General features: G+C 39.7%; 9 protein-coding genes across 20 annotated transcripts; 6 read left to right on the plus strand and 3 right to left on the minus strand.

Annotated features, from left to right (window-relative positions):
- Positions 1–5150: 5150 nt before the first annotated feature.
- On the minus strand, positions 5151–18422 carry LOC103715333 (carbon catabolite repressor protein 4 homolog 3). 8 transcript variants are annotated; one of them, XM_088721523.2, is made up of 14 exons: positions 17950–18422; positions 16522–16685; positions 16324–16389; positions 16178–16230; positions 16030–16111; positions 12994–13080; positions 10640–10732; positions 10200–10232; positions 9965–10041; positions 9737–9848; positions 9210–9295; positions 9054–9138; positions 6015–6047; positions 5151–5933 (listed from the first exon to the last, which is right to left on the minus strand). In XM_088721523.2, the coding sequence occupies exons 1-13, from the start codon at positions 18185–18187 to the stop codon at positions 6039–6041; spliced, it is 1185 nt and encodes a 394-aa protein (XP_088577649.2). In that variant the 5' UTR covers positions 18188–18422; the 3' UTR covers positions 5151–5933; positions 6015–6038. The 8 variants fall into 8 exon arrangements, with proteins under 8 accessions (XP_088577649.2, XP_088577648.2, XP_089786763.1 ...); XM_088721522.2 differs by having other exon boundaries at positions 9210–9316; XM_089930637.1 differs by lacking the exon at positions 6015–6047 and adding an exon at positions 17585–17672 and having other exon boundaries at positions 9210–9316; positions 16522–16681; positions 17950–18086.
- Positions 18423–18686: 264 nt separating this feature from the next.
- On the plus strand, positions 18687–27330 carry LOC103715332 (uncharacterized). 2 transcript variants are annotated; one of them, XM_008802918.6, is made up of 5 exons: positions 18687–19171; positions 19747–19840; positions 26386–26423; positions 26544–26679; positions 26806–27330. In XM_008802918.6, exons 1-5 carry the CDS (start codon positions 18839–18841, stop codon positions 27219–27221), a joined length of 1017 nt encoding a protein of 338 aa, XP_008801140.4. In that variant the 5' UTR covers positions 18687–18838; the 3' UTR covers positions 27222–27330. The 2 variants fall into 2 exon arrangements, with proteins under 2 accessions (XP_008801140.4, XP_088577652.2); XM_088721526.2 differs by having other exon boundaries at positions 26544–27330.
- Positions 27331–42223: 14893 nt separating this feature from the next.
- LOC103715349 (uncharacterized) lies at positions 42224–48176 on the plus strand. Of its 3 annotated transcripts, none has more exons than XM_017844759.5 (7): positions 42224–42843; positions 45261–45343; positions 45488–45570; positions 45674–45796; positions 45874–46677; positions 46763–46976; positions 47120–48176. In XM_017844759.5, the coding sequence occupies exons 1-7, from the start codon at positions 42533–42535 to the stop codon at positions 47686–47688; spliced, it is 2187 nt and encodes a 728-aa protein (XP_017700248.4). In that variant the 5' UTR covers positions 42224–42532; the 3' UTR covers positions 47689–48176. The 3 variants fall into 3 exon arrangements, with proteins under 3 accessions (XP_017700248.4, XP_088577653.2, XP_017700249.4); XM_088721527.2 differs by having other exon boundaries at positions 42303–42843; positions 45261–45407; XM_017844760.4 differs by lacking the exon at positions 45261–45343 and having other exon boundaries at positions 42374–42843.
- Positions 48177–55438: 7262 nt separating this feature from the next.
- LOC108511581 (Copper transport protein family) lies at positions 55439–56284 on the plus strand. The gene is made up of 3 exons (XM_017844758.4): positions 55439–55587; positions 55714–55795; positions 55885–56284. The coding sequence occupies exons 1-3, from the start codon at positions 55525–55527 to the stop codon at positions 56058–56060; spliced, it is 321 nt and encodes a 106-aa protein (XP_017700247.3). The 5' UTR covers positions 55439–55524; the 3' UTR covers positions 56061–56284.
- A 16232-nt stretch (positions 56285–72516) lies between these two features.
- On the plus strand, positions 72517–76334 carry LOC103715331 (uncharacterized). Its single transcript, XM_008802917.6, has 4 exons — positions 72517–74542; positions 74648–74838; positions 74994–75229; positions 75350–76334. The coding sequence occupies exons 1-4, from the start codon at positions 72810–72812 to the stop codon at positions 76079–76081; spliced, it is 2892 nt and encodes a 963-aa protein (XP_008801139.4). The 5' UTR covers positions 72517–72809; the 3' UTR covers positions 76082–76334.
- A 2080-nt stretch (positions 76335–78414) lies between these two features.
- On the minus strand, positions 78415–88276 carry LTA2 (2-oxoacid dehydrogenases acyltransferase family protein). Of its 2 annotated transcripts, none has more exons than XM_008802915.6 (6): positions 86976–88276; positions 86535–86726; positions 86361–86448; positions 86205–86275; positions 86038–86121; positions 78415–78775 (listed from the first exon to the last, which is right to left on the minus strand). In XM_008802915.6, exons 1-6 carry the CDS (start codon positions 87900–87902, stop codon positions 78671–78673), a joined length of 1467 nt encoding a protein of 488 aa, XP_008801137.3. In that variant the 5' UTR covers positions 87903–88276; the 3' UTR covers positions 78415–78670. The 2 variants fall into 2 exon arrangements, with proteins under 2 accessions (XP_008801137.3, XP_088577654.2); XM_088721528.2 differs by lacking the exon at positions 78415–78775 and adding an exon at positions 80925–81428 and having other exon boundaries at positions 86976–88065.
- A 16650-nt stretch (positions 88277–104926) lies between these two features.
- On the plus strand, positions 104927–106794 carry LOC148703348 (UPF0481 protein At3g47200-like). Its single transcript, XM_088723038.2, has one exon. It carries the CDS (start codon positions 105052–105054, stop codon positions 106474–106476), a length of 1425 nt encoding a protein of 474 aa, XP_088579164.2. The 5' UTR covers positions 104927–105051; the 3' UTR covers positions 106477–106794.
- A 15094-nt stretch (positions 106795–121888) lies between these two features.
- LOC103699443 (UPF0481 protein At3g47200-like) lies at positions 121889–123691 on the plus strand. The gene has a single exon (XM_089923499.1). It carries the CDS (start codon positions 122088–122090, stop codon positions 123501–123503), a length of 1416 nt encoding a protein of 471 aa, XP_089779625.1. The 5' UTR covers positions 121889–122087; the 3' UTR covers positions 123504–123691.
- A 1692-nt stretch (positions 123692–125383) lies between these two features.
- LOC149753442 (uncharacterized) lies at positions 125384–130958 on the minus strand. The gene is made up of 7 exons (XM_089931132.1): positions 130858–130958; positions 128957–129189; positions 128133–128246; positions 127936–128033; positions 126687–126826; positions 126331–126405; positions 125384–125848 (listed from the first exon to the last, which is right to left on the minus strand). Exons 1-7 carry the CDS (start codon positions 130956–130958, stop codon positions 125587–125589), a joined length of 1023 nt encoding a protein of 340 aa, XP_089787258.1. The 3' UTR covers positions 125384–125586.
- Between the last annotated feature and the right edge of the window lie 10349 nt (positions 130959–141307).

Consider the following 141307-nt stretch of genomic DNA (forward strand, 5'->3'; position numbering starts at 1 on the left):
CCGAGGTGGCACGCCGGCCACTGAAAGAGGAGGAAGAAGGAGAAGAATAGTGGGTGGAAGTTCGGGTGGAGTGGATTCGAGATTTTTATAACCCCCAAAGAGAGGAGATAAGCTCGGACGAACGGCGGCACCGGCAGACCGTTCGCTAGGTGCAACTGTCCCAAATGGCCACCGACCGTTAGTACCGGCCCCAAGGGTTTGGCACCGGCTGCAGTTCCCCCAGTCGGGCCTCAACGGCGGCCATTCAGGCTGCTCAGGCAAGAAATCGCGATCCCCTATTTCAATTTTTTTTTTTTTTTTGAATTTTGAATCAAAGCCGGCTAGGCCTGCCGACTTTATTCCAGGTCAGGCCCAATTGGCCTGATTCTTACATTCTTTTCCCCTTAAAAGAGTTTCGTCCTCGAATCTTGATGGACCTTCATTTCTTAAGGATACTGAATCTTCTCTACTTCTCCAACATACATCCATTGCGAAACTCAATCTAAACAAACTCTTCTAAAGCCCAAAACTCTAGACTAGTTTGTATTAACCCTAACTTCCTCATCTAAGTGATAAAAATCTTAAACAAAACATCTATAAGAATAACTTTGTTAAGAGAGATGGTAACACATAATGGCTAATTCAATTCTTTAGATATGCATTTCAAAGTGATAGAAACTTAGAAGATGCAAAGGAATAGAAAAATCACAATCAAATAGTGCATGAACATTTATGGAGTTGTCTAAACTAATACCTATCACTACTTGATCACTTGCACTCGCATACTGTTGGGTCAAAGCAAACACTCGTGCATTCTGTATTTGTTTTTGGTTAGCTAGTTTGGTTGGTTTTGGATTATCCTTTTTCTTGATAGGGCAATCTTATGCCATATGTTCCACCTTGCCGCATGAAAAGCATGCTTCTAGCTTCTTAAAGCAAGGTCCAAGATGATTCTTGCCACAATATTCATAAGTCGCAGATTTCTTATTCTAATTTAAATTATTTGTTGAATTGTTAGTTTCTGCTGTTCTCTATCTCTTTCTATCTCCTCGCTCTTTTTCTGAACTTTTCATATCGGATTCTACTTTCAAGGCCCTATCTAGCGCATTTTGTATTTGTTAAAGAGGTGAGAAGACAAAGGAGATCAAACCCCATATCTTAGGCCCTGGTCAAATCTATTTGCTTTGCTTCTTTCGAACTCCATGAGCTAGGGGCAGAATCGGCTTAACTCGTTAAATTTATTTGCATACTCCAATGTTGTCATGTCATCCATCTGCCTCAAGGCCAAAAACTCATTCTTCTTTGCTAATTTTATTGACTCAGAAAAGTATTGATCATAAAATATTTTCTTAAACTCCTCTCATGTCAACTGGTCATCCTCACTCCTATTAGCAGCTTTTATAGTAGACCATCAAAACTCAGCATTTCTCCTCAGAATCTGTATAGCATTCCTATCCTTTACGTTCTTGGGTTACTATAGTGCATCAAATACCTTCTCCATCTCCCAAATCCAGAACTCTGTAGTTAGAGGATCAGCTCCACCCTCGAATATTGGCAGGTTGAACTTTCTGAATCTCTTATAATAGGACTCCAGAGATGGTGCAGGTCGAAGAGTGGCCTACATCTACTACTACTACTAAAGGAGTTGAGACACCACCTAGCATACTCCAACAATGTCTGCCTGAGTAGCTGATGCATTTGGAGCTTGTTCAACCAGTTGGTTGGCATCTCCTTCTACAGTCACTCTTGCTCCTCTTCTTCTAGAAGCAAAAAATTTGTTAAAACTTTCTCCTCTCTATCACTTATCAACATACTAATATTAACCAATTTCCAAGGTTGAGCAATAGTAAAATTAAGAAAATCTATCTTTTCTTATTCAACTACGCGGAACCCAACTAAACGAGTTTAAATTTTACCTAAGATCAAACCTATTGCTCTGATAGTCCACCCAAAAAGAAGATTAATTAGAGATCAGTTATAAGGCTAGAGTCACAGAGCTCTGGGTCGGAGCTTTGCGTTGGACCTTAAGCACCCAGCTTGATGTCATAGAGGAAGGCAAAGGCTGTGGTACGGCCTAAAACTTGCAGCAGAATTCTTTCAATGAAATTTCCTAATGAGATGACTTGGTTATGTGCTATGAGGACGTGTTATAAAGGGTCTATGGCCTATGTTTGTGATCTCAAGCTTATGAAATTTTCTCATGGAGGTGGATGAATGCAACGATGGGAATATGGTAGCAATAACAAGTAACAATGGCAATGAAAATAACTAGGAACTAAGATAACTATGGGCTGAATATAAGAGTCTCACTTACATTCAAAACCCAAGAGGTTTCCTGACGTCTCACCTAGGAAGAAGTAGGGTCCCTTGGCGTCTCACCAATGGGGAATAATAGAAACCTCTCGCCTCTTCAAACTTAAGCAATTGCAAGCCAAAAGATTTCTGCTTTTATTCTTCAACGTCGGCCCTTTAAATAGATGGGGTGTTAGAACAAAATAGAAAATTAATCTTATGACAAAACTTAGATTAAGACTCATGACTAAACTCCTAAGGTAGGATTTGACCAAGTCAAAATAAATCCTCAATCCTAATCCTTCCACACGTGGAGACACTTGGCACTTGGATAACCTATGATCAAGTCAAGGATTGCTTCCTGATGGCGTGTGGAAATTCACTTGGCTTTGACCCATTCAACCTATGGCGTGGACCCTAGAATGATGCCACTTGGCATTCCAATACAAGGACTTAATTAGGTGCCACTTGGCAACCAATTACATGGACTCAATAGGAGATTCAAATCAACAAAAATACAACTCAATTTAAGACCCAAATTAACTGGACTCCTAGTCACGCAAGGACTCATACCCACATACGGACTCCTTATGGCGTAAGGATTCCTAAATACACAAGGACTCCTTGAATCCATGCGCCATGCTCCTGCATCACAGCTCTAGTTGACTTGTTTGACTTGCACCCTTACATCCCGCAGACCCAAGGAGTTTTATAGGTTCGAGTTGGTTCGGCTTGGGGTGGGTTATAGGATTAGAAATCTAAAATTACTTAAATTTCAAATGGATCAGGTCGGGTCGGGCCAGAATTCAAGAAATCCAAGTCTTTCCCAAAAAAACAACTTAAGCTACTCTAAAATACTGATCATTAGTAATCTACTCAATTATTTTGTAATCATTAAAATCAATCCCAGGATCAACAACAAGTATTATGTTGTGGAAGATATTGCTACATAGCCTCCATATTTGCCATCAATGCATCAAACGTTCGCTTGCAATGTGTTTTTTCATTTCAATCTCCAAGCATTCCACTAGGTTAGCCAAGGCATCAAGCTAGGTTTGGGTAAGAAATGGCTTCTGTCTATTTCCCAAAGTTGGTTGGGACCTGAGGTTCACCCACTGCGCTGGCATCAGAGTGTTTTTGATGGTGAACAAGGGATCATCCATTGGCTACCGTCAGTGGGACGGGGACCACTGGATGGCCACTAACAATGAGCAAGGTTGCTGTTAGTTGTTTCGAGATGAGCATAGGACTTATGTCTTAGCAGTGAAGCCTTGTGTTGCAAGCCTAGTCTCAGGTGCATTTACGAGCTAGGTGGGAAGGCTTTTCTTATGCTACGCAGAGGTTGAAAGCTTCTCACATTTATTTAGAGGACGATTCTTCCATAGTTAGTAGATGGCTTTGTGATCTACCTTTAGTTGATGACAGAATTCATTTACTATTGCATGATTTTTGGCGGATAATGCGTACTTTGCTTCCTATTAAGGTATCATATATTTATAGAAAAGCTAACGGTATTGTTGATTCATTGGCGAGCTATATCGCCAATCTCACTGGTACTACATTGTGAGATTCTTCAACAAATCTTTCAGCCTATTGTGGGATGTGTTTATTCTCATATTAATTAATTCATCCAGTTTAATAAAAAAATGACCATTGATTCATATAATGGACTTTTATTACTGTATTTCCAATTATAACAAAACTAATACTGCTTGGGAATGTTTTAAAATAAAGTAATTACTATTATTTTAATAAAATAGAATAATGCAAACAACATCAAATGGAAATTAAAAAAAATATCGTTGTTATGTGCTATAGAATTAGTTTACAAAGGGAAGTGTTATATTTTCTAGATGACATAGAGATTAATTACAATTTTTTAAGAGATAATATTTTGGAGGTGAAACACTTGGGATGCATGGAACGAGGGAGAGCACACGTGCTGCCTCTCCTCAGCTTCCCCTCTCTCTTTCTGCTCCATCCCAGCTACATGAACATCTAGAGTCATACCAAAGAGATGGCAACATGGATGGCTGGTAGGGGCTTACTAGGCCCCCTTCTAGTTGTCAACCTCGTCATGAACATGCATCATTGTCCCCGGCATCACCGGATGGTCGCTCGATAAGTTCATCGACTGAGAGATTCACCGACGGAAGTAATCGGAGTTCTTGTCCCTGTCTATGCTCCATGCTTGACCCTCACAAGGTATAATTCCTCTCACAAGGTAGTTTTACTAGGCCTCTTTACCACATTTTTCTCTTAATTTTGAGATATACCTTCTTCGAGGAACCAAGAAAATTAAAACAAGATTGAGGGCCTAATCTTCACCCGCTTTCATACATCCGTCCCAACCCTTCAAGGGCGAGCAGATGCTACCAAGAATGGCTCCTCTCCCCCTGGTCACAAGAGGTGGAGCCTCAGAAACTAAAGTTTGGTGGTGGGTGAGTGGGGTTTATTTGTTTGTTAGTTGGATTTCTTTAGGAGGAATGTACGCTGGTTAATTATATGCTGCAGGAAAATTAATGGAGATTGGGAGTCGACAGAGGATAGAAAATAAATTGGTCAGAAATCTGACTTTGTTGTGTATAAAGCCTACAAAGAACTGCACAGAAAAAAAAAAAAGTTAAAAAAATTTGTTACCATAGAACGCTCATCTGCAAAGGACAAACACATGATTCATAAAACTATGCAAAATAATTGAACTCATGATCAACTGTGACGTCTAAACCAAATCAAATATGCAAGGAGATTGTTGAGTTGCGTTTTCATATGTATCATTCACCTTTTTGATCTATATGGTTCCAAAGTTCCGCTTAATTTTTCTGATCTTGGTTGCAAACATAGCCAAAAGGATCATTGAAATGCAGCCATTAGGAGAGTTTTCTGAAACAAGGATATTATGCTATACAAGGATGCCAAATGGAAGCTGGCTAATTCGCAGATAAAACTGATCTTCCTGAAATATCATTTACAGAGACAGCCAAAACCTATCCCATCTCCGCACAATTTGCTATCATTTCTACATGTAGACAAAAGCCGACAATGATTATTACCATTAACTGACAAGTTCACAATTTTTTTGCCATTGGGTTCTGCAGTCTTGCATGCGAGCATATCAATATGGGAAACCGAGGGAGCCGTCTGGTACTGTTAAGTACTCAAACCATTCATAAAGGATGAGTAGCAATTGAGAGACTGAATAACAATTGCTATCAAACCTGTATTGTGTTTTGATGTTGCAGAGAACTTTGGAGGCATTTATCATAATCTTGACAGTCACACAGCTGCTTTACCTGATCCTGCTACATGCTGGTATCATAAGCAGCAGATATGGCCCTGGTTACTGGAACTATGGCACTGACCATGGAGTAATGTCTCGGGAAACTCAGGAGGATTCAACCACAACAGCACCTCCAGATGCATAAATAGATCTGTGGTGTTTAATCTGATACAAGCTCAACTTGGTTGGGCTTCTGCTCTCCTACTCCAAATTTTTATCCTATCTGAAGTTAAAAACTCCGAACCTTATATCAGCTCAAGTAGTCATTTCAGTGAGTTGTGTCTTCTTTTGTTGAAATGTTGGTTGGGCCTTTTAATTCCAAGTCACTGCATTCTTTGAAGATGAACTCAGACACCAGGCCTACGTGATCGCTTCCTATCTCCTGCATTTAAGATAGATTGCTTTATTTAGCGGCCATAAATCATGAATCTGGAGGTATTTTGAATTAGAGTCTGACACATGCCTGTCTGATTGCTGGAGAAAACAATCAGCTCATCTAATGCAAGAAAAACAAAGAGAGGATTAGGGACAAAGGTCCACTGATGAAGCTGTCTGTCTTTTCAAGGTATTTTGAATCAAATACCAAAGCTAAAAATGTTGCCTCATCTGAGAAGCATTTCAGTAACAACACTACAAGGTATCACAACTAGAAAAGTAGTCACGAAAGTTAAAAGCGTTTAGCGAAATGTCGCAAAAGACCAGCAAAGCAGAATTGACTTGTAAATGCTGTTTGAGACTACAATTCCGTTGCTTAAATGCTAATAGGTGAAGAAGGCTGGAATTAGATGGTAGAAGCAAAACCATTGGATGGCAAACAATTTTAAGGATATTTACTTTTGAATTCAAGATAAATTTCAGAAAATCAATCTTACTGCTAGTGCATCTACTAACTTAAAAGCTTCACGTCCCAATTATCAGGTGCCAAAATATACTACTCTTAAAAGTCTTATAGTTAATTTGTAGTCAGACCCTCCTGATAAATTCACATAAGATGTGTCTTTTTAATAATTAATAAGATGTGTTTCAAGTGTGCATTAGAATAAGTTGGCATGCAACCTAATAAAAACATGCAAAATCTTGATCCTAACAAGGTCTTGTTTGTCTAATAGGATAGGATAGGATTGCTATGATAGAGGGAGGGAGCGTGGGAGAAAGTAAGAATGCAGAGGTCATTGCCACACCCAGTGGGATTAAGAAAAAGGCCTCCACTGGGAGCAGGTTACGTGACCATCACACTTTTCCTCTCCCACTCTCCTGCTTCCTCCCTCCCTGCCCCCCATGCTCTGTTCCTAAGCTATCCCACTAGATCATGCAGGAAGCTCTGAAACAGGCCCTAAGGGCCAATCTTGCAGGATTTGACAGGATGAGGGAAGAAGAGGGGAAGAGCCGATGAAAGGGAGTCCAAGAGGTAGAGAATGAGAGCATAATTAAAAGGAACTCTGAAGCCCTTTTTTTGATCCTGTGAGGATCAGGCCAAAAAAGAACTTCTTGAGGCTTTCTTTCTCTAACTCCTGTATAAAGCAGGTCAGCAAACCCTCATACTGCTCTCTCTCCCCCCCCCCCCCTCTTACCCTCTCCCTTGCTTCTCCACCGACTCCCCCCATTCCCTCCAACCCAACCCATCATGCTAGATCTTAAGAGACAGGACTATAAATAGGTCAAATTTGGGTTGGATCCATACTGTATCCATCTTCAACCTCAATAAGAAAAATCGAGTTCAAATCCAGGTACAAATCCATCAAAATGAATAAGCTCCAAACTCACTTCTGAACTTGATTGATAATTAGATTCCAATTGAGATTTGCCTTCTGTCGACGTCCTCTCTCTCTCCCTCCCTCCCTCCCCCGCTCGCTCTCTCTTTCCTTCTCCTCCAGCTTCGAGAACGCGTCCCATTTTCTGAGCCCGAACCATACCAGTGAGCCGCCGGTACAGTTCGAAACGAGCGAAACCGGCCGATTCGGATCGGTTCCGCCGACATTGGCAGAGGAGCACAAAGAATAAGAAGGTAGCTGCCCAATTAAAAAAACGATGCAGCTGCAGATGACCTCGCACATAGAGTAAGATCCATAGACGTATCAGATTTCAAGTAGTATACTTAATCCAATTATCTGCAGCTATAGATAGCCTATGACACATACGGATACGGATATAGATATAGTGTGTCTGAGGCATCTTTCGGTGGCTACTATCCAACGCAGCTTGAAGCATCTTACGAGTCGGATTTTACTATCGGCTTATTCAGATGGGTCTTTTCACAACCGTTTCATCAGCCAGTTTATTAGCCAGAGGACATCTCTCAAAGCCAGAGCTTCAGCGAGAGATCCGAGAGTATTTATAATCCAGAGCGCGTTTCTTATGGGATGAACATATAAGACTACAATATCACTTGGTTAAAAGGGTGGGTTGATGTGCTTCTAACTATACTGATGATCCGGATATTTATAAGAGGCATCGCCACTTGATCCGATTTTAGATATCGGAATGTATGTTGTACTTTAAATCTATGTAATTGATTGTATTATTTTACAATTTTTACCTCACTACTTGGGTTGAGAAAATTTCATCCTACTCCTTGTAGCATGCAATAGGATGCATCATTTAGGTTAAACCGATATCATAGAAAATCATCAAAAAAATCAACAAAAATGAAAAAAACATCAAATTAGACTTAAAATCATTGAAAAAGTTCAAAAAGAATGATTACCAATTAAATCAACTTGAAATACTCCAAAAAAAAGGGCATGCCGGTTCCAGCCCACCATACCAACATGGTACAGTACCGAACCGGTACCGAACCGTATCGGCTGCTAACCGATACGGATCCTGGTATCGGTTCAACGGATCTTACTTAGGACGACGGATGTCCCAAGATGCGCCAAACATGACACTATAACAACTGATAGGATGGTTCCATCCAAACACTTAGAATTGTGCCCCATCCTGACATCCCATAGAATGTTCCATCAGAACTTGAATCCTCGATTCTTCACCATAAAGCAGAGCGGGCTATCAAAATAATATAGTTCATGTTTTATACCATAGCATTAACTTTTACAAACTCATCATTCAGATCCATAGCCCTAACTCGTACTCCATACTATAATATCGATATCACGAACTCCAAAATTAACCATGTATCACCAAAAGGTTAACATTTACTCTCCCTCTCATTCCAAAGGTACCAGGAAGTATCTCAACTATATTCGAGAAGTATCTAGAGCACTTTTCTAATTTTAAAAATAGGATACTTAACAAAAGAATAAGATGCATATCCTAGAAGTATTTAACAAGCGTCTGATATATTTTTGGTATAGACATGGCATACAATTTGAAGTATTCATGCTTCCCATATTACATATGCATGTGTGTGTGTGTGTCTATATATATAAATATACATAAATACATATATATATATGTATATATATATATATGCAACCACCTTTAGCTTGGAAGAACTAACAAGTTGAAGTTATAAATCAAATAATTAGTAAATAAAAAATACCTTGCTTGGTAGACCGCCTAGCTTCCGTAATATGTCAATGGGAAGTGTATCTAAAACTCGTGTACATGCAAGTCCAGTTGAGTACCTTTATTAAAGAGATCAAGGTCAGATCATATTAAGGCATGTATAAAGTGCGGATGGAGTAGAGGCGCTCACCAAATATAGTCAACAGTTCCAAAAAATTTAGAGTGATAGGTGGTAGCTAGCGGTTCACCATGAGGGCCCCTTGTCCTTGCATTACCCTTTAAAAAAAGTTGCAATCCCTTGAAATGCATTTCAAAATAAGATAGAAATTTCAAGTACTTAGGGTGAGTCCAAAAAAATCATGATATCGATAGGAAATTTCAAGTACTTAGGGTGAGTCCGAAAAAAATCATGATACTTTGTTTTTTGAAATTACAAATCATGCTTCCATAATCTAGAATATTTGGTATGATGAAATTTCAAAAACATTCTAAAATCACAAATTTAATAATATTTAGTTTTTTACTGTGAGAAGTATTTTTCAATATCATGCTTTTCTCTTCTTATCTTCATATCTTTATATTTTTAAATCTCTAACAACCAACGACTATCCAAAAAATTTCTATATTTTAAACTCAAACATCTAAAATCATGGAGACAAAATCATGATTTGGAATTTAAAATCTCCAAACACAGCCTTTAAGAGAACGGACAAGTACTTTAACACTAGCATAAGCGCTGTGCAGCATCAATGGATGCTCAAGTTTTGTACATTTCGACTGCCCGGTTGCGTTTTTCAACTCCTTGTCAGTCCATTGAAACGTCATCAAACTGCAAAAAAGGTAATTATGGGTATTGAAGAACTGAAGATGAGATCTTGCATAAATGTACGTCAGTAGATGTAGTAATAGGTATATTATTATCAAGATGTATAGCTTCTCAGATACCTAGGTAGATCATATAGAGCTAACTCACACCTATCCTGTCCAGATATATGTCTTCTATCATGTGTAGCAATATTTAGCTGAAATAAACAAAGACAGCCCTTAGGGATATTATTAATCATCTCAATTGAAGCTGAATGCAGAGGTGATTATATGTCAAAATCTCATATAGGAGTACCAGGTTAAGTTGAAAATCACAAAAAATGTGACACAACTATCTAACAAACAGTTTATTCACCTCTGAGGTTGACAAGAATTCATATATTGCGCTCTGTCCACAAGAAAATAAATAAAAAGTTAGCAGTCACATAATATACAAAAACAAGCACATTCTTCATAACATTTATGACTATGGTCTTTGTTATGGAGTATGTTGAGATGGCCGGGTAGGTGGAACCAACGAAGCTTCTTTCAATCACTATGTAGCAAGAAGCAATGACAACTACAAGAGGCTAGTTCAGGGGAAGGCAGAATTTTTTGTAATATTGATTTGCCCACAGGAGAAAAACTTTCTATCTGGTACACCTTATCATGTTTGCTGTTTGCTACTGAACTCCCTTACAAATTAAATAGTGTATTCATTCCCGTAAAGAAACTTTCTCATAAGGACAATGGGAGGCAGTAAGTTGATAATATAAAAGCATAATCTACTATAACTATTGGGCAGAATCAACATACTTCAGGTGTGCTGTTAAAATCACCAGCAAGCACAACAGGAATGTTACCCCATTTTTCTGAAAGGGTATTTGCCTTTGACAACAGTAAGCGGACCTGATAAAACAAATGTAAGTATAGAAGCACCTCACAGAAGCCATTTATGTAACAGAGAAAAAAATTGAGAATTGGAGCTTAAGGGCTTTTCAGGCATGTACTAATACAAGACATTAGCAGCGAACAAAATGAACGTGATGCTCCAATATTGTTGAACACTTCAACTTACATATACATCATATATACAGATCCATATACATTACATATGCACATACTTTATGGACATGCCTACATTTATGTGTAAAAATATGTGTATCTATATGCACACACATATATAACACAGATATGTGATTCATATACATTACATATATATCATAAGTGTGAGACTGTATGTGGCTGAGAATATTTATATATATATACCTAAATAAATACGTACATATACCTATGTATGTACGAATACCAATAAACACATATTAGCACATGGAGCAGTATTGTTGCAGGTGGTTACCTGTGCACCAAAGAACCCACCCAAGCAAAATGCAGTTCAAACTACCAAAGTGGCCGCTACCAGAAAAAGGATTTAGTGCAGAAACAATTGAAGTGCCTATCCATAACATACCATATCAATATTGCAAACGATGCTGATGGGTTATTTGCAGGGGGCAGGGTTGCCTACTTTACCAATGCATATCGACAAGCATGGATGCATAATGCTGCCATACATAATGATGCATGCGACTTCGTAGTGACACAGACTTGTATCCTTCTTTCCCATAATAAAAGCAGCAGCTCATTTGATTAGCCTCTGTTTCTACTCTAGGAACTCCTGACCCTTGAACTTTTCTTTTCCTTCTGTTTCTACTCTAGGAAGTCTTCCTTGTTGACTTCTCTTTTTTTTTATTTGAGGATTTGAAGGCTCAATTTATACATTGAATTGATACTGATAAAAAAAAATCAGCAATCCAAGTTTCATCTACGGTTAAGAATAATGATGTTCTAAAATAAGTCCTTTCCCACATTGTTACCAACATATAGACTTCACATAATACTCAAAATATGTCATCAATGTGTAAACATAATTGCATGTTACCCTGTAAAATTTATTATCACTTTGGAGTTTATTTACATTATGTGTAAACATACTCATGTAACGTCGGCCTGTATGTATGATACACAGCAATCAGCATAGATATCTAGGATGACACTATTTTAACTTTATATGAATTAGCTAACAGCTACGTTTATTTGATTAGGATATGTCTACACACTAGATTAAAGCAATTAAAAATTGGCCAGCTTTAGAAAAGTTGATTAAAGTCATGTATCATCGCAAGCTGTTTATAGATCTCTTTGGAAAGATTTGTGTCTTTCATGGCATTGTATGCTGAGTTTCAACATCATATGGCACCACAAATGTAGCATGATCCTTTAACTGGCATGGTTAAGATGGGCTATAATTTGATCCTTGTTATGTGCAAAAACAAATAGTCTTGGGTGGTCACCGGCATGAGTAGGTGATGCTCATGTTATTCATGTAAACTCATCTGTCAGTCAATCTCAATACATAAAGTTAATTCCTGAAACTTATGACACATAACATTGCCTGAGCAGCAAAGAACAAAATCCATTGATGGATGATCAGTAAAGGGCAGCAATCATGGGCACATGTCCTTAATGACAGACGATAGACAACAGCAAAGGGCATAGAAACATTGACACCTGCACTCAGTAACAGCTGAGTGATGAATTGAACCCTCTCTCTATCTCTCTCCACATGCAGTAAAGGATGGCCCACACTCACCTGGAGTTGTCCCAACCCTGCTGGAAAAAACCCAACTCCTTGGACGCACTTACCTAAATCCACCATGCCTCCACCCTATGAGCCCCTTCTTTGCTTGGGCCATTAACTCACTAGCCAATGCTCAACAATCAGATACCTGATGTAAAAAAGGAAAAAAATGAAGAGGAATGGGAAATGAAAAGTAGTTGAGGATTAAAGAGAAAGGAAATTGAACAGAAAGGAAAAGGGTATATACTCGTTGGTCCTTTATCTCCTTAGCTTCTAAATTTATTTAAAGATTGTCTGAATTGTCTTCCACACTGACTTTTCTTAAAACATGTCTTCCTCAAATTCTCTATGCTCTTGTTTTTCTTCATATATAGAATAAAGCATGATTTGGCATTTTGTGATAAAGATTAATCATTAATGCAAATGATAGGAAAAAGAAACTGACACATAATGGTTGTGTGTGTACGTGTGTATGTGTGCATACACTAGAACACTAACACATAATGGATCTGGAAAATATTTAGTGACACACCTGACCCAACTTAATATCTCCACGTTTTGGGTTGAAAAGCACATGGATGTTGCCAACTACTAATCTTCTTGGAACAGCTTCACGTTTCTGCCTATAATAAACCAAAATCAATATGAACAAAGAAAAAATATGGAAAATTTTGTGACAGGGATAACAAATATAATCTACAGCATGCAACTGAAGATTACAAATATTGTGCAAAATTCCTCTTTCCAGGCAAACTGGCTCTGTGGCCAGAATATAAAATTGCTTAGCTCACTAAATTGAAACAGGGTAAATATCCCTTCAATCTATCATCAGAATAGGATATTCTTGCTTCTGGACAACTCTGAGTGGTTATAATACAAGGTTAGCACACCTCACATGACCAGTTTAAATTATACATATGTTAGAGGTGCTAGTGGGACAGCATGTGGAAGTATTAGAGCACTCATTATCAACGTAGCAATGAAAGACACCTAGCCGTAGACACACATGACCAGTTTAAATTATACATATGTTAGAGGTTCTAGTGGAACAGCATGTGTAGTATTAGAACATTCATTATTTGTATGTCTATCATTTTATCAACATAGCAATGTAAGACACCTAGCTATAGACACCCTCTGATTTTGAAGTTTTGTTCAAAAAATCTAGTTGCAGCAGCAGTATTCTGAAATAGTTTGTAGATATCTGAAGCTTTAAAGGAATGGTATCTATTGGATAATTAGAGTTATCACACCTCCCTTCTAGCTCAAAGATTGAGTCCTTAAAACTTCCCAGCAGCAAATATTAGAACTACCAGAACTAAAATAAACTCCTCTAACAGAAGAAAGGTAACTGAGATTTTAAAATTACAATGAAGTTTTCCTTCTATCGGTAAGAGAAACAAGCAAAAAGATTAAGAACAAAAATACCAAACCAGGACTCTTAAACAGAATGTTAGATCACATCAAAGATAAGGTAGAAAGGAAAAATATGCTAAATGCATGCATACTATCATAGTCACAAGTTTGGCATTTAGAACAATACAGTCAAGGGTAAGAATTCAAAGTTGAGAAAAATGAGGGCAATCTTCCAAAAGTTTGGAAAGAACACCAATGACTAAATATTACAAAAACAAAGCTAACATTATTGAAATATTTTATTTATGGAAGTAATAAGAACAATATGCAAAAAGCATACACGACAACACCTAGCCTCACTATTTAATTTGTAAAAGTCTTTTAATTATTCACAGATAATTTATAAATAAGTCATTAAATTCATGAACAAATAATGAATGATTGAAGAATTATTAATTAATTCATTTACCAAGGATACATTGAAGAATCATGATACCAACAGAAAATCAAAAACAATTCAAGATTTTTTTAACAACTGGAAGAATGACTCTAGCTTCTCATCATGTCCAAGTTCTTATTTCAAAGATAAGAATCTCCATATTTAAGGGAATGGGAAGTCCAGGGTCTCTCCTTTCACATCCCCTGATCTCTATGAGCTACTCCCTTCTATAATAAATACTTTCATGTAAATATATCCTTAACCGAAAAAAGAGAGAGAAGTGTCAGGTTACATAAACAATAAACACTATTTTGACCAAGGTACATTGAACCGATACCAGTAGGCATACCGGTTGCCTACCGGACCGGTTAGTACCGGAACCGGTTCGGTACAAACCGGTCTCCTGGCCCTTTTTTTTTTGCGGTCACGTCCGCCCGCGGACGCGAGTAGATAAAAGGCTGGCCACAGAATGCCACTCTGTGGCATTTACGACCCGCGCACGGGGCGGTTCCCAATGCAATAAATCGCGCCCGCGTGAAGTGGAACCGTGCGCGGAAATGCGTGGGGCGGGAAACCATGCGGAAACGCGCGGGGCGGAGAATCGCGCGTCTGCACTCTGCCCCGAGGGTCAGGCCACGCGCTGTGGTTTAAAATCCATAGCGTGCGCGCTGTGATAAAAAAAAAGTGGTACCGGTGCGAACCGGCCGATACGGGCCGGTACGAGACCGGTATGCAGCCAATACGCATGCGTACCGGTCGATACCGGCCCGAAAACAGCTAGAACCAGTTTCCACGCTGTCCGGGTACCGGTTCCAGGCCGGATCGATCCATATCGGCCCGAACCGACCGGTACGCTCCGGTTCGGCAGACCATGATTTTGACCAAACACAGAATGACAAGGATGGGGACTCACAACCACCCAAACTTCCTCTCATGTGCATCACACATGGCCAAATCAAGCAAGAACACAAACTGAACACTTGAGGTTACTATGTTCACCTCCTAAAGTAACAAATTACAAGGGAAGCAGCAGTACATCTTTGACCTCCACTTTGAGAAACAATGGCAACCCTAACCTGTGTATTTTTTTCTGCTATGAGAAACAATGCCGCTACTAATCTGTGTAATTCTCCTGTCAATCATATTGACGGATGAAGAATCCATGGTCCGAGTATTAGCTCATATTGTTAAAGAAGTTTAGTGCCACTTAGTTACTGAATCAATAAAAGAAAAGTTACAATATTAATTACCTTCCAAAAAATAATTTACTCACTGATGCATGTGGCATACTAGAAGAGATTTCACAAATAAGTTGTGTCAAATGTTACTTGATGTACCTTTTTTAATGTGTACATCACTCTCTTCTCAAGCTTTATCAGATGCTTGTATTAAGAAGCAATCTGTTATAAAGTCAGAATTGCTTATTACTGATCCACCATAGCTCGATCATATCTCTAATATATACTCCTTTTGTAGCGAATATTTTGACACAAATTTGACTATTCATCAATTCTATTGTTACATTATAATCACTAGATGTTTTCTTGGTATGCCAAGAATTTTTAGTTGCTCAAAAAGTTCTGCTGCAATCAACCAAGACTATGCTTCAGCTTTCATACATTAAATAAGGAAGAAGTTCCTAAGTATCCAAAGGAAATTGCCCATAATAAACTTTCCAAAGACTTAGATGCCAGATCTTTAATTAGAGAACTAAAAGGACACGTAAGTGAACATTGAGTTAAAGAGAATAAAGCTTCTAATTTATCATGGTACCTCAAATACAAATAGTTGAGCAACATTATCACGAAGACCAAAAGCACTGAACTCGATGTAGTCTCCCTCAAGTAAGCGAAACCTGCAACAAAACAATGACCACCTTGGTATGGTTAAGTAGAATTTACGCATACCCAATAATTCTTACCGTTTTACTTTCCAGAATATAGCACATCCATCCTTGGCCTCCCCTGTGCGTCCCTATGAATGGCATTTGTAATCAGTCGTATTTCATGAAGTACTTGGTGTAACAGAAAATAAATCAATTACATTATTAGGGATCAGGAGGTATACCTTATAACTACCAGCATATCCTTTTTTATTCATATTGATCAATATATCCTCGTATCTATCTACTTCCTGAAATACCAGAAAAGAGGCAATCCAGTAACAACAAAAAAATATGATGAACTTTATGTTAAAAGAAGCCATTCATTGGGTCCAGCACCACAAAGACAACATCAGTAAATAAAGTATGAGCAACATACTTGCCTGAAGACACACTATATCAGCATTCCATCTACAAATTTCCTGGAGAATGAGCCCTTTCCTTGAGTCCCATTTCATAACATCAAAAGGAATCTTCCAATAAAGGTCTCTGTGATATGAAGCATTCTTATCGGCCAATATGTTATATGATACAAGCACAAACCTGTCTGGCACCAAAGATTAGGTCAGATTCGGGCCCCTCCAACCCACTTGCATGCTTAAAAGAAATTTTGACATTCACATGGACTGCAAAATTTCAATTGATTTCAACTAATTAGCAGAAAAAATGGCGATGGATTGCTAGGACAGAAGAATGGATCCTAAGTATGGGAATAGACTGCAAGATGGGACCGCGCGAACTGCAACATAGGAATAACAAGCTTCTGCACCATGATTTAAAAAAAGGGGGTGACAGATTGCTAGGAAAGAAGTATGGGAGTTCAGTGTACAAATAACCACAAAATGCCACCATGGTAACTGCATCCGACATTTCAAAGCAGGATTTACAAGCTTCTGCAGCATGATTAGTGCAGTCAAAGATAAGGAGCACAAGGATTTAGGCATCAACTTGCTAGCATTGGTGTAACAAGTTCAACAGTTGCCGACAAACAAGAAATGGGCGCTATTTAGCGAGACTGGAACGACAGTTAGATTCGAGCTAAGATTCTTGTGAGGACCCGTGCGGGCGTGTGTTTAGTCCCACATCGGTTATTCGCTGGATAGATCTTAAGTACTTGTGCAGGATCAAGAAACCTAAATAATACCTTCCGGCTAGCCATTTTGGGTGAGGTTCTGGGTTGTTACAAATGGTATCAAAGCAGACCCAGCCTATAATCTATGTGGACTAGGGGACACTGTAGCACGGTTCCACTGGGGCTAACCATCAGTCGATCGTGGTGTTTGTAATTAGATTTGAATGGACTTGAACCCTTAACCTGACGAGGACGTCAGGACTTGAACGGAGGGAGTATGTGAGGACCCGTGCGGGTGTGTGTTTAGTCCCACATCGGTTATTCGCTGAATAGATCTTGGGTACTTATGCAGGATCAATGAACCTAAATAATACCTTCCGGCTAGCCAGGTTCTGGGTTGTTACAATTCTTATCCCAAAGGATATTCGATTCACCCCTAACCCAAGGAAACATCAGCTTTGTCTGCATAGAACATGCGCCAAATAGTTAGAGAGCAATAACAAGGTCATCCTCAAAGGGGAAAAAAAAAAAGGAAATTTGAACCTTCTGTCTCGGCACAATTTTCCACTTGCACCAGAATTTGAGCCCAAATTTGACAATGCAACTTAAATAGTTAAAGTCCTAAGCAATCTATTTTTTGTTTCTCAAAAAATCGATAATTCTTTGGGTTTCATACTTCCATTTGAGCAAGCTACAGAATAAAACTACATTTATACTTTGAGCATGGAATCTGGAGTACCATTTCTGGAATCGGACAGTGATAAGTCCTCGGCTTTGATCCAGCGGCGTACGGGCTTCAAGGGGTAGAACCTTCTCCTCCTATCCGGATTATACCAGCGACGATCCCTCGGCGCCGGCGAGTCCGGGGTTTCTCCGGTGCTGCAGGACGGCGAGCGCCAGCATCTGTAAGGGCGGCGGAGAGCCACCGCGGCCAGCGGCGCATGGGCGCTGCTCAACCACGAAGTCTCGCAGCCCATTGCTGGTGGAAGGAAAGGAAGAGAGCGAAGTCCAGTTGGAGATGGGGATAAGGTAAACTACCTCCAAGAATTGATCAGATACCCCTACAAGACTAGGAATTAGTTGCTCTATGCGACCACCGGAAGATCTTATCGGACTACTAACGCGCCGTGCCGTTTGGAAGGAATTAAACTTTCTCCTCCTCACACCTTCAAAATAATCGAATATTATATTTCCGCGGCAGCAACATTGCAGAAAGTGCAATAACATAAACCAGATTGGGACCTTAGTTGTAATCTGGTAATCTGGCCAAATTTGAAGCTAACCCATAAAGCCTTGCTGAGGTCAAGTATGACCCCATAGAATTGAACCTGATCCAATCAACTCAAATGAACCCAAAGAACCCTCTAAATCAGATCCAATCCGAAAATGGACATGATCCAAGACTGACCCACCCAAGCCAATGCCTCGGACTCGGAACCATATCTTCGACCCCAAGCATTCTAGCTGAAGCGGCGGAGAAGTTGGAAACGTGACAGCGAGGCAGCAGCGAACGTGGCCGCGACTTCTGCCACCAAATTGTTCTGCTCGGATTGGATCCAAAAACCGATGATGATGGACTCGATGTTGCTTCTACTTGGATCCTGAATCACGGCCTCGCAGGAAAAAAAATGGCGTGCGGATTGCTACTCTGCAGCAAGCAGAGTGCCCCTCAACTCCATCTGTCTTCTTCTCTTCCTTCTCAAATCGTCCTCCACGGTCGCTTTAAAGGAACGCCGGCAGCAGCGTGGAGCTCTCGGCGTTGGCCGACGATTAGTGGAAAAAGCGGCGGATTCCTCCTGGGCCGCCGATTGCCGTTCAAAGGCTCAGCTCCGTGCACCGCCAAAAAAGGCAGCGATGTCTCGCCGGCGGAGGTCGGGCCGTCGCGGCGGGTGCTGCAGGTTGCGCTGTGGGCCGCCGAGGCCGTTTACATTCTCTGGCTCTTCCTTCTTCCTTATGCTCCGGTACACATGCTCTTCATCTTGCCAAACTCTCTTGTGGAACAAAGAAATCGGACAAATATTTGTTAGCAAAATTTTTATTTTAGAATTTTGATGTCTTTTAAATGCTTGTTGGTGACATATACAGATGCTGTGAACATTTAAACACAAGTCTGACATGTTGACACAAATCTTCATAAACAAGACTGGATATGTATGCTGCTGTCAATAAAAAATTGAATAAAACCTCAACATATACAGAACACTAGTTGAAGAAATATAGATAAACTACTGATAATTCAGTCTCACAAACTTGGAGTCATTCCTGTCACAATAGACAAGAGAAAAGGAGAAGAATATTTGGTTTTGGAGTTTATATATGTGAAGTGTCTATAGGCACTGTAACTCTTGATTCAAGAATGTAGATGCCTGTCTATAATTAAAATATATTGCAGAAATCATTGACCAAATATCTATAATTGTCTTTTCATGAAAAAGAAAGTGTTTTCTTGGTTTGCAACTATTATTCTAAGATGAAAAAGAAAAAGAAGAGAAAATCTCCATTCATTTTTAAGTATTGACTAGTAACTTGTCTGCAGGGTGACCCAGTATGGGCAATAAAGTTGGACACCATCAATGATATTGTGGGCCTGTCCCTCAATTTCTTCTTTATCCTGCCCTTACTGAACACTGGTAAGTTAGTTTTGAATGTCAAAACATTTTTGTTCAGCATCCTATTTGAAGATCTTTTTCTCATTGAGAATGTTCCTTAAAATTTTTCATGTGTTTTGATTTGTCAACCATATGAGGAAAAGATTTAGCATTTAGCAAGTATGCAAGTTATGGTCTAAGATAATCACCTAGTTTCTGAGTATAGTGCTGTTTGTAACTTAGTGGCATCTAACTTATACTTAAATTTTTGATAGTCAATACACATTCCATCTTCACTAATTTGAAGTAGATATTAGCTACTGCCCTACCATTTCCTGGTTATGATACATAATAGAAAGTATTTATTCCATGATTATCTTTTTTCTAGTTAAACAAGTTTGTTCATTGTTTTAGAAAAGAAGTAATATGAGTTCTAAGGTTTTGCATTTGATAGAGGGATAACTTTTGGAGGGTTATGCATTTTATTGTTGAAGGGATGGTAAATTTCATGGGATAAGCCCGGTTTTAGTATTTAGTTGGACAGATGCGTCGACGGAATAAGTGAGCCTGTTGGTTTTCATGATTATTTGGATTTTATTACAAGGATAAAATTGCCCTCCCACTTTTTATTGTGTTTAAAGAGTAGGCAAAATCATAATTGGAGGGGATAATTTTCCCCTATTCCTCAGGATAATTCTATTTTGCCAATTCGGTGTAAAAGAATTTATCCGAATAAGCCCACTTTTTTGGACTTATTTGAATAAGGCTATTCCATGGTCTGTTTTGGGTGTTTGGGTGGGCTAACCCCCCATTTAGAGGGGAAACAACTCCTCTACCAAATGCATTAGGTAGATCTACCTTTTAGACTAAGATTTCCAGTTTGTTATGTGAAAGGTTCTGAGAGACATTGTTGCTATTATCATGGTGGATGCCTCTCACCACTTTCTTGTCAAATGCCTGATCTGTTTGTCATTTAAAATACATGTGCAATTCATGGTTCATGCCACAGTTAATGATGTGGGAAAATGAAAAGAAAAAGGCTACTATACACGGGGTTTTTGAGTTGAGAGATCTCGTGTAGCATAATGACTCCAAGTCTCTTAAAAGATATAGTTAGATCTTGAAAAATGTCTGTAATACTAAAGAATCATATTTCTTCTGAACAACCATCCCCTTCATCTCAATTTTCTTTTCCGCTCGAAAATTCTGAGAACTTTCATCATAAGTTCTGGTTGTTTATGCTTGAGATGAAGATCCGGTGTAGCCATGAGGATCAGAATACTTTTTTCTAACTTTCATGTTTATGAGATCCTGCGATGAATGTAGTGAAGGTGATAGCTGAATTATCCACTGATATTATTGCTCCTATTAAAGTTTAGAATAAGTTTGCATCTTCAAAAGTTGAAATATGTCTTTCCAAGGAGTACGTGACACTCCTTAGTTCCTAGGGAAAATAAAGATGTAAAATGCAAGGTGGAAAGCCTATGACACAATCAAATTCAAGGCATCTGTTGTCTTTGCACATGATTAGTGGCAATGGAAGCATTGAGGACTTTGTTTAGATGGTGATGATAGAAAATTTTTTGACTAAAATTGAAGCCCACATCTTGCTCATAACAACCAGCGCAATAAGCTAACAGCACTCAGTCCAGCTGTTTATCCCCCTGCCATCTTGGGAAGAGGTCCTGCATCCGATGCTGTATTACTGTACGTCTGTACCAGAACTCTTTACTTTCTGTCCATGTAAAGACCATCTGATGACTGATGTGCAATGCTTTTCTTGTGATGACAAACCTTCCTTTTTGGTAGAATTTGGTTCTTTATCAGGTTGTAATTCATGATGCTTGATCCCAGTTTTTCCTTTTAAATTTTAAGTGATTTATATTTATGCCTTGGAAATTTTGAGAGAGTGAGATCACATTAATGGCCTTGAATTATACTTAACAGATCCCTGTGTAAGCTGTATTCATGATTAAAGTAATTCTTGGACCATATCCAGGAAGGTTATAACGGCAGAAGATGTCTTTGATGAACAAACATGAGATTGATTTTTTTCTCCAAGAATGGTAATCTGATGTTAAATATACTTCTGTATCCATCAGTTCAGCAGCTTACATCGGCTGGATTGCAAAATTAACTAACAAACTTCATGAGGCCATGCACGTTCACCCAAACAAGTGTCAGCAAGTCATATTCTTGATTCATGTTGCATGTAGAGGATCATGTCAAAATTCTATCATTAGGAGTTAAAAATTGAGCTCAAGTTTCAAGATAATTTAAACTCATTGTGATATTTGGGTGACTTCTTGGGTCGGAAACAGCGTGTTTGTATCAATGCAGTTTCCAATTTTTGGTTTAAAAAATAAAGCACGAAAACCAGGTGAGAAACCTGTTTGGTATGCATGTTTCTGTTTTTTTGTTTTTTAGAAAACTGAACTCAAGTTTCTGGAAAAAGTAAAAAACTTTGTAAAATAGATTACTTTTTCTAAGAGGAACAACCATTCAGGTTTTTTTTCTTTCCTCAGGGACCATGTGAGCCCTTCTCTCTGAACTCTGTCTAACTCACTATTATTCTATGTTCTGATATAGAATCTGGCCACTGCTAAGCTTCAGCCGTTCATCTAGACATTGACTAATTATTTCTTCTCTCCTCTTCTCCTTTTGTTCCTGTTATCTCCTCTTCCTTCTCCTTCTCCTATTCTTCTCATCCTTTCCATCTAGTCCAGTTCGGTGCAATCTAGGTGAATGGCTTACCAGCAGGCTGGATTTGCTGCTTCTCTACTCTTCTTCCCTTCTCTTCCCCTTCTCTTATTCTTTTCCTTCTTCTCCTTCTTCTCTTCCTTTTTTTCTCTTCCTTCCCCTCTCTTCCTTCTATTTTTTGTTATATAAAACAAAAAACAATAGTGACTGCCAACAAGTTTTTGTGTTCAAAAATTAGAAAAAAAGAAACAAAATTTTAGTTTTCAAGTTTTAAAACATGATGAACTAACGATGATGCCAAATGCATCCTAAGGCCTATTTGTTTGCCTGTAATTGTATTCTGCGGTTGCTGTTGACTGTAATTGAATTGCAGCCTTGAAGGCATCCAAAACAAGTGTTTGTATGCCTACAATTGCAACTGCAGGTTGCAATTCAACCACAAGAAGGGGCTTAAAAAACATGTAATTGGAACTGTAGCCAAAATTGGTCATAGTTCCAAGTACAAGTTTCCTTGTAATTGAGAAAGCCCTTTTGGCAAGTCCCCTAACCACTCCAACCAATAATATGCTTATTTAATTATTATTATTGTATGCAATGATTCTCGTTTTAGTCTATAAATAATATTATAATAATATTTATAATTGTATAAAATAAACAATGTATAATTATTTATAAGTATAGATTATTATTATATTAATTACACAATTATACATTATTATTATATATAATAACTGCAACTATATAATTAGATAATTATATATAACAAATAATCGATAGTAATTATTAGTTATTATAATGCATATTATAAATATATCTATGACTATAGTAATATGTCTAGATGTTATCATATCAAAATATTTTACATAGGTATAATTACTATAGAAATTATTCTATACTAATCTAATGATAATTCTGAAGCAATATTATTTTTTCATTATAATTAAAAAATAATATGATAAATATTATTACAAGAGAAAATATATATACAATTCACTGTTTTTCAGGGGGATAAACAGGCCCCTAAAGTATACAATTCCACGCAAACAGCCCCCTATACAATTCCAGTTATAGGCAAATGAATTGCAAGCAAGCAAACAGCCCCCTAAAGTATTAGGCTTTCTATTTAAATTAAAAATAAAAATAAACACAAAATTTCAAATACGGTGTAGATTTTTTTCATGAATATCCTTCTAAAAATTCAAATTTTCACGAATACCCTCTTAAAATTTATATTTATTGTTGTACCCTCATAAAACACTGTTTTTGCACAAATGCCCCTAATATAACGGTTTTTCTAACACCATTAATAAAAAATTATATTTATTTTGATTAAAAATTAAATAAATTTTGAAATTACTTTTTTGTCCTCCATCATGATCGCTTTTTTTTGCACATCTACCCATTAAGGATATTTTGGTCATTTTAATTTGAAACCGTTACTTTTTTAACGGTGTTAGATGGCGTGGGTACATATGCAAAAACAAGAATAAAAAAAAGGGTATTATAGCAAAACAAGTATTTTACGAGGGTATACATGCAATATTAATTTTGGAAGGGTATTCAAGCAAAATTTGATATTTATGAAGATATTCATGCAAAAAACTCTTTATAAAATGGATTGTCATGAGAGAGAAAGCGACTTAATGGGAAACATAACTATATTGCAATGGAATCTTTTAAATTCAATAATCATAGCAATCAAAAATTTAATATTTATCGATTTCTGATTGAAGAGAAATGAATGAATCAAGTGATCAAGAAAGGAAGGAGAAATTATATGCTATCCTATTATTCATCCAAAAAGGAAGGGTTTTGTTGATTGGCTGAACTTCCATTTTAGCTAAGATTTGATTGAAGATAAACTAGTGATTTTTGCTTGACGAGCTGACAAATGAGATTTAAAAAGTAATATGCCAAAATTCACCATTTTCATTTTTTTAAATACTGAAGATTATAAAAATAAGTAATTTAAATCGATCAATGGCTTGTAGTAAGTTTACTACAGTTTTATTTTGTTAAAGATCTATATAAATCATCTGTTGCATTTTTTAAGTTTTAATAGGGTTTTAGTTTCGTAAACTAATGGTTTTATTTCAGATGCTGTCACTGCTAGACTTCTTGATCTCCTCCAACTAAACTATCAGTCACGTTCAACAACCATGCAATCCAAGCAGACAATGCTATTTCTATAATCATAGGGCAGGGCTTAGTTCTGGTTGCAAGCATAGAAATTTCTGCACATCTGTCATCAATGATGCCCCAAGACAAATCTGCTTCCACCCATTTGTCACCCTTGACATTCCTCTGTCATCTGAAGGTAATGAATAAGGTTTTCTCAGATGAACGATGCAGACAGAAGATTTCTTATGCAGAAACTTCTATGCACATATCTAGAACCGAGCCTGTCCAATAGTCTCACATCCAATCACAATTCTCAAAATCTAATGCAAAAACAATGGCAAAGATGAGTAAACCTTCTGTTCCTTCCTATGGACCCATATCTTCCCACAATCCTTATACTTTTCTCATCTTTTCTAATAGTACCAAGATGTTTCTCATGGTAAAGATAATGGGCAGTATTAGCAATGATATTGGGTAAACAAACAACAGCACTGCTCAACAAAAGAGCAGAATCAACAATGGCACTTCGTTGCATTCGTCATTTCCAAGCGTGACATCAATAGTAACCATGAGAAATGATGGGCCTTAGCACAAGCATCAGTAGCACCTTAAACTGTCAGTATTTAAAATATAATAGATATAGTTGATTCCTTTTATCACTCAATGGTTAATGAATTGTTTTTGTCTTTGATGTTTGCTTTCTCAAAAGTTTCCTGCTGTTGGACTCTTTCTCACTTTCTCAATAGGTATCTCCATTCTATCTTTCGCATCATCAGAGGGAACCCCTCCATGGAAACCCTTCATCCTTTTTCTTTGTTATCTTTGAGATTCCATGAAGTGGAGATTCGTATATGCAATTTCAATTCCTTGCCAATTTCACATTTTCATCTCCTTTTCCTTCCTATACAACAGTTGCAAATCTTGATGAGGACATATGGAGCGTTTTAAGTTTGCTATACACAAAGCTCAAAAGGGTTTTGTTGTATCATAGAGGGGATCATGCAGAGTGCATTAGCACAGTCATTATCACAGATGGGGCAGTATACACATTAAGGGGCTGTCTGGTTGCTGGTTCAAAATTCACCTGGAGTTCTTTTATATATGCTTGCTGCTAGGAATGAGTTAATGGTGGGAACGAAACTCAAGATATGGAAAATCATTTTTTGAGTGAAATCAGGTGTCCTGGTTTTTTCTGATTGTAACCTCCATGGAGGCTACTGGGTAGTGCTTTCTTCCTCAAATTCATTCTTTCCTGTAATTAGCCTTCCCCTCACTTTCATCCAAAGGCTTAGCTTATCTAGAGGCAATCTATGCTGACATCCAAAGACCTTAGTGATAGAGCCTATACTCACCTCAAAGCCTATATGTCTTATGGTTTTAGTTGTTTCCCACCTCATCCGCATCAATATGTTCAACATAAACATCATATCTAAAGTTTTTCAAATTTTGGTATTTATGTTAGGTACTCTTGTCAAGAGAAAACAGTGACGTAATCCATAATTTTTGTGGTGGATAAGTGCTCAGTTCCCTAGTACATTGTTATAAGTAATTTCTCATTGTTAAGTTATTTATCTCCCTGAATCCCTAGGACATTGTTATAAGTAATTTCTCATTGTTAAGTTATTTATCTCCCTGAATTCTTGTTGCATTGTATTTGTTCATCTCGTGTGCACCTGAAATTTGGCTCCATCATGCTCATGTTTAATATGCACATTTGCTGTATCTTCAATTTACTAATTCGGTTGGTGCATTTGATGGCAGTGTAGTTGGCATTCATGTGATGGAAGCACCAGTGCTTCACCCTGTAAGATACTTAAAAAGCACCCATAGATACTACTTCATTCCTTTCAATATTTAAAGTTATCATTTGTTAACTTCAAATTTTCACTTTTGAGTTTCACAAATAATTCTTTTGTTTTTCTAGATGGCTGAGGGATTATTCAATTTTGTAATTGGATGGACACTTCTGTTTGCTCCATTGCTATTCACTGATTGTCAGAGAGACAGATACAAAGGATCTTTAGACCTCTTGTGGGGTTTTCAGATGTTCCTCACAAATAGTATGCTTTATTTTGAACTCCAAGTTTCATTTCTGTACAAGAAAATGATAACTAATTTTATCTTTTATCTTTCATCATTTCCACTGACAACTGTTTTCTTCTTTGTTCATGCAATGATGTCTGTAGCTTTCTTGATACCTTACATGGCGATCCGACTTAATGACATAGATATGAAGCATTCTCCTTCCAAACCATCTCAATTGGGTTTATTGATGACAAATGGTGCATCGGTTGTGGGGATAGTTGGTGGGACAGTCTGCTTAGTCTCAACACTGTGGGCTGTTTTCAGCCGCTCTGATGTTGGGTTTGGAGGTATTGCAGATCGTTGGGAATTTTTGGAAAGGTATGTTGGATCAGAGAGGCTGGCTTACGCATTTATATGGGACATCTGTCTTTATGCCATATTTCAGACTTGGTTGATAGGTGACAATCTTCAAAATGTGAAGAAGAATAATGAACAGATAGTGAGAAATCTAAGGTTCATACCTGTTGTGGGTTTGGTTGCTTATCTTTTGAGCTTAGATAATGAGAAAATACTTTAGTTCAGCTTAAACTGATACCTATATTTTAGTGTTCTCTTGTAAATGTATCTAGACTCTAGATTGGTCGATATTGGAGAGATTAAAATAAAGTTGCAATTTTGCTTTCAAACTAGTTGGATGAGATTTATGATCCCTATTATTCTTCTCATAATTTGCTAATTGTTAAATTCTGCTAAAATTTGTTCCAGTGACATCACTTATGTGAATCCTTTACTAATTGAGATTAGAAGGGGATGTAATAGTACTTTCCACTTCTAGTGCTTACTGCCATTAGCTTCTTATGATTTATTGTTCCTTGTATGATATAATGTTAGAGAATAACATGTGTGTAGACATATAAGATGATAGATGCAAGGATAAAAATGCAATGGTGAACAAAACAAGCCTTGTTAGTAAGGAGGGGGAAATGGATTTTTTGATGCTTTGAAAAGAAGAGAGAATTCAAATTAAAGAAGGCTTTGGAGAAACATAGAAGGTTTCTTTTGATGATTATTAATGACTAGTAGATTATAGAGCCATCTGTAAATAAATTCAAGAAGGTTTTGTTGGTTACAGAATTTGAAATCTTATGCATCCTTCTTTTAAGAGCTGAAAGAAAAGGTGAGGAAAAAAAAATGTATAGAAGATGAAGGAACATGATTATTAGTTCAGTATCGCTTCATATCATAAAGCAATTTTCAAATGAAATTAAAGTGTTATCTTTGGAAATGAATAGTATAAGTCAATTTTGATTATTCAGGTGTATCATAATTTTCCAGGTATTCTCAAAATGCAAATCAGTAAACATGCTATGTTAAAGTTACCTTTTTAAATATGTATTATTAGTCCCTGTCTTCCCACTAATGTTTCTTCTGTGTTACCTTAATAATAAGCCCGAGTTTATTTTTGAGAATAATATACATTCATTTTTTTAATATATTTGTGTCGACTATATAAATTCTTGCTCCAATATGGACTCAATTATTGGTAGTTTGTTCAATGGTACCGAATCACTTTACAATTTCATCAGAATAATGGATAAAAGAATGCAATGTAAATCTGAATAAATGAAATGGAAAATATATGCAAGAAAATCAGCGCATTTTTCTATCATAGAGAAACATACCCATAGATCAGATAATAATTTCAGTTAGATGTGTGTGATGAAAACTTAGGAATGCAAAAATTAATTATGTGTTGCACATGTCAAATGCTAATATTTTCTGCTTCCTTGCACTGGTTGATTTTGTCGCCAGTTAGTGTACAAGTTTTTGGTAAATTAGGAAATAGACTTAATGTTATCAGTGATATTACTAAATGTATCTGGAGTATCTTGATGATTGCAAGGGTCTCAATCTATCTGAGGGGCAATGGCTGAGAGAGGATTATAACCTCTATAATATTCCTAGAGGGGTGACATGCAAACTGACTTGGTAAAAATTGTTGCCTTTCCATGTGCAATTTTATAAGATCTATTGGAGTATTGTTGGTCCTGATTTACAAGAGGCTATTCAGCATTTTATCATAATGGTACCTAATAGGGGATAAAATGGGTCGCCCTGCTCAGGACAGGGGATCATCTCATTCCGACTGAGCAGACCTCAGCGCCAACCAGGCCAGATCTCGGTCCCGCTAAGAGCTAATCCGAGCTTGGATTTCGCCAAAAGGCGGACCATACCTCCACCACCTAGGCATCCTGCGAGGACTATAAATAGCCCCATCAAGTAACGCCTAAGAACTTTTGGCTGCTTCAGCTAAGATCTACTTAACTTAATCATCGGAGGGTTCTTACCGAAATTCCACCGGTGAGACTTTGTGCAGGTCTGCCGGCATGCAGGAAGCGGCGTCCCTACTCCATCCCAACCGGTAGCTTTACCGACTCCTTCGGCATGATCACCCTCGGGCCAAATTTGAACCACAACAGTACCCTTCTTGCCCAATGGAAGGAATGCATATATTGTACTCACTTAAGAAGGGGAGAGCCATGACTGTCCAAGATTATTGTCTCATACCCTTTATAATACACACATGCACCCTCACATGCGCATACACGCACATGCACATAGATATATGTACATGCATGCGTGCACAGATATTTTATTGTTTAAGCTTGCTTATGAAATACTACCCGCCGCATAGTGCTATAGCAAATAGTTAAATCCTGGGTGTTCAAGAGTTCAGTATTGGAGACATGTTTTGCTTCTTGTCGGAAAAAGAGTAATATCTAGTACTAGTAAAGAGTTTGTTGAAGAAGCTTGAGTTGGGTTTGAGGCCTCCTTGCCGTGGATGGTCATTGTGCCCGTTTGAAGTCGAGAGGGCATTTAGAGCTTTTATGTGAGCTAGAAAGCCACTGACAGGCCATTGCTCAAGGATGAAATAGACTTTATACTATGACTAGACTTATTCTCTAGCTAGAAGTAATTTAAGCATGATATCCAGGGAAAAACCAATGTTCATCAAAATTATACCTATTAAAAACTCATGCTCTGTATGTTTGAGCAATTAGAAAAAGGTATTGAAAATTAAAAAATTCCTAAAATTCCAATCAAAGAAATTTATCACCAAGGATCATTCTTGTTCAATGCTAATTATTATTTAAAGACCATAGAGAGAACTATATCGATTGATTCACTCCAAAAGACTCTTTAAGTATTAGAAGATGTCCAATCTAAGAATCAATACAAATATCTCCATGTGGGACTTGCTTAGATATTGGCTATAAGACCCTTGACTAGAAAAGGCATGAATACTAAGGTCCTAGCGTGTCTTAGAAATTACGAGAATCTAAAATTCTCTGATTCACTCCTATGCTTAATAGAAACTAGCGGAGGAAGAGGCTTGATTAATTACCTTAGTCCGGCAAAGCTTTCAGTGGCATTCCTAGCAAGGAATCGAGAACGAGACTCAGAAGGAAGACTTGGTATTGGCGGCCATTCTGGGATCTTCATTGATGGAGCAAAGAGAAAGAGGAAGAAGCCTTAAATAGAGAAAGTCTTCAAGGTTTTGACCGGTATTTGGATCGATTTAGGACTCTCGGAGCCCGTCGGAGTCGAGGGACAAAGAAGACCCCCAATCGGAGTCTTCTCCTCTACCGCGTGCAACTGGCACACGTCGGGCTAGGCACCTTCAAGCCGGCCCACGAGCCCCGAATTTTTTTCCATTGGGCCAAAAGATTGGCCCGGTCAAGTGGACCGGGCTGGGTTATTGGGTCTTACAATAAATGAGTTATGATAAACATAGAAGTTAGATATCCTTGAGGTTTCGGGTGGCAACTGGTGGAAGAAAGTTTTTTTCTTTTTGGAGTTAATTACACTGACCTCTCAAGGTTCGGGATCATTAGAGATTCCCACCCAATATTTTTGGAAGTATATGCATAACCCCCTATCATTATCTTTTTGTTAAATAAACTAACAGACCTTACTAACATCATCGCTCTATAACCTATTTGAATCTTAAATATCTTATATTCTTTATTTTTATTATTTTCTTTTATTTTTTATTATTTAAAATTTTCAAACTTGAAACTTTTATATTTGGCCAAATTATTTCCAACTATTGATTAGAACTCGATCAAAAGAGTATGCTTATTAAAATCTATGATATTTGTACATAATTTACCAAATTTGGGCTTTGAGATGGGTCACGCTAGCTTCCAACTATAGATCCTAGAGGCCATGGATTCCGATAGTTATGGATAGCCACGTAACACAATTGGGCTCTTAAAGCCCAAATATGGTAGATTATATACAAATATATTGGATTTTAATAAGCATACTTCTTTAGTTGAGTTTTAATCGTCATAGCAAGTTTGGTATTTTAGCATTATTTGATCAAATATAAAAATTTAAAATTTCAAAAAAATTATATAATAAAAATAATAAAAAAATAATAAAATATAAAATATTTTAAGATTCAAATGGATCATAACACCGGCAACGCTATTAGCTTATTTAAGAATAAAATAACTATAAGAGATTATATATTATGCACATAGCAAAATTTAAATAATAAAATATATATTATTTGTAACATTAGATGAAAAATTATAATTATCTAAAATCTTGCGCGGGGGCAACAAATTCTTTTTTTAAGCAATATTCGAAACCTCGCATGTGGTCCAATTGCTGAGAGCGGTGGAAGCTTGTAAGGTTAAAAAAAAAAAAAAAAAGTTTTGTCGATCGATGCAGAAGCAGACAAGGCAGAGAGATCACGCTCGCAGACGCCACCTTTGACCGAAACGAGAGATGCGGTCCAAATTTAGCCGCCCCACTTTTTCATATGACATTCCGGCGGCGTAGCTTCGTCTCGAATCGAGCAAGTGGACTTTCACCTTCCGTTTTTCAAAGCAGTCCGTTCCCATATGCTTTGTCGGCTCCAGTAACGAAGTTTCCAGAGAAAATTAAAGCAACGGCTGTTATAATACTATAACAGCTGTTATCATGGAGAAAAAAATATTGGTTATTATGATATAGTATTTATATTACAATATAACATTCAATTTTCTTTGTATTGATTTTCTTTACAAAAATTATGGTGGTGAACTTTGTACAAGAATGTACTCGCTAACTGATTTTGCAAAAAAAAACTTTGAATTAATCATCTAAATACCTGACATCTTTACAAAATACCCAACATATTTCTAATAAAAGTAGAAAATATATTTTGAATGTTGGATATATATGACGATTGTAAAAAATAAAAAAAACAATAATTAAATATTTTTTCTGTTACAACATCCACATGATATGGAAAATAATATTTTTATCAAATAAATAATGACTAATGTTGTTATTTTAAATAAATTTCATTGTGATCATTATAACTATGATTATTTTCATACTAAAATTTTACAATTGTTTTTTTGAGGTAAATAATTACCACTGCAAGCACAATAGTGGTAGATAACAACGTTCTTATCTTGGCAAGAGATTTGCCAAATAATTCCTCTTCTTATACCTCAAAAAATTAAATTAATCAATAATCCTATAATAATTATTTATTATTTTTGAGAATAATAACTGTGAAAATTATGACAGATAAATAAATTTCTTTTGATATTCAGACCAATTAACCTCATCCAAATAGAGTCAAAGTGCAGTCAAGCAATTATGGCTTCCCCTGATTTGCATTTTTTTTCACTTTATGCCACTCTTTATTATAGGTTTTATTGATGCTTCCCCCCTGATTACTTTTTAGTGAATTTTACATAAAAATCTATTTAAGTATAATTTTCAATCAGAAAAAGCTAAATAATACACATTTGAGAGTCCTCCAATAACCTTGTGATCCAACTACATGGGGCGCTAGCCGGCTTCGTTGGGGCAGAAGAAAGCGGCACGTCCATCTTATATTCAAAATATTAAATAAACATATTATATAATAGCCACATATCATATATTCAAAATATATATCAAACATTCGGTAAATATACTTTAGATATCTCATAATTGTATATCATCCATCTTGCTTGAATCTATGAACAAAATCATCCAAGAATCCTTAAATATGTACCATTCCTGCCAAATAAAATAAATTCAACATTTTCTTGCAAAATCAATAACTAAGTAAATGTTTATGCAAGATTCACTATTTTAAAAGATAAATATAAATATCTAAACACATTTTTTAAAAAATTTCAACTATTGTTGACTGTGACAATAGTCGCAACCAACTATAAAGATATTTGCAACTATGGCAGGGCAGTACACAACCTCTACTCTAATCAAATAAAGTTTCTTATGAAAAATAAAAGAGGTAAGCATCTAAATGAGAAAAAAACAAGCAATGCAAGACGATTTTGATTCACGCGTGAAAATGCTTTAAAAGATGTCCGCAGGTGCATAGAGCCAATGCTGGCATATATGTTTGTCTGTTGGGCTAAGTGTTTAGCCACTTAAGTCTTCATCTTTAGATAAAAAAATATGCACCTCTTCTTAAAAAGTACATAGTGCACGCTCTTCACCTACCGGTCACTAAAGATGAGAGCTTCGTCTTTAGAAGTACTAGTAGTATATAGTGATTGAACCGGCTGAGTCCCTCTGAATTAGTTAAAGCTTTAATAACGAAAAGATGCATATTAAGAAAAGGAGATATGTTACCATGTGCAATCTTCCCAAAGTTTAGAAAAAATTCTTCTTTCATTTTTTCCCAAATCAAAACATTCCGGACTCCCGTCTCAGTAACTGTGTAGTGAGAGGTTTTGGCCATTTATTCAGACCACTTTGTGACAATAAACATTGCTATATTTTATGCAAGCTTGACATCGATCTTGTTGCTATTCTTTTGAAATCATCCAATGGGATTTTTAGTATTTTCTCCATCACATATAGATATCAGTAATTTTTTTTATATTTAGATAGATTTGGATATAAAAATAAAATTAATATTATCTAATCCACTCCCGCCTCTAGACATGGGTTTCTCATCTTAATTTCGCACGAGCTGAGCTGGAGGGGAGCTGAGCTTTCGAATCACGTGGGAAATGCTGCCTTCGGTCAAGGGCTCGTGGGCCGAGGAGCGGTCCGATGCGTTCTCACGGTAAATGGATTCGTCGGCCGAATGGCGGTCCGAGTGGAAGCCAAGATTCTTCTTCTCTTGCCTTTATAAAGTACGAGGGTCAATAGATTATGAATTAAATATGGTCCAAGATTCTGCGCCGGCTTAGCTGTCTCCGTGTCTTTATCTCTTCATCTTGTATCATTTGCGACTCCCTTACGTCACTTCCCGCCTCCTCGCGATTGAAGTGCCTTAAACAATAAAATCAAATGTGGCGAGATCGGGAGATTTGGAAATGCTCTCCAACTTCACAAGACAAATGAGGCCCCACTCAAGACCAATGCCATTGTTCATGAGTCCTTATTTATTTAGCATTTGCTGTAATTAATGACCGTTGTTTAACATTTTCTATAAAGTTAGCCCTTGTATCGTAGGCTTTTTTTTTCATAATTAAAATTTAAATAATCTTTTTCTAAAAAATAAAATTTTGATATTTATTTGATGGTGAATATGATAATCATGATGGGGACTTTGGTATCTTGATCTGTAGCAAGTGGTTATGGATGAAGGGTGGCTGACAATAATTAGTTATATTAGAGAGTCATGAGAATTATTATAATACACATTAAGCTGCTAGGCCAGCAATATATGGTCCAATGAACTTTGTGTATACAAATAAACTCTCCAAGGCACTCCCTATTTATTACATAAATTTCATCGGTGGCACCATGTCCCTTGGCAGGAGGAATATTTAGTATGGATGAAACACATGACTCCTAACACTGCTTTACTCTGGACATTATCTTTTGCGCCAACCTCTTTGTTGCTGATTTGATACTATGCATGATAAGGGGTGTAACTATAACTTTTCCCTTTAATCCTAGCTATAGTCCATAATGTTTGTTCACCTTATTGATGATTGTTGTTTCCATTATTTTAAATTAAAAGAAGGGACTAATAAAGCTTAGTGAAATAAATATTTGGATTATACACTCTTGGACAACAAAATTAACAATCTAAAACAATGATCCACAAACTAAATCATTGATTCACACTATTGACATTGATCCATGCTTATATAAAATTTTAGAAAAAAATAATCTTTTATTTTGGAAGCTTCTACTTATGCATTAAGTAGATGCAAGATTAGATGTTGTAAATGCACGATATAATATCCAAACACAATTTGAGCAATATAACACATTGAATTTTTATCTATACATAAGAGTAAGATGATATGTAATATTACTTCCCATTTGAAGGATGCTATTTAATCATAGCAATTGGGATGTGATTTTAATATTTCAAAATGATATATATGCAAGTTTAAGCTTTTTGGAGGATATATGTATTTTGCACTATTTAGATGTCAATAAAAAATAAATATTTTATGAAGGAGTTGTGTATATGCAAAAATTTGTATTTATTTAAAGGCTTCCTCATAAATTAGGAGCTATAAGATACGGTGAAACAAAAATAATAACTTATGCATATCTAAATTATTTAAAGGTTTGTAGATTTTATTAATGAAGATTTGGTGAAGATTTTATAGTAGATATATACAGAGATGTACAAGCTCCTTTAAGAGAAAAAGTAAAAAGAAAAAAGAAAAGTACTAGTAGAAAATTTAAATTAAAACTTTTATATTTATTAATTGAGCATATAGTTATATGCTTAATGCTAGTGCAACTATAGTCTCATGATAATAAAAAATAATATTTTTATAATGTATAAAAAAGTATGTACTTTAAAATAATTTATTGATGAAATAATTCAAGCCTAGAGTTAATAAAAGATATTTCACCATTAATGAGAAAAAAATAAAAATATATTAACCAAGTTAAAAATAATAAAAATGAATAATAAATAAGTCAAACTATTCTAAATTAGATATACTACTAGACCACCATATCATTAAAGGGCTTCAAATTCTAGCATTAAAAATATTATATAGAAGGGATGCTCTAAAAGCAAAGAACAATTATATACATTACAAAAGTGTAATCCTTTTGTAGAGAAAAGATAAAATAATTTTGTCATCATTTTTCTTTGCATTTTGAGATACAAAGATGTACCATAGTTCAACTATGATTAATTCTACATCAAAGGAACTTTAATAAATTATAATTTTATAAATAATTTATTTTATATATAAAAATCTAAATGATCTAATAAACTAGACATGATTCAATCCAAATAATACTTGATATGATTTGAGGCTAATCAATTGATGCAAACTTAACATTGGTTATACTTAATCCAACTTAGATTAATAAGATGTTTGTCTTATAAAATCAACAAAAACAGCCATATAAATAATTAAAACTAGTACAATTTGTTAGACACATAAATTATTAAAAATTTAAGGCTTCATATGCATTATTTAATATAAATCATATGTAGATTTATGAAAGGCCATTAAATAATAAACAAGAGTACCTTTGGGACAAAACACATCAAAAATGAATATCCCACCAAAAACAATGGATAATAGGTTTAAAAATTTCATGGAAGTCCTGGGATGTTGAACTCTTTTAATAATGAAAACTTATGAATGTAAAGCAATTTCTCATGGATGATGATAGAGAGAGGAGCTCACATAGTTATGAAGAAGATTACTAATGGAGCCTTTAAGATCAGAATTAAGATTTTTTTAGGAAATTGAGATACATCCACAAAGATATCTTGAGAAGTTGTGAAGTTTTAAGTATAAAAAAGAATCTTCAGGCCTATACTAACTCTAATAAAAGCTTGGCTTTGCTTTATAACTTTAAAGAGAGGAGTCCTAGAAAAAATAGGAATAGAGATATAAAGAAATTGGCGTATCTTTAGTTTCAAATGGATGACAATTCCTTACATATGAATAGGATGCTGACATTTAATCATATAAAAATTAGACTTTGCTTATGGCGTGCATGAAAATTAAAAATGCAAAGCACCATAATTGATTTTTATTTATATTTAATGAATTTTGATAATTTGTTGACTTGACTTTCCCTAACTATAATATGTCAACAATTCTTATTTATAAATATCTGCTATCAATTTCTTACGATCATATAACCACAATTGTTAAAATAGAAATATAGTGGACTCGAGCAGAATACTACATTGTCCTTTAATGATTTGGTTATATATCATACTGTCCTTTTTAACAAGTATTGTGAATGTTATTATAATTAATTTATAAGTTTTTAGCTTAAGAAAGAACGAAATTTGTGGGCAATATCACCACTGAAAAAGGTGGAAAAATTGAATATATTAATAATTTTATCTATATATTATATGTCAACTATTACACTATTGTTCTTATGTGATAATTACAATGAGAACTTTTATATTTAATTGTCATTCATTTTTTTGAGTTCACTATAGTTATCACATCATTAAAGGTTAGCTCTTTTACATCCTTATTTGGATAAATTTTTACAAGTTACATGATTTGCGAGTTAGCATACAAATATAAAATAATAAAGATAAAACAATAGAAATTGATGGTGAAGTTAAAATACCATAATCTAAAAAAAAATATAAAACTGTAGAATTGATGATAAAAATAAAATTTAGAGGAATCGTTAATCTAGAAGATAATAGATTAAATGTTTATGCATACTCGGTTTCATTTTTGCCACATTTTCTTGCAACAAAACATATTTAATTATAACAGTATTTTTCTTCTTGTATAAAAGTCCAAATACAAATAGAAGTTAAAATAATGATCTAATCTTAGCTAAGCTACCAAGTTGGATCATATCATTTCCTAATTTGTTGTCAATTCTGTGGAGTTATAATTGAACTAAGGATAAAAATTGGACAAAATGATTTGCACACAAGTTACCACATATGTAGAGTCACTATGGCAAACTCAACTTTTTAAGTCCAAATCCAAGTCAGCCTAAGACTATCATATAAACATCACTTTTGTTGGGTCTCACAACATCCAATTATTGTTTTTGATTTAATAAAATAAAGGCATGCATGATGCATGAATAGTTAAAAAATTGAAGTATCATGATTGGGAATAAATGATAGAATACCAAATAAAATAAGTAATATTAAATAAATAAAAGAAATAAAATTTAAAATAGGATATAGAGATTGAAGGTGGATAAGACTGTTGGAGCAAGACATAAAGACAAATGGAAAATAAATTTATTAGATAGAGAAAGATTAGTTGGAAAAATATTAGAGGAACATGAGATGCTCGAAAAATTTCATCGTATGTAAACTTTGGAATTAGAATTGAAAATTATAATTAGTTGTATGCATATATTTTTTTTCCAAAACAATCTATGGTGATGCAAACAAATAATATTTCATTTATGGAAATATTTGTCAGATTCAAAGAATCTTAATGTTTTTTTTCCCTATATAGTATAAATTATTCTAGTGAAGTTAAAGTTGGTTTGATTGGGAGTCTTAGGAAAGACAAGTAAGGAGGTAAAAGAGAATCTAACTTTGATGTGGAGAAAGAATAAGCACCTATTAGGCAATTATTAGAGCCACGCGAACAACTTCTATTTTAACAATCACCCAGTCAATCAAAAATTATATAAGTCCAGTGCACTTATAGCTCGAATTAAATTTTGCAATGTAACATTTTGATGTAACTTTGATACTCTTGCAAAAATATTTCATATGTGCAATTGTTTCCAAGAATGAAATTAATAATAATAATAATAATCCAAGTCAGTGTTCTTATAATGTTAGACCAAAATCCAACATAAGCATAAAATAATAGCTGATCCCGATAAAAAGAGTAGATAAACCATGGTTCATGTTGTATCTTTCGTGCTAACGAATCATACATCTTTTATTCACAGTATTTATCATTGGATCGCATAATAACCGTTATGAGATTCGTGCAAGCAGATAAAAGAGAATTTAAAGTGCTTTGATATCTGCATGTGCAAGATATGATCCAATGGTTGGTGTGCGGGAAAAAAGAACAATCATTCTTTCGCCGGAAAGATGCAACCTGATGGCTATAAACCATTAGGGCAAATTCTGACACGTAATCTGCGAAACCAACGGCCAGCCGTCTCCCTCACCGAAAACCTGGAGACATGTCGTGACGTCCTACTCCTATCCTCTTTGTTCAGAGTTTGCAACGATACATTCGATCCTAAGATGGCAATTCCGTGAATAATGCGACCTAGTAGAGGCAAAAAAATAGAAAATATTTAGTTGAAAATTTTAATTAAAACTTTTATATTTATTAATTGAGCATATAGTTATATGCTTAATGCTAGTGCAACTATAGTCTCATGATAATAAAAATAATATTTTTATAATGTATAAAATAGTATGTGCTTTAAAATAACTTACTGATGAAATAATTCAAGCCTAGAGTTAATAAAAGATATTTCACCATTCATGAGAAGAAAATAAAAATATATTGACCAAGTTAAAAATAATAAAAATGAATAATATTAACAAGTCAAACTATTCTAAATTAGTTATACTACTAGACCACCATATCATTAAAGGGCTTCAAATTTTAGCATTAAAAATATTATCTAAAAGGGGTGCTTTAAAAGAAAAGAACCATTATATACATTACAACAGTACAATCCTTTTGTAGAGAAAAGAATAAATAATTTTGTCATAATTTTTCCCTGCATTTTGAGATACAAAGATGTACCATAGTTCGACAATGATTAATTCTACATCAAAGGAACTTTAATAAATTATAATTTTATAATTAATTTATTTTATATATAAAAAACCAAATGATCTAATAAACTAGACATGATTCAATCCAATTAATACTTGATATGATTTGAGGTTAATCAATTGATGCAAACTTAACATTGGTTATACTTAATTTAACTTAGATCAACATCATGTTGTCTTATAAAATCAACAAAAATAGCCATACAAATAATTAAAAATAATACGATTTGCAAGACACATAAATAATTAAAAGTCTAAGGTTTCATATGCATTATTTAATAGATATCATATGTAGATTAATGAAAAGCCATTCAATAATAAACAAGAGTATCTTTGGGACAAAACACATCAAAAAAGAATATCCCACCAAAAACAATGGATAATAGGTTTAAAAGTTCATATTATTTCATGGAAGTCCTAGGATGTTGAACTCTTTTAATAATGAAAACTTATGAATGGAAAACAATTTCTCATGGATGATAATAGAGAGAGGGGCTCACATGGTTGTCAAAGAGATTATTAATGGAGCTTTTATGATCATAATTAAGTTTTTTTTAGGAAATTGAGATAGATCCACAAAGATATCTTGAGAAGGAGATTGTGAAGTTTTAAGTATAAAAAAGAATCTTCAGGCCTATACTAACTCTAATAAAAGCTTGGCTTTGATTTATAACCTTAAAGAGAGGAGTCCCAGAAAAAATAGGAATAGAGATATAAAAAGATTGGGGTATCTTTAGTTTCAAATGGAAGCCAATTCCTTGCACATGGATAGGGTGCTGATATTTAATCATAAAAATTAGACTTTGCTTATGGCATGCATAGAAATTAAAAATGCAAAGCACCATAGTTGATTTTTATTTATATTTTATGAATTTTGATAATTTTTTGACTTGACTTCCCTAACTATAATATGTTAACAATTCTTGTTTTTAAATATCTGCTATCAATTTCTTACAATCATATAACCACAATTGCTCAAATAGAAATATAGTGGACTAGTTTTGTTGATTTAGAGCAAAATACTATATTGTTTTTTAATAATTTGGTTATATATCATACTATCCTTTTTAATAAGTATTGTGAATGTTATAATAATTAATTTATAAGTTTTTTGCTTAAGAAAGAACAAAATTTGTGGGCAATATCACCACCAGAAAAGGTGGAAAAATTGAGTATACTAATAATTTTATCTATATATTGTATATCAACTATTACACTATTGTTCTTATGTGATAATTACAATAAGAACTCTTATATTTAATTGTATTCATTTTTATGAGTTCACTGTAGTTATCACATCATTAAAGGTTAGCTCTTTTACGTCCTTATTTGGATAAATTTTTACAAATTACATGATTTGTGAGTTAGCATAATATAAAATAATAAATGGATAAAACAATAGAAATTGATGGTGAAGTTAAAATACCATAATCTAAAAATTTTATAAAACTGTAGAATTGGTGCTAAAAATAAAATTTAGAAGAATTGTTAATCTAGAATATAATAGATTAAATGTTTATGCATGCTTGGTTTCATGTTTGCCGCATTTTCTTGCAACTAAACATATTTAATTATAACAATATTTTTCTTCTTGTTTAAAAGTCCAATTACAAATAGAAGATAAAATAATGATCTAACCTTAGCTAAGCTACCAAGTTGGATCATATCATTTTCTAATTTGTAGTCAATTTTGTGGAGTTATAATTGAACTAAGAATAATATTGGACAAAATGATTTCCATATAGGAGTTACTACATATGTACAGTCACTATGACAAACTCAACCTTGTAAGTCCAAACCTAAGTAAGCCTAAAACTATTATATAAACATCACTTTTATTGGGTCTCACAACGTCCAATGATAGTTTTTGATTTAATAAAATAAAGGCATGCATGATGCATGAATAATTAAAAAAAATGTAAGTATCGTGATTGTCAATAAATGATAGAATACCAAATAAAATAAATAATATTAAATAAATAAAGAAATATTTTTTTCCATAAATAATATTTTATTTATGAAAAAATTTGACAGATTCAAGAAATTCTAATGTTTTTTTTCCCTATATGGTATAAATTATTCAAGTGAATTTGAAGTTGGTTTAATTGGGAGTCTTGGGAAAGATAAGTTTGGAGGTAAAAGAGAATCTAATCTTGACTTGGAGAAAGAATAAGCACATATTAGGTAATTATTGGAACCACGCGAACAACTTCTATTTTAACAATCATCTGGTCAATCAAAAATTATGTAAGTCCAGTGCACTTATAGCTCGAATTAAATTTTGCAATGTAACATTTTAATGTAACTTTGACACTCTTGCAAAAATATTTCATTTGTGCAATCGTTTCCAAGAATGAAATTAATAATAATAATCCAAGTCAGTGTTCGTGCAGTGTAAGACCAAAATCTGACATAAGCATAAAAGAATAGCAGCTGATTCAAATAAAAAGAGCAGATAAACCATGGTTCAGCTTGTATCTTTAGTGCTAACATATCATTCATCTTTTATTCGCGATATTCCAACCTCTATGAGATTTGTGTGCAAGCGGATAAATTTTTTTTGAAGTGCTTTGATATCTGTGCAAGATATGGTTGAATGGTTGATAGTGCGGGAAAAAAAGACAAACCATTCTTTCGCCGGAAAGATACAACCCGAGGGCTATAAATCATTTAGGGCAAATTCTGGCACGTAATCTGCGAAACCAACGGCCAGCCATTTCCCTCACCAAAAATTCGGAGACATGCCGCGACGTCCAACTCCGATCCTCTCAATTCGGAATGTGCATTGATACATTCGACCCTAAGATGGCAATTCCGTGAATAATACGGCCTGGTAGAGGCAATGGTGTCTCGAACTCTTTTTTCCTTGAAAATTCCCGTTCCTTCGAGGGGCTTCGCCGCTTTAACGTGGTGGACGAAATCCCCGCCGTCGATTTCTTTCCCACCCAAATCCTCTCTCTCATCGGAACCCCTCCTCTTTCTTTTTCTTCTCTTTCTCTCTCTCTCTCTCTCTCTCTCTCTCTCTCTCTCTCTTCTCCCCTTCCTCTCCTTTATTTATTTACATATTTGTTCGAGGTAAATCCTCTCTCTCGCGTTCGTAGAGGCCAAGGGCATTTGGGTTAAGGTTTGGCAATGGAGGAGATGGGGAAGGTGTTCGTGGGATGGGAAGAGGTGGTGGTGTCGAAGGACAAGGGGCGGAGGGTGGTGCACTACTACCTCCGGGATGCTGCGGGCGGGATCGATCTTGCGGTGGTGGGTCGCGAGAAGAGCGCGCGCCACATGTCCTACGCCGTCCCGGGCCGGTTCCTCCGGTCGCTCCTCGCGCTGCGGCCGAGAAACCCCCTTCTTGCCTCCTTGTCGCCCTCCTCGCCCTCTTCGTCCTTCGGCTGCTCGCCGTCGTCGTCCTCTGGGCTTTCCTTGAAGTGGCGGTCACGGAGGGAGGTCGTCAATTGGCTCTCTTCCCTTGTCTCGGGTATTTTGTTTCCCCTGCCCTGTTTCTTTCTCTCTCTAAAATTTAGAACTTGAAAAGAAACAAGGTTAGGAAAACCGTGAAAGAATCAAAAACATGGCTTTCTTGTCAAGTTTTAGAAAATTGAGAAGAAGCGAAGCTAAAAAGCGTGAGAATAAAAAAAAAAGATGGTTTTTGGTCTATCTCGGGATGGGATTTGGTTTGGGGCTCTGTCGTTCGGTCTTTCGTAAGGATCTGTAGTTTCCTTAATGGCGTTTTGGGAAAGGTGGCTCTGTTCTTTGGTTGGATTGAAGGGTGGAGGGGTCCCGGTGCTAGAACTAGAGATTTCTCCGGGGTCTGTTGTTTTGTCTCATATGAAGAACACGTACGGTTGATGGGCGAATGCTGTGACTTCTCATAGATTGCCCCTCTCGTTTATTGTAGGATATCCTTGAAGCTAAACCGTGAAATAATCCCCCAAAAGAGGTCTCTTTTGGCTGATTCTGCTTGATTTTATTGAAATCTCCGATTTCGTATATATCTGTTGGATTTTTATGGGTTTTATTCAAAGGTCGCTTTTTTGGTTCGTTTCAATAGATGGATTTGGGGATCCTGGATTTTTCTTTGTTACCTTTTTCTTGCGTAGAAGCAATCTACACATACAACAGAGGGAAGGAGGGAGATAAATGTGATGTATGATTCTCTTTGAAACTAAGAGGAGATAGAGCTAGAAAACCTGCAAAATATTTGAAAAGATAACTTTTTTTAAAAAAAAAAATTGTTTCAAATTTTCGTTGGCTTAGGCAACTTTGGATTTACATGGATCTATTGATGTCTTTGTATTTCTGGGATGTTTGCTTCTTTCTTTAGATTATCTCTTTGTCCAAGAATAAGGTGGTAACCCTTATGCCTTTTCTTTTTTCACTGGGAAAAAATATAAATTTTCCCCGGGTGCTGCTTTAAGCCGGTAGTTTTCTCAAAAAATAATCATCCTTTTTTGATTTTTTTTTCTTTTTATTATTATTATTATTATTATTATTATTATTTTATAATCTTCCTTGTATTTGTTCTGGTTGTGGCTTTTCCGTAACTATTTCATTTTGAGGAGTATTCTTGCTATCATGTTTAGATCCTGAAAATAATGATATCTTGATTTCTTTTCTATATATGTTTTATTTGAGAACCTTGTTCAATGAACTTTCTTTTGTTCATGACTCCTTTGGAGTTTTCACGACTCTGATGTTATGTAATTCTTATCATTAATGTGCCTTTGCTCTCTCTTTAACTCTGTAAACGTTTTGAATTTCCTTTGATATGTTATTTCACACATTCTATAATATGTGAAAAATTTATTCTTTTTATTCTTGTGCCTGAACCTTGAAAATAAAGAATTTGTCATTCAGTTTATTCTTTTTTTGAGATTATCCCAAATGGTTACGATGTGGTTGACCAAAATTTCACACTGTGGTGCAAGATTATGGGCAAAACAGAAGCTAGTTATGAATTTTCTGGATTATTTTTAACAGTATGTTTATAGTATGTTATCATGTTATATCCCTTATTCTTAAAATAGGCTGTTTGTGCTGTCTTTTTGGTTTGCAAATTGTTTTGCCAAGTTGGTGGCTATGATGCCATCCATATTTTTATTCTTATTTCTATCTTGTTATTCAGTGCTTGGCCTGTTTTATGCGACTATATGTCTGTACGAATGTGAATCATCAGGTACTCCTCATAGTTTTATTTCATTAGTCTCATTGTTTTTCTTATTAGATCTTTTCTTGGCAGATTTCTCGCTGCATAGATCTCTCTCTCAGTTTGACTAGTCTAATTATAGTTATATTTTTGTATGTTTTTTTTGTTCCTTAGGCATCTGGAAATTTAATTTGATATTGAAAGATCTCTTTATACAATATGGATCTGGAAGACTTTTGCTTTGCTAGAAAGCCTTGTTATCCAATCAGATAAAATTTTGTCAGTAAATACTACGAACTAGTGATGACTGAGCACCAGTTTTAGTGTATGGAACTCTTCGTGAGTCAAGAGTAGATAGCATGGCGGTCACATTCATGTGGTTCCAAGACTCTCTTGAGATGTCAGTTCTTTCTAGGATGTTAGCTTGTAGTTGGTATAATACTTTCCAAGGGAATCTGCTTTAGAAATGTATCAATTTAGTGTAGCGAAAATTTCTTCCTTCTCAAGTTTCCTTTTCCTATGTCCGTACAATTCTAATATTGCACCAAGGTTACCTTTGTGAAAGAAATTCAGTAATTTGTGGTGGAATTTAACGCTTTAGTGGATCTGGATCTCTCAATTTACAATATGATTTGAACTAGAGCATGACATTACCATTATTCCTTTTTCTTTGATTATTTTTCATTCTGAACTAATGGAGTGTTTGTCATATTTGGTTTTGCAATCATTATCCATTTTTTTTGGATCAGATTTGGCGGCATGGCCAAGTGGTATTTAACATCCAGAAAACTGCCAAATAAAATGCGTCCCAAGCAGAAATATGTAGTTTGTTGTAGGCTCTCTCTCTCCCCCCCTCTCTCTCTCAAGTTTCTGATCAACTGGATGGTTGCCTGGAGGTTGAGAATCAGAGTTTAAATTTGAATTCTGTTTTGGTGAAAGTTTTTGCAATCCAACAAAATGTCTGTTTTATTTGCAGATTCAACATCTTATGGATCTTCTATGGTGGATAGAGTCTCAGATAATGAAGTTGCTGAACTTACATATATCCCTACTTCCAAGGTAGAGAAATTTTATTGGTTGTATTTTCCTCATGTTGTTGAAATTATCATTATATTCTGAGGATCTGAGTCTTATTTCCTGTTGCTTCCCTTTGTCCATTCAGGGTCATTCATTGGGGAAAATGGGGCATCATTCCAAAGAATTCACATGGTTAGGTTCCGCATGGAATTGCAGGAAAAGGCGCAAACATTACCGATCTTTCTGCCGGAATGGAGTTACAATCTCTGTAAGTATTTAAAGTTGTAATGGCTTCTTTCTAGTTATTATTTTTGCATTGGTTTAATGTACCATATGCTTTCCTAGGTTCATGACTTTGTCTATGTCATGACGGAAGAGAATAAGAGGCTCGTTGCATATGTGGAAGACCTATATGAGGACTTGAGAGATAACAACATGGTTGTGATCCGATGGTTTCACAAAGTTGATGAGGTTGGTATTGTTTTGCCTCCCGATGTTAATGACAGAGAGATTTTCTTTTCTCTTTGTCTTCAAGATTTCAGTATTGAATGCATTGATGGATTAGCAGCCGTCCTCAGTGCTCAGCATTTTGAGAAGTTTCAGAATGAGGCAACACATAGCAATTGGGAACCTTACCTGTGTTGCAGGCTGATTGATAATGATGATCTCAAGCCTTTCGACATCACTCAGGTCCAGGGCTACTGGAGTCAGGAACTACTTTGGTCCATGTTCACATCTTCTTTGAAATTGAGACTGAAAATAAACCGTCGTGGCTCTAGTTTAGATGGAGATGGAAATGGCCACATTCCCCGATGCGGACTCAAAAAGAAGCACAGATTGAGTAATGGGGCTATTGATTGTGCTGGAACAGTAGCTAGGGATATGAACAAGAAAAGAATTTTGGGTGCTAGCAACAAAGTAGAAAGACATATATCAAGCACTGCTTCTGCTCCTGGTTTGCTGAGAAAGGAGTTGTGGAAGCAACAAATCCAGCAGCAGATATCTCCAGGATGCCATGTTGAAGTGCTGTCACAAGATAGTGGAATAAGGGGATGTTGGTTCCGTTGCGACATTCTCAAAAGACATCATGATAAGGTGAAGGTCCGGTACCAAGATGTTCAAGATGCTGATGGAAATGGCAATTTAGAGGTAAATATTAATTTCTTCATGTAACATAGTTTCTTCTCTTATATCTTGGTGGATGTGCTTATATCTGATTTTTTTTCCCCCACAGGAATGGGTTCTGCTTTCAAGGGTTGCAGCAGCAGACAAGTTGGGTATACGCTTGTTTGGGAGGCCAATGGTTCGTCCAAGTCCATCAGAGAGAGGCAGGTTGTCATGCAGCTTCGACATCGGGGCTGTTGTTGATGCATGGTGGCATGATGGCTGGTGGGAGGGACTTGTGATTCGTGAAGAATCTGAAGGGCAAATCCATGTGTATTTCTCAGGTAAAACCTTGTATTCATTACCACCATTGCACTAAACTTAGTATGATATTTGGTGTCTTCATAGAGAAATTTACGAGAATTATTTTCCTGGACTGGTCAAGGACTGTTGCTAATGTCAAATATTTCTTGTTTGGATATTGCAGGAGAAAAGCGAGTCTCTATCTTTAGTCAGTGTGACTTGAGACCCTCACAGGATTGGATTAACAATAAATGGAACCGTATAAAAGACAGAAAAGATATTGTAAGCTCGTTGTTGTCTGATTTGGAACATGAGAATCAGGGCTTGTTTGGTGCTGAAGGAATCCCAATTCGTTCATCAGACACCGTCAGGCTCTCTGAAACCGAGGCCCAGACTGGGAGCACCAAACCAGAGGGCATTGTTGAATCCAAGCTCATACCCCATGGAGACTACTGGATGCTCAAAGCAGAAGTGCCATACCTTGCCAAAGAATGTCGTCGGGACGGCTTGAAGTGGTGCTCATCAAAGAAAAGGAAGAGGAGAGAGTTGGCCTCTTATGGTCCAGATCATAGTAAAAGACAATGTCGAGTTAGCAGTATAAACAACAGTCGAAAGGGAGAAGAGCAGTCTAATGCTTGTAAGTTGTTCATGCTACCCAAATCATTGACAGTTGATCACGATAACTGCAAGATTGGAGGGGATCCTCTGTTCAGTGCATCCATGACACACTCAAGCTTGGTCATGTCCAGATGAAGCTTGGTCATTTTTTTTTTTGAAGATTTCAGCAGGTATGGTACGGTGTAGTTTTCGTGCACCCCCATGCTAATTTTCCTCCAGAGGTCTCAAGGTGAAATGAGGGCCCTTGGAGCCGACACATTCTTCGAGCCTTTACCCCCATCAATGACCAAGGAACTGGGTATTATGCTCTACTTATAAACAGTCTAGAATTTCTTAACATGGGTGCACATCGTAAGAGCCATGTTGGGTTGAGGAGTTGATTATTTGGAGTTCTTAGATCCTTTTAGCGAACCCTAACCAAGTTTTCCTGACCATGTCATTCCGGATAATACTTCATTTCCATCTGCTGCTTTAACTGACTTGATATCTCTTTTATTTATTTTTTTGTGTCAACTACAAGAATGGGTATACATCTGAACGTTTTCCTTGTCATTTTTGTATCTCAAAATGTGAGAATTGAATTGAAGTCAATGGAAGTTTCAATCTTGAGTTTCTCTAGCCTATGGACGCATGTTTGTGGTTCTGGAATGGTTCGAAGTAATGAGAGGAGATTGTTTATTTTCGTTTTCAATGTTGAAAAGGTGATTGTTTGACCAAATATATCCCAAGATATGTTTGGCCGGCTGTATTCTGTCCAATATATTACATGTTTAGCCGACGGTTGAACTAAATTCTGTCACCGATAGCCATTTTCTTCCTAGTTGGCCATGTTGTTGAACAAGAGGGGGAATAATGACCGGTGGCAGTAAAGTTTGAACGGGTGCTTATCATGTCAAGGTGGAAAACGATTGTTGTTTTTCTGAATTTAAAAATTATTTGTGGAAGTATCACATTTCATATTTGTTTTTGATTTTTTTTTATTTTTGATTTTCAGGCAAAACTGAACCTTCCAATTTGGATGTTATCTATATATCATATTCATATTTATTTTATTTGGTAAATAAAAATATAGCTATAAAAATTATTGGGATGTAAAAATTTATATTTATATTTATTTTAAATAAATATAGATATAAATTGGATAGCATAATTATAGATATAAATATAGATATAAATTGAATAATTAAATTTGATATAGAATCAAAAATATTATTAATTAAAAAATAACTAAATTAATAGCATGTTAATATAGTTTTTTTTTAATTCGCAAGTTCTATATAACATAGAATAGGATAATAAAATATTTGGAAATGAATCGAAAAATTATCTATCCATCCATATCCATATTTATTTTATGAATATGGATATTAATTGGATGAAAATCTCTATCTATATTTGGATAGATTTGGATATTATTCGGTTCACTTTCATCCGTATTATATAACTTTACATTGGTGCTCTTTTCTGTGGTGCTCAAGCTATTCTGTCCAATATATTACATGTTTGGCTGACAGTTGAACCATATTCTGTCACCATTCACCAAGAGCCATTTTCTTCCTAGTTGGCCATGTCGTTGAACAAGAGGGGGAATAATGATCAGGGGCAGTAAAGTTTGAACGGGTGCTTATCATTTCAAGGTGGAAAATGATGGTTGTTTTTCTGAATTTAAAAATTATTTGTGGAAGTATCACATTTCATATTTGTTTTTGATTTTTTTTGATTTTTGATTGTCAGGCAAAACTGAACCATACAATTTGGATGTTATCTATATATCATATTCATATTTATTTTATTTGGTAAATAAAAATATAGCCATAAAAATTGTTTGGATGTAAAAATTTATATTTATATTTATTTTAAATAAATATAGATATAAATTGGATAGCAAAATTATAGATATAAATTGAATAATTAAATTTGATATAGAATCAAAACTATTATTAATTAAAAAATAGCTAAATTAATAGCATGTTAATATAGTTTTTTTTTTAATTCGCAAGTCCTATATAACATAGTGTAGGATAACAAAATATTTGGAAATGAATCGAAAAATTATCTATCCATCCATAACCATATTTATTTTATGAATATGGATATTAATTGGATGAAAATCTCTATCCATATTTGGATAGATTCGGATATTACTCGGTTCATTTTCATCTGTATTGTATAACTTTACATTGGTACTCTTTTCTATCGTACTCAAGCTATTCTATCTAATATATTACATGTTTAGCTGATAGTTCAACTAGATTCTGTTACCAAGAGCCATTTTCTTCCTAGTTGGCCATATCGTTGAACAAGAGGGGGAATAATGACTAGTGGCAGTAAAGTTTGAACGGGTGCTTATCATGTCAAGGTGGGTGCTTATCATGTCAACGTGGGAAACGATGGTTTTTTTTTTCTTCTGAATTTAAAAATTATTTGTGGAAGTATCACATTTCATATTTGTTTTTGATTGTCGGGCAAAACTGAACCATACAATTTGGATGTTATTATATATCATATTCATATTTATTTTATTTGGTAAATAAAAATATAGCTATAAATATTGTTTGGATACAAAAAATTTATATCTAATTTATTTTAAATAAATATGAATATAAATCGGATAGCAAAAGTATTGATATGAATTGAATAATTAAATTTTGATATAGAATCAAAAATATTATTAATTAAAAGATAACTAAATTAATAGCATGTTAATATGGTCATTTATTTTTTCTAAAAATTCACAAGTTTAGAATATGATTATAAAATATTTGGAAACGGATCGAAAAATTATCTATCCATCCATATCTATATTTATTTTATGGATATGGATATTAATTGGATGAAAATCTCTATTCATATTTGGATAGATTCGGATATTTCACTTTCATCCCGACTATATAACTTTACATTGGTGCTCTTTTTTGTCGTACTCAAGCCATTCTGCCCCATATGAAAGCCAGCTCGTATTTTTAGTTCAAACCTATTGGATGGGTATGGCTCCATTATTAAGACTCCACATAGCTGGGTGCAGTTGTCATGAGTTGGACCTGATTTGGTCCAACCAAATTCAATCAATACGGAACTGCAAGATTAGTGCAGAATTCAGGCATAGCCCCTACACATGGACCTGATCAACTAGTTGGCCCAACGTACGCATTTGCAGCCTTATTTCAAGTCATTCTCTCCTCTCTAATTGGACCCGGTTGGAGCCCAAAATCATGACCATTCAAACAAATATATCTGAATCAATCTAGTGGATTCGTGAGGCAGAATTAAGCTTTCCAATAGAAATCACTGAAGACTGGAGTAATAATGTGTTTGTAAACTATGGTTCAAACAAAAAAGAGAGGTTTGCTACAGAGACTATTGATACCGGGGACACTAATCAATAAGAAAGCAACCTCTTCAGTGGTTTCCAATCTAATTACATCTGCTCACATAATAACCTAAACTGAAAGAGCTCCTGCCAGAACTAGAGGCATTATAGCCGAGGTCAGGGAAGCCCCCTCCACCCTTAGCTTTCCTCCGCAGTTCACTCCCCGCAGCAGGTTGTTCATCCTCAGCGGTGGCGGAGACGCTATTGCTGGTGATCCTGGAACATCTGAACAATTTGGGATGCAAAGAAATTAAAAACTTATCATAACAAATGAATGATCATAATAATTGTATGTTAAGGTGACTGCTGATGGCACAAGTAGTCTAACCAACAGAAGGAGAGCTTGTATTTGACCCTGCAATGGCTTGTGGTTGCGGCGAGCTCGCTGGAGGAAGAGAGAGTCCTGCAAACATGGAAATAAAGAAAGTTTTATATGCATACATAATATATACGTACATGTTAATGGTGTCATAATTTTTTTTTTTCCTCGTACCGGGACAGGCGTTAGAGTTGAACGAGAGACTGAGGTGGCAGAGGATTGGAAGCTGGAGCACCAGCGAGTTGTTGACAGGGAGCGAGAGGGAGCGGTTGAGGAGGGGGCAGAGGCACCCGGGCTGGTCATGGAACAGGTTGACGAGGTTGTCGCAGCATGCGTCGGCCGGGATGGGCATTGCACCCTGAACAAAGGGTGTGCATGGGGCCAGGAAGAGGAGTTGGGGGCCGCAACCGGCGACCTCGGAGGAGGCCGAAGGCCGGGCAATGGGATGGCCGGTTGGTAGCAGCAGTGCTAAGGAGATCAAAATGGGCAGGAAAGCAGAGGGGGAAGAAGGACAAACCATGATTTCCTGGTGTCCTTTCTTTGGAGGGCTGGGTGATGGTGAGTGAAGAGGATTGTGGAGGCCCTTTCTTTGTTTATATAGGTGGTGGGAGGAGAGAATGGAAATGAGAATAACAATGGTTGAGAAGTTGATGGTGGTACTGAGAGTGATTTGAGTGTGAACAGGCATGCAATGCATGGGGTGTCTTCCCTCCCTATGGTTCATAGCTCTCCAGTCTTTTTACTTGCAACTGCTTCAAGTTCAAATGACAGGTTAGGTACAGAGAAAAAACAAAACAAAACAACCAGCGGGACATTTGAACAAATTTCAGGTATGTTTTTCATGATCTTTCTGGCTGGTTACAGTGCAAAAAGCTGAAGGGATTTGGGCTAACTACCACTAACATGATTTCATGAGGGCTAGGATTCTCAGCTTGATCCATGAACCTCCTGCACTGTGTGCAACATATCTGGGTCAAAATAAGAAGATAATTTAGGTATATTAGCATGTATCAATTTGCTAATTGGTACACATCATTGTTATCGTGGAGTTTTAGAAGGCTTCGAAGATCACTGCAACTTGGTAAGACTGATGATTAATATTCTCAGTTACCTCCATCTGTATTTCCTTTTCTAGCAGAATGGTGGAACCCACCAAATAATATCATTATGAAATGAACTACAGGCTGAAATCAAGACAGGAGAAAAAAAAGAGGAAAAAAAAAAAAAAAAAGGAAGGAAAGAAGAGGCCACTGGGGTGGTAGCTCAGTAAAACTGGGCCTTACTTCCAACAAAGCGGTTCCGAGTTTGAAATGCGTGGGCGTCAATTAAATTGTGGAGACCGGATGCTTTTTGCTTGGATGCGTAGTCTAGGAGGGCTTATTGGTTCATGGTCATTTCTGCCCGTATCGAACATTCTCTTAGCGGGGTGGAGGCCCAATGGGGGCTACCATGTGGGGGTGGACTTGTCCCTTCCTTCCCTCTTATCCTTTTCTTTAGCAAAAAAAAAAAAAAAAAAAAAAAAAAAAAAAAAAAAAAAAAAAAAAGAAAAGGGAGAGAGGAGAAGGGGAAGGGCCAAAGCGGAAGGCCCCACCTAACAAAGCATGATCCAACCAAAACAAACAAACAACCGACCAACATACTGAATCCAGCCACCTGCCACACCACTACATTTACTCGGCTTGAAAACATTTGACGCTGCTAGAGATGATTATCGGCGGGGCATGGGTACAAAAAAAATATCAAATTTGAAGTAGGTACGGCTCCAAGCCTGACTAAAAATAAATATTGTTTAGGCTCGAGGCTTAACCCATGATTAAAGCATCGAATACTATATCTTCTCGTCACGCCCGGTATGTTTTACAGGCCAATTCCATTGTCCTGAAGGGGGACTCAGCCACGATTATCAGCTGAATTCGAGGGGGTCCAAGGGGCAACGGTTGCGTCCGTCCTTTGTTCTGAGATACCTGAATAATGGTGAAAAATGGAGGGGCTTTACAGACCAAGCATGTCTTCCGTGAAGCTAATGGGATCGCGAACTGGGTGGCTGCTTACGTAGCTAGTCACTCGGATAGTACCCTGTGGGCTAGAGATGGGAAGTTGCCCTGGCACTCCAAGATATTTTATTTTTTGATTTTATTGGGTGCATCTGTACTCGTCTGGTATCATCCACCCGCCTTAGAAAAAAAAAAAAATATAGCTTCAACTTGCTTAAACCGCTTAAACCAGCAATTCTATTTCCAATGCAGCATGATTTCATTGCTGCTCAATGCTCCTCCGCAGCCTTCTCTGATTCCACCTCTGCCATTGTCAGCCACTTTGTTATTCTCCGGCTGGCTGTCACTTTTGACCTAAGGTGTGCCCCATGTGACAAGACGAGCGCGTGATCCTAGCTCAAAATTAGAATGATGGTGGGATTTTCTCAAGACAAAAGGCTTTAGCAACTTAGAATAACTCTTGAAAACATAGGAAAAATCATTTGAATAATTAGAGAAATCAAGTACCCCTGTTGATATTCTATTTTCATTGCATCTTGAATTACTTAGAAAAACACCATTCCTTTTTTTCTTTTTTAGATTTTTTGTGTACTTTTGATATTATTTTTTGGGCTCCTTTCTTAGACAAAAATACTAACCCTAAACAAATAGGCGCTCCTCTAATTTTTCACTCCCTATTGAAGCAAATTGAGTTTCTTATCAATGTTCTTCGCAAAAAGAGTTCCCTATCAATGTCATTATGGACATGCTCGGATGTATGCCGCTCTACCGATGAATTGCTGCTGTGTAAATGGTAACTTGAACGTAAATTTTTTTAAAAAAATATTTTCGAGATCCCTAAAAATTGGAGTTGTGACATTTTTAAATTTCCACCTCTCTTTGATATTTTCATACTTCTCGTTAATTTTCAGGCTCTCACATGGACAAGCCATTTGATTGGCCAAGCAGGCCTTAGCCCTTAAATCTCTTTAATAGTAAATGAGAAGCAGCCTTTAGCATCATCCTTTGTGTCTGAGAAGCAAGCACTGATGAAGTTGGATCTCATTATTTTTTTCCCCTCCGGCAAAAGGCTTGGGCATCTAGAATATAGGCATCATTATCAAGAACTGTGATTAAATAAGGCCTTTGAGCCCTTCTATTAAAGGGCCATTGGTTAAACTATTTTCTGAGGGGAATCACTGAAATCTTAAATGCCTAAATGACTTGGATTCCTGCCTAAAAATTGCTGCTTCCAAGTGGAAGGCTCCCCTAGCTTGATTCGTACATTAACAATGATTGCATGCTTGGGATGATTAATTAGATATAACATGTTCTAAAATAACAACTGACCTTAATGCTAAAGATTTTGATCTCAAAAATGATTGTTGAACATAATTTTTTTTACCTACTGTAACAAACAAGGACCTCACCCAAAATGGCTAGCCAAAAGGTATTATTTGGATTTCTTGGTTCTGTATAAGTATCCAAGATCTATCCAACGAATAACCGATGTGCGACTAAACACACGTCTGCACGGATCCTTATATACTCTATTCGTCATGCTAAAGGTTCAAATCTATTCAAATTTAATTACAAATACCACGATCGGCCCATGGTCAGCTTTAATGGATTTGTGCTGCAGTGTCCCATAGTATACATAGGTAATGAGCCGAATCCGCTCTGATATCATTTGTAACAACTCAGGACCTCATCCAAAATGGCTAGCCGAAAAGTATTATTTGAGTTTTTTAATTTTATATAAGTATCTAAAATTTATTCAGTAAATAACCGATATGGAACTAAATACACAGCCGCATGGATTCTCGCTTCTACGTAACTTTCTACCGGTCCTGTCATGGATGTGGATCAGAGTCTACCTTCATCGTGGAGGCCACTTGGGTATGACCTAAACAATTTCAAGCAATAGGGGAAGACTTTTCTTTCATTTGTCTTGTCTTGATGGCGAGACATTAGCCAGGACTTAGAAATCATGCAAGTGGACCATCTGCAGCAGGCGTGCCACCAAAGTACAAGCTTGGTACAGCAGAAAAGTGATCATTACGAGGCTCAAATTAATGGCACAGCCACAAACCCAAGATTAGCCTTGTGGACGGCCCCTAATGGCTAACCCAAGAATAAGGCAAAGGGCAATCACGCAATTCTCCTCTTCTGGCTTCAACCAGAATCGGATTCCACCGCACGTAAGTCGCAAAAAAGGATGACCCCAAAGCGTAGAAGAGGAAAAGGAATCCGCCACCCTCCACGCCTCATGCCTGCACCCTTCAAAATAAAATCCCATTTTCAGCTTTATGGGTTCCCTTTTCAAGCATCTCAATCTTCCAAACGCCAAGAACTGCTTCATGTCAAACAAGGCAAGCCTCATTTCCACCACCTCCTCTCCTTGTTCTTGAAAATAAGAGAGAACCATTTGATACAAGGTTTTATATAACTCGTTGGCTCTACTAACTTTCATCTTTTTTGTTCTTTTGCCCCTTCAGTTCTACTGCATGACCATGAGGATCAACATCGACTGCAATGGCTGCTATCGAAAAATTAGAAGAGCCCTTCTTCAGATGCATGGTAACAATAACAACTTTCTATTAGATTGTTGCGTTCTTCTTGATTTCTAGTAGTTCTCTTCAGTTACTTGTTTGTGTTGGTTGTACAAGAGTTGGAGAGCCATTTGATAGAGAAGAAGCAGTGCAGGGTGAGTGTGTGTGGAGAATTCATTCCGCAGGATGTGGCGATAAGGTTGAGGAAGAAAACTAATCGACGAGTCGAGATCTTGGAGATCAAAGAAGTCGACATGAACCCTGAAAGCAACACAGTTCAGAAGCCTCCATAAGCTAATTATTCTGATGAATGTAATGGGTTTCAATTGTGTATAGCAATAGCAAAGCATGTGATAAGGCTTATGACCCATAATTAGGATTCTAATGCAAATTGTTCATGGAAGTTGGAAGAGTTGAAAATTCTCATGATTTGTTAAACAGGACAAGCACTGGTGTCTTCTAAAGATGGAATCAGGGACTAGTGATATATAAATCTGAAGGAGAAGATTTATGCTTATTTGATGGTGAGAGAATTTCTATTTTTATTCATGAAAATAGAAAAGAAGTTCTTTTTTGGGATGAATCATCATACATTTCATTGAAAATAAAATGGGTACAAAGGCAAGAGAAGAAAAGAGAATAGGAAAAGGGGAGAGAAATCCATTATACTTGAGCATTCTTCTTATCACAAAATTTAGTTTCCCAACTATATGAACTGAGTCACAATTTGCCTTTCTAGTCTTCCAGAGTGTTCAAACTCAGATCTGAGAACGGCACGAAGAATCTCCCAATTATCAATACAAATATAAATTATTGAAAAAAGACATAATGCAATAACAGATATGAATCTAGAATTGACAAATAGAAGTCTTGTACATGGAATCTTTTTCCTTTTATTTCTTTCATGTACTATTACATAAATAAATGCCAAAATGATGATTTCTTTTTAAAAAAATTGAGTGTGCTTCTCACTCACAAATCAAGGAAGTAATTGGCAATATCTTCCAGGAATTTGCTAGGACTAATAAGCCACGGTTAGATGACCAAGGGAGCCTCCAATACAACAAACTAGGAGTTCCTTAGGTTAAAATAAATTTTCAGTGCTATGTGCATTCTCTGTGTTGCTAGAAATTGGACCTGGGGGCGACCACTGGCTGAGAAGGAGGAGCTCCGGCAAGAGTGGCGGGTGGCGGTACGCCGGCGGGCTGCGTCCTCCGGAGGACCTGCAAAAAAGCCGGTGGCCAGAGCTTCCGGCACCGGTCCTCTGATGCTTAAGTCAGAGGGGGCTATTGTGGAGAGAAAAAGAGATTATCTCCGAAAGTTCTGAAAGTCAGGATCTCCCTTTAAGAGGGAGGGGTTTCCCTTTTATAGAGGGGTACATGGTTACCTGTGATGTGACTGAGCGAATTAAATGAGCTACTGTCATGAATGAGCATGATCGTGTGAATTAATGCGCTGCCGTGGAGGGCTAGACTGGAGCCAATGAGTTGCAATGGGTGACTGGGCGTAGTCGAGTGAGTCAACTGACTATCGTGGAGGGCTTAAGATTTTGAGTAGGCCGGAGATCCGTGGAGGCCGTGCACATTAATTGTTGAGTAAGCCGGAGATCTGCGGAGGCCATCGCATTAATTGCTGACAGTCGCTTAGGGCATGGTCTCTGGTTGATATATCGTGGCATGGCCGGCGAGCGAAGCATGGTGCAGTGAGGTTGTCGCAGGGCGTGGCCGTAGCGTGGGAACGGCAAGGTCGGCCTTCTGAGGTCGGATCGGCGTTTTGAAGTTGGGGATGTCGAGGTCGGGCGCCTCGGGGTCGGGCACCTCGAGGTCGGGCGCCTCGGGGTCAGGAACCTTAAGGTCGGGCGCCTTCAAGTCGGGCGCCTCCAGTCATGTGCTTACGATGCGTTCACGTGTTTCAGAGCAATCCATTTTTCCCCCAACACTACCCTCGACTTCCGAGTTCGAGCCACTTACGAGCTCGGGCGAGGAAAATAGTTGCATTTATTGTACTAGTGGGGGCCAGGTAGCTTTAAATTATTTTGTCGTTTTGCGCACTTCGGGGCATCTTTAATGAGAGAAGACGGGGCAACATCCTTTCGCTTTTCGAGGTTGCTTCACGTCGTGGGCTCATGATGAGGTTGCGGGATCCGACGGGACGCCGCCTTGATTCCGCATTTGAGGTGTCGATCCAGGTTGGTATGTCACTTCGATTTTTGGAGCTGACATGTGGCGCGATCTGGACAGAAGGTGGGATCCGATCTTGCCGATTTGGGCCGTTGGGAAGGTCTATATAAATTTCCTGACTTAGCCCTAGAAAGTTCTTATTTGGCCGCTGCAGCTATCGTCTTCCTCACTCGGAGTCTTCCCTTTCTTTCCTCCAACAGCTGCTTAGTTCCTCTCGGAGGTGTTCCAAGGCGATTTCCGGTGACCGTCTTGCTTCTTCTCTTTTGGCCATCGGCTCCCCCAGTAAAATTCATAGCAGGTCTTCTGCCTGCGTCCGCTCGGAGGTTTTTCGCTTTTCTGTTTTTCCTCCTCCTTCTTTCTATTTTTCGTTTGGGGATGGGTCACGGTCCGGACGAAGTCGGGTCTAGCTTGACCGAGGAGGAGTTGGAGTTAATCCGCTCCCGGTTCTTCCCTCGAGGCGGATTTTGTCTCGAGCTCACAGGATCGGAGGACTGGGTAACAAGACCTCCTCCAGGTCGGATCGGGGTGTACATCGAGACACTCTGGGCCGGCCTACGGTTTTCCCTACACGACTTCGTGAACGAGCTCCTGGTGGCATATCAGCTCGTCCCAGCGTAGCTTGCTCCGAACTCGTGGAGAACCATCATCGGGTTCCTGTCCCTTTGCCTCGCGCACGGGATACCGGTCTCGGTGAATGTCTTTCGCCGGTGCTTCATGCTGAAGTCCAGCCCAGTGGCAGAGAATGACTCTACTTCGCCATTCGGGGTGGTAGGCCGTTCTTCCGAGATGCCCCTTCCTCCATTCATGGGTGGAAGGAAAAATTTTTCTTTCTTTCCTTCGAGCGTTCGTGGGGATTTGACCCGAGATGGGGGCATCCTCGGCTCAGGGCCATTAACAGGCCCCCCACACTTTCGGCGGACGAGCAGAGGGTCGTCGACGCTCTTCATGGTCTCGAGGGAGACATTCTTCTAAACGACCTCCTGAGCGAGGAGGCCTTGGTGAATGTCGGCCTGACCTCGGCACGCCCCGAGGGTAAGGGCAGCTGCACTGCTCCTCGTCTGCCTTGTCACTCTTTATCTTACTTATTCCTTCTTTCTCTCTTTTTTATCACTTTTGGTGTCGATCTGACACTTGGGATTTTTTTTTCTTTTCAGACATTGCCAACATGGTGACCGGAAACACGACTCTCGTTCCCTCCTTATGTTAATTTATTCGCAGCTCTCCCTTCATTATTCCATACTTTTTCTGATATTGGGACGCTTGTGAACTTCAGGATACCCGACCAAGCTCGGATGCCTGACTAAGCTAGGATACCCGACTAAACTCGGATGCCCGACCAAGCTCGGATGCCCCATCCAAGTTTGGGATACCTCGCTACATTGACGTCGAGCTACATTGGGAAGCACCGCCGAACAACGCCAAGTCAACAGCGGGCCAAGCCTTCCTCGACCTCGCGGTGACATCTTCACAACACTACGGCGACATTCGGCGCCGTCCGACGCCTCTCACCACGGTACGCCCCAATCTGGGCAAGGGCACCATGTTGGTTCGACCATAGGCCAAAGAACGCCACTGCGGTCGACCTTGGAGCAGAGTCACAGCGAAGACGCTTAGCTCGGCTTGGGCAATCTGACTCGAGACACTTAGCTCCGGCTGCACGAGAGGTGCACCCTACTCGGCACAAGTATCCCTCTATACTTACTTGCTTATATTACAGAACGGTCAACAAAGCCCGACCAAGCTCGGGACCCCCCCGATCAAGGCCGGGATGCTCTCCTGAATCGACCACGAGCCGAGGTTTCTTCGACCTCGCGCATAATCTTCCGACCAAGCTCGGGAAGCTCCTTACCACCAGTCTCCAGCTCGATCTTCACCTACTCCAGACTCCTCTGGACGAAGGCCCGGCTAAGTCTGAACATCGACTTAAGCTGAGACGGCCTGCAACGACGACCTCGAGCTCTGCTCGATGATGCCCTGGCCGGGCTCGGAAATGCCAAGTCACTGGCCATGAGCTCAAGTTCTGCCTGATGACACTTCGACTGAGTTCGAGATCAAAGAGCATGAAAGCTCCAACGATAGCCTAGCCTTGGCCTATGTTGTCATTGAGCCCGAGCTCGAAGCTTCAACTAGCTTCTTCTGGAATCCGAGCCCAAGGACTTGGCGAAATTTTTTCAGAGGATAGGCCTAAAGGCTTAGCAGGACTTCTTCAAAGACCGAGCACAAGGACTTAGCGAGTTCTCTTAAAGTCTAGGCCTAGAGCCTTAGCATAATTCCTTCAGAAGCGGAGTTTGAAGACTTAGTGAATTCTATCGAATTCTACCGGAGCCTAGGTCTAAAGACTTAGTCGAGCTCGAAGACTTGGTGAAATGCGCCAAACAGGAATTCAACTCAAGCAGCCAAAATAAAAGTTTATCAACTATGCATACAGAAGCAAGCATAAATACTCGCAGAATCTGAAAAGAGGATATTTCATTGATAAAAGCCCGAGGGCTGAGTACAAAACTTGACATTGAGGTCGACTCAGCTGGCCGGACAATGGCCGCAGAAGTCGACCTCGTTTACAAAAGAACAAGAAAAAAGAAAGGAAAAAGGAGGCTAAGTCTTAAGGGGCAGCTGCTGCTTCAGCATCGACCTCGGGGTCGTCCACAACGATCACTTGGGGGTCCTCGATAGAAACTGTCTCGGGACCATCTGCAGCGGCCTCAGACGGTGCTTCACCAGTGGCTCGGGAGCGCCCCTGGTGGCTTCCCCCGAGGGAATCTCCCGCGCCGCCTACTCGGCCGCATCAGCCTCGTCCTCAACAGCCTCCTGCTCGGCCTCGAGAATTGCAGGAACATCACCGGTCCCATCGTCGGAGCTTCTGGGCTCGCCCTCACCTTCGCCAATTCCCATCCTTGGCCGAATGCCCTTGAGGTCGAGCTAGGGGCAAAACCGCTGCATTTGCCTCCGGAAGTTCTCGAAACCGCGGATGAATCCATCCATGGCCTCCTCTTTTATTAAATTGTGGAACTCTTCCGACTTCTGAAAGAGTTGTATCGCGTCTTGGGCCTGCTCCAGCGCCCTTTGCTCCCAAGCCTCAAGTTGCTCGATCTTCAAGTGGAGGACCCCCTCCTCGTACTTATGGCCAGCAATCTCGGAGCGGGCCTCGGCTAGACATGCCTCGGAGGCACACAGCTCCGACCTCGCCAAGGCATGCGAGGCCTTCTCCTCCTTTAGCTGGTCGACCGCCGATCGCCGCTCGGCCTCGGCGGCCTCCATCCTTGCAACAGCCTCCCTCTGCGTGGCCTCGGAGTCGGCAAGCCTCTTCTCGGCTTCTTCTTGCTGCCTTTGGCTCCTTTGAGCCTTATTTTGGCACTCCGACGCGATGAGCACCAACAAGTTGAGCTGATGAAGGTGCTATAAAAAAAAAAGAAAGATAGAAAATGAAAGTCAGTAAAGGTCAAAGAGATGTCAACGATCAAGACAAGAAAGCAAAAGCAAAAAGTGTGGCTTACTCGAACCGCAGTGCAGTAAGTCTGATCGACAAGGCTCCTGGGATCGATGGCCTCGAACTCGGCCCGATCAGCTGGGAGCAATGCGTGGCGAAATACCCCGCGCGCGACATTGCTATCATGAAGGGCCGAACCGCCCTCGTCTTCCGAAGACTCCGAGCCCCCAGGCCCCCTCTTGGAACGGCCTTCGACCACAGACGAACTCAGGACATTGGCCCTCGACGAGCCCGGCCTGCCCGAGCTCAAAGCTGCAGGACGAGAAGAGCTTGGGATCTCGAGACCACCGCCCGGTTCAAGACCCGAACGCCGCAGGCGGATGACCTGACGACTCGACCGCTGGGAAATAGGGGGCCGCCGAGTCCCTCACTCCTAGAGCCCGGGCTCGTATGCTCGGCAGGAGGGGCTTCCCTCGGAACGACCCTGGAGGCCCTGGCCCCGAGAACCGCCGCCTCGGCGGAAGCAGAAGTAGAGGCCGACCTGGCCTTTTTCCTGGGCTCGGGATGAGCCTCACCGGCCTCGGCCACCCTCTTTTTGATTCGAGCGAAGAGAGCCGTGTTGCCGGTCACCATGTTGGCAATGACTGAAAAGAAAAAAAAAATCCCAAGTGTCAGATCGGCACCAAAAGTGATAAAAAGAGAGAAAGAAAGAATAAGTAAGACAAAGAGTGACAAGGCAGACGAGGAGCAGTGCAGCTGCCGTTACCCTCGGGGCATGCCGAGCTCAAGCCGACATTCACCAAGACCTCCTCGCTTAGGAGGTCGTTCAGAAGAATGTCTCCTTCGAGGCCATGAAGAGCGTCGACGACCCTCTGCTCGTCCGCCGAAAGTGTGGGGGGCCTGTTAATGGCCCTGAGCCGAGGATGCCCCCATCTCGGGTCAAATCCCCAGGAACGCTCGGAGGAAAGAAAGAAAAATTTTTCCTTCCACCCACGAATGGAGGAAAGGGCACTTCAGAAGAACGATCTACCGGCCCGAATGGCAAAGTAGAGCCATTCTCTGTCCACCGGGCTGAACTTCAGCATGAAGCACTGGCGGAAGACATTCACCGAGACCGGTATCCTGTGTGCAAGGCAAAGGGACAGGAACCCGATGATGGTTCTCCATGAGTTCGGAACAAGCTGCGCTGGGACGAGCTGATACGCCACCAGGAGCTCGTTCACGAACTCATGTAGGGGGAACCGCAGGCCGGCCCAGAGTATTTCGATGTACACCCCAATCCGACCTGGAGGAGGTCTTGTTACCCGGTCCTCCGATCCTGTGAGCTCGAGACGAAATCCGCCTCGAGGGAAGAACTAGGAGCGGATTAACTCCAACTCCTCCTCGGTCAAGCTGGACCCGACTTCGTCCGGACCGTGACCCATCTCAAAAAAAAACAAAGAAAGAAGGAGGAAAAACAGAAAAGCGAAAAACCTCCGAGCGGATGCAGGCAGAAGACCTACTATGAATTTTACTGGGGGCGCCGACGGCCAAAAGAGAAGAAGCAAGACGGTCACCGGAAATCGCCTTGGAACACCTCCGGGAGGAACTAAGTAGCTGTTGGAGGAAAGAAAGGGAAGACTCCGAGTGAGGAAGACGATAGCTGCAGCGGCCAAATAAGAACTTTTTAGGGCTAAGTCAGGGGGTTTATATACACCTTCCCAATGGTCTAAATCGGCAAGACCGGATCCCGCCTTCTGTCCAGACCGCGCCACATGTCAGCTCCGAAAATCGAAATGACATACCAACCTAGATCGACACCTCAAAAGCGGAATCGAGGCGGCGTCCCGTCGGATCCCACAACCTCATCATGAGCCCACGACGTGAAGCAACCTCGAAAAGCGAAAGGACGTCGCCCCTGTTTTCTCTCATTAAAGATGCCCCGAAGCGCACGAAACAACAGAATAATTTAAAGCTACCTGGCCCCAGCTAGTACAATAAAGGCAACTACTTCCCTCGCCCGAGCTCCTAAGCGGCTCGAACTCGAAAGTCGGGGGTAGTGTTGGGAAAAAAATGGATCGCTCCGAAACACGTGAATGCATTGCCAGCACGTGACTGGAGGCGCCCGACCTGGAGGCGCCCGACTTGAAGGCGCCCGACCTAGAGGCGCCTGACCTCAAGGTGCCTGACCTCGAGGCGCCCGACCTCGAGGTGCCCGACCCTGAGGCGCCCGACCTCGACATCCCCGACTTCAAAATGCCGAGCCGACCTCAGAAGGCCGACCTTGCCGTTCACACGCTGTGGCCACGCCCTGCGACAACTTCACCGCACCATGCTCCGCTCGCCAGCCATGCCACGATATATCAACCAGGGACCATGCCCTGAGCGACTGTCAGCAATTAATGCGCATGGCCTCCGCAAATCTCCGGCTTACTTAACAATTAATGTGCACGGCCTCCTTGGATCTCCAGCCTACTCAAAATCTTAAGCCCTCCCTCCATGACAGCCAGTTGACTCACTCGACTACGCCCAGTCACCCACTGCAACTCATTGGCTCCAGTCTAGCCCTCTACGACAGCGCATTAATTCACACGATCGTGCTCAATCATGACGGTAACTCATTTAATTCGCCCAGTCACATCACAGGTATCCCTGTATTCCCCTATAAAAGGGAAATCCCTCTTAAAGGGGGATCCTGACTTTCAGAACTTTCAGAGATAATCTCTCTCCCTCTCCACAATAGCCTCCTTTGACTTAAGCATCGGAGGGCCGGCGTCGGAAGCCCCGGCCACCGGCTTCTTGCAGGTCCCCCGGAGGACGTAGCCCGCCGGCATACCGCCACCCGCCACTCTTGCTGGAGCTCCTTCTTCTTAGCCAGTGGTCGCCCGCGGGTCCAATTTCCAGCAACACTCTGGTTGAGGTATTTGCATTGCCTATAGAAATGCACAAAATTTTGCAACCTTCCCCCTACAAAAGTCTTGTATGTTTAATTAATGCGGAGATCTCGATATTTAGTATACAAGAACTACTACTTGAAAACTAAAATTGGCCAGAGGATTCAACCTCAAATATGGAATCTATATCCTCATATATTTAAAACGGTGATATCAATTATACCTTTTGCGATCTGTGGCAGATGTATATCCTTGTCCCTCCAAATTGGAGGAAGATAAGCACTCCTATTTAGTTATATCCATCTTACATTTTATTGCCTCTGTAGATTTGCTTGACTTCTCATTAGAATTATTCTATCATTTTCTACTTCTTAGTATGCATGTCTTGAGAACTGCACCTCCATTGAGATGCCTCCAGCTAGGTGAGCCTCATGACCTTCGGATAGGTATCACAATTTTCTTTCTGTGGAGGGAGGAGACTATAGAACCTAGATCATATATAGAATACCAGAGGACATTTAGTTAAGTTTTAGCAAAAGTGGTTTATAGAAATCTTAAGATAAATGTCTTAACAAAATGATTATTTAGTTGCCCATAAAAACTATATTTACTAAAATTGGCAAGTCATAAGACCTGGAAAATGAGTTTTGTGGAAAATAGGTTTCCTTTTTTTTTAAAAAAAAAGATTAGGAGGGGGTAATTCCTACCTTTCTACCCTATTCCTACCCGACCACTCAAGGGCTAAAACTAACTAGAATCAAACTCTCCTTGTTTTTAAAGAACTTGTTCTAAAGACCATGTTTTTGGCGCCAAGTTAAAGGAGGATTAAATAGAACAAAGCTCCCCATACTCCAGTTATTCCACATCGATTTGTCAAATGCTAAAAGAAAGTCCATTTCCATTTATTCCAAGGGTAAACTAGGTATTTTGAAAATAACTAGAGCCATTTTTTCAAATCTAGAATAATTATTTATCCTTTATGATAAAATATTTTTTTTTGTAACAAATAGAGATAGAAGTCATTTAACTCATCTGCTCTGGTTTAAATTAATCCACAACAAATCATGGTTATAGAGAATTAAGTTTTGTAATATTTCATTTTAAAAAACCCATATCCAACCAAATGGAGGAGACAAGAGAATTCTTCTAGTGGCATATATATTTTTCCCTTGAACCATCTATGCACTTGGAATATACATTCCAGATTTGGCTATTTTATCGGTGGCAACTTGAGGAACCTCATGTTAACCTAATTATCAATTAAAAGTGTTGGTTATGTTGTAATATTTTTCAAATTTAACATTATATTTTAACTAATGTAGTTAAGTTAAGAATAGAAAAAGAAATCCTACTGAATCTTGAATATAAATATCCTTCAACCCAAGAAAACATGTGCCAGAAACTAATTTTGGTCATCATAGTGCTAAAAATAAAAAAAAAACCAGTATATGAGGCCTCTTAAGGATTACATATGAGGTTTAGTCTTATATATGGAACAAATAGTGGGAGGAAGAATAATTGATATAAATAATTGAGCCGAAAACTTGAAGGTTTAAGCTTTTAGGTCAAGTTGGATTCCTATATCAGGTCCTTCTTGTAGTAAGAGAATTCTTTATCCCAAGTGGTATTTGAACTAGCAAACAATCCTAGGCAACTCTTCAAGTTATAAATATACCAGATTTGGTGACTTTTGTGAAGAACATTAACATGCAGATTATCAAAATGGGGTTTGGTGGCTATAGTGTGTTGAGTGGATATCGCAAGTGGACTCCCTCATACAAAGATTGCCAAGTTGGAGTGCAGACTTGGGGATGGTATTCTTAAAAGAGCGGATCCCTGTAAAATTATGGTGAAATATAATTCTTGGTGAGCAAGTGATAGACCTACATCTTAGGCAAGTTGTATTCAGATGAGCGCAAGCCCTAACCCAACACAATCTCTAAATCTTTTGATACTAACCTAATCCAACCCGATCTCAGTTGGAATTTCTCTACTAGCCTAATGAACTTCCATCTTAAGTTAATTTCAGGTTTAGTCAGGTGGGTTAGGTTGGTTAGTCATTTTAAGTTGGGTTTTGCCCTATTAATTTGGCCAAATTAAGTTTTACAAAAATTTTAGTATAAGGGAATGTTTAGCCATTTTTGTTGGAATTAATATTTGTTGAATTATAGAAATATAATTTGACAAGGTTAGATATCTAATTTGAACAAACGATTAATATATATGAAATGTAAATATGATTTATTTATTTATATATCTAAATAGGTTAGGTTAAGTTAGCTTAAGTTGGATCTCAATAGCTTCGGGTTGAGTTTGGGTTGGGTTGAAGTTTAACCCTAATCTAACCATGCTTGATGTTAGTTAGGATTTTTGAGCCCAAGCCTAACTTGAATTTATTGAATCTTAATCCAACCCTACTTAATGAGCAAGTTCAGCGGTTGGGTTTGGGTTGAGTCCACTCTAAGTTGCATTCTTATTAGGTGACTCTTGGGACTGGCATAATAAAATGCTACGATGAAAGTATGACTCTTAGAAAATGGGCTTTTGGACTAGAGTGATAACATGTGGTGCACTCAAAAAATAGCAAATGGTCTAGAGTTTAATCAGAGAGTAGTAGATTGGACTAAATTAAGGGGAAGCTTGCAATTTTCTTATATGTGGAGGAGATTGTTAACGAAAGAGTGAAGGGGGAAAATCATTGATGAAAATAGTGAGGGGAGATTGTTTAGAAAAATAGTAATTAAGTCTGGAACTTGATCAGAAAGTAGTGAATCAGACTTGAGAGAGAGAGAGAGAGAGAGAGAGAGAGAGAGAGAGAGAGAGAGTTTGAAATTGACTCATACGTGAAGAGGGAGATTGTCGAGGATCATATGTAAGGTTTAGTCTCACATGGAACAAAGTGGAATGGTGAAGAAATGATATAGATGATTGGGTCTAAATCTAGTGGCTTAAGCATTTATATTGAGTTAGGCTTCAACATGTATATTGTGCCCTTTTGGTAATTGGTATTAGAACTATTTTTCACTTAGCAAGGTCCCTCTTCTAGCAAACACTCATAAGAGACCTACAGGACACCCTCTCATAGAAATGTTCATGCAAATAAGTTAGAAAAGAAGGGCATATAGAGAGAAAAAGCGAATATGGTTTAAAAAAAATCATAAAGAAGTTATTCATTTATAAGCTTTTTCTAAACTCTACTCAATTTATCACAAAATTTGATTAGACATTGTTTACTTCTTCCATTCCCTCATTTGCTTCGCATGTTATTGTCTCCTCTACTTTCTCTCTTTTTGCTCTTTTTGATAGGTGCCATGGACATGGTAGCATTGATTCTATTTTTCCTTTCCCCACTAGAAGGGCTCTTTTTATTGCGTACAAGACTACTCACTTTTATCATCTCTCTATGCATCTGTGTGCATGCATGCATGCAGACGCATGCTTTTGGGCAATCAATGTGTGAGGACCCATGATACCATTTCTAACAACTCAGAATTTCATCCAAAATGGCTAGTCGAAAGGTATTATTTGGGTTCTTTGATCCTGTATAAATACTCAAGATCTACCTAGCGAATAACCGATGTGGGACTAAACACATGCCCGCATGGGTCCTCACACAATGAGAAGCCATAATATCAGTGAAAGAACAAGAATACAAAGGTTAGGAGTTAAAGCTAAAAAATCTAAGAAAAGAAAGATGGAAAGAGATGTCCTTAATTGGTGTTCACCACTTCACCAAAATCACCAACATAAAATATCAGCATTGAAGCCACCAATAAACTAGGTAAAATAAATGGATTGATTGAACAGGAAGCATATGAATGATTAATGGTCTTAGAGAGGGGATTTATATAGGGATAAAGACAGCCTACATAACCAATTCAACATCATCTATGGAAGGCAAGGTTTGGGAATTGGTTGGATGTTCCATGAATTCATTGTTGAGTGATAAGTTGCCTTCTTTTTTCTGGATCTTGCATCTACTTGTCTAACATGGTAGTAGAGTAGCTAAAATTACTAAAATAACTAAGAGTAATAAATGTGTGCTTGTCTTTATTGGAATGGAAATGTGAGAGAAATTTCCAACCAAATTTATTGAGAATAAAAGCAACACCATCCCCAACTAAAATCCAACCCTCTTCAATAGCCTTTTAATTTTGCTCCATCAATTATCATACATTCTCCAGCCTTTATTAGTATATAAAGCCCTTTAATCCCTAGAGTGACTAAGAACCACCCATAACCACATGTATTTCTCTTGTATTAAAATTTTGCACATTCCTCTTCTTGCATAAACATCAATACAATGTTGTCATTGCATAATTTTGCTTATTGGGACTCCAACATCGACAATTTAGATCTAATGGAGCTGATACTCTTTGCTAGCTAATACCCTTATTAAAAGGTCATCAATCTTAATAGCCAATATATAACGTTTATCACTTATGTTTTACATCCATAACTAAACTTAAATTAATGCAAATGAAGATTCCTATTAGAATTAGGATTTTGTAAATTTGGGGTCTTTTGAGTTAACTATCTTTCTGAAGGAATAAATTGAGTAATACATGTTCGTTTGGGTTGGGATGCGAGACTAGTTTTTCAAAGCTAACTTTGCACCCTAAAAGTTTTATTTTGTAAGTTTTTATGATATTTGTCCTTATGAGGGTTAAAGGATGGTTTAAAATTTCAAAATGGGATTAGAACTAAGTTTCCGTCATTTTAAGAAAGCTTTTATGTGGTTTTTTGGTTGAATAAAAGTTTCAGTGATATGGTTTTGATTCAAAGATATTTTATTAGTATTTAACAATCTATTTTTTGATTATGAATAAAATTTCTTCTCATGGTAGATTCCATGAAACTTTGAGGAGTTTCATTAGTCCTTGGTATTTTACATTTATGTTGTTTGTATCATATCCTTGTTTAAGTATTCATGAGGTTGTGTAGGCATGATGCCACCAACATCAATCAAAGAGAAAGTTGATCATGGGGTTGTAAGTCACAATAAGTTTGTGCAACTCTGTGTTGTCCCTGACTTAGTTGATCATTTGGAGCAACTAGGACTCTTAGATCCAGTAACACTTCAGTGAATTGACATGATTGACAAGCTCTCTAAGATCTTCAACTTCTTCGCTAGAAATCATACATAATGGAGAGAGATGATTTTCAGATATTTGAATATGTACTTGGTTGATTGATTGTGTAATTAGGGGTATAATTGAGCTGAGCTTGGTCAAGCTTGGGTCTGATCAAGCTTGATTTGAAATAATCCAGCTTGAAGGTTGAGATTAAGCTTGATTAGTTTACTATTATTTTGAGCTAGATTCGAGCTTAATGATGATCCAGGTCAAACATGAGCTAATTGATCAGCTTGAAAATCCTAAGTCAAGCATGAAATCAATTGAAGCATGAACCAAGTTTGGTTTAAGCTTGAATTAATGGTTCAAACTTGGTTAAAATCTAAACTAATACTTAATGAATTCAAAAATTAAATAAACATTTAAGCCTAAAACAAGCCTAATATTGTGGATTGTCGATCTAAGATCCAATAACCACTATCTAATCTTTGCAATGATTGATGAGATAAAATTAACTATTGGATCAATGATTGATCAAGACTTTACAATGAATAATAAAAAAGAGGAGCACATAAGCTCAGCAACACCTTTAAATTCTCAAAGTCAACTTGTAATAAAGACGAAGAGTCTCAAGTTTCAACTACTTCGTATGAAGAAATCAAAGAAGACAATTATCAAAATTATTAAGTTAATCCTATCATATTTAGCCAAGTTGAAGCCCTTCAAGTTGAAGAATTTATAAAGAGACAATCATAAAAAAATCAAGTGGCTCACAAGTTCAAGAACCATTATTCAAAACATCCGATCAAATTAATATTTTTAATTATGCAATATGGCATGAAGTTTCTTATACGTTGTTCTTCATGAAGAACTCATTTTTTGAGCTATTATAAGCATCTTATGACTTTCAATCGAGAAGTTTTATGATACAACACATGTGAATGCTTAACATTTGTAGTGGGTGGTATATTCCTTGTGATGATTTAGAAACATAATTAATCAAGAAAAGGTAATTGCAATAGAGATGCATGAAGATATTTTCTAAAGCCTTGTGATTGTGGAAAGGAGCAAGAAGAAGTACTATGAAGTATATTATAATTTTTATTTCATTGATGTAAATTTTTATTTTTATTTATCACACTATGATTTAAGAGAGTCTAGTTAAAATCCTGAACTCAAGGACAAATTCTTTTTGAGGGACTGATGCTTGAGTTATACAGATGTTTGGGATGTGAGAGTGTCTACTTGTTAATTAAATCATACCTAGACCTAACTACATTCTGTCAAAAGAACATGACGATAACATTATTACTAGCAATATATTGCATACCCACTTTTTTAAGAAGTAAATTCTTGTACTACTTAACTATCATGAACAAATTATGATTATGAAACAATTGTATTCCATAAAACTATGTAGACTTTCATTTCTCAGTTATTTAATATCAACCAAATTATAAGTTTTATTAAATAACATATACTAATAACTTTCTATCACTTGGTTGGTACCTATCTTGTCGACAGAAGAGGATTTAGGTTTAAGCCTGAGTAGTGGTGATTCTGGTGAATAACCACCGTATTTCTCAGAGAAAAGCTCATAAATTTTTAAACAAAAGAACATAGTGTTTGGAATCATATAATCAACAATATAACGCTAAAATACTACCAGTAAAATGGTTGGAATAAATGAATATGGTGAGATCATTGTCCATTTTAGTTAATATTGCTACTATGATTATCCAACTAATATGCACAAGCCATATACTAGGAGCCTAACAAACTTTAGAAAGAGATTGATGAAAGTAGTAGATATGAGTGACATGAATATCTATCTAGACATGGTAGTACCTATATAAACCTTCTCTTACGATAGTCATCATGCAAGCTAGGGGAGCGAAAAGTCTCTTTAAAGTTGATCCATCATGCTCTTGTTGGAAAGCTTGTGTCACCAACTGAATTGAACCGATGTGTGCTCTTATGTGACCAAAGCCTTGCTTGAAGGTCAGGGCACTACATCTTTGCTGAAGATAAGTGAACTCGACAGACATGCATAAAAGATTGATGCAAGCAATGAGTTGATGCCACGATAGTAATGTAGTTTTTTTTTTTTTTTTGCTGAAATGAAAGTATCATACATAACGTGTACGAATACAATCAAGAAAGTCAAAAATTAATACATCCCGAAGCGTACTAGGCAACTCTGCCTCTCCCATCCATAGGTAGTCCCCCGAATGGTCGGCAACAAAAAAAAGCTAACAATTCCACAGCCCCATTGGCTTCTCTGAACACATGCCTCGTTTAGATCACCAACCTATCCTGGTCCATAGCCTTAATATTTCTCAGCAACGGGTGGTAATCATCGATCTTCTCTGAAGCCTGCAGGATCTACCCAATAACATCCATCGAAGTTGACCTTGAGGAAACTTGGGGGTGGGGCCTTTCATAGTAATGTAGCTCAATAGAACAATAATGAACAGTGAAAAATGTTCTCTTGATCTAACTATTGTACCCCTCTGTCTCACCAAGGTATGTTCAAGAGTTTATGTATCCAATTTACACTAACCAGGAGAAACTACCAGCACAACGAATAGAATACTTACATCATGTTGCACAAACAACACCAACAAATGAAGACCAAGAAACTGGGGGGCGCGCATGCCTGTGAGATTAGGTGAGACCTGCGAGGCGACTAACAAACTTTAAGCCTCGAGCTACCAAATCAATAGATAAGGCTTTTTTGAGCACCACCAATCACGGAGACATGCGACCGCTAAAAAGGTTGGCAACGCAAAGATAGAACTGATAAAAAGAAGAGAAAGCTAAGTCGAAGACTACGGAAATGGACAACTATTCAAACAACCATGCTTAATTTTATATTAGGGCCATGAATTTTTCCTGTGTCTTTCAGGAGTCGAGCTTTGAATCATTTCAGATGTAAGAGCCTTTGGAGTCTTGTGCTCCACCTTTCCAACTCACCCAGGCTTCAACCTCTTGAGAGGCAAGCAAGTACTCCAACCAAAAATGGGCCCCACGATTCCGCAACCTCACACACAACATTCCATGATTTGGTAGAGCTTTTGATTATCTTGTTCTGTCACCAATTCTGCTCAAATCCCACACTATTTGCAATAAGTATTGGTGGTCGTGGCAATGATCGGAAAATATATAGCTAGGTGACAAGCATGACGATGGTCAGAAAGTACAAGGTTAAAAACTTGGAGTTAGAACTCGTGACATCCCACCAAACATAAAGATGAGGAGAGAGACAACAAGACCAAACAGTAGGTTAGAGGGAAGCAAAGTCCTGAGAAAGGGGAGAAGGTAAGGTAACTGGTGCATGGGGACATGGGACAAGAAGCAAAGGGCAATTACTACTCACAACGGCCAGAGTCAGGGGTTCCTTGGAGTAGCATTAAAGCCTTTTTGCATTGGATCCACACAGCCACCCAACTTCAATCACAAAACCCTGTAGTTTCCTAACTCTTCTATGAGCTGTTTTACTTCTCTGTCTCTCTTTTCCTTGTTCCTCTCAGAGAGTTTTCTGATAAGAAAGATGAGCTGTGCGTCGCATTCTCTCTGCTTTCTCATCATCTTCTCCATTTCCACCTTCTTCTTCTTGAATTCTCACCTCCTGGGTGTGGCTTGGGATCTAAAGAACAAGCCAGAAGATGGAAATGCTGGAGATAAGAGTACTAATAGTCCTGGGATTCTGAACGATGGGAGGGAAGAAAATATTGAAGAGATCTCCGGAGAAGACAATGTAGGTGGAGAGATGGGGTTTCGAATGCTAGCAAAGTTCAGATTTCTTCTTGGTTTGGAGACTTCCAGCCTGAGAAGACCAAAACATGGGAGACATCAGCTTTCTCCTGCTCCAGCACCATCAGCAGAAGCCCCAACCCCTGCTCCTATTACTCGTTTCCATGCCCATGTCTACTCGCGGGCGCCGCTGCCTCGTAAGAGACACACACCACCAGTTCCAACCTTGGATCACGGAAGGGGATCAGATGGAGCTAAGGCAAGGCTTCAGAGAATAGTCATTGCCATCATCCTCTCGGTTGGGGCTACCTCAATCATTCTTGGTGTCACAGTAATACTAGTTTTTAAGAGGTCTCAACGAACTCAAAAGAAGAGATCAGAGAGGCCTTCAAGTGCTACAAGCAAGGTGAGTTTCGATCCTGGTCCGGAGCTGTTCTATCTAAATTCTTTAGCACCATATCTTGAGAGTGATTCTAGTTTTAAGCAGACACCTGAATTTAAGAATATTTACTCAAATGAAAACATGTCCGGTTCTCCATCTCAAGCTGGAGAACAAATGAAGTGTGAATCAGATGCTGTGAATTGTTTGGATGAAGAAAATCCTCCTATCGAGGCTTCTCCTTCAGATGATGATTCCTTTCATTCTATATGCTGTTCTCGTTCATCAAATGGGTCAGTGTCTGATCTCTCTGAGGCAAATAGTGGTCATCCAACTGCAACTTGTTCTCCATGTAATTCCTCATATGGATCCACCTCACCAAATTTTGTGCTACCTCAGTTCTCTCCAACAAAATCTCCAGTTCCGACGAAATCTCACGATCGCACGCATTCAACTCCTTCGAGTCCTTCAGCGAACTTGGAAGGCAAAAAATTTCAAGCAACCCCGAGTTCATCTAATATCGAGGATCAAAGATCTTTCTTCTCTTCTCTTTCTTCACAGCCTCTTGTTGTCCATAGTATGCAACAGAGTAGTCTCCAGAACCATAAACATTCCTCAGAACCAGATATCTCCTCTTCTCCATCAAAGCTAGCGATGCTTTCTGCTCTGAAGGGAACTAAAAAAGCATCCATCCCACCTTCGAGTCCAAACAACATACTTTCTTCTCATCATACGGGTAAAACGACACAATCTTCTTCAGTACCATCTGAAACCAATGCCAATGGGAATACTCCAAAACCACCTCCGCCGCCTACACCACCTTCGAAGCCACCCGCAGTTCCAAAGATCGGCAACTCCAGTCTGCCGCCTCCACCACCTCTCCCACCTCCAAAGCCACCTTCATTTCCAAAGGGTTGCAACTCTAGTCTGCCACCTCAGCGGTCCTCATTCCCGGTCGAGCAAACTACACCAGTAGGCAAAGATGGTGCTCCACTGCCAAAATTGAAACCTCTGCACTGGGACAAAGTACGAGCAACCTCCGACTGTTCCATGGTGTGGGACAAGATTAGATCAAGCTCATTCGAGTAAGCCATAAATCATACCTTCATCTGTTCCTTTTCTTCCCTGCATGAATATATGCATCACAGTTGCTTTTTGTTTGCACTTTTCAATTCGGAAATTCTATACAGATTGGATGAGCAAATGATTGAATCACTCTTTGGGTACAACGTGCAAAGTTGTGCAAAAAATGAAGAAGCCAAGAGCAAGACCTCATCTCCTAGCAAGCATGTCATGGAGCATAAAAGATTGCAAAATATCACCATACTCATGAAGGCCGTAAATGCAACTGTGGAGCAAGTCTGCGATGCTCTGATTCAAGGTTGGTAAAAATAATATGACAGCATTAGTGTTACACTGTGATCTTTCTATGTTTTGTTTTTCCTATTCCTTCTTTCAGAAAGAGCATACTTTTTTCTTTAGATCAATTACATAGACATCATGATTTCATGGAATTTGTTGGTTGGACTGCTTTAGGGAGAGGGTTATGTGTGCAAAAATTGGAAGCACTGGTGAAGATGACACCAACAAAAGACGAACAAGAAAAGATTTCCAACTACGATGGTGATATTGACGAATTAGGCCCAGCGGAGAAATTTGTCAAGGTGGTTCTGTGCATACCATTTGCATTCTCGAGGATAGAAGTCATGTTATACAGGGAGACTTTTGAAGATGAAGTTTCTCACCTCAGAAAGTCCTTCGCAATGCTTGAAGTAAGAGCAAAGACTAAAATTTTCATCAGTCACTCTGTTTCTTGGTGCTACTAATTATCCTTTAATTTTGATCAACCACTGAAAGTCTTGGTGCTAAACATTCATTTTTTTCTAACCCAGGAAGCCTGCAAGGAACTCAGATCCAGTATGCTTTTCTTAAGATTGCTCGAGGCAGTGCTCAAAACAGGGAATCGGATGAATGTTGGGACTATAAGAGGTGGTGCGAGAGCTTTCAAACTTGATGCTCTGCTAAAACTTGCAGATGTGAAGGGAACTGATGGAAAGACCACTTTACTACATTTTGTTGTTCAAGAGATGATCCGGTCAGAAGGTGTGAGTGCTATGGAGACGGCAACACAGAAAACCAAACAGGAAAAGAATAAGCTGAAGACTGCCGAGGAAAGAGAAGAGGTTTACAGGGAAATGGGTCTGGAGCTTGTCTCAGGACTCAGCACAGAGCTCTGCAACGTTAAGAAGACAGCCAGTATAGACTTGGATGTTTTGGTTAGCTCAGTTTCAAATCTCTCACATGGAATGGAACAGTTGAAACATTTAGTAGAAGTAAACCTATCAAGTGATGATAGAAGTGGAAGCTTTGTCCACTCGATGAAATCCTTTATGAACCACGCTGAAAAGATCATCCAAGAGCTGAAAAGTGACGAAAACCGAGTCCTACTTCATGTCAGAGAGATCACTGAGTACTATCATGGGGACGTGAGCAAGGATGAAGCCAATCCACTAAGGATTTTTGTAATCGTGAGGGACTTCCTTGGTATGCTAGATCGAGTATGTAAAGAGCTCAGGAGCTCGAAGACCCGTCAGGGTGTAAACCCTGTCGTTCCCTTCCGATAGACATCAAACTTTCTTGAACTTACTTCGTTCCTTGTTGCTGATTAGATTACTGTCACAGAGCAGCTGCTGCCTTCTGTTTTGTTTCCTTTTTTTCTTCTTTTTCATCTGCATGAAGAGTGTTGTATGAGTGGGTTAGCATGAACTCCATTTTTGTAAGTATTCATGCTTTGATAAATTCTGATTTAAGTCATTCGCATTGGACAAAACAGCTGCAGTAAAGGATGTGTCAAACCTGATTCATATTATCACCCAATTCTCTGTTAGCTTGAGCTTTTGGAATGTAATGGTTAGTATTATAGTTGTTAAGATATCATGAGTGTTTAGTCCACAACTGTCCTCATCCCTGCTTCTAAATCTTCGGCTTCTTGAATCGATGGCGGCTATTTCTTGGGCTTCTAAGCCCCTCTTGTTCTGATCCCAAGTCCATTGTGTGCAAACGGGATGGTGGACCGATGGCAATTAAGAGGATGAGAATCTATTTCCTAAAGATTTCAATCGTTCTTTCACCAATCTAGCTTTAACTTTTTTTTCCTTGTTAAGGACCTAATTTAATTTTAACAAATTGAGAGGTTCTTGCAGCTAAGGAGAGTGGGGCTTCATCCCATCCTTCTTTGTTGAGAAATAGGAAGAGATGGGATTCATTGAATAGGTTAGGGATTCTAGTCAGTTTTATATATTCATGAGCCCTTCCACCAACTAGTTGAAGCTTGGGATTAATGGGTTTTCATCGTAGTGTCAGTTGCTAAAAACTGACTAGAATCCCTTTGGGCTTAGTTGGGCCAACCATGATGGGCTAGCCCGACCAATATCATCTAACGTTTAAATTGAGAGAGGGAATAGTTGAAAGAAAGAAGAAACTACTGAGTAGTTTCTCCATCTCTCCCTCTCTTATCTGTACATCATTCACATCCAGACTTCTCTCCCTGAGAAATTTATCAGTGTAGTATTTTAGAGAGTCTTTTTTTCTTGCACCGTAAGCATTTGAATGGTGATTTTTGTGTTATTTCCATTGTGATTGAATACTCAACCTTGAGCATATTTTAAAAGTAGATAGACACGTAGTTCAACCCCCTGATCTTGGGAATTTCACTCTGGCACTCTTTCAAGATAATTCATGAAACTTGAAATTCTATTTAATATTTTTTTATTTTTTTGTATGTTATCACCCTAGAGGGGTCAAATGCAGACTTGCCGGCTCTCTTTGGAACCTCCGAACTCCTTTGATGGTTAGATGCTTCCTTTGGCTCTCGTGGAAAAAGACATTAAACACTAGGGACATCCTAGGGAGGAAACTTGGAAAGCACTTGAGAGGATTTACTCTCTGCAGCCATGGAGTAGAATCGGTTGATCACATATTTTCCACTTGCCCCTTCTTTTTAACAATTTGGAAGGTCATTTGTCTGTCACTACATGCGAAGATCTATGTTTGCACTGGAGAAGAAAAGCATTTTCAAAATCAGCTCAGCCTATTGTTTTCATGCTACTCGCAGCGATGACATTGGTATGTTGGAAGGAGAGACTCAAGGATATTCCTCAATAGACAAGCATCAATTGCTTCTTCCGCTGCCGCAGGGCTTTCCTTGTTTTCTGACTGGTCCACTCTTAGCCAGAGTCAGCTTCTGGATTTCACAAAACTTTGGAAAAAAGTCAAGAACTCCCCTTGCAGCAGGATGATGCTTAAAAACTATTCTTCAAGGATGGAAGAAGAACCCCAGCATCACTTTATTCCCCTTTTGTTGCTGGCTACGCATTCTAATTTGCTGTCTATGCAGACTAGTTTTTCTGACACGGAAAGAATCTTGATACCTGAGACAACTTGTCTTGATGATCTCAGTAATCACACTGCATCCACTCGCTTTTTTATGCTGGAACGTTTGAACGTTTCTGAAACAGAGCCTTCCGAATTCGGTGAGGCTCTGCTGCTGTACGTTTGGCGTCCCAGTTGAAACAGGTCTCACTGAGAAAATGGTTTTAGGCTGTACGAGCGCAATAAATTTTCAGTTCAAGGGCCCTCTCAATTTGTTCTTGTTCTCAGACTTCAGATATGAACTGGCTCCTAATCAGTTCTCTCTCTTGGATGCTGGTAATTTACAGCTGAGAACTGTTGCACCAGGAAAGTCATCAAGATTACTGCTGTTTAAGAGAACTGCAGCAAGGGATTTCATAAGGTTATGGGTTCCAAGTCTTTTGCCTATCAGGCTTCCTAGGCAAGACGGTATGGTGGATGCATAATCAAGCAGATAACTCTTGTTGCTAATAGCTTCAGTAAAAAAAAAAAAATCATATCTTCGCACATCACAGGGATCAACGAAATGATTTGCCAACATCCAATATTGAAGGAATGGCTCACTTCTGAAATTATTAACTAGAAACTTTCCAAGAATTTTTATTCCATTTTTCAATGACACTGAAGGGCGATGTCTTTTGGAACACAACACAAGAAAAACAAATTGGAAACACAGACCTCTCTATCTTGCAGCAAAACTGAATCTTCCAATACTCGATGCTCACTGACCTACGAGAAATAAAAGCTGCCAACAGAGTTCAATGCTAAATCATGGCACTTACAATCTTCATTTGCTGAAGCACCTACACTGTCAGGCATTCAGGATTCTCAACGATTTTTGAAAATGTCTGTAGGAAGGCTGCCAAGTCAGCACCATAGATAATCTGGTGGTCTGCTGTGACATTCACCTGAACATAACAGGAGTCAACTTAAGTCTAAATCCAGAATAAAAGTACATATCAAAGATCCTTCTATATTTCATGACCAACAAATAAGATCCCACCATATTTTAACAAGAGCAGCAGCAATCAGTTAATTTGAATCAGTAATGTTTTTTTATTCAAATAATGATAGTCACATGCAAATTATGCTATGGAAAATATCATTCAGTAAAAATTACTAGACAAAGGGAAATTCACCATCAAGTATGTTTGACAAAGGTTTCATGTTTCTAAATAAGGCTGTGGCAGAGAATAAATATGTAACTTACATTGATAACTGGCCAACCGAAAACCAAATGGTATCAGAAAGATAAATGAAATAAATTAGGAATAGGATGAAGTTAGACAATGAGAACGAAGATGGTGAGCAAATAGCTGTCCAGAAAGTCCTGAAAGCTACCATTAGGTAACCCTGTATCTAGCTAGCAGACTGTGTTTCATAAGCAGATTGAAAATAACTAGAACAGGGAAGGTTACAAAGAAGAGAGAATTTTGATGCTTTATTCATTGAAGCTTTAGCGAGATGAATTCCACTATCTAGGTAGAGGCGATCAAGCCAAAAAGTGAAAGGAGTCTTTAAAACATTGATCCAAGACATTTGCCCATCACAGCTGTATTTGAGTGGCAGATGTTATGGAATATTTTCAATAAAACATAGGCTTTGACTGTAAGGTAATCATATGGTGACACACTTTATAGCCAACAAATCTTCGTCATTTGGGATGAAGCATCATTTTATAGCCAATAAATCTTCGTCATTTGGGATGAAGCATCACATCTGATGATTCTCCCATCCAGAACCTTTCTTTCTGAGTGGAGAAGATGTGAGGGTTTCTTGATATAAAATTCATCATTAAGATCATTATCATCTTAGCTTTGAACCAATTTTACTGAAATAAGGAAGTGCGACAACCAGGGGTCAGTATGGTAATTGTTGTACTGAGGACCATATTGACAGAAGAAATCAAGTTGTATGCATATATACACCTGATATGCCCTTGGTATGGCTTTTATTGGCATCTAAAATCTAGTTTTGGGTCTTGTATCAAGTTTTCTTGCCTTAATTCTAATTTCTGCAAGAAATAAAAGTAGAAGCATTCAGTTAATAGCCCTAGCTGTGATTTTCCGCATATCCTCAAGGCACTAACATGCATATTTATAATTTATCATATAAATCACATAGCTTGAAACCCAAGATACATGTAAAACATGTAGATGCAAAATTGGAAAGGTGATGGATAGATTTTCAGATTTTTGATATGTATATGCCTTTCTCTTCTAGATATGTGCACGCCTCAGATGGTGGAATAGCATATTACATCTTAGGTTTTAATATGTGTTGGGGTTGGTTCAGATTAGAGGCCTGGTACAGACCCGATCCAATTGGTTCTCAATTTCTGGAACCAGAATTGAACCAATTGATGTTGGAATCCAACCCAATCAAGACCGGGTCATTTCTTTGGTTATCTCCCTTATTCAAAAACATAAATTGTTGGTATTATTTGAGAACAATATAATACCACCAGCCTCAACAAATATAAAAATGAAACTATCATGGCAGATATTTTAACTATACAAAAAAATCCAAGAAAAACAATCTAATAATTTATTAAAAATGGAAAATATATATGGTTATAAGCTACGCCTTATACAAATTACAAACTAACAAATGAAGGGAAATTCAATTCCCATCAACTTAACCACATAGTTATTTTATACATATCAAAAAGCCAATAAAGAAAAAGAGAGATGGAGGGAAGAAAATAATAGATGACAAGCATGAGCAAATGTTTAATCAAACCTATCCATTCAAATTAGAAAGGAAGGTAAAAGCTGACGATAATGAAGCAAGATATCTAACGTCATAAACTCCAATCTAAAAAATTGTGCACGTGTAACCGTGTATATATGGATCAGCTCAGGTCAGGTCCAAGTTACCCAAACCCTTAACCCAAACCTGACCCAATCCAATCAAAATTTGGGAAATTGGAAGCGGAACTGGCTGAATCATAAATAAAACCTGAACCATACCAGCCCAACAAGATTGGTTTGGTTCAGTTCTTGGTTGATCCAAACGCATATACACCCTTATTACATCCATAACACAGTCAACATAACGAATAACCAAGCAAAGTCTACTTTATTTGATATTGCAAACGTTAGTGTAAAGAAGTTGTCTTCACTTCAAACCTTGAATAGCATCCTACACATGAAGAATAATATTGTCCCTTATATAATAACATCAAAATATCCCAATTTGGGGAGTCCATGCCACATATTAAAGTATAACAAATAGGTGATCTCTTAGAAACTTCAGTTTTAAGTGTAAAACCATTTCCTACACCTGTTTCCAGAGAAAGTCCTGTTGATGTGAACAAGTCATAACAGAACAGGTGCTATGTGCCACTGCACCCTGCAACTATGAGAATAAAGCCACCTCATAGTAATCAAAGGTCATGCTCATCTGAAGTGGTACTTGCAACCTCAAGGATATCAACACCCTGCAGCTTTGGTTGGGGGTGTTGGCAGGCAAGGGTTTGTGGAGAACTCTCATGTCTTTTGAGTTCAAATCTGCCACTTGGCATGAATGGCTGCCACAAAATTGCTGGGATCACTATGCCTAAACCAAGCATACTAAGTATTAATTAAATCACAAGAGATTGTTTAGGCTTACTGCCAACTAGGAGAATATGCTTGCAGTTTAACATGCTTCTATGGAAGTCTTATGAATCAATATAAGTGCTGCGCGTATAGTCAATAAAAAATTAGAATTTTATCCTGAGAGTTGAACCAAGCCGATTAGCTATTTAGAGGCAAAAGCACGGTGAACTTATTTGCCTTGTGCATGAGGATTTAGACTAGAAATTTGGTGTTAAATGAAAATATGCAATTCTTGCACCAGAATTGATAGATATGCAACATTAACAATGAACCCCAAGAGTGATTCTGCTATTCAAGAGTAGACTGCAATTTTTCTCCAAATACTTTCTGCATTACAGATGGAAAGGGATAGTCAATGAACTTGACATGTAATGTATTTCACATGGGAGCCCTCCAATGACAATCTTCCGTGCAACCTAGATAAAGTCAAGCCTTTCAACAGGAGAATAATTCTAATCAGAATGATCTGGAAGAATGCACTAGATATAACTAACAAAGTGAAACTAAGGAAATCATAAAGGTTGGGATAAAGGGGTCAAGGAATGATAATGGTGAATTGCACCTTGAGAAGTTTCCAGACTGGCTTTATGAAATTGAGAATTCTTTGACCGACAACAATACCTAAAGACCAAAAGGCCAAACTTCTTGAATTTGTTGCTATGATGGAACCAAGTCTAAAATATACCAATTTGTGAAAACAGGTAAAATCATTCAACATGGGCTAACACAAAAGGGAAACTTCGAGGTTAAAAAAACAATGAAAGAAAGAATACATCAAAGCAAAATGCGAAGCTCTAAGATTTTAATAAAAACAAATTTACAAGTTAATTGGAAAGAATAGCTTATGGGAGATAAGAACCAAAATGTGGGCCATCAAGTGGCAAGTTTGATATATTTGATTTCGACTGAAACTTACTCCATGGTTCATTGTGATTTTATGATACATATCATTGAACCCTAAAGATGGAGCCATACTCAAGAAAGTAACAGCCTTTGAAAGGGGTACAGAACAGGGTAGTACAGGTAAAGTCTTAAACAGGTGTAAGGCCAAAGCAGCTGGTTATCCTCTTCTCAAAATCTAATTTTGTCTCTGACAAGAGTTGAAGTACTTTCAAACCTAAGCATTAAAAAAGTACTTTCAAGTGATTCACTGAGGCCAATCAGGTAATCAGTCTTCTGAATGCCCTTACAAGGATGACAATAAAGAGGATGAAAATAAGAAGGGAGGAAATCTCGATAATCATGTTGATGAACTTCTGGAGCAAGCTTTCACTAAAGATGATAATTGTGAGTTTCTCACCATTGATTAAATATGATTTCCCAAAAGGGTTCTAAAATTGTATTTGAGACCTGTACCTTCTTGCAAAGACATTGGACAGATAAGCATTTTGTAATCTATTAGGCCACCCCCACCCCCCCCCCCCCCCACCCCCCACCCCAAATTGATTTGGTAGAAAGACAAAATCATGGAGAATGAAATAGCAAATACAGTCCAAAGTATATGTAAAAATAACATTAATTCCACACAGAATGTTGCTCTAAAGTAATGGGCATAACAAACTCCACCTCAGAGTGCCACTTCGACATTTTCACCTTTTAGGGCCTATTTGAGAAATCCAGCAGAATTGGCCCAGATTTCCTATTAGATCATGGATTGCACAGCTTATGTAAATAAGGCCTATATCAAGCCGATCCCTCTCTTTCCCAAATCCCGTGGAAGAAAGAAAAGACCTCCATAGGTCTTTTTTTAATCCTGCAGTCCAATAGGCCAAAGATGGGATTTAGGCCAAGACTAGGCCTTTAGAAAAAAAGGAGCTGAGCAGGCTAACAGGCCCGATTCCTATAGCAAATCTAGCCAATCTTACTGGATCTCCCAAAGAGACCCCTAGAAATTCTAGAATCCTGACATTTTTGTACACTTGGCCAGGACATTAATAGTTTATAGCACTCACAAAGTGAAGTATTATGCTTAAGATTAGCTAGAAGTGTAACACTCTAGCATGTGTTCATAGAGTGCTCTATCAAGGAAATTTGATGCAAGACTAAGAGAAGAAAACTTGCCATTATTTAAACATGTTTCATGAGAATCTAATATAACTAAAATACAATTGAAAAATGTAAATTCCATACATGTTAAAATGGGTGTTGGCTATTTAGTAAAGGTGGTTTAAACCATCCAAGAGCCCTTATGAACATCAAACAGATTTATACATGTTTTCATAAATTCAACATTCAACCTCCATAGAATAATGCTCCAAAATATTATCTTTTTAGGCATGTTAAGCACTTTGTATTGCACAATGGAAATATAGAAAATATTTTTAAAAGAAAAATCTAAATGAATTCATCTTCAAAGAAAGACCCTACAAATTCCAACAAATGATCTACTAATTTACTCCTCGCTAACAGGCCAATTTGAAAAGCATCAAGAACATGTGACCACTTTAAGATTATACATGAGTTCTAGATATAAAAATATCCAATATAAGAAAATCTTTACCACCTCAATCCGAGGAAAAAGGAAACTTAAGAAAAAGAGTTGTTCACCAATAACATTTCTCGTACTTAGCCAATAAAATATGCAATTTTCCTATGTGAATGCAAAATGCAAATCATGAATCGCATAGTGATCAGCATGCATAATGATTATAAAAGTAGAAAAACACCTAAGGAAATGTAATAACTTCGTTAAAAATGCACACCTAGGAGCTAACAAATATGGCTAACATAATATGGGCAGAGAACAAAGATCCACATTCAAAATTCATTCCTCAACCTATCCTTCCTTTTATTTCGATCCATTCACCTTTAATGTCTCCACCTATACCAAGCTCATTGCACATGATTGGACCCTTTTTTATTGCCCAACATTCTAAACCACCCATCACTGTAGGCAATAATGAACATATTTTTGTCATGAATATGGAAATTATATGAACTTTTTAAAAATAATCTAAAATCCCTCTCCTATAGTTTGACCGTTTCAGCAGTTCAACTTATATTGCTGAAAAACAGGCATAGAACTTGACATCAAAAAGCATTTACTTCACTTCCCAACCCTTAAAATCCTCAAAAGTATGCTACAAGTACAACTATGGATAACATCCAGTAATCCTATAACCAACCTTTCTGTTAGAAAACTGAGTTTTATATCCTTAAACTAGACCTAATTGGCTTAATGACCAGATTTGGGGATGGGCAGGTCCAAATAACTATCCAATAAATGATACGATAATAATTTAGTGGCATTCATATATAATAATCTGTCCATTGAAATTCATGTTTATGAAAATATGCTGAAATTCATATTTATGAAAATATGCACTTCACATTTCCACTAAGCATGTCAATTTATTACAAGATAACATCTTTTTGATCAAATTTAGGATAAATGGAACCTATAAGTTTTATAAAAGTTTGTGATGACCTATTCCTAGTGGAGTCAAATGATCTAGGTCATAACAGTAAATACATTCAAAATTACAAGCCTGTTTGGTACCCTTTTTTTTTTTAAAAAAAAAAGACAGAATCTGACGCAGAAAATATGCTTGGTTATCCCATTTCTGTTTTTTTTCTAACTTCTATTATTTCTGAAATAGTGAAAGTAAAAATTTTCATTTCCACTTCTTTTAAAAATGGGTTTTCACCCCTTTCCCATCCCCTCCATCCAATCTCCACATGATCTTTACCCATGATGGCTTGAGATAGCCACAGCCTACACATTGGCACTGCCTCATTCGCTGCCGCCACCATTCACTATGCCTTCAACCTCTCCCAACCGACGAGGGGGCTAGGGGTGGAGAAAGAGAAGGGGGCGGCAAGCAATGGAGGAAAAGGAGGTGGGGGCGGAGAAGGAGGAGCAGGTGGGGAATGGAAAGAAGAAGATGGGGGCGGAGAAGGATGAGATGGGGGATGGAGGAGGAGGTGGGGGCAAAGAAGGAGGATGGGGGTGGATAACGAGGAGGATGCGTGGGGTGGAAAAGGAGGAGGAGGCATGGGTGGAGAAGGAGGAGGAGGCAGGGGGTGGAGAAGGAGGAGCAGATGGGGGCAGCAATTGGTGTTAAAAAAATAGTGAAACCAAACATGGTATCTACATTCATAAATCTAAAAAAGATGGAGTTAGATTTTCTGTTTCCAAACTTTTTCAAAAAGAAAAGTGAAAATGATGCCAGACGCAGCCTACAAGATTGTTTATGCTGAAAATAAGGATATTAGGAAAAAGTATAATGGAAAAAAACTAAGGCTGTTGTATCCACTTAAATGTCCAACGTATCCTGAAATCAAGTAGTTTACTGGTTCTTGATCTGGATATTACTGTAACCAACCAAAATCTGATCTATTCACATCCTACCATCAAGTGAGAGATTAAGAAATAATGAAAAACCAACTTTATCAATGTAAAATTAGAATTGTAAGAAAAAAATATGAGAACTGAAAAAGTGCAGATGAATTAGTTACTTTTCTGAAACTGGAGAGCATATTGGTGGCATTCTATGTTCTATAGCCAGAACATACCCTACCTGAAAGTATTGATGCAAATAGGGTACGAAAAACCAAACTGAACTTACCAGCATTTTATTCTTAACAGCAAAGAAACCATCTCTGTCAGCAACGACAGAGGGTTTTGAAGCTCCCACAGCCATGATAGCTCCCTGCACACAAGTGAATCAAGTTAATACAGTGCCAGCCAAAACACAAATATCATAACAACTGAGTCATGACTTATAAAACCCACCTGACCAGGAGGAAGGATAGCATCAAACCTGTCCACACCAAACATACCCAAATTTGATAAAGTAAATGTTCCTGGAAAACATCACAACTCAATTAGCAGTGACCATCCATACAGAACTAAGATGTCAAATTTAAGAGACATTAATCAGATGCAAACCTGAATTGTACTCATTCGGCGAAAGCTGCTTAGAACGAGCCTTGCTTACAAGCTCCTTCCATCTTTGAGACAGAAGGTAAATATCCAACTGCAGGGAGATAATACTTAATTAATTGCACATTATTTTACAAAAAAAAGTTATGCAACAGTCACTTTATAAATCATTTTATGGACCTTATCTGCATCTTGGAGAACAGGAGTTATGAGTCCACCATCAATTGCCACAGCCACTGCAATGTTAATGCTGCTATTGTAAGAGAAACTCTTCCCATCCTTGCAGGTGGCATTCACAACTGGATGCTGTGCGAGTGCCATTGCTGCAGCCTTGGCCAACAGTACGGTCATGGTGACTCCCTTCGACTTGATCTAAAAGCATTGCCAACATAAGTAAGCAATTTTACAAAGCCAAACTGACACTAGAAGAAAAGGTAAATTATAATTTTAATTATATGATCAACTGAGTTACAAATTTAAACCACAACTATACGGCAAAAGGAATCACGATTCGAAGATTTCATCGTGAACAATCGGAAAAATTATTAAATTAAATTCTCGATTAATGAAACATGGAAAAGAAAGTAAGAGAAAATATAAAAAATGACCATAAAAATATACCTTTTCATAGAGAGCATCAAGGGCATCGGTCATCACAGGGTAGCCGACACGGAAGGTCGGTACTGAGAGGCTCTCCACCATATTCCTGGACACAGCGGCCTGCATCGCGGTGAAGGGAACAACAGTCGAACCTGGAATTGGTGGCAGAGGAGCCGCAGAAGCTTTGGTAGCAGGAGAAGTAGCAGCACTTGGAGCCGGAGAAGGAGTATCTGGAGTTGCAGCAGGAGCTGAAGTTGGAGCCGGAGCAATAGGCTTCTTGGGCTGGATCCCAGCAGCGGCCTCGACATCGGCGGGAGTAATCCTCCCATAAGGCCCGGTCCCGACCACCTTCTCGATGTCCACCTTATGCTGCTTGGCGAGCTTCTTGGCATAGGGCGTGGACACGGCCTTCCTCGGGCCCTCCGCCTCCGCCTTTGCCGCCGCCAACGGAGCTGGGGAAGGAGCGGGATCGGAAGGAGGAGGGGGAGGAGGAGAAGGAGGAGAGAAGAGGGACTGGGCCTGCGACTGGGACTGGGCCTGGGCCTTGGCGAGGGGGACCTCGTCCTCGGACTCGGCGAGGAGGCCGATGGGGGCGCCGACGGGGGCGGTCTCGCCCTCGGGGACGACGATGGCGGCGAGGATGCCGTCGTAGAAGGTCTCGACGTCCATGTCAGCCTTGTCGGACTCAACGACGACGACGCTCTCGCCCTTGGAGAGGCGGTCGCCCTCGGCCTTGACCCAGGACACGATCTTGCCCTCCGTCATGGTGGAACTGAGCGCCGGCATGAAGATCTCCCGGATCTTGGCCCGGACGGCCGGGATCCGGCGGCGGAGGGACGGGGAGACGCGGCGGACGGGGAGGGGGAGAAGGCGGCGAGCGGAGGAGGGGGAGGAGAGGGAGGAGGAGGAGGAGAGGAAGGGGGCGGCGGAGGAGGGGGTGGCCGCCATGGCTGCAAGCTTCAGCTTCGAAGGGTCCGAAAAGCGACGACGCTGGGCTAGGGGAAGTTTGGAAATTGGAACATATTGGCTGCTTTGGTATCGGCTTTGGATGTAAAGAGAGAAGGGCAATGAGGCGGCGGAGAAGACGAGGCGAGGTTACGTTTGTTAGTATGGCGGATTCATCGATTGTATCGACGCAGGTATGGAGCTTCACCACCCTGGGGACAGGCGTGCGGAGAATAGATAAAATGGATTCGAACACTGCGGATGAAGAGGCTAAAGGGCACCCGTTGCGCTGTTGTACTTGGGGGTGCGATTCGACGACAATCATCAATTAGATTCAGAGGAGCGCGAAGGATATGGGCGATAGCCACCTCTTGCTCAAAGATATTCGAATTATGGTGTATGAAGAGATGGCTGTCCAGACTAAGCATGTGTATCATAAGATCAATAGGACAGTAGATTGGATAGCCTCTTATGTAGCTAACCATTCTAGAGAGACTCTTTGGCTGGAAAAGAAGGACCTATCCGGAGCACTCCGAAATGTGTTATCTTTTGACTTTATTGAGTGTATCTGTATCTGTCGTGTATGATACATCCGCTTTAGCAAAAAAAAAAAAAAAAAAGAGGATAAAGGGCATAAGTCACGCGCCGAGAAATGATTCTTGAAATTGAACACACATATAAAATATATATTTAAAAATATAAAAATATCTAAAAATAGATCTAATCTAAAATAAATAAGTATAAGTACGGCTAATTTTGTAGCTAAAATAATCATGAACCATTTAATTTTTAAATTTTTTAAAAATATAAATAAGATAAAAGGTACTTGAAATTTATTGATATTTTAATATTATGAAGCTTAAAACCTAAATGAAATATCAAAAAATAAAATGAGGATTTATATTATGTTTTCTACCAAAGAAAATGACTCGGTTTTATTCTTTTTTGAAAATAAAAGATCACAAAAATATCAAAACCTATTTAAATAGCTTCAACCAATGACAAATAAGTATAATAGATTATTTTAGTCAAATGTTAATAGGTGAAGGTGCTCTCTTAAGGGTCCACTTCGTCTCATACTTCTTTTAGTTGGAGTCATAATTTTAACACTACTTTTTTGTATTTAAGAAACCCAACTCATCAAAAACCAACTTCGCTGGTTTATTTCTATCCGCTTGGTTCACCTAATTTTTTCCATTACAAAATTGAATTAGCTAGGGGCCTAATTCACCAGTTTTTCTAGCCTAACTGGCCGAACCAATTCTTGTTTAATAACTGTGCTTTTATGCACTCCAAAATAATTATGCAACTTATGAAGAATAAAAAAAATTCTAAAAAAAAAAGACTTCATCTTACTTTTCATAAATTTTTTGAGGCAAAAGGAGAGGGACTACCAGGAGCCCCTCCATTTCTTTTTCTGAAAGATTCAAAATGTCAAAAGAGGAAAAGATTATAACTTTATAATATAAGTAGGTTGCTAACATGACTTGAGATAACTTAATGGGTTGTCAGCACAAAAGGCCCCTATGAGGAGAAAAATCTTGAGACGGAGATCAAGACACAATGAAAGGAAGTCTCTTGTATAGAAGCTAGAAATGCAGGACTCTATGGCAAGATGACTTTGGTCCCCACAAATCAGATTTAGTGATCAAAAATCTTATTGAAATAATGGAATTAGTCAAGTATCATCAAGTTGGAGGAAGATAGCAGGGATTGGTGCACCAGAAGTTATGTTGGAATAAGATTGCTACCAAATCCACACCGTTCACTATCACAAGGTCCCCAAACGATTTCCTGACCTATCCAAGGCATGAGAAAGAAAGTATAAAAGATCCAACTTGACTGGGAAGTGTCTAATGAGCATAAATTTTGTAAAATTGGATAATAGTAGGTCAAGTCATAGCTTTGGAAAGAGTCCTATGCACATCAAAATGAAAGATGGATTGGATATGGTTAGCACGGAGTAAATTATTTGAAGCTTAAACCACTTTTGTTGTGTCTGGCATCAAAGAAGTTTCCAACGCCACTTGGAATCATCCTAGTTGGAGATAGAATGAAGTTATGGTCGAATTCCTAAAGTTGTGTTCATGCAATCTAGAGCCATAAATTTAATGGTATAACCTATGGCATCAGATTTTTTGAACGGCCATCCCCTTAATATCATACTATCTCTGATGGAAGAAAGTATTTCATCACATCGAGTTCGAGTCCTAGATGACTCCAAAGTCATACCAATTCAAGTCCAAGTTAAAGAGAGAGTTCTTTTCTAGATTGCTTAATTGCAAGTTATTTGAGACTTAATTGAACTCTCCGTGCATCCACTCATCTTTATCAACATAATAGGCCCTAGAGCCCCTAAATACCTCTTATATGTACTCAATTTTCTAGTATCAATGAAGCTTGTTTCTTTCGAGTACACTAAACTGGTGTTGCACATTTTTTTTTTCTTATAAGATCAACTTTGTGCAAGCTTTGGTGGCTTTAGGGTAACCCTGGTGAGCTTCAAGGAGAGTGACATGATTAGTTGGTGGAGTTCTTGGTTGTGGCACGCTTCAAAAGAACTTTGTGGATTCCAGCAATGACAAAGCCTCCTAGTAGCTACTTGATAAGTTGCTAGTCATCCTCCTAGTCATTTACCATCCTTGGCTTAGATTTTTTTTTTTTTTAAAAAAAAACTTGTAGCTCTCTTGTAAGTGCTTATGGTTTAATTTTTGCATAGAGTAATTTAATCTTTAGCTGTGTCACACTAAAATTCATCTCAAGCCTCCTGCATCAACATTTCTAGTATATCAAAGATCAGGTTTTTTTCCTTTTAGACCTCGATTATTTTGTGATTCATGGATGCGGAGGTTAAGGGAGCGGAGTCCTTCTATGAACTGAGCCTTCGTAGTCTTGAAAGTCTACTATTTCAATCTCTTTTTCAGATTTTCAAATTCTCAATATTGATGGGGACGGTCTCGCCCTCGAGGACTATGACGGCTGCAAAGATGATGTCATAGAAGGTCAACTTCCATGTCGACCTTGTCAGATTTGACAATGACAACTCTCTCGGCTTTGGTGAGGCAGTTCCCCTCGGCCTTGACCCAGGACAAGTTGTTGCCCTCCATCATGGTGGAGTTGAGCACCAGTATGAAGATCTTCTGGATCTTGGACCAGACTTCAGAGGCACGACGCGCATTGTGAAGGCTGGGCAGGGGAAGGAGGAGGCAACCAGAGGCGGGGGAAGGAGAGGTAGGGGCGGAGGAGAAAAAGGCGGTGATGGTGGTGGTTGAAATACGAGGATTTGTCTTATTCATCCTTAGTTCGAATGTTAGTTTCAGCACTGCTATTTGTATAAAAGAAATCGGTCCTAGACACTTTTTTTCGGGCATCGGGTTGGTCTTGGGCCTAAATTTTTTTTGGATAATTCAGATCCGAGCCTGACTCGAGTCCAAGCCCGAGCCCAGCTCAAACCCAATTGGGCTGGCCCGAATTACTTGTTTGGGCCAAAAATAGGTCCGACCCAAACCCGACTGAAATTTAATATTTGATAATATTGCTTCATAAGTAAATGAGCTAGTTAAAAATTAGGTTATCTTCTATTACATAAGTAAATGATACATAATATATTATTCTTAGCTAAACCCATTTTAATTTATTTTTTACTTCTTCATTATTCTCTCTAAATAACAATATGCAAAAATAAATTGATTCGGGCATAAATTCGGACTCTATTTCGGGCCTTGTTCGGGCTCAAACTCGAGCTGGATCTGGGCAGGGCCAAAGACAAATGGGCTTTATATTTAAGCCCAAAATTGATCTGAACTTTTTCGGGCACAGCCTGAAGACCGACCCGAAGTCGGCCTAGCCCAAATGTTTTTCTAGCCCTACTCATCATTACAAAATTGAACTAAGCTAGTGACTAGTTCACCAATTTTCTTGTTTGACCAGTCAACATAATCTGGGTTTAATTGCTATGCTTTTATGCACTCAAAAATAACTTTACAACTTACAAAAATAAAAAATTTTCCGGAAAATATGGACTTTATCTTTTTGGTTTTTTTTTTTTTTTTTTAAACTAGGAGAGGAAGAATACTAGGATCCCCCCTCCTCTTTATTAAGAGATTAAAAAATATATAAAGAGAAAAGATAGTATGTGATGGAGACATCAGAGCTGTTCGTTCAGACGATCGAGCCATTAGGGCCGCTCGCTCGCTTTCGCACCAGGGGTTGACATCATTATGGCTAGAAGATGATCTTGGGCCATCAATTTATGTCAGGCCCGGATTGGATCCATTTAAGTCTATTTTATTTTTATTTTCTGTATTTGAGTCGATTTAGTCATTTACTTTTGTTTTAGTCAAGTCAATTGGATTAGGTGTTAAGTCGTGTAATTGGGTTGAGTGATTGGATCGATTTTGGTATGTAATCAATCGGTCGACTTAATCAGCTGATTGAGGGTTCAATTTTGGTATGTCGTCAATTGTTTGACCTGATATAAGGCCTATATAAAGGCTACTCCTCTCATGAATTAGAAATCGAATGATTGAATAAAAAAATTCCTAGCTTCCTTTATACTTCTTCTTCTTCTTCTTCCTGCTCCTCTCTTCTTTCTGCATTTCTATAACCTCCTCTTTCTCCTTTTTCTCTTCTACTTTCTTCTTCTCTCTTTCTTCTATGGTGATCTGTCATCAGCTTTACCTCTGTCCCCAAAGCTCTTCTATCTCGCGGCCCTATAGTCCGCGCTGTTACGCTAGTCACCGGATCTTCACCGCCTCTTGGTCTGTGCCGACGCACCCATCCCCGTCCCCGTCATCTTCCACCCCCTGTTCTCTCTCTCGGTTCTCACCAAAAAAATCGAAGCCCCTTCATCAGCTCGTCTCACCCGTCATCGCACCCGCGACCACCACTGCCACCCGCTGCCACGCCACCGGCGGCTCTTCCGCACCCTCCCTGACGTGGAATCCCTCTCCCAGAAGTTGAGTCCGTAGCCGTTCGAGGATCAAGCGCCTTAGGAAAAAAAAAGGTGCCTGTTCATCTTCTCCCGTCGCCCGCTCCATGCCGCTATCTCTGCCACCTTCGCCGCTCCACCGCCCGCCGCGCGTCGTCTACCCGCCGCTGCTTCCGCTCCACTACATCCTCCGCCGCCACCTTCCGCCACCGCCCTCCCTCTCAGCCTCCTCTGCCGCGAAGAGCACCGACCACCGCCCTCCTCCGGCCGTGCCACAGCGAACCGCCAACCCCGCCGCTCCAAGCTTCCCATCTCCGCCGCTCCGCCTTCGCCCGCCGCCACCTTAGTTTTTTTCCCCCCCGGCCACTCCGTTTCCCCCTTCGCTCCGCCTTTTGTTTTAGTCAAGTCAATTGGATTAGGTGTTAAGTCGTGTAATTGGGTTGAGTGATTGGATCGATTTTGGTATGTAATCAATCGGTTGACTTAATCAGCTGATTGAGGGTTCAATTTTGGTATATCGTCAATTGTTTGACCTGATATAAGGCCTATATAAAGGTTACTCCTCTCATGAATTAGAAATCGAATGATTGAATAAAAAAATTCCTAGCTTCCTTTATACTTCTTCTTCTTCTTCTTCTTCTTCCTGCTCCTCTCTTCTTTCTGCATTTCTATAACCTCCTCTTTCTCCTTTTTCTCTTCTACTTTCTTCTTCTCTCTTTCTTCTATGGTGATCTGTCATCAGCTTTACCTCTGTCCCCAAAGCTCTTCTATCTCGCGGCCCTATAGTCCGCGCTGTTACGCTACCGCCTCTTGGTCTGTGCCGACGCACCCATCCCCGTCCCCGTCATCTTCCACCCCCTGTTCTCTCTCTCGGTTCTCACCAAAAAAATCGAAGCCCCTTCATCAGCTCGTCTCACCCGTCATCGCACCCGCGACCACCACTGCCACCCGCTGCCACGCCACCGGCGGCTCTTCCGCACCCTCCCTGACGTGGAATCCCTCTCCCAGAAGTTGAGTCCGTAGCCGTTCGAGGATCAAGCGACTTAGGAAAAAAAAGGTGCCTGTTCATCTTCTCCCGTCGCCCGCTCCATGCCGCTATCTCTGCCACCTTCGCGGCTCCACCGCCCGCCGCGCGTCGTCTACCCGCCGCTGCTTCCGCTCCACTACATCCTCCGCCGCCACCTTCCGCCACCGCCCTCCCTCTCAGCCTCCTCTGCCGCGAAGAGCACCGACCACCGCCCTCCTCCGGCCGTGCCACAGCGAACCGCCAACCCCGCCGCGCCAAGCTTCCCATCTCCGCCGCTCCGCCTTCGCCCGCCGCCACCTTAGTTTTTTCCCCCCCGGCCACTCCGTTTCCCCCTTTGCGCCCCCCCCCCCCCCCCCCCCCCCCCCCCTTGGGCATCAAATCCACTGCCTACCACCACCATCGTCGAGCCCTCCCCTCGTTTCCTCCTTCCATCTTCAAATCCCGCACCATCCCCCTTTCCCCCACCGCCATCGAGCCACCCCCCCTTCCCCACGCTTCCCTCCTCCTTCGAGTCACAGCCCCTGCAAACCCCTCCCATCCTTCCCCTCGTCGGAATCTACCTCCCCCCTCCCCCTCCGGTTCTCTCAACCCACGGTCGGGCCCAAACAGGCCCAATCACACAACCCGCAGGCCCGTTAGGCCTTTCGGGCTTGCCAACGCACACCACATCCCCCCTCCTTCTTAGAAGGCCCACATGCCCCACAAGGACCACACGACCTTCTTAACAGGCCGCACCACCACTGCAAAGCCCATTGCCACAGGCCTTCCTTCTCCAGGGGGTGCCACACATCCCTCTCTTATTCAACAGCCCGTGCAGCCTTCAAGCCCACGACCCGCAGGCCTGTTTCCCCTTTCATCTTTGGTTACAGGCCTACCAAGTTCCTGAAAGCGGCAATCAGGCCCACCGGGCTGACTGACCCCAATTCTCTCTACGACAACTAGAGAGCCCATCAGCTGCACTGCGTCCCTAACGTCGCCCAGCCTACAAGCGATTCTGGTCGTCTACTTTCCGACAAGTTGCTTAGGTAGGTTGTCCTACACTAGACCTACACTCGACGGGGTCGAGTTTTTTTTCCACCTGAGAGGAGTTGATGGAGACATCAAAGCCGTTCGTTTAGACGATCGAGCCATCAGAGCCGCTCGCTCGCGTTCGCACTAGAGGTTGACATCATTATGGCTAAAAGATGGTCTTGGGCCATTGTTTTGAGTCAGGCCCAGATTGGATCCATTTGAGTCTATTTTATTTTTATTTTCTGCATTTGAGTCGATTTGGTTATTTGCTTTTGTTTTAATCAAGTCAATTGAGTTAGCTGTTAAGTCATGTAATTGGATCGAGTGATTGGATCGATTTTGGTATGTAATCAATCGGTTAACTTAGTCAACCGATTGAGGGTCCAATTTTGGTATGTCGTCAAATGTTTGACCTGATGTTATGCCTATATAAAGGCCATCCCTCTTATGAATTAGGAATCGAATGATTGAATAAAAAAAATCCTAGTCTTCTTGCTGCTGCTTCTTCTTCCTCCTCCCCCTCTTCTCTTCTTCCTACGTCTAGTGTAGAGTAACATGACCTCGATGCACAAATTATTATTTTTTGAAAATTCTTTTATTCCTTTGTTATTCAATGCATTAAATAATTGTACAATATTTATGTTGACATGGGATCAAGTTTGACGCCACCAAATTAAAAGAAAAAGAAACAGTCTGCCAATACATTTATTGTTATTTATATTTTTAAATAATATAAAAAACAAATATTCAAGTCTTAAATATGTTTTATTATTTATTTACATAAAAAACTAATTCTTATTTTTAATTAAAAATAAAATATTATATGCATTGGGTGTGTAGCGACGGATTATGCCATGTCCGGTGTGAACTAACCTGACCGATGTATGTCCGGTGTGAACTAACCTGACCGATGTATGCAAGTCGTTAACTTTCTTGATGTTACTGCATTAAATGCTTGTATAATTATTGTTACAGGATTACCCAACTCTTGGGCAAATTGCTTTAATATTTTTTATTTTTTTAATGCTCATCACTATATTTGCGGTTAGCTTTCATGTACGGGTTTTGCCACTGTTGCTTTCTCACTATAAATAAAACTCCTACCTCTTTATTTTAGCAAAAAAGAAAAATGCACAAATCAGGCCCACGTGTACATATTGTCATTTTACAATTTTTTAAATTACTACATTAAATGATAGTGTAATAATTATGTTGATTTGGTAAAAATGGAGAGTGACTGCTAACAAAAAATTTGACCAATCTAACAATGCATTTATTATTTATTATAGAATTTTTCATAGAATAATGTGTGCACCGGTCACGTTCTAATTTTAACTTGTGCCGAGTCTAGTGTTGATTAGCCCAATGAGCTGACCCTTGTACAAAAGTTATCAATTTTTCACTTTTTCTTTTAGATAAAAATTATTTTTTAGTATTACTGTATCAAATGATTGTACTATAACTTTTTGTTGACTTAAAAGATTACCAACTGAAAGGATGTACGACTTATCAATTTTAATATTTTTACGGCATTAAATGATATACAACAATTACGTGTTAAATTATGTTGTATATCATGATGTTCTCTTCTTTAATACCACTTTTTTTATAAGCCCGTACCCCAAAAAATTAACTAAAATATGTTATTTAGTGCACTGGCCATGTATAAATACTTAAAACACTCAATGCATAACCAATATGAGATTAAACATAACCAACATAGGCCATCAAAAAATGCTTTTATTATAAACAATAAAATAAAAATCAAATATTCAAGCTTTTTATCTAATTAATTGTATGAAGTTTATTTTTAATTAAAAATAAAATAATACATGCATAGGTCATGTTCTAGTTACCCCTAAATTATACCCGCTCTACACTAGAATAACTTGACCAATGTACACAAATAGTCAACTTTCATTGTGAAAATTATTTTATAATGTCACTGTATTAAAAGTTTGTATTATAATTATGCTGACTTGGTACGCCGATCCCAACTGAACGGAGTCCCAACTTAAAGGATTTTACAGCCCGTGTTATGCCAATTCTAGTGCAGACTAACATGCATAAATAGTCTTCAAAGATCTAGATGCATGACATATTGCAAGATAACTTAGCAACCAATGCTATGTGATACCATGCCTGGCCAATGTATATGTAATAATTTCAATCTAAGGATGGTAATATGATGGTGCCACCTAAGTTGCATCTAACTCATTTCCTTCCAAATGCATGGTTTGTTTGGGGTCCGTCAGACAACCATTTGCAGTAAAATACTTGGTCAAAAATATGGTAGGACATTGTTACGGTGTCCCAATAACCATTATATGCACCCGTATGTAACCAAAAAAAAAATAAAAAAAAACACAAATAAGTTTTCACAATTCCATAAATTCAACAAAGAGAATTTATGAGTTGCAAGGTCCATGCATAATCATATGATTTTCAAAATAATAAAAGGATAGCTTAACATGTATGTATTCACCGACTGCCAACTTAAAAATGTCTCTGCCACCTGTGCAAACTGCATACACACACACACACTTTTAAAGGATGTTAAGCTTCAAGGTGATGGTTCATGAGCACAACATGGACCCGACTCACCAACCTGTGCGGCAGAAGAAAATAAACTTTACCGCAGAAAGGCAACAGATCATAAACCATGAGGTTGACAAGCTTCTGGAGGCCAACCTTGTTCAAGAGGTAAGCTACCCTGACTCGCTAGCTAATGTTGTACTTATTAAAAAATCAAATAGAAAGATGCGAGTTTGCATCAACTACATTGATCTAAATAAATCCTGCCTAAAATACAACTTTCCGCTCCCGAGGATAGATCAACTCATAGACGCCATCTCGAGACACCAGCTGCTGACCTTCATGGATGCTTTCTCTAGGTACAACTAGATCCCAATAGCACCCAAGGACGAGGAGAAGATGACCTTTCTTATCAACAAAGCACTCTACTACTATAAGGTAATGCCCTTTGGTTTAACGAATGGAGGGGCAACCTACCAGTAGGGCTGTCAACGGGCCGAGCTGCTCGGGCTCGGCTCGGGCCCGGCTCGGTAAAAGCCCGGCTCGAGCTCGGCTCGTTAGTCAAACGAGCCCGAGCTCGAGCCCAAAATGAGGCCCGTTTAAATTCGAGCCCGAGCCCGAGCTCGAGCCCGAGCAGCTCACGAGCCCAAATGAGCCTAAATGAGGGCTATCTATGTTAACACATTTGCCAAAATACCTCTTATGAAATACCAAACTACCCTCCCAAGTCCCAACTTCCAAGGAGAATATGAGCAACCAGTCCGAGATGGGAACAGTTGACGCGGACTCACAGAGGACCTTCCCAAGGCCCATTTAAATCCTTCTCGAGCTCTCGGTTTCTCCAGAACCTTCCCAAGAATCCTAACCCCTTTCTTCTCGCCTCTCGGTTTCTTCTCCGTTCTCCTCGCCGGCTTGCCCCCAAGCCCGAAGCCGATGCCCCTTCCCCTCTGACAACGGCTACGACAACGAGGACGACGACGATGACGACGCCGTGCACCCGATCCCAGCTCTCTGAGAAGCTTCGCTGCCTCCTCCTCTCCCTTCTCCGCCTCCGATGCCGTCGCCCCCGGCGGGGGAGGCAACAAGCGTGAAGCGCCGCCGCCCCATCCGGCCATTCCCGCGTCGAGGTGCCCCCTACCCCCCTGCTTTCACAGTGAAAGTTTCACTTCCTCCCCCGCAACCAAGCCCCCGGTGCCCGCGGTGCCTGCGGCCGACCCGCGGCCGACGCCCGCGGCGCCTGCGGCCGACCCGCGGCCGACGCCCGCGTCGGCGGTGCTCGCGGCCGCCCCCTTCCTTCTTCTCTTCTTCTTCTTCTTTTCTTTCTTTCTTTATTTCCTTCGTTCTTCTCTCTGACGAACGAACGATGGGGATTGGGCACCGGGGTGGGGGTGGGCTCGGCCGCTCGGGCTCGGGCAAACGAGCCTTACGAGCCCGAGCCCGAGCCTAGTACAGGGCCAAGCGAGCCCGAGCCCGAGCCTAGTACAGGGCTCGGTACCGAGCCCGAGCCCGAGCCCGAGCCCGAGCCTATACTTTTATGGAACGAGCCGAGCCGAGCCTGCGGTGGCTCGGGCTTGGCTCGGCTCGTTGACAGCCCTACCTACCAGCACCTCGTCAATAAGATGTTCAAAGAGCAGATTGGCTGCAACATGGAGGTGTACGTGGACGACATGCTTGTAAAAAGCTGAGCAGCAGAGCAGTGCACATCACTGACCTAGAGGAAATCTTTGCCACCTTTACAAAGCACGGAATGAAGCTTAACTCGATAAAGTATGCCTTTGGAGTCAGCTCAGGGAAGTTTCTAGGATTCATGGTGATGCAGCACGGCATCGAAGTGAACACGAGGAAGATCCATGCTGTGTAGGACTTACAACCTCCGAAGGTCATCAAAGAAGTTCAACGCCTCACTGGTCGGATCTCTGCGTTGGTGAGGTTTGTTTTCAGATCGGCAGAATGCTGCCTCCTATTCTTCAAGGCCCTGATGCATCCAAAGAACTTTTAGTGGACCGAGGGGTGCTAGGTAGCTTTCGACCAATTGAAAGAGTACCTCGGCTTATTGCCACTTCTCACAAAACCATAGGTCGAAGAAATGCCTTACTTGTGCTTAGCCGTTTCTCCTTTTTTCTTTGTGTTCAGCCCTAGTACAGGAGGAAAAAAGTGCCAGAAGCTGGTCTACTACACAAGTTGGATTCTGCACGATGCGGAGACCGGATGCTCCAAATTAGAGAAAATAGTCTACGCCCTCATCATCTTGACTCGAAAGCTTCAGTCGTATTTCCAGGCTCATTCTGTCATGATCCTGACCGATCAACCAATAAGGCAAATCTTGCAAAAGCACGAAAACGTAGGTCAGTCGGCGAAGTGGAGCTCGGTGAATTCAACCTGGAGTACTGACCTCGGCCGTCTATCAAGGTGTAGGTGCTGGCAGACTTTTTGATAGAGTGCCATCTCCCTGAGGAAGATCCTGTCGAGCCCTCCTAGAAGACGAAGATAGCAGAACGACCATAGATCTTGCACGTAGCCGGGTCTTGAAACCCAGGGGCAGCAGGGCTGGATTCATACTCACCAGCTCGAATGGAGTAATCATAGAGTAAGCTCTGCAATTCGAGTTTCCGGCCTCAAATAATGAGGCCGAATATGAAGCACTTATCACTGATCTCAAGCTCACCAAGGAGCTCGGAGTATGACAACTAAAGGTTTTAGCGACTCACAACTGGTGGTCAACCAAATTCAGAGAGAATTTGAAGCTCGTGAGCCATCAATGATCAAATACCTACATAAGGTAAAAGGCAGCACCTCGGCCTTTCATAGCTTCGACATACAACGAATCTCCTGAATGACAAATGCTAGAGCCGATCTACTGTCAAGGTTGGCCATCTCGGAGGCTGCCGAGCTAACCAAGACTACCTACCTCAAAGTCCTGAAGACACCGAGCATCAACGAACCTGAAGTTGTGCTTATCACTGACATCGAGCTGAGATGGATGGACCCCTTTTGTCAACATCTTGAAAGATGGGAAAATTCCTGCAAATCGGGCTGGAGCTTGCCGAATGAAGCGACAAGCCTCCCACTACATCCTCCTCGGTGACAAGTTATATCAGAAGTTATTTTCGTTGCCACTCCTCAGGTGCCTCTGTCCAATCGAACTAGATTATACACTTCGAGAGGTGCATGAGGGCATTTGTGACAACCATCTCGAGGGCAGATCTCTAGCCTGCAAGATCCTATGGTAGGAGTATTACTGGCGGACCTTGCAAAGGGATGCGGCCTACCTTATCAAGAAGTGCGACCGATGTCAATGACATGCAAAAATCCAATAATTACTGGCTGTGCCGTTGATGCCGAACATCGCCCCTTGTTTATTTGCACAATGTGGTATTGACATCCTCGAACCCTTTCCACTAGCTATAGGGTAGCACAAGATCCTCTTTGTGGTGCTTGACTACTTCATCAAGTGGACAGAAGCCAAGCCGGTGGCCTGGATTACTGAGGCAAAAGCTTGGGACATTGTTTAGAAAGCCATAATCTATAGGTTTGAGCTCCTTCGGACCATCATCAGAGATAGTGGGCATTAGTTCGACAATGCCCAATTCAAGGAGTTGGGATCGACCATCGATTCACCTTGGGGGCACATCTGCAGACCAATGGGGAAGCCAAGGTAACCAACCATATCATCTTATAGGGCCTAAAGGCAAGCCTTGTCGAAGCAAAAGGGTTGTGGGTAGAGGAGTTGTACAACGTCCTATGGGCATACCGCACGACACATCGGAATTTCACTAGAGAGACACCCTTCAATCTTGCCTTTTAGAATGGAGGATCCCACTGGAGATCGGGCTTTCATCGCTCTGGATAGAGAGCTTCGGTGATGAGACGAACTCAGATCGGCTCTGGGCTAACCTTGATCTACTTGAAGAAACTAGGGAGCAAGCTCAAGTGTGTCTGGTGACATACCAAAGGAAAGTAGCCTGGTACTCCAACTCTTGGGTCAAGGGCAAGCTCTTTCGATCTCGCGACCTCGTCTTAAGGAAGACTGCAGCATTACAGCTAGGGAAACTTTGAAAGCTGAGCATGAACTGCAAAGGCCCGTGTCGGATAACTAAAGTAATGCGACTAGGGACTTATAGGTTGGAGCACGTCAATGGTGCTCTAATCCTGTAGACTTAGAACTCTGACAACCTTTACGTCTATTATCAGCGAGGTCCATTGCAACCCACTTATCTCAAATAAAAAAATTTTCTTTTCATATTTCTATATTTTAGATTGGACGACTGCAACAACATATTCGACTTGGGTCGCTTGGGGATGCCCAAGCCGCAATAATGACGACACCCTGGGGACGCTTGGGCCTCCTCAAGACTGAGCCCACTAAGAATTCCTCTGGGACTATAGTCTGGAGATGAGAAGGCCGGCCCCCGCGTCCAAGGCTTGTATGGCACTCTAACTATTCGTTCGAAAATGGCCCAAGCAGAAGACCGGCCTCCGCATAGAAGGCTTGGCATGCCACTTGACTTCTTAGGGTTAAAAATGGCCCAAGTAGAAGATCGGCCCCTACGCCGAAGGCTTGGCATGCCACTCGACCTCTTCTGGTCGAAGATGACCCGAGCAGAAGACTGGCCTCTGGGTCGAAGGCTTGGTGTGCCACCTAATTTCTTTAGGTCGAAAATGGCCCAAGTGAAAAACCGGCCGCCGCATCGAAGGCTCGACATCCCGACCGACCTTCCTAGGTTCGAAACAGCCTGAGCCAAAGACCGAGCCCACTCGGAATTCCTTTTAGATCTCAGTCCAAAGATGCCTCCGAGACCATAGTCTGGAGATGAATAAGATCGAGCCCTCTCAAAATTTTTCGAGAACCAAAATCCAGAAAGATCAATCGAGGAGCCTAAGACAGGCTAAAGCTCCATAAGGAGAAGAGAACGATACGATGACTTGAACTCGAACAAAGAAATGAACGGCAACAAGTAAAGACCGAAGCTACGTACTTTGTAAATTTTTTTTACTTTCATTATCTTTTAGTACAAACAATGAACTTGGTAGAAGCCGAGTTAAAAGAGCTACAAGGGAAGGTAGGAGCTTGGGGTGACGATCTGAGTTCAAGCAGAGAGAATAAGCAACAAGAATAAAAACTAAAGTCGGGTACTTTGGAAAAATTCATTACTTTTATTAGTTTTGGATTTCTTACATTAACCTCAGCAGAGGCCAAACAAAACAAAAGGCACACTAAGCTCGGTTTACCCAAGAAAAAAAAAGAAAGAACAAAAAGATGGATAGGCGAGACTTCCTTTGTTGCCTTCATCGCCTTCACCATTGCTGAGGAGTCCAGTTTCCTTCAGCTAAAAAGAAGAGTTTCTAACCTGACCTTGCGAGGTCCAGGTCTACATGAAGACCATTGCTGGAAGAACCATCACCTCCAAGGTCGAGTCCTCGAATGTGGCCCGCGATGATAATGCAAAGATCTAGGACAAGGAGGGCAACCCTACGGATTGACCCCTTAACCCACCTCAGTGCCGTCGTTGCCATTGCCGCTGACCTCGCCGTCTTCGTTGATGTCGGGGTCATAGCCTCTGCTACCGTCACCTTTGTTTCCACAGGCAGCATTGCTGCCTTTGCCGTCCCTGCCTTGTCACCATCGTTGTCATCTTCGAAGCTGAAGAAGTCTATTCCCAAGAAGAGACGCTGAGCCCGAGCTTGGCATTCCCTGAAGCCCTTCGTGAAGGCATGGTCGTGTTCTTGAGGGCCTTCTCTTGGAACTCCTCTGATGTGCGATACTCTTTGACCGCCTCCGCAACCTTCGCCTCGACGCAGATGGCCCCCTCCCTAGCCGAGGAGCCAAAGAATGCGTACCCACCAAAAATGGAGGAGCATAGTGAATGCCGAAGCCAAAGACAAAGTACTTTCCCAAAGCACCACTCGGTAGATTGAATACTCGAGTACCTAGGTGAAGGAGCACCAGAAGTAAGAAGTAGAGCCTGAAGATTGGGCCACCCTTATATAGGGGTTTGCACAGCCCCGATTGAAGCATCGGTCTGGCACCCAAGCAGATCGAGCCACATGTCAACTCGGGATACAGTGTGGGTGATCTATCATATTGCTGCATTAATAACGTCTCGGAGTCGCCCCACAATGATGACATCTCGGGATGGCCCAGATCCTGTGATGCTTCAGAAAGACTGATCGACGCACTTAATGCCCTTGACAAAGGTTTCGCCTTCGATCGAGGTAACGGCTCGACTTTCATCATCTGAGCCGGCATGCAGTTCGGCCCCGAAAGTAGGAGGTAAGTGATGGAAAAAATATTGGACATCTCGACCTTGGAACGGACCTACCACCTTGACCTTGGAACAAGCCGACCTCAGATGACTTCAGCCCTGTCTGAGCAATCGATCAACTAAGGAGAACAATCAGCATATGACGACAAAGACTGACAGTCCCAGCGACCAACACCTCTAGCAATCCACAGTCATGGCAGCGCAATGACCTGTGCTGCACCAGCATCGAGCACCTCCCATGCAAAATGGCTCTCACGGCACAGCCGTACTACTAACAGTTACCTGACTATCATTGCACGCCACATCATGTCAGGTAACGATAAAATGGGCTCCCTTGCCCGATGGATCTCAAGCATGCAACACAAGTGATATACGCATACTATGCATGAAATATTACTTACAGAGCCATCCTCTGTTGAAACCCTCTCCCTTCCAAATTGTTGCCCTGTTATTCTGACTTAGACATTGGAGGGTCCCCGCCGAAACTCTTCGATAAGCAGATTTCTTGCAGGCCACCAGTGGAAGAGAGCAGCACTCAGCGCATCAACCAACCTACTTAGCTTGCCTCTAACCGACCTCAAGAAGTCCAAGCTACACTCCCACCTCGATCCAGATTCAACGGTAACACTTCTCATCCTTTTATTATTTATTTATTTTAACATTTTATTAACATTAAATAAAAATAAAGAACTTAATTTTTAATATTTTTTATTTATATAAAAATCTTTTAATTAAAAATAACATAATACATGGATCAGTCACATTTTAGTAATAAATTATGTCAGAGCCTAGCATAAACTAATCTGACCATCTATGCGTACAAGTTAGTTTTTTAGTATTTTCAAGTAGTGAGTGACAACTGAAAATATTAAAAAAATAGCTTGGACCCATAGAAGTCGGTTTAGTCTATACCAGACCCTGATATAATTTATTACTAGAACGCAACTAATGCATGTATCACTAGACTCTAACATATTTAAAAATAAATTATATCAGAGTCTAGTATAGACTAATCTGACCACCTATGCGTGCAAGTTATTTTTTTAATATTTTTAAATAGTGAGTGACAACTAAAAATATTAAAAAAATAATTTGGATGCAAAGAAGTCAGATTAGTCTGTACTGGATTCTGACATAATTTATTACTGGAACGCGACACATAATTCTGACCATCTATGCGTACAAGTTATTTTTTTAATATTTTTTAGTTGTCACTCATTCACAATAGTTATGATGACTAATTGGCATCAAGTTTAATACACAGCCTTAAGGATTCGCCTACTTAAAGGATTCTAGGTCTCCCTGCTCGCCCACCGCATTCCTCGCTCCGTCCCCGAGAGTTCCCAGGCCCTTGAGTGGCGAGAGGAGATAGAAAAAAAACGAAAAATGGACGGAAGAAGACCACCGACAGAAGCCGACCAACATGCCCCCTCCGACATAAATATAACATGGTTGAAATCTATCAAATATAGAGCAGACATGTTCTTGCACAGAAAACCCCCTGCCGAGCCAACCATCTTTAGAGTTCCTCCGAAAATGCGATGTGGCAATCGGGATGCCTACGAGCCAAAACTGGTCTCCATCGGCCCCTACCATCGTGGCAAGTCCGAGGAGTTGAAGGCCATGGAGGAGCTCAAGTGGCGGCTACTACACCACTACCTCTCCAAAGTTCCGGATGGGAGCAGGAACGAGGGCCTAAGAAAGATGAAGGATTTGGAGAAGCAGGCCCGGGACTGCTACTCGGAGGTGATCGACTTGAATAGCGATCAGTTTGTGGAGATGCTGCTGCTTGATGGATGTTTCCTCGTTCAAATATTTAACGAGGATCTTCAAGCAGAGGAACTCAAATCGCTGCTAAAATATATGTGGTTTTCAAGCCTTATCCCCGAAGACTTGCTGCTGCTCGAAAATCAACTTCCATATTTCATTGTCGAGCATCTCCTCGATACGCTGGCGATGCCAGCGTGGAATAGCTCCCGCCTTCAAGAAGCTGCCATCTCCTTTTTCGCTTATCTTTTACCACAGTATTCGAACATTCCAGATACAAAGCTAAGCGGTCAACCCTTCCAGGTGGATCATTTACTCCACTTGTTCCACGAATGGATCTTGAGAGTTCCAAAGTTAGGGAAGGCGAGCAACACAAGATGCTGCCCTAAGCTGTTGCCGTGTTTCACTGAAAAAAAAGGAGGACTCCCACCGACTACTGTCCCCACCACAACTGAACTTGCAGAGGCTGGAGTAGAGATCAAGATGAGGAAAATCCCGGCCAGGAACGGATCATGCCTGGCCATTGAGAATGATGATCAAACAATTAGCTTTCTGGACATTTCATTCTGTAAAGATAAGGGGGTGTTGGAAATCCCGGCCATTAAGATTGATGATGGAACAAACATGATTTTAGCAAACCTCACTGCTTTAGAGCAATGTTGCCTTAAAATCGGGTTGGACATCACTCATTATACCTTGTTCTTGGATAACATCATCAACACCCCAAGAGATGTGAAGTTGCTCCACCAGGAACGGATCATTCACCGAAATCTCGGTGCTGACGAGGACATTGCGTCTCTCTTCAACAAACTAGGCAATGGTGTTGCTTATGATCCAGAAAAAAGCTACCTTAAGGGTGTGTACAAAGACTTGAATGCTTATTGCGAGTCGAGATGCCACAAGTGGCGCGCCAAAGCTGTGCGTGACTATTTCAGTAATCCATGGGCGATCATTTCATTAGGGGCAGCTGTTCTGCTCCTTGGACTCACAATTCTCCAGTCAGTGTACGCTGTTTTAGATTACTACAAAAGTGACAAGCCGTGATGGCTGTCATCCTTAACATGGCATGGCTAGGTTCTGCATTTGAATCCTGTTCTTCTGGTGGACTGTGTGCATCGTCGTTGTGCCCGAGTCTGATTTTCGTTGTTGTTGTCGTGTGATTGGTTTAGTCTCTCCTTTGGCTTTTGTGTTTATAAGGCTTGTTAAACCTTTCGATTAAAATTACTAAGGCCAGGCCAAGGATGAGTGTACTTGGGGTCGCATAATTAATGTACATGGGAATTCATGTTGTGTTACAAAGTAGGTTATGTTATGACGTATGTAGTTATGTATTGCTGGTTATTTAAGTAACTTTGGAACCTAGACGTGTTCGTGGGTGTAAACTGGTGGCAAACTTTGGTCTATTAAGAAGAATTAATTTGCTTAATGTGCAGGCTAAGAATGAATTTCATAGTATCAGAAAATCATGAAAATAATTTTTTTTGATTTAAGATTTGAAATTGGATGAATTGAAAGAGTCAAGATGTTTTACTCAGAAAAAAACTCTTAATTTTCTTCTCTATTTGAAGCTCCCTGGTCTTTTGAGTTGAAGTAGATTGTTCTCATTATTTCCTGATAATTTAGTGAGTTTATAAGTACTTGATGAACCTTTGAAGGAGGATTTAAAAAGGAAAAAAATCAGGATACTACAGATAAGGGTATTTTCCCAACCAGAGCATGCACTTAATTGGAATTTATAATAAATTTAAGTTATCCTATTTGAATTGGATTAGTAGATTTCTCTTATATTATTATTTTCAAATTAAAAAATCAAAATTTAAGTCTTTGATTCTTTTGAGGATATCTTGATGCTATCAGGGAAATCCCCGGTGAAATCTAATATTGAGTAGAAAAATTGATTTGAAAGGCTTACATAAGTTTAACCAAGTAAAGATAAAAATTCTAGAGGCCAGGTTGCCAAGAAATGCTCAGAAGTGAGTTGATTTGGGATCTTCTAATTCATTAGATCATAAAGTTTTGTAGGGTTTTATTGCAAATATTGGAATTTCTAGGTCTTCTCAGTATGAGGCAGTTGCCACATCCTTGGCTTGCAACTTCAGGTCGGGGATGTAACAAAAATATATTACTATACACTCCCATTAGCCTCCTAGGAAATACATGAGATATGCTCAACTTAGGAGGTCAATATCAAGTTATCTAGATTAAATTAGTGTGTAACCTTTAGACACGATCAAAATTGGTATGAATAGAGAAAGGCCCATCTAGAATCAAATTAAAAGCATTCCATTTGGTATTTCATTCAGGGCCTCAAAAATGCCAGTCAATCATCTATGACACACAAAATATTTTTTTTGATGAAAAAATAACACAAATTATTATCTGCTATCTGGTAGACAACAACTATAGAGGCTAATAAATGTCTAGAGATGCATACAGAGAGACTCTTTGTGCTCGGAATGGACAAACATTTGCAGACCGACCAACATTGAAAATGGGACAGTTTGTGGTCCGCGATACGTGCTCATGCTTTTCACATGCTCTAAGTTTATATGCACAGATTCACAGCTTCTCTCTTAACCCCAAATAAAATGAAATATATACATATAAGGCCAAAATAATATTAGTGATCACTAGGCAGATCCCCACTTTTGTCGAGCTGACATGGAAGCTTGAAATTGCTAAAGTACATGGCAGATTGGTGTCAATTGAATCTCTCTACTACTTCATCACCAACATTTATATTGAATGGTAAATTAAATGTTGTTGTGATGGAAACAATTTATTGCGCAGGTTTTTACTCGACACTCAATTATTCTTCTCCTTTAATTTATGGATTGGTAGTCATAGGTCTTCCACCCGCACGATCACCATTCATGCTTCGAGATATATGATCCTATGTGATCACATGTTGATTACATATGATCGTCCTGATTAGGCAGTCACATTCTAAAGAGCAAACCTGATCCCTGATTACCCTGCCACTAGTGCAAGGTAATGTTTTGGTAAGGTGATGTTCAAACCTTATACCACAAGCGATGCCACCAGTGTAAAGAAATGTTTTGGTAAGACAATATGGGTAACCTAAGCTAAAATCATATACACAGTATTCAAACCTTCCCCTACCTACCCCGTATCGAAGAGCTTCAAGCGGCTACATTTTATAACACATGGTCTTATCGCTCTCTCACCCTTCATGATACTGCACCCTTTTACTCCCCACTCCTTCCAAATCCAAATAGGAAATGATCTCATTTGTACATTCATTGTTTCACTTTGTATTTGTGGCTGACAAATTTTAGGTGCATTAAAACTAGGGAAAAGGTTGATCCATACGTTGAAATGGAATGTATAAGGCTTGTTCATGCTCAAAAAATAAGTGAGTAGCTTGAGTTAAGCTAGGGTTCTAAGCCAGTGGTATCTGACGTTTGCAATTATTTGTGGACTATTAGTAGATTGAAATTTCTAAGAAGAAAGCGTGGAGAGTGGATGTAGGTGCTGGGTTTGTCAGCAAACCACTATTAATTCCTTCTATTTGTGTTGCTATAATTGTTAATATTGTGTATTTCATTCTTTACATTCTTTACCACTTATACTTGTCTTTTCACATCACCTACATATTCGAAAGTTAATTTTTTGTTGCACATAATCTGTAGAATTTTTGAACAATCTAATTTATCCCCCTCTTGGGTTGCTTCGCTGGGTAACAGTCAGTCCTAGGATGAAGGACCTGACCACCATATCCCTCTCTGTTTTCTCATCTTCTCTCTTTTCCATTTTCGTATCCTCTCTCTCTCCTTTTCTTATACCCTCCACCACTTGATCTTAACTCCAGCCCAGTTGATCGGGCGATCAATGGTCCTGATCATTGCCCTCCACCACTTGATCTTCACTTGATATCAATTGATCAAGAGATCAACAACCTTAATCATATTATTCCTCCTCAGATTGGAATCATCCTTGATCTTGCTTGTTGCTTCATAAGTCTCTGCAAGATCCTACTTAATGGGCCACCTACTAGCCATAATAGATCTCTCGTCCCAATAAATCTTGCCATCTAGGGCCTAGGACATGATATTGTCTCTGTTGTCAGCGCCCCGCACCGGAACCCACTCACACCAGCGCCGCCACCGACGTCGGACAAGCAAGAGAGATACAAACGGATAAGCACTCTCTTGCTCCCTCGACTCCGGACTCAAGGATCACCTCTTCGCTCCGCCTACGAAGGGCAAAAGATTACCCCGTGGTATCAGTAGGGTAAAACACTTGAGCACCGCAACGGATTATCAAAGATCAAAGGAAGAAGAAGGAAGAAAATAGCAAAGCAAACACAAAAATATAACGAGGTTCGGCTACAAATAGCCTACGTCCTCCACCGCTCCAAATCTCAATAAGGATGAACTGATTACAGAGATAGCACACACCCGAACGATCACAAGCGATCGATCTACAAGAGATTCACACAGAATTCCCTTTGCACAAGAAGTAGGATCCCAATCCTCTTCTTCTCTAGAACCCTAGCCTCACAAACAAGAGTCTCTCTCAAATATACGGCCAATCACATTTTCCCTAGGGCTCTCATGAGTCCTATATATAGTCTCAAGACCTTCAGATGATCATAGCCGTCGAAACGCCACCAAAAACACCAAAAGAAAATCGTCCGTACGATTTTTCGCGAGCCCGAGTCGACTCGGCTGAAGTCCGAGTCGACTCTGGCACGTCTGAACAACTTTCAGTTTAACTGGCACGATCTCGAGTCGACTCGACTATATCTCGAGTCGACTCGACGATGCTCCGAGTCGACTCGACTGTAGTTCGAGTCGACTCTGACAGTCCAGACAGAAACATGATTTTTGCGGCTTTCTCCTCTCGGGTCGACTCGACAGACCTCGAGTCGACTCGACTGTTCCCGAGTCGACTCGACTGAAGCTCGAGTCGACTCCGACAGTCCGCCAGACAGAAAAACTATGCAGAATTGATTTTCCTTCAATTCTCTTCATCACCAAAGGTCTCCACATACCCCAACAATCTCCCACTTGGAGACCTTGGGTATATCCTCTTGTTACTTGGCTCTCCTCTGTGCTCCCACTGAAACTAAATCATCCTAGTGAAATAGGTACGATGCCTCCTCAACGTCTTCAAGCATGAAGACCAGCAGAAGCTGAACAACTCCTCAGCTTCTCCACCGTGACGACCTTCGTCAACATATCTGCAGAATTCTGACTTGTATGAATCTTCTCCAACTTGACGAGTCCCTGCTCGAGCAATGACCTCACGAAGTGGTACCGTATGTCAATATGCTTCATCCTTGAATAGAAAGCTGAATTCTTTGCCAGATGAATTGCACATTGACTATCTGAATATAACATGCAATCCTTCTGTTCCTTCCCAAGCTCCTTCATCAAGCCTTGAAGCCATATTAGTTCCTTGCACGCCTCTGTGGCTGCCACATACTCCGCCTCCGTAGTCGACAATGCAACAACTGGTTGCAACCTGGAAATCCAACTGACGGCTCCACTGCCCAAGGTGAACAAGTACCCTGTCGTGCTTCTCCTGCCGTCCAAGTCCCCTGCCATGTCTGAGTCCACATAGCCCTGTAACCGGATCTCAGAACCTCCATAGCACAATGACATGTGCTCAGTGCCTTTCAGATATCTCAGTATCCATTTGACTGCGCGCCAATGCTCCAAGCCTGGGTAGCTCATGAAGCGACTCACAACTCCCACTGCTTGAGCAATGTCTGGTCTCGTACACACCATAGCGTACATCAAGCTCCCCACTGCCGATGCATACGGAATTTTTGACATATTGAGCTCCTCCACCCGCGTCTTCGGACTTTGCCCTTTTGAGAGCTTAAAATGGGCACCCAGCGGTGTGCCAACAGGTTTGGCACCCTCCATGCAGAATCTCCTGAGTACTCGGCTGATGTACTCCGCCTGAGATAGTCTGAGGATATGTTTAGACCTATCTCTACTGATCCGCATCCCAAGGATCTGTTTTGCTGCTCCTAGATCCTTCATTGCAAATTTTCTTGACAGCTTCAGCTTCAATTTTGCAATCTCATGCATGCTAGCTCCTGCAACTAACATGTCATCAACATACAATAGCAAGATAATGTAAGATGTACCGAAGTCCCGGAAGTAGCAACAGTGATCCTCCTGACATCTCCTGTATCCTATCTCAAGCATGTAACTATCGAACTTGAGATACCATTGTCTGGGTGCCTGTTTCAAACCATAGAGGCTTTTCTTTAGTTTGCAGACTAAGTCACCCGTGCCAGCTGCAATGTATCCCTCCGGCTGCTGCATATATATCTCCTCATCGAGATCTCCGTGGAGAAAGGCGGTCTTCACATCAAGCTGCTCTAAGTGAAGATCCTCTACTGCCACCATGCTCAGCACCGCTCGAATAGTACTCATCTTGACTACAGGAGAAAAGATCTCTGTGAAGTCGATACCTGCTCTCTGCTGAAATCCTTTTACAACCAGCCTGGCCTTGTATCGCTTCTTCCCGCCTTGCTCTTCCTTCAGCCTGTAAACCCATTTGTTTGACAGTGCTTTCTTCCCCTTGGGCAGATCCACCAAATCCCACGTTTGATTCTGCTCCAATGACTTCATCTCATCATCCATGGCCAACTCCCACACCTTCCTGGTATCAACCTCCAATGCCTCCGTGAAGCATTCAGGTTCGCCATTATCTGTGAGCAGCAAATAACTAAGAGTCCCATCATACCTTTGAGGAGGCTTCCCATAAGTACTACGAGTGGACCTTCTTAGTTGTGGAGGGGGTGCCAATGCTTCAGGTTCTTGCTCTGACTGAGTCTTCTGACCAGAATTTGTAGACTCCTCTTCAGGATCCACAAAACACGGCTCAACAGGTTTTGTTTCTGATTCAGTGCTCTGCTGCATTTTCTCATTGAATACCACATCATTACTACGAATGATCTTCTTGTGTTCGGGATCCCAAAGCCGGTACCCAAACTGTTGACCTCCGTATCCAACGAAAATACACTTCTTTGATTTGGCGTCTAGTTTGCTTCTTTGACTGGAATCAACATGGACATAACTGGTACAACCGAATACTCGTAAGTGCGCCAAATCAATCTTCTTCGCTGTCCATGCTTCCTCAGGAATCCCAAATTCAAATTTCTTTGATGGCCCTCTGTTGATCAAGTAGGCAGCAGTGTTAACTGCTTCCGCCCAAAACTGCTGTGGCAATCCAGCATGTATCCTCATACTCCTGGCACGCTCATTAATTGTTCTGTTCATCCTTTCAGCAACTCCATTTTATTGTGGTGTTCCTGGAACTGTCCTTTGCCTGACGATCCCAGCATCTGCACAGTAGTCCTCAAACTCCCTGCTACAATACTCACCACCGTTGTCCGATCTCAGGCATTTCAACCTCTTTCCTGTCTCGAGTTCTACCATCGCCTGCCATCTCCTGAAGACCCCAAATACCTCTGACTTGTGCTTCAAGAAGAACACCCAAAGCTTCCTGGTAGCATCATCAATAAAAGTAACATAGTACTGAGATCCACCAATGGAAGAAACTGGTGCAGGCCCCCACACGTCCGTGTGCACGAGATCTAGCTTTTCTTGCTTCCGAGGTTTACCTTCTTTGTTGAATGAAACACGCTTCTGCTTTCCGAGAACACAATCCTCACAGAAGTCCATCTCAACACTCCTGAGACCCTGCAGCTTTCCCAACTGGTGCATCACCTCCAGTCCCTGATAACTCATGTGCCCAAGTCTACAATGCCATAACTTGGTGTCCACATCTGCTGCAACAACTCCAATAGAGTTCTCCGTGCCGTTGGTGACATAAAGTGTCCCAACCTTCTTGCCACTAGCCACCGTCAACGAACCTCTGGATATCTTCCACTGATCAGCTGTGAAAGTAGCCTTGTACCCCTGGCTCGCCAACTGTCCAACAGAAATCAGATTCCTCTGCAGTTGAGGTACGTGCCGTACGTCCTCAAGCTCAAGTGAAGATCCAGAAACCAACTTCACTTCCGCGCTTCCCCTTCCTTGTATGGTGCAAGGCTCTCCATCCCCTAGATAGACTTTGCCAAAGTCTCCCTTCTCATATCCTCCAAGAAGCTTCCGTTGGGATGTAGCATGGAAAGACGCGCCCGAGTCTATCACCCAAGACTCGTCACAGGTAGACAAAGATAGAACGAGGGCATCCATATCACCGTCTTCAGCAAGATTTGCCAGATCCTTGCTGACTCCTTCGGTGTGGTCGCCTTGCTTCCCTTTAGGAGATTTGCAATCCCTCCTAAAGTGCCCCGTCTTCCCGCAGTTCCAGCACTTCGCTCCCTTGTTCTGAGGTGCTCGAGACCTGCTGGATCTCGACTTCGAGTCGCTTCGAAATCGACCGTCCTTCTTTTGTCTTCCCCGGTCAGAGGTGTTTAGTGCACTTCCAGACGACTCCGTAGCTCCAGAAGATTTCCTTCTTGCTTCTTCACTCAGAAGCACTCCCACAACGTCATCAAAAATCAACTTCCCCGTTGCCGAAGAGTTGCTCACCGCCATCACCAGGCCCTCCCAGCTATCAGGCAATCCGGAGAGGATTAGCAATGCCCGAATCTCATCGTCAAAACTAATCTCCACTGACTCCAACTGGGCCGTGAGTCCATTGAACTCGTTGAGGTATTCTGCTACGCTGCCGCCATTTTTCATACGAAGATTAAACAACCTCTTCATGAGAAATACCTTGTTTGATGCTGAGGGTTTCTCGTACATCCGCGACAATGTTGCCATCAACTCCATCGTCGTCTTCTCGTTTTTGATGTTGAATGCCACTTGGGATGCAAGTGATAATCTGATGGTGCCGAGCGTCTTCCGATCGAGGACCTCCAAGTCTTCATCGGACATCTTCTCTGGTTTCTTTGCTCTACCTCCAAGAGGTAAATAGAGATCCTTCTGGTAAAGGTAATCTTCTATTTGCATCTTCCAAAACCCGAAGTTCGTGCCATTGAACTTCTCAATTCGCAACTTCCCTTCATCCGCCATTGCAGAATAACCAATAGCTCTGATACCAATTGTTGTCAGCGCCCCGCACCGGAACCCACTCACACCAGCGCCGCCACCGACGTCGGACAAGCAAGAGAGATACAAACGGATAAGCACTCTCTTGCTCCCTCGACTCCGGACTCAAGGATCACCTCTTCGCTCCGCCTACGAAGGGCAAAAGATTACCCCGTGGTATCAGTAGGGTAAAACACTTGAGCACCGCAACGGATTATCAAAGATCAAAGGAAGAAGAAGGAAGAAAATAGCAAAGCAAACACAAAAATGTAACGAGGTTCGGCTACAAATAGCCTACGTCCTCCACCGCTCCAAATCTCAATAAGGATGAACTGATTACAGAGATAGCACACACCCGAACGATCACAAGCGATCGATCTACAAGAGATTCACACAGAATTCCCTTTGCACAAGAAGTAGGATCCCAATCCTCTTCTTCTCTAGAACCCTAGCCTCACAAACAAGAGTCTCTCTCAAATATACGGCCAATCACATTTTCCCTAGGGCTCTCATGAGTCCTATATATAGTCTCAAGACCTTCAGATGATCATAGCCGTCGAAACGCCACCAAAAACACCAAAAAAAAATCGTCCGTACGATTTTTCGCGAGCCCGAGTCGACTCGGCTGAAGTCCGAGTCGACTCTGGCACGTCTGAACAACTTCCAGTTTAACTGGCACGATCTCGAGTCGACTCGACTATATCTCGAGTCGACTCGACTGTAGTTCGAGTCGACTCTGACAGTCTAGACAGAAACATGGTTTTTGCGGCTTTCTCCTCTCGGGTCGACTCGACAGACCTCGAGTCGACTCGACTGTTCCCGAGTCGACTCGACTGAAGCTCGAGTCGACTCCGACAGTCCGCCAGACAGAAAAACTATGCAGAATTGATTTTCCTTCAATTCTCTTCATCACCAAAGGTCTCCACATACCCCAACAGTCTCCTGAGGTCAGACCCCTATTCTTGATTTTATTGATTACCACTTAGATCTGATAAAACTGGGAATGTCATGTACGGCCACCTCGCTGATCTTATCCCTCCCCATCTTGTGATTTATTTATTCCCTAGTTTAATGATCTTAATTATTTGGCCAAGAAGCCATCTAGTGTGAATTATACACTCGATTGCTGGATTGTGGTAAAAATTATAATCTCCTCATTTAGTTAATTTTCATAATTAATTTGGATTAGTGAAGGTCAAGAAAATGTATGAATTATGGTAAATTATTTGAATGGATGGATATCTTAGTTTATGTTTTTGATATTAAATTTTTGGAAAGTGTTAGGGCATAGTTGGATTGGAAGGTTCATTTTGGCTTTGTTGTCACTTGGAGAGTTTTCTTTGTGCTTTGTCAGTTGAGCTGTAGGTATCTCTACTCTAATATCTTTTCATATGCATGAATATCTTTATAATGCTTAATTCTACACCGACATTCAAATATTGATCTGAGTATGGAAATTTAAATCTGAATATTGTTCAGGCATAAGTATATTATCTGTTATGTATGCTCTACACAAATATAAAATCCTAAAAAAAATATGATCAAGTATGAAATAATTTATTGGGTTATTAATTGCACTATTGTTGCTTTGGAACATTTGTCGATTTTATTTCTTATGATGATCTTATCTCTAGTCTGACTATGACTATACATGTTAGGATCTTGTCTCCTTTCAAGCCTCCAATGTGACAATCACTGATGCATGCCGATTGGTGGCATGTTGTAACCAAGAACTAGTTTTCTTTTGGACCATGCCAATGGGGTGCTCACTGGTACATACTGTTGCAAGCATATTTTTCATATAATTTTAGAGCTAATCTTGTTGCAGGTCTCCAATGAACTGATCATGATTGGTGCATGCCCATTGGCGATATGTTGTAGTTAAGAGCTAGTCTTTTTTAGAGCTTACCATGAGTCGATCATAGCCATATATAGTCGTAATGGCTAGAGATAAATGTGAATAGATAAATACATTAATTTTAAGTTTTATTTTTTTAACAAATGCATTAAATATTTTTAAAATTATATTATTTATTTATTTTTCAGCTTACTTTTATTTATAACTGAAACAATTATATTCTGAGAATTGATATTCTGTGCATATTATGCTTGCAAACTAGAGATAAAAGTGAGTTCTTGGGCTTTTAGCTTATTTTTATTTTTCTCATGTTCCTTTTTAAATATTGATGAATAGTACATATGAGATCAAGAGCTATGAACGAGAGGACTAGGACTTAAGAGCGATCCCTTTATTTTTTTATAAATAAAATGCTATGTATTTCACAAAGATCAACTTAAATTATTGTTGGAATTTGTATTCTTAATTTTTATCATTTTAAGAAATTTTAGGTATCTTAGTTTAACTAGATGATACTATATATCTGAAATTTTTTTCTTTAATATTATTGCATGTCCTACATAGCAAATCTCTTGCAGGGATGCTCACGTGCTCATTCATGCTAGTTGGATGGGAGTGACAACCTGCTTGTGTTCATCGCTTCTATACTCCAATTAGAGGGCACTGGAAGAGTAACAAGCTGAGGGCGGCCATAGCCCTAGATGACTGCAAGCTTACTGTTTGGCAAATTCTCTGAACGCGCTTTAGCAACCCAACTGGCCAGCAGTGATGAATTTTGAATCCGGCAAAAGTCGCTTAAGACTGCTAACTATGTTCGCGGATTTGCTTCAAAATCGTTGTGACGTGCTTGCGGTTCTTGGTGAACGGCGCTCTCTCATGTTTTCCACATCATGGTGCAAAGTTGTAGTTGATTCTAGCCATACTGTCTGGTGCCAATTTATTTCGAACTAAGGTGGAATAGTTTGACCCTCCACTTCTCTCTCCAACTTATTCCCAATCATTTGTTTCTCGAGCCAGATGCAACCTTTGGTTGTTTGAACCATGCTGCGCATGCTTCACTGCTGACCGAGCAAGTATTGATGATCTTGTGATTGTTTATTATTTTGATCCAGAACTGATACTTGTCTGACCATCATTCGGTTCCTCCAGGAAACTTTCCGAGCTGATCTTCATGACGTACGTTTTACTTGGAGCCTCCATGAATAAATAGTAAGCCTGATCTGGTCATGACACCTTGTCCTGACCCCATCGTCAATGTGGGTATGTAGTTGGGTGCCGCCTCCAAGTTAGGGACAGTCTTGGTTTAGCTTCACCCGTTTGCTTGTTAGCTAATTGGGGCATGTAGTCATCAGCTGCCTGTAGCATAGCATTGTTTTCCTTCAAAATAATTCCCGCAAGGCTGCCCAACCAGGCGGACAGTCAATTGCGACGACCAACTTGAGACCATTCCCTTCCACAGATTCTCTATGACTGACCTAGAGTTGGGCACTAGGCCGGGCCGCCCACGGCCCGGCACGAAGCGGGCCGTGCCTGGCACGGCCCGCCCGCTACAGTGCCGGGCCGTGCCTGGCACGGCCCATTTGAGAGGGCCGTGCTGGGTCACAGGGTACTGGCCCGCGAGCCGGGCCCGGCACGGCCCGGTCTAGGCCCGCGGGCCAAGCACGGCACGGCCCGCGGGCCAGCCCGGCACGGCCCATAAGGGCCTGGGCCGGGCTGGCCCGCGGGCCTGGCACGGTCCGGGCCTGGGCCCGGCCCGGCCCGATAAAAATTAATGCTTCATAAATTTTTTTAATAAATTAATAAATATTGAAAACTAAGGATTTATGAATATAAAGCCACCATTGGTGGGGGGTTTGGCATAGACCCCTACCAGTTTATTAATTTAAATCAAAATGGTACATGAAGGGAGGTTTGGACCTTGGTTTGACCTCCAGAATACAATAAGAAAGGGCCGAGGTTTGGACCTTGGTCTGACTTCCAGAATACAATAAAAATGTACAATTATAAAAAATTAAGAAATCTTACTAATCATCAGTGATTCAGTGAATCAGTATTCACTCTTCCGTCTTCAGTCTTCAGTAGTGTTTGTATCATCATCATCAGAGGATGTTGTATTATGTCCACCTTTATCTTGAAGTCTTGCCTCAGCATCCAACCAATCTTTGAAGCAGAGAAGCATCTCCACCATTTCGCCCGTCATCCTACTTCTCTTTTCGTCAAGAACACGCCGACCTGCACTAAAAGCGGATTCCGATGCTACCGTGGACATCGGCACAGCTAAAATATCGCGTGCAATTGCAGACATAACAGGATATTGATTTCTAACACTCTTCCACCAAGATAATATATCTAGATTCTCTATTTGATTTTCATCATATGCAGAATGAAGATCATTTCGTAAATAAAATTCTAGTTCACTACTTAAAGATGAAGAAGATGAAGAGGAACTTGAAGCATGTGTGTGTCTTCTCTGTGCAATGAATGAAAAAATAGATGACGAACGAGAACTACTAGAAGAAGAAATAGAGGTTTGTATTTGTGTTCTAGATCCACGAATTTTTTCATCATATATAGCATAAATATCATAAAGAAGTTGTTTTACCTCATCTTTAGCAGATTCAGAATCTTGATTCATATTTTCAGAGTATGCATCAAGTAAAATTAGCACGCCATTTAATTTAACTCTAGGATCAAATACAGCAGCTAAGTTATGCATAGGACATATCTTGTCCCAATACTCATTCCATTTAGATTCCATTAGGTCAATAATAGGCATTAAAACATCATCATATCTATGTTCTGCAAATTTTTGACTAATTATATATGCTTGTTGTAAAAATGAACATGAAGTTGGATAATAAATACCAGAAAGAACATTGGTAGCATTATAAAAACTAAGCAAAAAATCTTCCAAAATTTTTCCTTTATTCCAATCAGTTTCAGACAATGTAAAGCCTAATCCACGATCATTAATATATGCACTTAATAAGTTTTTATATGGGTATGCATCATGTATCATGCTATATATGGAGTTCCAACGAGTAATTACATCAAGTTTAAATTTTTTAAAACGTTTACCATGATTTATGCATAATTCCTTAAATTCTTGAAGTCTTGATCTTGAAGCATGAATAAAAGAAACTGCATTTCTAATTTTTGAAATCACATCTTGAATCATGCCCATGCCAGCTTGAACAGAAAGATTTAAGATATGACATGCACATCTAATATGCAATAAATTTCCATCTAACATGGGATGCAATGAGTCTTTTAATAATGCAACAGCAGAATTATTATTAGATGCATTATCAAAAGTAATAGACATAATTTTATCATTAATATTATATGAACATGCAGTTTGATAAATGATATTTGAAATTTGTTGCCCATAATGTGGAAAATCAAAAGCACGAAAAGCAAGAATACGTTTATTTAATTGCCAATCATTATCAATATAATGAGCAGTAATGGCAATAAAACAATTACTACCTACAGATGCTGACCAAATATCAGAAGTTAATGAAATTTTTACATTTAAAGTAGAAAGTGTTTCAATTAAATTTTGTTTTATTGCTAAAAAGTTAGTCATAGCTACTCTTCTAAATGTACGCCTACTAGTTCTTTTGTAAGCAGGTTGTAGGTTTAATTGAACATATTCTTCAAAATTAAAAGATTCACATAAACTAAAAGGTAATTCATCCTTAACTATCCATTTTACAAGTGCTTTTCTTTGATTTTCATGATTATATGCAAAATTACCTACAAGTAATCTCCCTTGTATATTAAGGGTACTTTGAGTTTGAGCATGAGAATCATGCATCCTATGACTCTCTTGATGTCTTTTTAAATGCCCTGTTCCCCCACTACTACTACAACTATAAAGTTTGGCACATTTTTTACATCTAGCTTTCCAGACTCCATCAACCATAACTCTATCAAATTCATTCCATACAGCACTAGTCCTCTTACGAGAAGAGGTTTGATCTTCACTCGGTTCACCAGTTCTAGAGGAACTAGGAACATGGGGTTGGGGATTAGTTTCTTCTCCCTCAGAAACAGGAGGAATGCCAAACTGACTTCCCTCAAAAGATGACATATCTATGATTAATTCAAAAAATAAAAACTAACCGCAAGGAGGAATTGAGTAGAGGGTCGGAGGGCAGAGGCAGAGCCGAGTTTCCGAGCTTCCTCTTGTGCTCTCAACAGAAGCGACCTTCTCTTCTCAACAGGAACCTCCTCTTGTGTAGCACTTGAACAAACTAAAAATTAAATTGCTAGAAGAGCACTTTAGAAGAGAGAAATAATAGCAGTAGAGAAGGAGAGAATAGTTGGTTTGGTGTGGTGAGAATGAGGGAGGAATGGGCTATTTATAGAAGCCCAAATTTTTTTTTTCCCAAAATACCCCTCAATTCAGCCGTTATTGGACTGTTGGGAGGGGTAAAAGGGTCTTTTTCCCGAAAATAGCCGTTGGAAACGGCTATTTTCTTCCCCCCTCTCCAGACGGGCCGTGCCTGGCACGGCCCGTCTGGAGCCGTTGCGGGCCGTGCCTGGCACGGCCCGTGGCGTGCCGTGCCCGGCCCGGCCTGCCAATAGACGGGCCTGGGGCCGGGCCGGGCTGGCGTTCCGTGCTGGACAGGCCGTGCCCGGCACGGCCCGCTTCATAAGCGGGCCGGGCCAGGCACAGCCCGTTGCCCAACACTAGACTGACCCCTTGGAGTGGCGAGAGGAGAAGAGAAAAAAGGAATAATGGAAGAAATTTGAATTTCCTAGCACTCGAGTGGCGGAGTCCGCCGCCTCCAATTAAAACTCGAACAGGACAGAGCCCCGTTTCTTCTTGTTTTTTCCGTGCGCCTCGGTGGAATTGGGGGTGGGCCTTCCGGCCAAGCTCTTGCACCGGGCCGGCCTAAAAGGTCGGTCCAAATCCAAAGAGCACAATCCAAAGTTGGTTTGATGGACCAAGCCTGGATCAATCTTAGGCCGGGTATTATAGTGTTCGCGCTCTTTGACACCAAGACTCGTTGTCCGAGTACTCAATCATCAAGTTGGGGCTTCATCTCTAAATTGGATTTGAAAAAGGAAGTCAATGTGGCTTCATCAAGCCACGACGAGTAGAGTCTTCTTCCTCCTACAATACCTTTCTTTACTTCGGGAAGTTCTCAGTATGAGGTTTTCTAGCTGAAAAGAGATGGAGCATATGCTTTCCCGTCGAGTAGAGTCTTCTTCCTCCTATAATACCTTGCTTTACTTTTGGAAGTTCTCACTGTGAGGTTTTCTAGCTGAAAAGAGATGGAGCATATGCTTTCCCGCACCTACCCTTCGTTGGGTATCAAAGTCTTTTCGAGAATACGTGGAGGAAGTAAGATCTCCTTGGGCATCAAGTTAGCACTTGATAATAATTAAAAGTTAGCCAATCTTCCCTTCATTTTATTATATATTTATTTTAACATTTAATTAAGATTAAATAAAAAATAAAGCACTTAATTTTTGATATTTATTCATTTCTTTTTATTTATATAAAAAATAATTTTAATTAAAAATAAAATAATACATGCATCGGCCATATTCTAGTAATAAATGATGTCAAAATCTAGTGCAGGCTGATCTGACCACCTATGCATACAATTTATTCTTTTAATCCACAACCTAATCGATTCGCCTACTTGAAAGATTTAAGGGTCCCCTCCTCTCCTCGCCCACCGCATTCGTCTCCCCGCCTTCCTTAGGAGTTTCCAGGGCCTTGAGTGGCGAGAGGGGACAAAAAAAAACGAAGAATGGATGGAAGAAGAGCACCGAGACAAGCCAACCAACATGTCCGCTTGGACATCAAAACAGCATGGTTGGAATCTGTCGAAGATAGAGCGCGCGAGTCCTTGCACCGAAAACCCCCTACTAAGCCAACCATCTTCAGAGTTCCCGCGAGATTGCGACGCGGCAATCGGCTTGCCTACGAGCCAAAACTGGTCTCCATCGGCCCTCACCATCGTGGCAAGAAGGATTTGAAGGCCATGGAGGGACTCAAGTGGCGGCTACTGCACGACTACCTCTCCAAAGTTCCGAACGGGGGCAACAACGAGGGCCTAAGAAAGATGAAGGATTTGGAGAACCGGGCTCGGGATTGCTACTCGGAAGTAATCGATATGGGTAGCGATCAATTTGTGGAGATGCTCCTACTTGATGGATGTTTCCTCATTCACATATTTAACGAGGATCTGCGAGCGGAGGAGCTCAGTTTGCTTTTCAACGATAACGTGTGGTTCTATACTCATATTTTAGCAGACCTGATGCTGCTAGAAAATCAACTTCCGTATTTCATTGTCCAGCATCTCCTCGAAACACTGGGGATGCCAGGGTGGGATAGCTCCCGCTTTCTGGAAGCTGCCATCTCTGGGTTCGATGAATTTCAGCCACAGTTTTCGAGAGGTCCCCAGCCAAAGCTGCCGGCCGAAGGCTTCAATGTGAATCATTTACTCCACTTGATCCACCGATGGATCCGGCAATTCCCAAATTCAGAGGTGACCAACCCAATAAACCATAGTGAACGATCAAGGACTACTTATTCGGTCTTATTCCTAATGATCTCCAAGGTGTTGCCGCGCCGTAGCAATTCTTCGTTTTCGGAGATAATCCCAATCCCCAGGGCCCTCCCCCCCATTGCTAGACTTGCAGAGGCGGGAGTGAAAATCGAGGTGAAGTCAGCAATTAGTTTTCCAGACATTACGTTCTGTAAGGATCAGGGGGTGTTGGGAATCCCGGCCATTATGGTTCATGATGAGTACACGAACATGTTTTTTGCAAACCTAATTGCTTTGGAGCAATGTTGCGGGAGACACGGGATGCATGTCACTGAATATACCAAGTTCATGGATGGCCTCATCAATACCTCAAGAGATGTGGAGTTGCTCCACCGGAAAGGGATTATTCAACCGTATAGTGGAGATGACAAGGACATTGCATCTCTCTTCAACAAATTAGGCAGCGATGTTGTTTGGTTTAACAGATACCTTAAGGCTGTGCACGTCGACTTGAACGCTTACAGCCAGTCGAGATGGCCTAGGTGGCGCGCCAAAGCTGTGCACGACTATTTCAGCAATCCATGGACGATCATTTCATTAGTAGCAGCTGTTGTACTCCTTGGACTCACTATTATCCAATCAGTCTACACTGTTTTAGGTTACAACAAAGGGTGATCAGCCGTGAAGGCTGTCATCCTCAACGGCTGTCATCCTCAACATAGCATGGGTAAGTGCTGAAAAGAAATTTGAATCCTGTTCTGCTTGCAAACGAGCAAAAGTCAATCCTGCTCTTCAGGATAGTGTGCTTTGCCATAGTGTTCAAGTCTGATTATAGTCATTGTAGTTGCGTGTCTGGTTAAGTCTCTCGCATGATTTTTGTGTTGAATCAGGTTGCTATGTAGTGCAATTCCTCGGTAACTCAAATCAATCAAGAAAAGTCACTCTGGTGTCTTACTAAATGAAGCAACAATTGAAGGGAAGAGCTCTTTATACTTGATTGAAGTTAACTCTCCTGGTACAAAACATTAGGCTATCAGATTCAGCTGTCCTTCAACTTGTGATATGTCCATACAAATTTGGGGTCACCTGTCAATGAGATCGAATGTACGGTACTTTAAACAGCCATTGTTGATAGGATCCGCGAGGTAGAGAGCAAGTTCTGAGGCAACCCAGTCTTCTAAAGCCGAATCCCTGGAGGATAAATTTCACTTGCGGCTTGAGTATGGCTCGGGCATTAGAAACCAACAAATCAACCTGATTTAAGGACCACCTATATGAATTAGGTAGAATTATTGGGTCCAGCAACAATAATCCACTTGTTTGAGGCATCCGATCTGGATGGAACCAGTCTAGTCTCCGATAAGAACGAAAATTGAACTAGCCATATAGAATATGGTATACCCAATATATGATAAAGATGTTCCAAATATTCTGTTCTTGTGTGCTCTCTAGTTCCTGGGGAGGAAAAGGTGTGTATACTGTGTCGTTGGAGAAAATTTATGGCCAGTATTAATTTTTTAATCTAGCCAAAAAAACTTTTAGATATCATGTCAACGATGAGCATCAACATCTTGTGCAACTTCTTTTGAGGTATCTAACATTCCAAACTTCTTTTTTAGAGCAATAGTATATAATGACATTAATTTCCCAAGCCACAAACAAAATCATCTTGAGCTAAAACTGGGCTGGGCATTGCCAATTTTGGATGAAATTTACATTGATGAGAAGGGGCATTTAATAAATACTTTAATTTGAAAAAGGTGATCACACTCCTTTACCCACATATATGGTCCGGCGCTGGAGCGGCACCAAGGACCATCCGTAAATGATCGAGCTTGTAATCGTGGACTGCACCATCTCCTCTTGTCAATTTGAACGGATAATTGAGAGGGTAAAATAGTTGTATATATCTATCCAGTAGAATTGCTCGAAGTATTTGCAAAATTCTATAACAAGTTTTGTTGATCTTGCTGGTATTGGTGGCATGTAGAGGCTTGTGCATCCTCAAACCAAGCCAAATAATACACATGAACACCTCTCATGCACTATAAGAAAATTCATCTTTCTCGACGCTTTTTATAAACTTTACCGACGCTTATAAGCGTCGGCTTAAGTTCCCGCGACGCAAACAGAAGCGTCGCAAAAGCGTCGCTTTTATTAATAAAAGCGTCGGCAAAACCGACATTCGCCGACGCTTTAAAACGTCAGGAAAGCCCAAAGCATCCGCAGTTCTGGGTTTTCGCCGACGCTTTAAAGCGTCGGCAAATGTATTTTTGCCGACCTTTTTTTTTTACCCGTTTTACCGACGCTTTAAAGCATCGGCGTAGGGAAATAACTCGAATTTCAAATCATTCAATTGCTTTAACTACTCATGCTATGGATGTGGGAGCATCAACTCGGTTCCTTTGGGCTTTTGAGGAGCCTCTGCCGTAGCTTCTGTAGGGTCCCTAGTCCACCTCTATTCTATTTTCCTCTCCATTTACCAACGCTTTAAAGCGTCGGAATTGCTATTTTTTAAAAAAAATAAAAATACGAATATAAATTATAAAAACACATTATAACAATATAAACCTGTATTACATTTACATTGACATAAACATTCAAATCATTCGAAATATTTAAATTGTCAATCTTAGAATTACAATGTACTTTGCAAAATAAGAAACATATACATATCAAACTCCATAAAAACCAGTCTAGAAGGTATCAAGGATGGGATTCAGCTCCATCATCATCATCTCTATGAGCTTTTGAAGTCTCAAGAATCTGCAAAAAAAAAGGAGAAACCATATATGTAAATTAATTTATTTACTTGTTTTTTTTTTGAGAACTCTCTGACTGACGCCCTTTTATGAACTCCAGCACCTTGCTCCGAGCTGCTTGAGTGTGAGTATTTTGGATTTGAATATGCTGAACCATGACTTTTAATTGGTGGAGGGAGAGCAGTCATCTCCTGCATGCCTTGCTCTCTCTCCTCAATGATGGCTTCAATTTCATTGTCCAGTAGCAATACCTCTTGTCTACAATGCCACAAAATTAAAATTAAAACACAAACTTCCAACATCAGCTGAGAATTGTCAGAGACGCATGTCAGGGAAGAAGCCAATGGGGGATAATTTCTATCCAAGAATAGATGGCAGCAATCTCAAAACTATCAAGCGAACGATAATCAAAAATTCACAAAAAGGAAAAGTTGAGCTCGTAAACATTGATAATGTCAAGAAAAAGAGCGACAATACAGAATTTTGCACTCAGGCAGCTGGATTCCACAAAATGATGGAAAAATGTCATATCAAGGCCAACTAGATGAATCTATAAAACAATGCAAGAAATTCAAAAGTCGCATGTGCAAGAGATCGGTGCCAAATAATAACTGGCACAACATCTAGAAGTGTTTAAATATCAGTACTATAGTCTTTTGTGCCAAGCATGGCAATTTCACAAACAGACTCAACTATATAATCATTATGCATCAAAGAATTAAAATAGAAAGACCTCTCACCTTCTAGATTCCACAAGCAGAGCACGCTGTTCAGATGTTTTATCAGCACTAACATCTATCTCTCTAGCAGTATAGCTGCACAAAAATAACCAGGCTACAGCAATCAGATGATCAGCAGGGCACAAAGATTGCAATGTATCATGCATTGATACTGTAATATGCAGAAATTCAGCATTGAAAATACACCAATTACTATGAAAACTACTATTTACCAGTGAAAATTCATGAGAATACATCAAATTTATGTTAAATAACTTCGCACAACCAAAAAAAAAAAAAAGACAAACACACATGACTGACAATCATTATTCACGACTTCTTGAGACCTAATAAGAGCTGAGTGAGTAAATTAGTACCTCGAAGGAAGAACTGCTTGAGGAACAAAAGGGGCATAAGCAGTTTCCCTCTCAGCTGCAAGCCTTTGAGCTTTCTGAAACTCTTTTAGAACTGCTTGGAAATCTTTTGCAAGCTTTGCATCGGCTATCTTTTTGCTTGCCTACATTTAGAAATTCATGTCTAAGAATCACGGAATTAAGGGGGAAAATCAGCATGATGTGTAGACCAATAGTCTTAGAGGCCTTATTAGAATGAAGCATATAAACAATATGTCACCTCTATATAGCTGGAAGTCTCAAAATAACTGCCACCATGCCATAGTAATTTAAACACTATGCACCAGAAACAACAATCATGACCACTACATCATTTGACAAGGACAAGTTCAAGAATTACCAATCAAGAGCACAGCCATGATATAGCTCTCAAAAAGGTTTAACAACCCAAGAGATCAATTACAGCAATTAAATACTAAGGCTGTCTTTGGTTCATGGATAAACCCCAAAAGTAATTGCAATCATGACCAACTACATTATTTGACAAGCACAAGCTCATGAATACCAATAAAAAGTACAACTATGGTATACCTCTCAAATAGTTTGAACAACTCAAGAGATCAATTCCAGCAATTAATTACTAAGGTTGTCTCTGGCTCATGGATAAACCCCAAAAGTCAAATACCAAAATCACATTTCGTTTAACCAAAGTAAGCTCATTTTGAACAGCAGAAACATTGTTTAATTAGAATGATGAATCAGAAACATCATCCTAATACCCCAAAAGTTGAAGGTCTATTGTTGCTTTATATTGTGATGGGATTTCCATCAATGCTGCAAGCGCGAACTCTGTCTCCTTTCTGCTATTGGCAATATTTCTAGACATGATCTCTGTAAAGTTCACAAACTGCATAAAACCAAATCACAAAATGACCACTCTTCATATGCATATGTAGTATCATACTTATATATGTTCAGTTTGTAACCTGGAAATTATCAAATGCGCGTGAAGGTATATTATCATCAAATTCTCGCATCATGTCCCATGGTCCATTACCAACTCCAACTAGAACTATTGACAGCGGGTAATCACTACCAAGTACCAACATAAGAGATGCAAGTCAGAATAATTAACAGTAAATATATGATTAAAAAACAAATAAAAAGGCTTTACTATCTCAAATTAGTGCTCTTTTATTGCATAAAATAAAAATCTACGAATAGGAAAAATAACAACGAAAAATTGAAAAGAGCAGCATCTTAAATAGCTGACCTGTCCATCTGCTATTATAAGAAGAACATAATATTGGCCACCACTATTATCTACAATGCCGATGGCTGTTTCAATTATTGGTGCAAAGGATGTTGGTCCTGTCAAGAAGGTCCAGAGTCATGACCAAATAGGAACTTCACAATGATCTATATGAGGTTGACAAAAAAATAGCATGTAAGTAAGAGCATCGTACAGACCAGCTAATTGAAGATCTGGAACTAATTCTTTATATCTTTGTAGTGCTTTCTCAAAGCCATTACATGGCCGGTTCTCTGGATAAAAACTGAATACCTCCTGATCATGTGTGGATGCTGCAATATAGAAACAATAATAAGAATCCCCAGACAGTTTTAGAAAGGTAGCCTTGAAATTTGTAGCAAAATTTAGTAGACCTTTTTCTACAAGCTAGAGCGACACTAACCATCTCCGAATCCAAAGCAAGGAATAACATTATCCTCATCAAAAGCAGATAGAGTTCTTCCAATAATATCTTATCTATTCCCAAGGTTTTATCCTCTTAGCATAAGGGTTCATTTCAAAAACTAAGTATCCGAACACTGTTTATGTAGTATGATCATGGCCACACTAATGCATCAGATTCTTGTTCCCACTAAGCACAAAGAAGTACACGCCTTTCAGAGCAGATCCTCAAAGGGGAAAAGCTTCGAGTGAAAGCGGACAGAAACCGTAAAAGCTTCGTCGGAGAGAAAGCATTCCAAAGTCAGAAAGCGAAAACCGTGAATCAGAAAAAGAAAAAGGTGAAAGAAAAAAAAAAGGCTATGGAAACGGCAAAGAAAATACTGAGTCTGTGACCCAGGGCCTCTCTCTTTTCTCTTCTCTTAGATAACGTGGTCCAGTTCGCCGGAGAGAACCCTAATCCAATACCTTCTACGGATCCACAAAAACAAAAATCCAACAAAAGGTTTCTTCCCAAATGATCAAACACAAGAGGGATTCAATCAACAATCTGATCAAACCGAAAGAAAACAATGGATTCGAAAAAGGGGAAGAACAATCATACCTTCAAGGCTCTCCCGGTCGGCGCTGCAGAGGAGAGAGTAAGAGAGGAGGTTGCGCCGCAGAGGAGGGAGGAGGAGAGGACGTCGCTTGGCGCCGAAGAGGAGGGAGAAGGACGGGACAACGGTCGGCGCCAGAGAGGAGGGAGGAGGAGGCAGAGGAGGGCTTGATATGTCGATCGAGGATGGAGGAGGGGGGCGGACGCGGGTTTTGATGGGTATTTGGTTTTCAACGACGCTAATAAGCGTCGTCTTAGACCAACTCTACGACAACGCTAACGAGCGTCGTATATTGCCGATGCTTTTAAAATGCGTCGGCTATTTTTGGAGCTCTAAGGGAAATTGCCGACGCTTGCGATAAGCGTCGGCAAAAAAGCATCGTTAAAACCACTTTTTCCTGTAGTCTCACCAGATGTGCAAATATCCTATTGGCAATTAAAATCATGCTTTATGTCCCATTCTAGTCTCAAGTCTCATAAGACCGAAAATTAAACCACACACACAACTTAATATAGCAAACCACATATGATAGAAAGTTCTCAAATATCTTGGTCATGTGCTTTCTCAACAAGAAAATGGATATTTGCCGTGGATGCTTTTGCTTATAAAGACAAATACATCAGTATATTCAGGTTTTTACCAACAGTTTTATATTATTAGCTACAAAGTCCACTATTCATGATTAAAAGGCATAAATTGTGCCTGCGGATAATTGTAATCCATCGGCAAAATTCTAGGTCTAGACTAACGGATTTACATAACTATAACTAGATATTGAAATGTACCAACAGACACCTCGGTGCTTGCGTACAAGCCTGCATTTATGCCTCCCGACTTGGATTTACCATGGGCATAACTCTTAGGCCACGTGTTCCCAAATTTTGACTCTGACCCTTTCACCACTCAAAGCGCACCCTCAATTTTCTTTTACTACTCTCTCACTCTTTGATCCGATATAAGAGAAGGAAAATTTTCTCAACTCTTTCGGCTCGAATCTCTTAAAATTAAGAAAACTACAAAGAAATATAAAAATTTCAAAAATAGAGTTTAGGTCCACCTTTTTTTTTATATTGATGATCCTAAATTAAGGTACATAGCCTCTATTATTATGGCAAAGTCCGACCTTGTACAATTCAGATAAGATTTCTCGTTCTAGTTCTAATAGGGCTCTCCTTTCTAAAATAGATATGACTAGTAAAAATAAACTCGAAAAAACTAAAAATCTATAAAATGTAGATTTCAACATCTACATCAACTCTACTTTTTGTCGCTACGTCTGATTTCTCTCGGATTTGTTTTTCTTAAAAAAAAACTTTCGGTTTGACTGATCCGTTTAAGGGCCCAAATGATGAATGGTTCTGATTGCTCTATATAGAAGGATGCAGCGCCATATCATAGATATCAATAAATTATCTATTTTTTTAAAAAAGAATTTAATTAAGAATTGTATGACTAAGTAATAGCTGCCTAAAATTTTGGCCCGTGACTTAGATTTTGATGTAGTGGATCTTGCTTTGGGACTTATCCAGCCCTAATTATAATTGCCAATGTAGTTCACATCAAACCTTTGAAGCTCATACCCTTTGCTCTCCTCCCCACCTCATCTTTGCCACCTTTGGATCACCCTCACGGAACTCTCCTATTCTTCGCCACCCTTCACCTGTCGTACTCCTCTTCGTCGGCCTTTATGGATCCCACTCTCTTTCCCCGAAGGCATCATCTCCCCCACACTTCTTCATCAAAACTTTTCCACCATCTTCGTTGCCCTTCTACTCTGCCACCCGATAACAAAATGACGGCTCCACCTTCTCCCTTGTCGGCTTCACCTCTCCTATTTCTTTCTTCTTGTCCTACTTCGTCCAAGCCATTTCCACCAGCTCTGCCACCCCTACACTGCCACGAGAACCTTAGGTGAGAGGGCTTCTCCTTGTCCACCGTCAGCTTCACATCCTCTATCTCCTTCTCCTTCTCTTCCTTCATCCGAACCATCTCCACCACCTCTACCATCCCCCTACTCCATCACTGGAACCTAGGTGTGAGGGCTCCTCCTTCTCCACCACCATCTTCACCTCCCCCATGTGTTTCTTCTCCAATGCCTCTACTCGAACCATCTCCATCACTTTGGCCACTCCCCTACTCTGCCACCGGAATCCTTGGTGTGAGGGCTCCTCCTCCACTCCTGGCTTTGCCCTTAATCGCCAACCCCTGCTCTACCATCTACTCTGTTACCTGAATTAGCAATCATCATCTCTCCTTCTCCATCGTCGGCTTCGCCAGCTTATTTTTTGAGGTATTACTTATTTTTGATATATTTTTTAGCTTAGATTTGATGCATCTAAGGAGGATTTTTGATGAGAACGTCGGATTGTGATGTCGATTTCTTCATATATGCATGTATTTTTTCTGGATCTATCACGTGAATTAGTGTCATTCATATCTAGATATTTTTAAGAAGAGAATCAAGGTCAGTTAGTTGGATGAACTTAAAAAAAAAAAATTAAAATTTTAGATGCCTATGTTTTATTTTATGTTTTACTTTTTATTTTCTTATGGTTTGTTTAGTTTAAATTAAATACACTTTTCTTCTGCCCTACTCAATTTTCAGTTCCATCCTAAATTTATGGACAAAAGTAGGATATATCAATCATCAAGACAGATTGAAAAATACATAGAGAGGGTTATTTGTTTTCTCAACTTTGCATTTTAGAGATCATCTAAATATGGGAAAAATCTTATGTCCTTGTGTTAAATGTGCAAACATGTGTCGATTTTCTAGGGCAGATGTTTTTGATCACCTAATTTTTAAGAGCTTCGTCAAATGTTATGTTCAATGGTACCTCCATGGCGAAACATTAAGTGTGTTGACTCCTACTAGTGGAACTTATGAAGAAGAAGAGGAGTTTCAACATGACATCTATGGCTTACTACTGATGTTTTTCCAATGTATACAATCGATGATGATAGAGATGTGAATATGGATGGAGGGAACACATAGTTATCAATAGAAGAAGAAGATGAACAATCAAGATATGACTTTGAAATGCAACTACTTGTGGGAGGATATAATGCAAAGGAATTTTACAACTTAACTAACGATGTTGAACAAAAATTATAGCCCAATTGCAAGAACCACACAAAGCTTTCCTTTTTTGTACGTTTATACCATCTAAAGTTCCTTCATGGGTGGTCAAACAAATCATTCTCTATGTTTTTGGAGTTATTGGAAGATGCATTGCCGGAGAAAAACACATTGCCAGCCTCCTACTATAAAACAAATAAGCTCATTAAAGGTTTTGGTCTGTGGTACGAAAAGATCCATGCTTATCCTAATGATTGCATGTTGCATTGGAAGGATAAGACCCATGAAGAAAAATATTGTAAGTGTGGTGTTTCAAGGTGGAAAATCATTACAGATGATGCAGGAACTAGTCTAGCCTCCGATAAGAACGAAATTTAACTAGCCATATAGAATATGGTAAACCCAATATATGATAAAGACGTTCCATATATCCTGTTCTTGTGCTCTCTGGTTCTTGGGGAGGAAAAGGTGTGCATAGTGTGTCGTTGGAGAAAATTTAAGGCCAGCATTAATTTTTTATATCTAGCCAAAAAAACTTTTAGATATCATGTCAACGATGAGCATCAACATCTTGTGCAACTTCTTTTGAGGTATCTAACATTCCAAACTTCATTTTTGGAGCAATACTATATAATGACATTAATTTTCCAAGCCACAAACAAAATCATCTTGAGCTCAAACTGGGCAGGGCATTGCCAATTATGGACGAAATTTAAATTGATGAGAAGGGGCATTTAATAAATAATTTAATTTGAAAAAGGTGATCACACTCCTTTACCCACATATATGGTCCGGCGCTGGAGCGGCACCAAGGACCATCCGTAAATGATCGAGCTTGTAATCGTGGACTGCACCATCTCCTCTTGTCAATTTGAACGGATAATTGAGAGGGTAAAATAGTTGTATATATCTATCCAGTAGAATTGCTCGAAGTATTTGCAAAATTCTATAACAAGTTTTGTTGATCTTACTGGTATTGGTGGCATGTAGAGGCTTGTGCCTCCTCAAACCAAGCCAAAGAACGCATGAACACATCTCACCAGATGTGCAAATGTTCTAGTGGCAATTAAAATCATGCTTTATGTCCCGGTCTTGTTTGAGGCATCCGATATTGGACCTGTGCCGGAACTTTCTAGTCTCACATGTCTCATAAGACCGAAAATTAAACCACACACAACTTAATATAGCAAACCACATATGATAGAAAGTTCCCAAATATCTTGGTCATGTGCTTTCTCGACAAGAAAATGGATATTTGCCATGGATGCTTTTGCTTATATACACAAATACATCAGTATATTCAGGTTTTTACCAACAGTTTTATATTATTAGCTACAAAGTCCACTATTCATGATTAAAAGGCATAAATTGTGCTTGCGGATAATTGCAATCCGTCGGTAAAATTCTAGGTCTAGACTAACAGATTTACATAACTATAACTAGACATTGAAATGTACCAACAAACACCTCAGTGCTTGGGTATAAGCCTGCGTTTATGCCTCCCGACTTGGATTTACCATGGGCATAACTCTTAGGCCACGTGTTCCCAAATTTTGACTCCGACCCTTTCACCACTCAAAGCGCACCCCCAATTTTCTTTTACTATATGAGAGAAGGAAAATTTTCTCAACTCTTTCGGCTCGAATCTCTTAAAAGAAAACTAAAAAGAGATATAAAAATTTCAAAAATAGAGTTTAGGTCCACCTTTTTTTTTTATTGATGATCCTAAATTAAGGTACATAGCCTCTATTATCATGGCAAAGTCCGACTTTGTACAATCAGATTAGATTTCTTGTTCTAGTTCTAATAGGGCTCTCCTTTCTAAAATAGATATAACTAGTAGAAATAAACTCGAAAAAACTAAAATTCTGTAAAATGTAGATTTCAACATCTACATCAATTCTACTTTTTGTCGCTACGTCTGATTTTTTTCAGATTAGGAGATACATTTGGTCAAAATTTTTTCTTAAAAAAAAACTTTCGGTTTGACTAATCCGTTTAAGGGCCCAAATGATGAAATTTGGTTCTGATTGCTCTATATGGAAGGATGCAGCGCCATATCATAGATATCAATAAGTTATCTATTTTTTTTTAAAAAAATTTAATTAAGAATTGTATGACTAAGTAATAGCTGTCCAAAATTTTGGCTCGTGACTTAGATTTTGATACAGTGGATCTTGCTTTGGGACCTATCCAGCCCTTATTATAATTGCCAATGTAGTTCACATCAAACCTCTGAAGCTCGTACCCTTTGCTCTCCTCCCCACCTTATCTTTGCCACCCTTGGATCACCCTCACGGAACTCTCCTTTTCTTCACCACCCTTCACCTCTCGCACTCCTCTTCATCGGCCTTTATGGATCCCACTCTCCTTCCTCGAAGGCGTCATCTCCCCCACCTTCTTCACCGAAACTTCTCCACCATCTTCGTTGCCCTTATACTCTGCCACCCGAAACCAAAATGACGGCTCCACCTTTTCCCTTGTCGGCTTCACCTCTCCTATCTCCTTCTTCTTCTCCTCCTTCGCCCAAGCCATTTCCACCAGCTCCGCCACCCCCTTACACTGCCACGAGAACCCTAGGTGAGAGGGCTCCTCCTTGTCCATCGTCAGCTTCACATCCTCTATCTCCTTCTCCTTCTCTTCCTTCATCCGAACCATCTCCACCACCTCTACCATCCCCCTACTCCACCACTGTCACCTAGGTGTGAGGGCTCCTCCTTCTCCACCACCATCTTCACCTCCCCCATGTCCTTCTTCTCCAATGCCTCCACTCGAACCATCTCCATCACCTTGGCTACTCCCCTGCCCTGCCACCGGAATCCTTGGTGTGAGAGCTCCTCCTTCTCCGCTCCTAGCTTTGCCCTTAATCGCCGGCCCCTGCTCTACTATCTACTCTGTTACCTGAATTAGCAATCATATCTCTCCTTCTCCATCGTCGGCTTCGCCAGCTTATTTTTTGAAGTATTATTTATTTTTGATATATTTTTTAGCTTAGATTTGATGCATCTAAGGAGGATTTTGATGAGAACGTCGGATTGTGATGCCGATTTCTTCATATATGCATATATTTTTTCTGGATCTATCACATGAATTAGTGTCGTTTATATCTAGATATTTTTAAGAAGAAAATCAAGGTCAGTTAGTTGGATGAACTTAAAAAAAAAAAACTTTTTAAATTTTAGATGCCTATGTTTTATTTTATGTTTTACTTTTTATTTGCTTATGGTTTGTTTAGTTTAAATTAAATACACTTTTCTTCTGCCCTACTCAATTTTCAGTTCCATCCTAAATTAATGGATAAAAGTTGGATATATCAATCATCAAGACAGATTGAAAAATACATAGAGAGGGTTATTTGTTTTCTCAACTTTGCATTTTAGAGATCATCTAAATATGGGAAAAATCTTATGTCCTTGTGTTAAATGTGCAAACATGTGTCGATTTTGTAGGGCAGATGTTTTTGATCACCTATTTTCTAACAGCTTCGTCAAATGTTATGCTCAATGGTACCTCCATGGCGAAATATTAAGTGTGTTGACTCCTGCTCATGGAACTTATGAAGAAGAACAAGAGTTTCAACATGACATCTATGGCTTACCACTGATGTTTTTCCAATGTATACAATCGATGATGATAGAGATGTGAATATGGATGGAGGGAACACATAGTTATCAATAGAAGAAGAAGATGAACAATCAAGATATGACTTTGAAATGCAACTACTTGTGGGAGGATATAATGCAAATGAATTTTACAACTTAACTAACAATGTTGAACAAAAATTATAGCCCAATTGGAAGAACCACACAAAGCTTTCCTTTGTTGCACGTTTATACTGTGAGAACCAACCCACATATAGTGGGCTAATGGGCCAAGCCCAACGTGGCCAGCCCATCTGGAGACCCAGAGGCGGTGATCGCCAGCTGAGGCGGTTACAACCGCCTGACACCACTCCCCCCTCTTTCGACCCAGGGCTATAAACGCTCATGGATTCCTTAGTGAGGAACTCAATAGACTACCCTCTCACTACCCCTCACTCTCCCCTCCTGCTACAAAGAACTGGATCGGGAGCGGTGGCGCCGGAAGAGGAGGTATCTCCAGCTTAACACCGTCGCCGAATCACCGGAAGAAACATCACAGTGCCGTTCTGAAGCTAGGTAAGTCTTGATCTCTTCTCCCTTGGATCATTCATATTTCATTCAAGTAGGATCCAATCTAGCTATGAAACAAAACCAAGAAGGGAAAAGGAAATAGAAGAGATCGAAGAGTGAAGGAGAGAAGGAAGAAGATGAAGAGGAGTGAGCTGACATTGGCTGAGGTCCTTTCTCCTTCACCCGATTTCTTTTCCTCCCATTAAAACCCTAGATCTAAAAATCCAAAGATGAACCTACCTCTCGATTCATGGGGATGGTCCTCGGCTTGTACAAATCCGGTTTCCATGGGTGGAACCGGTTTGATCTCGGCCAGAGAGGATCGGAGAAGATGAGCTAAAGGAGGGTCTTCCTGTTTCGGCCGTAGACACCGCTGGCTCGGGGCACCGTGGACACCATCGGGCCGACCGCGGGCGTCGGCCGCATGCTACGCGGGCACCACCGGTTTCGGCTGGTTCCGCTGCTTCATGATGGGTGCCGTGCCCCATCTCGTCCACCGGAGGTGGAGGAGGAGAGCGGCCAATCGGGCCGCAGTTGCTGCGGGTCGGACCGCGGCCGCTGTAGGCGCTGCTGGTTCGCCACAGTGCCACCGGCTTGGACCCGGCTCCCTCCCAAGCGTCCCACGAGCCTCCTCGCTTCATGTGAGAAGAGGAGAAGAGGGGGAGCAGATCGGGACGGGAAGATGAAAGAAGGAGAAGAAGGTTCGGGAAGGGAGGAGAAGAGAAGAAAAATAAAGAAAAGAAAAGAAAAGAAAAAGAAAAAAAGAAGGAAAGGAAAAGAAGAAAGAAAAATAAAATAAAAATTGTTGTGGGCCGAATTGGGCCTGATTCCGGCGGTGGGCTTCATATGAACCGGGCTTTAAAGGCCCAAGGCCGGGCTGGGCCTTGGTCCGAGCCCAATATTCTTAAACCCAGAATTAACTAAACCAATATGTAATTGACCTAGGCCTGAACCAGTAATTGGGTCAGATCTGAACCGGTATGCAATTGACCCAGACCTGAACCAGTAATTGGGTCAGATCTGAACCAGCATGCAATTGATCCAGGCCTGAACTAGTAATTGGGTCAGATCTGAACCAGTATGCAATTGACCCAGACCTGAACCAGTAATTGAGTCAGAACTGAACCAAGATGCAATTGACCCAGACCTGAACCAGAAATTGGGTCAGATCTGAACCAATATGTAATGGACCCAGACTTGAACCAGAAATGGAATCAAATCCGAACCAGAAAGTAGATTAGACCAGAACCAGAAATTGAATTGGGCCATGGGCCTGAACCAGAAATTGAATTAGGCTATGGATCCGAAAATAAAATTGAGTTCTATGGATGGGCTGTAAATGACTTTAAGATTATAAATAAATAGAAATTAAATGTGCAAGTGACATGTAATTTAATGATCTTGCTAGGTATTGGAGAATTGGCATTTAGTGAGCAAATTAAGGTAAGTAACCTGTCTTAATCTTATTATGGATCATGTATCACGTTTTATAAGATGAAAAAGTATTATTTATGTAATTGGAATTATGTATATGAATTGTGAAAAAAGTAACCCTGATATAATCTTATGTTTTATCAAATACTTGTGACTACTCGATTATGAAATTGTATATGATTATTTATGTTTTCACAAAATTAGGATCAAGCATGTGTTAGCGAATGATTACATGATTTTGGATCATGATTATTATTATATTATATACACATGATTATGATGATGTAGAAAGATGCATAGAAAAATAAAGTTTTCAGCATGATCATGAGTTTTATTTAGCATGATGCCATTATTCATTTTCCAATGTATTTATGAGAAAAGATTTATGAAAAGCATGATATGTTTTAAGAACTCTCAGATCGCTATGCACGACCCCCGCCAGTGGGTAATAGTAACTAGGCATATGACCCCCGCCAGTGGGTAAAAGTAATTTGACTTTACGACCTCCGACAGTGGGTAATAGTAACTGGAAGATGACCTTGCAATGGTAAAGGCCTTGCCGTGGGAATAAGAGCGGCCATAGCTACACTACCATCTGAGAGTATGAATTTCAAAGTATGGAATAATAGCAAAAATTTTATGATGCATAACCATATTTATAAAGTTGCATGAATAGACGTGCATAGTTTTATAACTGGTTTGCTTATAGCAAAAGTTTTATGATGCATAACAATATTTATAAAGTTGCATGAATGGACGTGCATATTTTTATAACTGGTTTGATTATAGCAAAAGTTTTATGATGCATAACCATATTTATAAAGTTGCATGAATGGACATGTATAGTTTTATAACTGATTTGATTATATCAAAAGTTTTATGATGCCTAATCATATTTATGAAGTTGCATGAATAGACTTGCATAATTTTATGACTGGTTGGATTATATGAAATGTTTACTTTATTACAAGTACAGATTTCAAAGCATGAATAATAACAGCACAGATTTCAAAGCATGGATTATAATAAGTACGGATTTTAAAGCAAGAATAATGATGAGTACGAATTTTAAAGCATGGAATAAAGACAAAAGGTTTATGTCTGGTTTGATTATGAAAAATGCTTTCTTTGCTATAACTGTTTGTTCTTCAAATAGTGCATTGGCATACAAAAATATTATGCTTGATCTGATAAGATTATACATGGTTACTTCCTGAGCTTTAAAGCTCACACCCATTTATTTATGTTCTTACAGATGAATAGGAGATGCTAGGAACAAGGAGCGTGACATGCTTCAGGGTTATGGAAAAAATGAAATATTAAATGTTGTCATTTTTAGACGTTTTGTAATCCATCTTTATGATGAAACATTTGATGACATTCAAGAATATAATTGTTTATAATTAAATTGAAGTTTTAAAGTGGCTGCGTGTTATTGTATATTTAATTTTGTAATAGCACGATCGTGCTATGATCCGAATTCGGGCGTGACATATACCATCTAAAGTTCCTTCATGGGTGGTCAAACAAATCATTCTCTATGTTTTTGGAGCTATTGCAAGATGCATTGCCAGGGAAAAACACATTGCCAGCTTCCTACTATAAAACAAATAAGCTCATTAAAGGTTTTGGTCTGTGGTACGAAAAGATCCATGCTTATCCTAATGATTGCATGTTGCATTGGAAGGATAAGACCCATGAAGAAAAATATTGTAAGTGTGGTGTTTCAAGGTGGAAAATCATTACAGATGATGCAGAAAATGATGCACAATCTACATCCAAAAAAAAAAAAAAAGGCCGCAAAGATGTTGCGTTGGTTTCCATTAAAGCCGAGACTACAAAGGTTATTCATGTCTTCAAAGACTACTTCCTACATGACATGGCATGATGATGGTCGCACCGAAGGATGGATTGCGAATGCATCCTATAGATTCTCAGGCTTGGAAAGAATTTAACACCTGATATCCTGATTTTTACTCTGATCCACGCAATGCTCGATTAGGAATGGCTTGTGATGGCTTTAACCCATTTAAGAAATGAGTGTTACACATCGCACTTGGACAGATTGATACCATATACTTTGCCTCCATAGATGTGCATGATGCAACTTTCTGTCATACTTTCGGTACTCATTCCTAGTCCACGATCTCTAGGAAATAAATTAGATATGTATATGCAGCCTTTATTAGGGAAATTGAAAGAACAATGTGAAGTTGGCATTGAGACCTATGATACTTCAAGAAAGGAGACCTTCCAAATGTATACAGCAATAATATGGACTATAAACGACTTTCCTGCATATGCCGACTTGTCTAGATGGAGAAACAAAGGAAAGTATGCATATCCTTCTTGCAACTATGATACTTGCTCTAGGTCGTTACATCATATTAGAAAGAATTGTTACATGGGTCATCATTGATTCTTGGAGTCTAATCATAAGTTTCGATTTGACAAACAATTCTTTGATGGAAATCAACAATTTAGATGTGCACCAACACCTCCATCTGGGACTACAATGCTAAGGCAATTGTAAAGGATTAACATAGATGAGAAGGGAGCATAGTGCTGGAAGAAGAAGAGCATTTTGTTCATATTACCTTGTTGGGAGCATCGTATATTGTGTCACGATCTTGATGTGATGCATTTTAGAGAAGAATGTGGGTGACAATATTCTTCGAATTTTTGATGAACCAAGAAGGTAAAATAAAGGACAATTACAAGGCACACCGTGACCTTGAAGATATGGGTATAAGAATTGTGCTTCACCCAAGGAAGCATCCTTGGAGTGTTACCAAATTTTTGCCTTGATCTTGTTAGCAGATGACTTTGAAGCAAAAAGATGCTTTTTGCAAAGTCCTCAGATAAAAACACCTTATGAATATTCAACAAGTATCTCACGTTGGGTGCAGCTCAAACAGTGGAAGATAATTGGGCTCAATAGCTGTGATTGTTATGTTTTGATGCAAGAACTTCTACCTATGTCAATATGGAATTCTTTGCTCGATGTAATAAGCTCAATTTTAATTGATTTATGCCATTTCTTTAGAAAAATATGTTCCATTACTCTTCATATGCACGACCTTGAGCAACTTTAATCTCGGACACCTATAATACTTTGCCAAATGGAAAAGGTTTCCGTCATTATTTTTTCACTATTATGGTACATCTGGTAATTCATTTGGCAGTTGAGGCTAAAGTTTCTGGTTTAGTACAATATCTATGGATGTATCATATTGAAGGTACATTTTAATGTATTTTTAGTTTCTAGTTATAATAATATTTAAAACACCAATAGTAATTAATGTAGTTTTCTGAACCTGTGATCTTATAGGTACCTTCGTACGCTTAAGGCCCTGTTTGGGGGAGCTGTTGGCAGTAGAGCTGTTGGAAGTAGAGCTATTGGAAGTAGAGCTGTCTGAAGTAGAGTTGTTATAAAAAGCTGTTTGCTGTTTGGTAACTACATTCGTAAAGTGCTGTGGTACTTTGTTTTGTGTTTGATAAACAAACTGAGAAAGTACTTTTATATGACAAAATTACCATAAAGGACATGCATAGTATTATACAACAGAATATAATAAAACATAACATAAATTAATACATAAATATATGATATAGTATAATATTATTGTAATATAAAATAATATTATGTTAATATAGCATAATAGTAATATAATTATTAGAGTAAATTAATA

Source organism: Phoenix dactylifera, chromosome 5 (genome assembly GCF_051530095.1).
Source record: "Phoenix dactylifera cultivar Ajwa chromosome 5, Ajwa_hap1_PhDact_Kaust_v1.1, whole genome shotgun sequence".
Taxonomy (NCBI): domain Eukaryota; kingdom Viridiplantae; phylum Streptophyta; class Magnoliopsida; order Arecales; family Arecaceae; genus Phoenix; species Phoenix dactylifera.

Bases quoted from the DNA above. Each gene is read 5' to 3' on its own strand.
- LOC103715349 (XM_017844759.5), top strand. From the start codon at position 42,533: ATGGGAAGAGGTGGTGGTGTCGAAGGACAAGGGGCGGAGGGTGGTGCA. The intron at 45,571-45,673 runs GTAGAGAAATTT...TTGTCCATTCAG, and splicing joins CATATATCCCTACTTCCAAG to GGTCATTCATTGGGGAAAAT. The intron at 46,977-47,119 runs GTAAAACCTTGT...TGGATATTGCAG, and splicing joins AATCCATGTGTATTTCTCAG to GAGAAAAGCGAGTCTCTATC.
- LTA2 (XM_008802915.6), bottom strand. From the start codon at position 87,902: ATGGCGGCCACCCCCTCCTCCGCCGCCCCCTTCCTCTCCTCCTCCTCC. The intron at 86,727-86,975 runs GTATATTTTTAT...CAATGCTTTTAG, and splicing joins TTGATGCTCTCTATGAAAAG to ATCAAGTCGAAGGGAGTCAC. The intron at 86,276-86,360 runs GTTTGCATCTGA...GATGTTTTCCAG, and splicing joins GCCGAATGAGTACAATTCAG to GAACATTTACTTTATCAAAT.
- LOC103715331 (XM_008802917.6), top strand. From the start codon at position 72,810: ATGAGCTGTTTTACTTCTCTGTCTCTCTTTTCCTTGTTCCTCTCAGAG. The intron at 74,543-74,647 runs GTAAGCCATAAA...AATTCTATACAG, and splicing joins ATTAGATCAAGCTCATTCGA to ATTGGATGAGCAAATGATTG. The intron at 75,230-75,349 runs GTAAGAGCAAAG...TTTCTAACCCAG, and splicing joins AGTCCTTCGCAATGCTTGAA to GAAGCCTGCAAGGAACTCAG.
- LOC103715332 (XM_088721526.2), top strand. From the start codon at position 18,839: ATGGCGTGCGGATTGCTACTCTGCAGCAAGCAGAGTGCCCCTCAACTC. The intron at 19,172-19,746 runs GTACACATGCTC...ACTTGTCTGCAG, and splicing joins TCCTTCTTCCTTATGCTCCG to GGTGACCCAGTATGGGCAAT. The intron at 19,841-26,385 runs GTAAGTTAGTTT...ATGGCAGTGTAG, and splicing joins CCTGCCCTTACTGAACACTG to TTGGCATTCATGTGATGGAA.
- LOC103699443 (XM_089923499.1), top strand. From the start codon at position 122,088: ATGGATGGAAGAAGAGCACCGAGACAAGCCAACCAACATGTCCGCTTG.
- LOC148703348 (XM_088723038.2), top strand. From the start codon at position 105,052: ATGGACGGAAGAAGACCACCGACAGAAGCCGACCAACATGCCCCCTCC.
- LOC108511581 (XM_017844758.4), top strand. From the start codon at position 55,525: ATGGGTTCCCTTTTCAAGCATCTCAATCTTCCAAACGCCAAGAACTGC. The intron at 55,588-55,713 runs GCAAGCCTCATT...TTGCCCCTTCAG, and splicing joins ACTGCTTCATGTCAAACAAG to TTCTACTGCATGACCATGAG. The intron at 55,796-55,884 runs GTAACAATAACA...TGGTTGTACAAG, and splicing joins AGCCCTTCTTCAGATGCATG to AGTTGGAGAGCCATTTGATA.
- LOC103715333 (XM_088721521.2), bottom strand. From the start codon at position 18,187: ATGGGCTGCGAGACTTCGTGGTTGAGCAGCGCCCATGCGCCGCTGGCC. The intron at 13,081-16,029 runs GTACCATGATAA...TATTATAGGCAG, and splicing joins CTCAACTATTTGTATTTGAG to AAACGTGAAGCTGTTCCAAG. The intron at 10,042-10,199 runs GTGAATAAACTG...TGTTTATTTCAG, and splicing joins AATTCTTGTCAACCTCAGAG to CTAAATATTGCTACACATGA.
- LOC149753442 (XM_089931132.1), bottom strand. From the start codon at position 130,958: ATGGTAGAGGTGGTGGAGATGGTTCGGATGAAGGAAGAGAAGGAGAAG. The intron at 128,247-128,956 runs GTATGATTGTTC...TCTATATTGCAG, and splicing joins CGACCGGGAGAGCCTTGAAG to CATCCACACATGATCAGGAG. The intron at 125,849-126,330 runs GTGAGAGGTCTT...GTGGCATTGTAG, and splicing joins CTGCTTGTGGAATCTAGAAG to ACAAGAGGTATTGCTACTGG.